Here is a 144179-nt window from a genome sequence, read left to right as displayed (position 1 = left end):
TGTATACACATACATAGCTATACACTCACATATCATTTTTTGCTCCACACAGCTCTTTGGTGACATTACACATTGGTACGTCAGGGTTAGTTCTCACTATTTTAGGACTTTGTGTTATCAGCTGTCACCTCTCGGTCAGGGCTTCGCACCTAATTTGTCATTTCCCAGCAGCCTGTGCATTTCCTGTTATATTTTTTTTTTTTTGCACAATATTTGACACTAAATAACAAACTCGATCATCTTCCCCAAACGATATGAAATACATTCAGCAGTGCTCACCACCCCCCAAACAAACATTCCCCAAAAAATACAGCAGCAGATGCCAAAGGGAAAGATATATATGGACATTCAACATATGGATTGTAATGAATTACATTACTGCTATCTAGTGGTGCTTGAAAGTTTGTGAACCCTCCTGAATTTTCTCTATTTTTATATTAAAATTTGACCTAAAAATTTGAGATGAGCGAACTTACAGTAAATTTGATTCGTCACAAACTTCTCGGCTCATCAGTTGATGACTTATCCTGCATAAATGAGTTCAGCTATCAGGTGCTCCGGTTGGCTGGAAAAGGTGGATACAGTCCTAGGAAAGAGTCTCCTAGGACTGTATCCACCTTTTCCAGCCCACGGGAGCATCGGAAAGCTGAACAAATTTATGCAGGATAAGCCATCAACTGCCGAGTCGAGAAGTTTGTGACGAATCGAATTTACTGTAAGTTCGCTCATCTCTACTAAAAATATCTAAAATTTTCACACAAAGATTAAACGTATATAAAGAATCAAATCAAACAAATAAGTTGAAAATATTAGACTTGGTCAATTATTTATTCAGGAAAAAAGATCCAATATCACATATCTGTGAGAGGCAAAAGTATGTGAACCTTTAGGATCAGAAGATAATGGAAAGAGTCAAGCGAGGTTCAACATTCCCTGACGTATTTTATTTTAACATTCAAACCAAGAAGCCTTATTAAAGCACAAGAGAGCAAAGTTACAGTGCAGGATAAATAGGAATAACAAGGCCTCAGCCGCAACCAAATACAGTAAAAATAACCTTGGGCACAAAAACTCCAGATACAGAGGAAATGGCTAGAAATAGGACCCATAGTAAAGGTACCACCCAATACACGAGACAGAAGTTAAAGGGGTACTCCGGCCCCAAGACATCTTATCCCCCAATGCAATGGATGTCTGATCTCGGGGTCCCACCGCTGGGGACCCCCGCAATCTAGCATGCAGCACCCACCTGTAAGTACTGCCGAAAGAGCCGGAGGCTCTCAGTCTCATGCCTCCGACCAGGGGACGGAGTATCGTGACGTCACCACTCCGCCCCCATGTGACGTCATGTCCCGCCCCCTCAATGCAAGTCTATGGGAGGGGGCGTGACGGCCGTCACGCCCCCTCCCATAGACTTGCATTGAGGGGGCGGGGCATGGCATCACACGGGGCGGAGTCACGATACTCCGAGCTCCAAGCAGTGCTTACAGGTGGGTGCTGCATGCTAGATTGCGGGGGTTCCCAGCGTCGGGACCCCCACAATCAGACATCTTATCCCCTATCCTTTGGATAGGGGATAAGATGTCTTGGGGCTGGAGTACCCCTTTAAGTATAAGAAGCAGTAATGAAGCCACCCCTCCTTAACACAACCAGGCAATAATAGCAGAGCCTAATACAGGGATTAGCAGTGTTGCATAGGCAGGCAATACGGGGACGAGATCCAGGGCTCCCAAACCACATAAAAGCCATAAACCGTATCATCCCGGATGGCTAACAACTTCTCATTCAGCATGATTCTGTTCAGTCGGGTCACAACAGGAGGGACAATAAATGGAGGAACAAAGTGGAGGTTGCGCCGGGTGCGGTGTAGGTCTTTAGCCGGTATAGGTAGGGTACCCAGGTGGGGGTAGCGTGTTCCTTGCCGGTGATGGTAGCTTGGTAAGCAGGCCAGCAGCATGAGGACGGAGCCCAGAGGAGAGTCCGTAGAGTAATGCAGAAGTATTGGAGGAAAAAAGCTGCGTTGGCGCTCCCAAGGAAGTAACCCAAGTCGTGGGTATTGATACAAAATAATTTATTCTTACAGCATAAGAAATCAAAGAAAAGAAAATAATAAATAAATATAAAGCAAGACGCGTTTCGGGAGTCACAGCTCCCTTTTTCAATTGCAGGTGGTTGCAGCAAAGCGTCTTGCTTTATATTTATTTATCATTTTCTTTTCTTTGATTTCTTATGCTGTAAGAATAAATTATTTTGCATCAATACCCACGACTTGAGTTACTTCCTTGGGAGCGCCAACGCAGCTTTTTTTCTCCAATACTTCTGCACAACAGGAAGGAGGCATAGGAGGGGCTGTTTCCTTTGAGAAGCTTTAAAGATACGGGCAGCCAGTAGTACAAATTGAGCCAGTTTAAATAAGCAAAATGGCATCCGCCCAGGCTTATAGCCCACTATGCAGAAAGAGGGAATCCTCGGAACACGCATACCCAGAACCCCAATAAGCAGGTCCAGGACCGCGGTCCAAAAATCTGTTACTACCGGGCAGCACCACCAAACGTGATACATGGTTCCCCTCAGGCCATGAAAACACAGTACATATTGTCACGATTCGGCTTCCAGGTAGTGGATCCTCTGTGTCAGCGAGGGATTGGCGTGGACCGTGCTAGTGGACCGGTTCTAAGAGGCTACTGGTTTTCACCAGAGCCCGCCGCAAAGCGGGATGGTCTTGCTGCGGCAGTAGCAACCAGGTCGTATCCACTAGCAACGGCTCTACCTCGCTGACTGCTGAGAAGGCGTGGGACAGAAGGACTAGGCAGAGGCAAGGTCAGACGTAGCAGAAGGTCGGGGGCAGGCGGCAAGGTTCGTAGTCAGGATGGGTAGCAGAAGTTCAGGTACACAGGCTTTGGACACACTAAACGCTTTCACTGGCACAAGGCAACAAGATCCGGCAAGGGAGTGCATGGGAGGAGATCAGATATAGCCAGGGAGCAGGTGGAAGCCAATTAAGCTAATTGGGCCAGGCACCAATCATTGGTGCACTGGCCCTTTAAGTCTCAGAGAGCTGGCGCGCGCGCGCCCTAGAGAGCGGAGCCGCGCGCGCCAGCACATGACAGCAGGGGACCGGGACGGGTAAGTGACCTGGGATGCGATTCGCGAGCGGGCGCGTCCCGCTGTGCGAATCGCATCCCCAACGGCCAAGACAGTGCAGCGCTCCCGATCAGCGGGACTGACCGGGGCGCTGCAGGGAGAAAGACGCCGTGAGCGCTCCGGGGAGGAGCGGGGACCCGGAGCGCTAGGCGTAACAGTACCCCCCCCTTAGGTCTCCCCTTCTCTTTGTCCGGTAACTGCCTCCCCTGGGATGAGGACACCGGGAAAGAATGGAGGGTTTCCTCAACGGCAGGCAGTACAGCAGGAGTGGGAATGGGGAGGGAGGGCAGAGGGCGAGGCCTGGCACGGGGCAGTGTGACACCAGGACGGGGGCCATGGGGAGGCACAGAGGCTTGCCTGACGGGACTGGGAGGGGGGGAGAGGCACTTCCTGTGGCAGGCAGAGTCCCAGTTCCTGATCTCCCCGGTGGTCCAATCAATGGTGGGGGAATGAAGCCGGAGCCAAGGCAGACCGAGGAGGACCTCAGAGGTACAGTTGGGGAGAATGAAGAACTCAATCCTCTCAAGGTGGGGTCCAATAGACATGAGGAGGGGCTCTGTGCGGTAACGCACGGTGCAGTCCAATCTGGCTCCGTTGACCGCGGAAATGTAGAGCGGCTTGACGAGACGGGTCACTGGGATGCTGAATTTATTAACAAACGACTCCAAAATAAAATTTCCAGAGGCACCGGAGTCCAAGCAGGCCACGGCTGAGAGGGAGGAGTTGGCTGAAGAAGAAATCCGCACGGGTACCGTGAGACGTGGAGGAGCAGACTTGGAACCAAGAGACGCCACACCCACGTGAGCTGGGTGCGTGCGTGCGTTTCCCAGGCGTGGAGGACGGATAGGGCAATCTACCAAGAAATGCTCGGTACTGGCACAGTAAAGACAGAGATTTTCTTCCCTACGGCGATTCCTCTCTTCCTGGGTCAGGCGAGACTTATCCACTTGCATGGCCTCCTCGGCGGGAGGCCCAGGCGTAGATTGCAACGGATACTGTGGGAGAGGTGCCCAGAGATCTAAGTCTTTTTCCTGGCGGAGCTCTTGGTGTCGCTCAGAAAAACGCATGTCAATGCGGGTAGCTAGATGGATGAGTTCTTGCAGATTGGCAGGAATCTCTCGTGCGGCCAGCACATCCTTGATGCGACTGGATAGGCCTTTTTTAAAGGTCGCGCAGAGAGCCTCGTTATTCCATGATAACTCGGAAGCAAGAGTACGAAATTGGATGGCGTACTCGCCCACTGAAGAAATACCCTGGACCAGGTTCAACAGGGCAGTCTCGGCAGAAGAAGCTCGGGCTGGCTCCTCGAAGACACTCCGGAGTTCAGTGAAGAAGGCCTGGACTGTGGCTGTGGCAGGATCATTGCGGTCCCAGAGCGGTGTGGCCCAAGACAAGGCCTTTCCTGAAAGAAGGCTTACTACGAACGCCACCTTAGACCGTTCTGAAGGAAACAAGTCCGACAACATCTCCATATGCAGGGAACACTGAGACAAAAATCCACGGCAGAGTTTAGAGTCCCCATCAAATTTGTCCGGCAGGGACAAGCGGAGGTTAGGAGCGGCCACTCGCTGCGGAGGAGGTGCAGGAGCTGGCGGAGGAGATGGTTGCTGCTGTAGCAGAGGCAGAAGTTGCTGTAACATGGCGGTCAACTGCGACAGCTGCTGTCCTTGTTGGGCAATCTGCTGCGATTGCTGAGCGACCACCGTGGGAAGATCAGCGAGACTTGGCAGCGGCACCTCAGCGGGATCCATGGCCGGATCTACTGTCACGATTCGGCTTCCAGGTAGTGGATCCTCTGTGTCAGCGAGGGATTGGCGTGGACCGTGCTAGTGGACCGGTTCTAAGAGGCTACTGGTTTTCACCAGAGCCCGCCGCAAAGCGGGATGGTCTTGCTGCGGCAGTAGCAACCAGGTCGTATCCACTAGCAACGGCTCTACCTCGCTGACTGCTGAGAAGGCGTGGGACAGAAGGACTAGGCAGAGGCAAGGTCAGACGTAGCAGAAGGTCGGGGGCAGGCGGCAAGGTTCGTAGTCAGGATGGGTAGCAGAAGTTCAGGTACACAGGCTTTGGACACACTAAACGCTTTCACTGGCACAAGGCAACAAGATCCGGCAAGGGAGTGCATGGGAGGAGATCAGATATAGCCAGGGAGCAGGTGGAAGCCAATTAAGCTAATTGGGCCAGGCACCAATCATTGGTGCACTGGCCCTTTAAGTCTCAGAGAGCTGGCGCGCGCGCGCCCTAGAGAGCGGAGCCGCGCGCGCCAGCACATGACAGCAGGGGACCGGGACGGGTAAGTGACCTGGGATGCGATTCGCGAGCGGGCGCGTCCCGCTGTGCGAATCGCATCCCCAACGGCCAAGACAGTGCAGCGCTCCCGATCAGCGGGACTGACCGGGGCGCTGCAGGGAGAAAGACGCCGTGAGCGCTCCGGGGAGGAGCGGGGACCCGGAGCGCTAGGCGTAACACATATACTGTAGGGTAGATAGCATGTAATCTGGTGGGGGCCATATAAGTCCGTTGTAGAACCTTTAGAGATGTCTCTGCTAATGAAACCTCATATTTTATTTTAAATGCATGTTTTTCGTCTGAAAGTGGCAAAAATGTGGCCGTATTTTTGGTGTTTTCCATCAATGGCCTCACAATCAGGTGGGAAGAGGCCCAATTATTGCCCAAAGAATGGAGAGTTTTTAGGATCTCAGGAGAAATGGAGGAAATGCAAAACCATTAAAAGCCTCCCTGGAGTGGTCAACCAAAAAGGTCACACCAAGAGCAAGGAGTATAAAGTCACAAAGGAACCCAAGGTAACCTCTGAGCACCTAAAGGCCTTTCTCACAGTGGCTAATGTTCATGAGTCCACCATCAGGATGGCACTGAACACCAATAATGTGCATGGCAGGATTGCAAGGAAAAAACGTCTGCTGTCCAAAAAGAACATTGCTGCCCATCTGCAGGTTCCTAAAGATCATCAGGAACAGCCAAAAGGCTATTGGAACAATGTTTTGTGGAGTTTTTTATTTTTATTTTTTTATTTTTTTAATGAAATGAAAGAAACATTGCATTCCAATATAAAAACGTAATACCATCACACCATACTATTATGGTTTGGGCTTGTTTTGCTGCATGTGAATAAAGATATAGGAAATCTATCATCGGCATCACTGGTATTTACCTGCCGGTACAGGCTTATAGGGGGAGATTTACCAAAACCTGTGCAGAGGAAAAGTTGCCTATAGCACCATTCAGATCGCTTCTTACATTTTTAACAAAGCTTCTGCAATATGAAAGAAGCAATCTGATTGGTTGCTATGGGCAACTGGGCATCTTTTCCTTTGCACTGATTTTGCACTGGGCATCTTTTCCTTTGCACTGATTTTGATAAATCTACCCCAGAGTGTGGGTGACGCTGATTATAATGGTCTATTGGTCTTTACTGTTTTGTAACTCATGCCTCTGTTCTTCTGAGGTGCCCGAAAATGTAGATATTCAAATGTGGCGGCTTGGTGCACTTGGGGGGAGGGGGTGTTCCCTAGTTCCGAGTGGACCATGATCCGTGATGTCCGTTCCGCAACTTCCATGTTATCTCCCCCTTTCATGCTCATCTATTTTCCTCCCCTGGGAGATCTTACATACTGTCAGCCCGCAGGGACAATTGTGTAGGCACCACAAAGATGGCCGTGGCAGTGAAGCAGCACCGAAGTTTCCTGGAAGTGGAGCAAGCCTGATTGGCACTGTGAGCCAAAAGTATGTGAGATTTCTCTGCTCAGAAATGAGATCTCATAGGAGAAGAACATGAATATTCATGAAGACGGCGATAACATAGAAGACGTGGGTGCACTTGGGCTAAAATTTCTCCAAGCCGATGTGCTGGACTGATCGACAATTACCGTAATTGTTTAGATGTAGCTATAGTTGGCCAGACCAGATACTGAAAGCAAAGGTCCACTTACTTTATCTCCCACAGATATATGATATGGGAACATTTTCCTCAATATATAAATGGCCGAGTCTATGATTTTTACCCATTGGCTTGATGTGGTTCTCTTTATCGCCTTTTAGGAATTGTGTAAACATGTGGTGGGGTAGAATTAGGTGAAATCTATAAAAAAATGTATTCACAAACTTTTAAAGGGGTACTCCACTGCCCCAGCATTTTTTTCTGAACGCTTGGAGCACACGGCAGGGTCGTGATGTCATGGAAACACCCTCTCAATGAAACTCTATGGGAGGGGGCATGGTGTGCCGTCATAAAGTCACAGCCACGCCCCTCGTGACATCACACCATGCCCCCTCAATGAAAGCCTATGGTGTGCCGTCATGCCCCCTCCCATAGGCTTTCATTGAGGGGGCATGGTGTGACATCATGAGGGGCATGGCTGTGATGTCACGACCCCACCGCCTGCACCCAGCCTTCTTAACGAATGCCAGGTTTGGTGCAGAGATCGCCGGGTCCCAGCGGTGGGACCCACAGATCAGACATCTTATCCCCTATCCTTTGGATAGGGGATAAGATGTCTAGGGGTGGAGTACCCCTTTGAGCACCGATGTATTTACCATACATATAAAGTCCAGATGGGCAATGCTCCCAAACATTAATTTCGGTAGGATTCACTATGATGAGAATGGAACCTGACGACTGATTCCGGTGAATCCTCCTCACCACAGGCTCTCAATGGTGTCGTACCCACAGCAGGACCCAGCCAGCTCAATGTACCATTCTCAGTTATCGGCACTATTCTCAGTCCTTGAGTATGATCACCAAACGGCACACAGTGCACCCTCTATTTCTGTTTTTGCTTCCTTTTCACTCAAACATTAGAATCTTAACACCTAAGCCAAAAAAAAACTTGATTCACACAAAACTAGAGAATGGTGAGATGAAGTGTTTCTTTTTTTTTTTTAATTGTTAACTATTTGACCACACTATAAGGTGTTGCAAATTAAAATAACACAATTTAAGGAAGTAGCTTTATCCATGGTCCTGCTATATAGGAAGAGGAGTTCGTCTCAGTTAGCAGACGTCGTCTATAGACCGGAAACATCAAGGTAAGTGTCGTCCTCAGTTGCTGGTAAGAGCCGAATATTGATCTATGTCATAGATCAGTCATAGAAAAGTTTTTTTTTTTTGTGTCTAGTAGGATCTAGTACTAATACTATCTACTGGAATTTGTTGTCTTTTGATACTTAACCCCTTATGACCGACCCAGTAACAAAAATTTGGGGCTCACGTTTTTTATCTCCTCATAATCTAAGACCCATGACTTTTTTTTTTATTCTTCCCCTGACAAAGATGTATTAGGTCAAGTTTTATCTACAAAATATGTCCCTGGAGGTAACAGGGCAAATCATAAATTCAACAACCTTTGAGGGGTTACCCCCTCGCGGGGATTAAACCCTTCACTAGAACCCCCCTTAAAAACAATCTTTATTCTTAACTTGTTAAAATATTACCCCTTCACACTATGGTTAAAATTATCAGTGGAGGGTATGGTATTAGGGAGCTGTAATTACTCCTCTCTTTGTATATGGAGCTTGTAGTATATAATTCTCCGTGCCAATCTTATATTGCTTAGGCGCAGAGTATACCTATGCTCTAGACACTTTTTTTTATCCCTCCACTGTTTAAAACTAACTACCAGCCCACATGGGTGGGCTGGTAGTTAGTTTTAAACAGTGGAGGGATAAAAAAAAAGTGTCTAGAGCATAGGTATACTCTGCGCCTAAGCAATATAAGATTGGCACGGAGAATTATATACTACAAGCTCCATATACAAAGAGAGGAGTAATTACAGCTCCCTAATACCATACCCTCCACTGATAATTTTAACCATAGTGTGAAGGGGTAATATTTTAACAAGTTAAGAATAAAGATTGTTTTTAAGGGGGGTTCTAGTGAAGGGTTTAATTCCCGCGAGGGGGTAACCCCTCAAAGGTTGTGGAAAGATGTATTAGGGCTTATTCTTTTGCGGAACAAGTTGTACTTTTCGTTGGCGCATTTATTTTATTACAGAGTCAGAAATATATATATATTAATATATTATTGAAGTGAGATGAAATATCAAGGTCTAACATTTCATCTCATTTCAATAATATAGCAATATACTAATAGTTTTTTCTGTCATTCCAATGATACCTAACTTGCATAATTTTTTTTATCTTTTATGGTAAAAAAAATAAAATAAAAAAAACAATAGAAAACTTGGGAAAAAAAACGTTTGTTCAATACCATGTTCTCACCCCTATAACTTTTTATTTTTACACCTAAGGAACAGTGTTAGGGTTTATTTTTTTGCACCATGAGTCGTTTTTAACGGTACCACATTTGCATATATGTGAATATGTGACTTTTTATTCTGGGATTTCATGTCAACAAAAATCTGCATTTTTGCTGGTTACCGTGCAGGATCAGTAATGCCATAATTTAAAGGGGTACTCCGGTGGAAAACTTTTATTTTTTTTTAAATGAACTGATGCAAGAAAGTTAAACAGATTTGTAAATTACTTCAATAAAAAAAAATCTTTACCCTTCCAGTACTATTTAGCAGATGTATGCTACAGAGGAAGTTCTTTTCTTTTTTTTGATTTTTTTTGTACTGTCCACAGTGCTCTCTGCTGACACCTCTGTCCGTGTCAGGAACTGTCCAGAGCAGCATAGGTTTGCTATGGGGATTTTCTCCTGCTCTGGACAGTTCCTGACACGGACAGAGGTGTCAGCAGAGAGCACTGTGGACAAGATAAAAAAAGAAATTAAAAAATAAAGAATTTCCACTGCAGCATACAGCTGCTAAAAAGTGCTGGATGAGTAAAGATTTTTTAATAGAAGTGATTTACGAATCTGTTTAACTTTCTGGCACCAGTTCATTTAAAAAAAAAAAAATGTTTTCCACCGGAGCACCTTTTAATAGTTTGGACAATTACGCACATATATATATATATTTATCTTTTTATTTTTAATTTCATAATGTGTGTTATTTGAGAAATGGGAAAAGGGGGATGATTAAAATTTTTATTAAGTGGGGGGATTTAAAAAAATTCACTTTTATTTTGCAACATTTTTTGCCCCCCCCCCCTAATTTATATTTTTCAGCATTTCATTTATTTTTGCATTTTTGATATCACTATTTGTATTTTAAGACCAAGTGTATATATATATTTTTTTTTTCCTAGCTCTTAAGCTAATCATACATATTAGATCAAAATTGGCCGGATTTGATGATTCCAGCAGGATCTGCCAACCATCTAATGTAATTGGGGCCTCCTGACTCTCTCCCAACATCAGATGTTAGAGGAGAGAACAGTCTGGCATTTTAGATCTCAAGTTGCCCCCCATCTTTTGTTCTCGGGGAGATAAGCTGCTGCCTCAGTTGTCTGGTAGTCGCTATCTCCCCATGTGGAAACCTTGATCAGCCAAGATAAACGTGCTTGTGCATGGGGGGATAGGGCCAACAGCTAGGTACCGTATATACTCGAGTATTAGCCGTTCCGAATATAAGCCGAGGCCCCTAATTTCACCCCAAAAACCTAGGAAAAGTTATTGACTTGACTATAAGCCAAGGGGGGGGGGGGGAATACATCACCCCTCCCCCCCATGTAATCATCCCCCCTGTCATCATCCAGACCCCCGTCATTAACACCCCCGTCATCATCACCCTGTCATTATCACCCCCGTCATTATCACCCTCGTCATCATCACCCTGTCATTATCACCCTCGTCATTATCACCCTGTCATTATCACCCTGTCATTATCACCATGTCATTATCGCCCTGTCATTATCACCCTTGTCATCATCCCCCTCGTCATCATCCCCCCCTTCATCATCACCGCCTGTCAATTTCTTCGTCAGTGGTCTTCAACTTGCAGACCTCCAGATGTTGCAAAGCTACAACTCCCAGCATGCCCGGACAGCCTTCAGAAGACCACTGCCCTTCGTCATCATCCAGACCCCCCTTTTGTTTTCTACTCGCCTCCCCAGTTGTTGCTTTCTCGGTGGGAAGGAAGGGTGAGCTGGTCCGGGCCGTCCATCTTCGGCCATCTATGCTGTAGGGACCATCCGGTGGGGAGGGTTAGTCGTTCCGGGCTGTCCATCTTCACCGGGAGCCCCTCTTCTCCACTCCGGCCCGGCCACGGACTAGTGACGTTGCGTAGACGACGACACGCAGGGACGTCCGTGCCCAGCAGACGTCTGTGACGTCCCTGCGCATGAACGTCCCTGCGCGGTGGCGTCAATGCAGCGTCACTAGTTCAGGGCCGGCCCGGAGCGGGAAGAGGGCCTCCCGGTGAAGATGGATGGCCCGGAACGACTAACCCTCCCCACCGGACGGTCCCTGCAGCATAGGTGGCCAAAGATGGACGGCCCGGACCATCCCCTCACAGCTAAGCCAGTAACCCATTTTTTGTTCACTCAAGTATAAGCCGAGGGGGGCGTTTTCAGCACAAAAAATCTTGCTGAAAAACTCGGCTTATACTTGAGTATATACGGTATGTATGTTCGGCTTTAGTACTTTTCTGTACTGTCCTCTTCTTTTCTTTGTATTACATAAAGTGTTATCATAGAAAATATAGAAAAAGTAGCTAGCACTCACCAATTCGGTAGTATGGCTTTATTGTAACATTACAGCTGCCACCTACCTGCTTTCTGTACATGTTGGCGTCCACAGACAGGAGTCAATACAGATACACAACTAAATCAACTCATTTTTCTATATCTTCTCTCATGACACTTTATATAATACAAGAAAAAGAGACAATAGAAGATACAAGAAGCATGATACCCTAGGAGTACAATACAGGAAAGTACTAAAGCCAGACATACATACCCAATAAAGCTACCTGTCACACTACTGAATCGGTGAGTGCCAACTCTTTTTTCTATATCTTCTATGATATATGCAAATACTGTTTACCACATGTTAGAGTTAGAGAACCACGGCGTAGTTAAAGGGGTATTCCAGGAAAAAACTTTTTTATATTTATATATCAACTGGCTTCAGAAAGTTAAACAGATTTGTAAATTACTTCTATTAAAAAAATCTTAATCCTTTCAGTACTTATGAGCTTCTGAAGTTGAGGTTGTTCTTTTCTGTCTAAATCCTCTCTGATGACACCTGTCTCGGGAAACGCCCAGTGTAGAAGAGGTTTGCTAGGGGGATTTGCTTCTAAACTGGTCGTTTCCCGAGACACGTGTCATCAGAGAGGACTTAGACAGAAAAGAACAACCTTAAAGGGGTTCTTCCTTGTTTATACTGTTTTTTGTTATTATGTTTGTGTGTTATGTGTGTATAAGTAGGTGTTTTTTTTATGTGTTTTGTGATTATGTATATATGTATTTTATTACCTTTTGTGAAGATCCGGAAGCTGGCCCCTTTTTCTTCCAGCGGCTTGCTGTGTAACCTCGGCCTCCGCCATGTTGTGTTCGGTAAGTGGGATGTCAGGGGGTGTATTCTTGCTTCTGTCCTTCCTTCTTCTTCTGACGTCCGAGGCAAATCTTTTCTTCCTGTTTCTTCCGTGGCTCAGCGACGAATTTGCGGCCTCTTCCGGCGCATGCGCAGGTAGTTTGTTTGGTTTTTTTGCCAATAAAGTTTTTTTTGTCTAATTGACAAACTGTCTGCACATGCGCGAGTACACAAGTGCTACGCTAACAGCGTAGCGTACGTTAGGTCTACACTAATAGCATAGCTTCGCGCAAGCGCAGACAGTTTGTCAATTAGACAAAAAAAACTTTATTGGTAAAAAAAAAAAAATAACTACCTGCGCATGCGCCGGAAGAGGCCGCAGATTCTTCGCTGAGCCACGGAAGAAACAGGAAGAAAAAATTTGCCTCGGACGTCAGAAGATAGGAAGGACAGAAGCAAGAATACACCCCCGACATCCCATGTACCGAACACAACATGGTGGAGGCCGAGGTGCACAGCAAGCCGCTGGAAGAAAAAGGGGCCAGCTTCCGGATCTTCACAAAAGGTAAGAAAATACATATATACATAATCACAACACACATAAAAAAAACACCTACTTATACACACACAACACACAAACATAATAACAAAAAACAGTATAAACAAGGGAGAACCCCTTTAACTTCAGAAGCTCATAAGTACTGAAAGGATTAAGATTTTTTAATAGAAGTAATTTACAAATCTGTTTAACTTTCTGGAGCCAGTTGATATATATATATATATATATATATATATATATAAAAAAAATTTTTTTTTCTGGAATACCCCTTTAACCCCTTAAGGACGCAGGACGTAAATGTACGTCCTGGTGAGGTGGTACTTAACGCACCAGGACGTACATTTACGTCCTAAGCATAACCGCGGGCATCGGAGCGATGCCCGTGTCATGCGCGGCTGATCCCGGCTGCTAATCGCAGCCAGGGACCCGCCGGCAATGGCCGACGCCCGCGATCTCGCGGGCGTCCGCCATTAACCCCTCAGGTGCCGGGATCAATACAGATCCCGGCATCTGCGGGAGTTCGCGATTAAAATGAACGATCGGATCGCCCGCAGCGCTGCTGCGGGGATCCGATCATTCATAACGCCGCACGGAGGTCCCCTCACCTTCCTCCGTGCGGCTCCTGGCGTCTCCTGCTCTGGTCTGTGATCGAGCAGACCAGAGCAGGAGATGACCGATAATACTGATCTGTTCTATGTCCTATACATAGAACAGATCAGTATTAGCAATCATGGTATTGCTATGAATAGTCCCCTATGGGGACTATTCAAGTGTAAAAAAAAATGTAAAAAAATGTAAAAGTAAAAGTAAAAAAAAAGTGAAAAATCCCCTCCCCCAATAAAAAAGTAAAACGTCCGTTTTTTCCTATTTTACCCCCAAAAAGCGTAAAAAACATTTTTTATAGACATATTTGGTATCGCCGCGTGCGTAAATGTCCGAACTATTAAAATAAAATGTTAATGATCCCGTACGCTGAACGGCGTGAACGAAAAAAATTTTAAAAAGTCCAAAATTCCTACTTTTTTAATACATTTTATTAAAAAAAAAATTATAAAAAATGTATTAAAAGTTTTTTATATACAAATGTGGTATCAAAAAAAAGTACAGATCATGGCGCATAAAATGAGCCCCCATACCGCCGCTTATACTGAAAAATAAAAAAGTTATAGGTCATCAAAATAAAGGGATTATAAACGTACTAATTTGGTTAAAAAGTTTGTGATTTTTTTTAAGCGCAACAATAATATAAAAGTATATAATAAGGGGTATCATTTTAATCGTATTGACCCTCAGAATAAAGAACACATGTCATTTTTACCAGAAATTGTACGGCGTGAAAACAAAACCTTCCAAAATTAGCAAAATTGCGTTTTTCGTTTTAATTTCCCCACAAAAATAGTGTTTTTTGGTTTCGCCATACATTTTATGATATAATGAGTGATGTCATTACAAAGGACAACTGGTCACGCAAAAAACAAGCCCTCATACTAGTCTGTGGATGAAAATATAAAAGAGTTATGATTTTTAGAAGGCGAGGAGGAAAAAATGAAAACGTAAAAATTAAATTGTCTGAGTCCTTAAGGCCAAAATGGGCTGAGTCCTTAAGGGGTTAAGGCAGCAAAGCTTGCCTACATGAACCACTACCACAGAGATACATATATATCCCCCCAGGAGAACTGAGTTACGAAGCAGTAGGCAGTGCCGATCACTGTATTTATTTTCACAACATGAAGTGTTATGTTGATCCAGAAGAAACAAAACTCCTAAGTCACCCTGCTATCTAGAACTGACACTCCTCATATAATACTATGTATTTCTTAGTTGTCTTGAGGCTATCCTATATAAGGAAGATATCCAACCATTAGTAAAATTTGTCCACCAGCTCTTTAGTGATTTAGGGGTGCAGTGGAAAAGTTGCCCAGTTGCCAATAGCAACCAATCAGATCGCTTCTTTCATTTTTAACAAGGCCTCTGCAAAATGAAAGAAGCCATCTGATTGGTTGCTATGGGCCACTAGGCAACTTTTCATCTGTAGTGGTTTCAATAAATCCCCACCTTAAAGGGGTTTCTAGGACTGGGAACGTCACGTCACGCCACTCCCCCTCCATTCATATCTATGGGAGGGGGCGTGACGGCCGTCACGCCCCCTCCCATAGACATAAATGGAGGGGGCGTGGTGTAACGTCACGTCCCCAGTCCCGGAGGTTTCCGAAACTGGAGACGCAGCCCCGCATACAATGCGGGCGCTGCAGGGAGATCATGGGGGTCCCAGCATGGGGGGTCCCCTTTGGATAGGGGATAAGATGTCTTAGCGCCGGTGTACCCCTTTAATCCTTTGAGAAGAAGTCCAGAGTGTGGCTGGACCATGAGTGAGGTCCTCTTGTTCATTATTGGTCCTAATATCTGCTTTTTATAGTTTTTGTGCATTAACCACCATCTATTCTGTATATTGTTTTAGATTCTTATTATATCTTTAATAAAACTGTCTCCTCTTTTTCTAGGACTTTTTCAGCAATGGAGTCCAAACTATATCTTTTGTTTTGGCTTCTTCTTCTTGACCATCAGAGACCTTCTATGAGCACACCTATCCTTAGAGCTGGCTGTAGACCTGGCACATCGGAAGAATGTAAGGATGCTAGATTTGTCCCAGGTCATACACTCTTAGGAGAAGGCATTAATATTGTCACCATGGAGTCAACCGGATCTTTTCTTCTCGACCTACAAGAAGTTGGAGAGAAATGTACACTGTGCAGGAACCCTCACAACAACAACAACATGGAGAAACTACCCAAGGCCCTGGTGGACTGGAGACCTGAGACCACATGTTCCAAAAATATACAAAGCTCGGTGTCTCGGTCTAAAGTGTCGGTAGCCGATGAAGCGACTTCTACAGTGCAAAACGATTGGAAAATTGGTCTTAATGTGAATGTTTATGCGGTGGATGTCAAAACAGCTGTGGGAGGTTCTCAGAGTCAGATGGCCAAGTTTGCCAATAGTAAAAGCCTCACCGACAATTACAGCTTTCTGAGCCACAAGTTGGAATGCGCCTTCTACAGGTATTACCCATATTCTGTATTAAGTAGAGTAGGAGTTACTAACAATTACTTTTTTTGTTATAATGATCATAAATAATCTACACAAATGAGCTAAACTTCTGCATTTATGTTATGTAATTTTTTTTTCATTTCAGTTTTCGCCTTGGATCGAATGCCTCACTAACTTCTCATTTTCAAAAGTCTTTAGAAGAACTTCCAGGTTTCTATAATAAGGCCGAATACAGACGTCTGATTGACAGCTTTGGCACCCACTATATCACCCGTGTAAAAGTTGGAGGTCGGACCCAAGAGGTGACTGCAGTGAGAACATGTCAACTGGCTATGAGTGGATTTAAGATGGACGAGGTCAAGGATTGTCTTTCAGTTGAAGCCGAGATTGGAGTAAATAAAGGAGACAGTTCGGCCAGTATCGATTCCAAGGTTGAGCATTGCAAAAACAAATTATCAAAAACAGATCTTGGAAAAAGTTTTCATCAAACTTTCAGTGAAAGTGTGTCTAAGGTTAGTGGTTGAGCTTTACCAACCTCTTCTGGCAACCAGGAGTCATTGTATACAAATCATTAGCGTTATCACATATTCGCGAATTTGAGAATATTCGCGAATATAGCACTATATATTCGTAATTACGAATATAGTTTTATTTATTTTTTATTTTTTCACAGTACACATCAAAGTGATCATCCCTTTCTGCTTCCAGCTTGTGTGGTGAAAAGAAGGCTCTAATACTACTGTGTGATAATACTACATTTGCATATGCTAATTTTCGCATATGCTAATTTTCACACCTGCAAAATTTCGTCTATGCTAGTTTTCGCATGTGCGAATTTTCATTTATGCAAATTTTCGCATATGCGAATATTACGACTATGCAAATGTATCGAATATATGCCGAATATTCGTCCATATATTCGCAAAATATCGCAAATTCGAATATGGTCTATGCCGCTCAACACTACAAATCATCACAGTAGAGTCATTAATATCAGCTAAGTAAAGAACAGTTTTGACGATAACTAAATCCAGATAGAAAATCCCGCACTCACCATGTCCATCGCTGTGTCTTGAGGAGGTTCAAAGGAAGAGGAAAGTGCAAGGAGTAGACGGGGCTCAGAGGCAAACACCGGTGGTTTCGTGCTAATTAGCACTTCATCCGGCCCCTCTGAGGGGCCGGATGAAGTGCTAATTAGCACGAAACCACCGGTGTTTGCCTCTGAGCCGCGTCTACTCCTCTGAGGGGCCGGATGAAGTGCTAATTAGCACAAAACCACCGGTGTTTGCCTCTGAGCCGCGTCTACTCCTCTGAGGGGCCGGATGAAGTGCTAATTAGCACGAAACCACCGGTGTTTGCCTCTGAGCCGCGTCTACTCCTCTGAGGGGCCGGATGAAGTGCTAATTAGCACGAAACCACCGGTGTTTGCCTCTGAGCCGCGTCTACTCCTCTGAGGGGCCGGATGAAGTGCTAATTAGCACGAAACCACCGGTGTTTGCCTCTGAGCCGCGTCTACTCCTTGCACTTTCCTCTTCCTTTGAACCTCCTCGAGACACAGCGATGGACATGGTGAGCGCGGTATTTTCTATCTGGATTTAGTTATCGTTTTAGCTATGCACTCATTCTTCCGTGCACCTCCTATACCATACATTTTTTTAATTGAAATCGCTACTACAGGGACCTTCCATTTTTTCACCAATGTGAACAGTGCATCCTCTCACTCTCTTTCTTACTTGAAATAACAGGTTTGATTGTAATAAGAGAATGGCTTTATCTGACCAAACATCTATCCATACAGGTAAAGACCGGCATTGCCAAATAACCATGAGAGTTGTTTCTTGTAATGCTTCAACTAGACTAGACCTCTCTACAAGGATCGGTCAGTTTTCACGAGACGAAGAGTGTTGTTATTGTGTGAGATGTTCATTGTCATAGGACGGTACAAATACGATTCTTTATTGTGAATTGACAGAATTGCTAACGTCAAGTTGATCTATTTAGCATTTGTTCACTTTTCTACAATTCTACGTAGCTTTTCCCCCGAATTGTAATTGCGCAGAAATTTTTATGTAATTTTTTTTTCACTTAACATTACATAATCAAATGGCACAACAGATAAGATACATTGCAGTTCATTCTTTTGATGTTACATCCCTTAATAAAAACCTCAATGGTGGAAAAGTATTGTTCTGCAGCCGATGATGATTAATGATGACTTTGTCATAAGTTGTGGTTATTTCTAGTATTAATATATGGTAACATCAAATAACCTATAACTGAATGAGATAAAAATGTGTTAATTCCTGTAGAGCTGAATCCCATAAAAGATGTTTGTGTTTCCATCTAAATATGGAGTTGTCGTCTACATTCACAGGTGATTGGAGGAAATGCAACGTTTGATCTTCTCTCCACCAATAAAGCCTCTACTGATGTCTTCAAGAAGTGGATAGAAAGCCTGAAGACCTTCCCCGGTCTGGTCTCCTATTCCTTAGAGTCCATCCATAACTTGGTGAAAACCAATGGTTCTAAGAAAGAGAATCTCAAACTGGCCATAAGTGATTACATCAAGGAGAAGGCTTTATCACAGAAGTGTTCTTGTCCCGGCCGCCATGTTACCAACCAAGGGAAAGACTGCTCCTGTACATGTTCAGCTTCTAAGTACACGAGTTCTGACTGCTGCCCAACACATCGAGGAGCTGCCAAACTTCATGTGACCATCAAATCTGCCACCGGTCTTTATGGTGACTACTGGACACAGACAGATGCCTATGTGATATTTAAATTTGATGATGTTTCAATGAGAACCCCGACCATCATGGACAAAAATAAACCAACATGGAATAAGAAATATGAATTGGGACTTGTAGAGCTCAGGGAAAGTAGAAAGTACACCATAGAGGTTTGGGATGAGGATCCTTCTGATGCTGATGATCTCCTGGGAAAGTGCCAAAAAGTTCTTATTTCAGGAGAATACTTTGAAACCTGTTACCTTAACCACGGCAGCCTCTCATACTCTGTGAATGCTGCTTGTGTCGACCACCTCCATGGGCAGGTTTGTCACGATTATAGCGCAGTGCCCCCACGTGCTTAGTCAAGGGTCCGAAGTGCCCCTTAGTGTACAAGCTTCTACCCTGGTGGAGCTGTACTCTGCAGTCATATGTATATCCTTACTTTGTAATTTTCATGCTTATGTTAAGGCAGGTTTAAACTTCTTTGAGCTTCTTTATTTGATCATTTATACACGGGGTTCATATTTATATACGGGGTCCATATTTATCAATATATTCTACCAAACATGAACAGGTCCAGCATTTACAGATGTAAAGATATATATATATATACATATATATTAACAGTATAGACCAAGGTTTAGACACAATAATAGAACCCCTACCATTAGAGAACTCATGAAGCCCAACATAAACTATCCCTTCAAAGGCTAGCCTTGAGCAGATCACATTAGGGTCCTATGTGGAGGTTCCTTCTTAAGTGAACTAACATTTATCATCAACAATATGACCTGGGCATATGATGAGTGAAGAAGAGCCAATGGTTGGCATAGACATTGACTGTTCTGTACAGATGGACCTTCTGGATGACACACACCCTCTAGTGGTCAAGGTTTCCAATCCAGCTGTCCATACTGATGACTCTTATTGGTACGTGAAGACCACAGATAATGTATATAAAGATGGTTTTCCATATGATGGCTAGTGAATCTAGATTAAAGGGGTACTCCGCCCCTAGACATCTTATCTCCTAATCCAAAGGATAGGGGATAAAATGCCTGATCATGGGGGTCTCGCTGCTGGGGACTCCCGCGATCTTGGCTGCGGCACCCCAGACATCCGGTGAACGGAGCGAACGGAGCTCCGTGTCGAATTACTGGCTATGCGGGGTGGAGCCTTGTGATGTCACAGCCATGCCCCGCTTGTGACATCACGGCCACGCCCCTGCAATGCAAGTGTATGGGAGGGGGCATGATGTCCATCACTACCCCTCCCATAGACTTGCATTGAGGGGGCGTGGCCATGTCGTCTCGAGTGGGGCTCTGCTGTGACGTCAAGAGCCTCCGGCGCTGCAACCGATGCTCTAAATGAACGCCGGGTGCAGCAGGGAGATCGCAGGGGTCCCCAGCGGCGGGTCCCCAACAATCAGACATCCTTTGGATGGGGGATAAGATGTCTAGGGACAGAGTACTCCTTTAACGCCAAGATAAGAAAGAAACCAAAAGGTTGTCTTAACTGGTTACTTAACACAAATCTGGTTAATTTGGTTACTTAACACAAAAGTTGTCTAATGTATAATGTTCCTCCCTTGTGTATATGATGGTGGTGGCTTTTTAGCTGATATTCTGTTTGTGTCTTTCTGCTTATTCGGCTTTCTTTATATAAGCGCAATAAAGAGCATTACAAAACAATCCCTTGTATAATTTCTGTAAAAATGTTCTTCTGAAACGAGGCACAACTAACCATGAACCAATCAACAGGCCCCAAAGTCATCCCAGTGGGACATTTTAGTCTGAGAAACAATGGCCCTGATTTACTATTGTAAACCCGACCTGTTTGTTGGGTTGTGTGCCAAAATGTGCCACAGTAAATCAGAATTTGGTGCAATGCCCCATAGCCAGAATTTGCAACCAAAAAAAATAAAAAAAAAAAACAGACCAATTCTCCATTTCGCTTAGGGGCATGGCAGCTGTGAAATGAAGGCAAGGCCAACGAAAAGGGACGTGTCCATGACATTTTTGAAAAATCCCAAAATATTTACTAATGTTTCCACAGAAAATGTGGTGGATTTGAGTTCTAGGAAACCCCACAGCTCAGAGCATGTGTTAAATAAAAAAAAGCAAAATGTAGGAAAAGTGAGAAACATTAGTAAATATTGTGGGAAAATACCAGTCGGGAATCAAAATCCACAAAGAAAACTACACTCCACTTTTAGTAAATCAGGGCCATTGTGTGAAATTGAACATTAGTACAGGGTAACAGGGGTTGTTTTTTTTTACAATAATACTAATAGTATAGATAGTATAAAAAGATGGCTAATAAAATCTGAAATCATGGAATATGTATATGTTATATAAAAGAATATTATTACTATATCACCAGCTTTCATATTCTTCCTTTGGGGTAGGTAGGTTGGTACCCCAAATATATGTTCAGTGTACCCAATAATGTGGTATAGGGAGGTGATGTTCACTGTATAAATTGCTTTTCTTTGTGGAGTTCCTTATTTTGCAAGGGTCGTCCGGCTCATCACAGCTCTGAGAAAGTCTCAAGCACATGAAAAAGCTGAAAAGTTTTCAAAGACGCGCGCTGCTCCGCACGGGGAGATCTTCCTCTTTTTCTTCGGGTTGTGACATCCAAAGTGATTCTCTACGTTACACATCCACATCCTGTGTAGTCTTTAGTTTTTCGTCATCCACATTAAATATTCAAAGGGTAAAATACCTAGAGGTTCCGAAAGTGAATTATATTATATAGTTTCTGGGAGCGTCATATCCAACTAGATAGATGACTAGTCACATGCTGCCCACCCCCCATGAGATCAGATGAATGATCAAATGTCCACAAATAACTGGAATTCACAGTGTGACTGTGTCCCTGTGTAAGGTACCAGAGGTGGAGGGCAGAAGGAGAAGAGATGGAGGGCAAAGGCATCAGGGATGGAGGGCAGAAGGATAAGAGATGGAGGGCAAAGGCATCAGGGATGGAGGGCAGAAGGATAAGAGATGGAGGGGAAAGGCATCAGGGATGGAGGGCAGAAGGATAAGAGATGGAGGGGAAAGGCATCAGGGATGGAGGGCAGAAGGATAAGAGATGGAGGGGAAAGGCATCAGGGATGGAGGGCAGAAGGAGAAGAGATGGAGGGCAAAGGCATCAGGGATGGAGGGCAGAAGGATAAGAGATGGAGGGCAAAGGCATCAGGGATGGAGGGCAGAAGGAGAAGAGATGGAGGGGAAATGCATCAGGGATGGAGGGCAGAAGGATAAGAGATGGAGGGCAAAGGCATCAGGGATGGAGGGCAGAAGGAGAAGAGATGGAGGGCAAAGGCATCAGGGATGGAGGGCAGAAGGATAAGAGATGGAGGGCAAAGGCATCAGGGATGGAGGGCAGAAGGATAAGAGATGGAGGGCAAAGGCATCAGGGATGGAGGGCAGAAGGATAAGAGATGGAGGGCAAAGGCATCAGGGATGGAGGGCAGAAGGATAAGAGATGGAGGGGAAAGGCATCAGGGATGGAGGGCAGAAGGATAAGAGATGGAGGGGAAAGGCATCAGGGATGGAGGGCAAAGGCATCAGGGATGGAGGGCAGAAGGATAAGAGATGGAGGGCAAAGGCATCAGGGATGGAGGGCAGAAGGAGAAGAGATGGAGGGCAAAGGCATCAGGGATGGAGGGCAGAAGGATAAGAGATGGAGGGCAAAGGCATCAGGGATGGAGGGCAGAAGGATAAGAGATGGAGGGCAAAGGCATCAGGGATGGAGGGCAGAAGGATAAGAGATGGAGGGCCAAGGCATCAGGGATGGAAGGCAGAAGGATAAGAGATGGAGGGGAAAGGCATCAGGGATGGAGGGCAGAAGGATAAGAGATGGAGGGGAAAGGCATCAGGGATGGAGGGCAGAAGGAGAAGAGATGGAGGGCCAAGGCATCAGGGATGGAGGGCAGAAGGAGAAGAGATGGAGGGGAAAGGCATCAAGGATGGAGGGCAGAAGGATAAGAGATGGAGGGGAAAGGCATCAGGGATGGAGGGCAGAAGGAGAAGAGATGGAGGGGAAAGGCATCAAGGATGGAGGGCAAAGGCATCAAGGATGGAGGGCAGAAGGAGAAGAGATGGAGGGGAAAGGAATCAGGGATGGAGAACAGAAGGATAAGAGATGGAGGGGAAAGGCATAAAGGATGGAGAGCAAAAGGATAAGAGATGGAGGGGAAAGGCATCAGGGATGGAGGGCAGAAGGATAAGAGATGGAGGGGAAAGGCATCAGGGATGGAGGGCAAAGGCATCAGGGATGGAGGGGAAAGGCATCAAGGATGGAGGGCAGAAGGAGAAGAGATGGAGGGGAAAGGCATCAGGGATGGAGGGCAGAAGGATAAGAGATGGAGGGGAAAGGCATCAGGGATGGAGGGCAGAAAAATCAGGGATGAAAGTCAGAAGCATCAGAGGTGGAGGGCAGACGAATTAGGGATGGAGGGCAGAAGCATCAGGAGTGGAGAGCAAAAGCATTAGGGATAAAAGATGGAGGGCAAAAGCATCAGGGGTGAATGGCAAAAGCATCAGAGGTGGAGGGCAGAATCATATGGGTTGGAGGGCAGAAGCATCAGGGGTGGAGGGCAGAAGCATAAGGGGTGGAGGGCAGAAGCATAAGGGGTGGAGGGCAGAAGCATAAGGGGTGGAGGGCAGAAGCATAAGGGGTGGAGGGCAGAAGCATCAGGGGTGGAGGGCAGAAGCATCAGGGGTGGAGGGCAGAAGCATCAGGGGTGGAGGGAAGAAGCATCAGGGGTGGAGGGCAGAAGCATCAGGGGTGGAGGGCAGAAGCATATGGGGTGGAGGCCAGAAGCATCAGGGGTGGAGGGCAGGAGCATCAGGGGTGTAGGGCAGAAGCATATGGGGTGTAGGGCAGAAGCATATGGGGTGGAGGGCAGAAGCATATGGGGTGGAGGGCAGAAGCATCAGGGGTGGAGGGCAGAAGCATCAGGGGTGGAGGGCAGAAGCATATGGGGTGGAGGGCAGAAGCATATGGGGTGGAGGGCAGAAGCATCAGGGGTGGAGGGCAGAAGCATATGGGGTGGAGGGCAGAAGCATATGGGGTGGAGGGCAGAAGCATCAGGGGTGGAGGGCAGAAGCATCAGGGGTGGAGGGCAGAAGCATCAGGGGTGGAGGGCAGAAGCATGTGGGGTGGAGGGCAGAAGCATATGGGGTGGAGGGCAGAAGCATATGGGGTGGAGGGCAGAAGCATCAGGGGTGGAGGGCAGAAGCATATGGGGTGGAGGGCAGAAGCATTAGGGGTGGAGAGCAGAAGCATATGGGGTGGAGGGCAGAAGCATTAGGGGTGGAGGGCAGAAGCATATGGGGTGGAAGGCAAAAGCATCAGGGGTGGAGGGCAGAAGCATATGGGGTGGAGGGCAGAAGTAGAAGAGGTGGGGGGAAGGAGCATTAGAGGTAGAGGACAGAAGCCACAGATGTGAAGGAAAGAGTAAGGGAGATGGAGGACAGAAGTAGCAAACGTGGAGGACAGAAGCATCAGAGGGAAAGGGGAGAAGCAGGAGAAACCGAGGGCAGAAGTAGCAAAGATGGAGGAGAGGGGTAGGGGAGATGGAGGGGATTTTGTGTTAATGTTTAGTCACCTATACATACACTCCTATACACACACATATATACACACACACATATATACACTCCTATACATAAACACATATACATACACCCCTATACATACACTCCTATATATACACTCCTATACATACACTCCTATACATACACTCCTATACATACACTCCTATACATACACCCCTATACATACACACCTATACATACACACCTATACATACACACCTATACATACACACCTATACATACACACCTATACATACACTCCTATACATACACACCTATACATACACTCCTATACATAAACACATACATACACACCTATACATACACTCCTATACATACACACCTATACATACACACCTATACATACACCCCTATACATACACTCCTATACATACACACACATATATACACACCTATACATACACACCTATACATACACACCTATACATACACACACATATATACACACCTATACATACACACCTATACATACACACACATATATACACACCTATACATACACTCCTATACATACACACCTATACATACACCCCTATACATACACTCCTATACATACACACACATATATACACACCTATACATACACACCTATACATACACACACATATATACACACCTATACATACACTCCTATACATACACACCTATACATACACCCCTATACATACACTCCTATACATACACACACATATATACACACCTATACATACACACCTATACATACACACCTATACATACACATCTATACATACACTCCTATACATACACCCCTATACATACACTCCTATACATACACCCCTATACATACACTCCTATACATACACCCCTATACATACACTCCTATACATACACCCCTATACATACACTCCTATACATACACCCCTATACATACACCCCTATACATACACACCTATACATACACTCCTATACATACACTCCTATACATACACACCTATACATACACCCCTATACATACACCCCTATACATACACTCCTACACATACACACCTATACATACACACCTATACATACACTCCTATACATACACACCTATACATACACACCTATACATACACACCTATACATACACACCTATACATACACACCTATACATACACACCTATACATACACACCTATACATACACACCTATACATACACACCTACACATACACACCTATACATACACTCCTATACATACACTCCTATACATACACTCCTATACATACACTCCTATACATACACACCTATACATACACTCCTATACATACACCCCTATACATACACTCCTATACATACACTCCTATACATACACACCTATACATACACTCCTATACATACACTCCTATACATACACCCCTATACATACACTCCTATACATACACTCCTATACATACACTCCTATACATACACTCCTATACATACACACCTATACATACACTCCTATACATACACACCTATACATACACACCTATACATACACACCTATACATACACACCTATACATACACTCCTATACATACACTCCTATACATACACACCTATACATACACACCTATACATACACACCTATATATACACACCTATACATACACACCTATACATACACACCTATACATACACTCCTATACATACACTCCTATACATACACTCCTATACACACACATATATACACACACACACATATATACACTCCTATACATACACTCCTATATATACACTCCTATACATACACACCTATACATACACTCCTATATATACACTCCTATACATACACACCTATACATACACTCCTATACATACACACCTATACATACACTCCTATATATACACTCCTATATATACACTCCTATACATACACACCTATACATACACTCCTATATATACACTCCTATACATACACTCCTATACATACACACCTATACATACACTCCCATACACACACATATACACACACACATATATACACTCCTATACATACACTCCTATATATACACACCTATACATACACACCTATACATACACTCCTATACATACACTCCTATACATACACTCCTATACACACACATATATACACACACACACATATATACACTCCTATACATACACTCCTATATATACACTCCTATACATACACACCTATACATACACTCCTATATATACACTCCTATACATACACACCTATACATACACTCCTATACATACACACCTATACATACACTCCTATATATACACTCCTATATATACACTCCTATACATACACACCTATACATACACTCCTATATATACACTCCTATACATACACTCCTATACATACACACCTATACATACACTCCCATACACACACATATACACACACACATATATACACTCCTATACATACACTCCTATATATACACTCCTATACATACACTCCTATACATACACACCTATACATACACTCCTATACACACACATATACACACACACATATATACACTCCTATACATACACTCCTATACATACACTCCTATATATACACACCTATACATACACACCTATACATACACTCCTATACATACACTCCTATACATACACTCCTATACATACACTCCTATACATACACACCTATACATACACTCCTATACATACACTCCTATATATACACACCTATACATACACTCCTATACATACACTCCTATACATACACTCCTATATATACACACCTATACATACACTCCTATACATACACTCCTATACATACACTCCTATACATACACACCTATACATACACTCCTATACATACACTCCTATATATACACACCTATACATACACACCTATACATACACTCCTATACATACACTCCTATACATACACACCTATACATACACTCCTATACACACACATATACACACACACATATATACACTCCTATACATACACTCCTATACATACACTCCTATATATACACACCTATACATACACACCTATACATACACTCCTATACATACACTCCTATACATACACACCTATACATACACTCCTATACATACACTCCTATATATACACACCTATACATACACACCTATACATACACACCTATACATACACACCTATACATACACACCTATACATACACTCCTATACATACACACCTATACATACACTCCTATACATATACTCCTATACATACACACCTATACATACACACATATATACACACCTATACATACACTCCTATACATACACTCCTATACATACACACATACATACACACCTATATATACACACCTATACATACACTCCTATACATACACACCTATACATACACTCCTATACATATACTCCTATACATACACACCTATACATACACACATACATACACACATACATACACACCTACACATACACTCCTATACATACACTCCTATACATACACATATCTATACATACACACATATATACACACCTATACATACACATCTATACATACACACATATATACACACCTATACATACACCCCTATACACATACACTCCTATACATACACATCAATACATACACATATATACAAACACACATACTATGCATGCAGGTATATATCAGACACAAAGAGATAGACACATACACACTTATACATACACAAACTCGAAATCACCCAGAAGCACATATATATATATACATATACCCACACACATACATGGCAGAGAGAAATAGGTGCTGTTGTAACTCACCATTCCAGACAAAAGGTAAATGGACATCCTCAATGATTGCAGCGCTAGAGCTTGGACAAAGCGGGCAGCTTCCCCATGTGGAGCAGTAGATAGAAGGTTGTGAGTCCAGCTTCCAAGTGTAGTGTGTTTCTGTTAAAATTCAAGCTTTAATAGTCATAATTAAAACATGGTGCAAAAAATCTAAACTCAAGAGGATAAAAGCATACACCCTGCAAAATGACCTCCAGCAGGCCACAAATGTGCATATGTCCACTGAAACGGTCAGAAACAGACTCCATGAGGGTGGTATGAGGGCCCGACGTCCACAGGTGCAGGAGGTTTGGCATTTGCCAGAGAACACCAAGATTGGCAAATTCACCACTGGCGCCCTGTGCTCTTCACAGATGAAAGCAGGTTCACACTGAGCACATGTGACAGACGTGACATAGTCTGGAGACGCCATGGAGAACGTTCTGCTGCCTGCATCATCCTCCAGCATGACCGGTTTGGCGGTGGGTCAGTAATGGTGCGGGTGGCATTTCTTTGGGGGGCAGCACAGTCCTCCATGTGCTCGCCAGAGGTCACCTGACTGTCATTAGGTACCGAGATGAGATCCTCAGACCCCTTGTGAGACCATATGCTGGTGTGGTTGGCCCTGGGTTCCTTCTAATACAAGACAATGCTAGACCTCATGTGGCTGGAGTGTGTCAGCAGTTCCTACAAGAGGAAGGCATTGATGCTACGGACTGGCCGCCCGTTCCCCTGAATCCGATTGAGCACATCTGGGACGTCTCGCTCCATCCACTACAGACTGTCCAGGAGTTGGCGGATGCTTTAGTCCAGGTCTGGGAGGACATCCCTCAGGAGACCATCCTCCACCTCATCAGGAGCATGCCCAGGCGTGGTAGGGAGGTCATACGGGCACGTGGAGGCCACACACACTACTGAGCCTCATTGGGACTTGTATTAAGGACATTACATAAAGTTGGATCAGCCTGTAGTGGGGTTTTCCACTGTGATTTTGAGTGTGACTCCATATCCAGACCTCCATGGGTTGATGATTTCTATTGATAATTTTTGTGTGATTTTGTTGTCAGCGCATTCAACTATGTAAAGACCAAAGTATTTCATACGATTAGTTCATTCATTCAGGTCTAGGATGTGTTCTCTTAGTGTTCACTTTAGTTTTTTGAGCAGTGTACACGCATACCGTAAATACATGACATATCACTTGTACTCCAGGACGTATACTCATACAAATAACTTTGTGGTATTGCGATGAGTTATTTCAGGACAGTGTGTTTATCGGCCATCACCTCTTGGTCACCAGAATTGAGTGCATTTCCTGTCATTGTATCGCACTCACATTCTCACACACTAAATAACATTGATCATCTCCTCGGTGCACGCCACCATGGCTGGGGCTCAAAAATACACACCAACACTGCAGCAAACATTAAATATATGGATGGCTTTCACTTCCATTGCACTATATTTACTATAGGTGTAATACTAAGGTCTTCTGCACATTCTGTGAGTCCATCCACCATGGTCCATGATCAGGTGACCTCATAATGGGGCTACACAACATCTCCCGGGGCCCGGCCTCTGAAATGTGCCAAGGACAGATAGGGTCCAGCCCCAGCTATTTAAGTCTGACCCCAACGGTATCTTACAGCCCTTGGCCCTAACACAAATGCAGGCCTGACCAGAACTGGAGACACCAAAAACCCCACTTGGAGCCATAATACGGATAAAAAACAAGTCCCCCTTCCCCACTAACACCTAAGGATAGTCTTTGATGTCAGAACACTAACCAGGATTGTGCATATTCTCACTGGCATCACCCACACTAACTAGGGACCAGATAATAGTGCGGGTCACACTGATTCCAATGCTGTTCATCTTTTTTCCCTACGTGTTTCTGTTCCGGAGTTATGCCCAAAAATCCAAATGTACATATAATGTTCTTAAGTGCCCTGGGGGCGTTCCCGGACTCTTGGTGAAGTCTTCTGTCCGCCCGGCTCCCCCCTTTGCAACCCCTTTTTCATAAATATTCATGACCTGAGCTCCATTATATACAGAGAACATGTAGCTCCACCCACTCTTTTACCATGATCATTATCAATCATCACAGGTCCTTCAGCCACATACTATCCTGCTGAGCCCACCCCAGCATCTACTGGTCACATGATTGTGACATCATCACAGGTCCTTCAGCCACATACTATCCTGCTGAGCCCGCCCCAACATCTACTGGTCACATGATTGTGACATCATCACAGGTCCTTCAGCCACATACTATCCTGCTGTGCCCGCCCCAACATCTACTGGTCATATAATTGTGACATCATCACAGGTCCTTCAGCCACATACTATTGTGGTATGCCTCGGGGGGTGTAGGGTAGTTGGGGTGTTGTTGTAGTATATGAGGGGTTCATTTAACCCTTATCACTCGTGACGCCAGGGTGCGGGTTAAAACTCTGAGGTGATGCTGGGCCTATCGTCACCCTTCCCAAGAGCGATAGGTGAGTGTAGAATAATGGATTGTCCACAACTGGTGCTGAACTGAAAAACTTTAGAAAACTTTACTGAAGATTTTCTGTACATGCAGTAACAGTCCAGATAACAGAGTCTATATACAGCACGGCAATGACTGACAGTTGGCTGGGACCGGTAAGTTCTCTTTAGTTTAGGAGGATTTTGTAGCATAGATCCACTGGATTTAGGGGTAGTTTTAGGTCCAGTGGTCTCGCGGAGATAGCGGGGAATGATATGAACTCACAGTCTTTAGCGTAGGCTAAGGCCACAAGGCTTAGGCCTAGTACTTGTCTTTGGAATTTGCGGAGGTCCTACCTCATCCAGAGTCAGCAACCCAAGAGAGAGAATAATGGCTGCAGCTCCCTTATATGGGCAGGGGCTGAGCCATTTTAGATTGGTCCATGTCAGCTGTCACTCACTGTTACATAGGATTGTGAGTGATCACCTGATTAGAACCAACAAAGGTCCTTTAGCAAACCATAGAGTTCTGTGAACCAAGTCACATGACCCGCAGGTCCTGCGACGCTAACAAGGTAGGCATCCTGAATATACATATTTTATTTACACGAACTTTAGCTAACTGAGGGGTGACGAGGGGTTAACCAAAGAAGAGGACCCCCACTGTTCCTAGGGACTCTGACTTTGGGGATCATACCACAAGGTACATTATGAAATACGGTACCGGGACACCACAAACCCCCTTACTTAAAACAACTCGACCCCGACGCCTGTCCCCTAAGGCAGAGGGACTAGGACTAGGACAGGATTACTAACCAAAATACACATCCTGACAAAAATCGAGTAAACATTAGACACCTTTAAATTCTCTAGACATTTTTCTTTCTACTCTGACTAGCATTCTGACTAGACATTATGAAGCTATCTAGACATTATGAAGCTCACTAGACAATTATGAAGCTATCTAGATATTTATGCAGCTCTCTATACATTTTGCTTCAAGCTGACTAAACATTTTTGAAATCTCACCACATTTTCTTGTGTTTTGCCACGATGAGTCACCTGTTAGTACACAAAAGTTATATTGGCTTGCCGGAGGCTATCTACCAATAAGTTTAGCTGCTAGGGTCTATCGGCTGCACGCTACTTACCCCTAGAACAAAACAGAATAACCTTACCTAGGTTACCTTTAGAAATATGTGTTTAATTTTAGCTTGCAAGAGCACCTACTGGCCAGGTAGAGCATCTCACACACGTAAGACACAGAAGAAAGATTGTTGTACCCAACAGTGGCAGGAATTGAATATTGATAGGCTACAATTCCTCAAGTGTTTCTTGAGTGTGAGATGTGTTTTTGTTTGGTGTACTGAAAAGACTGAGGTAAGTACATTTAAGTGAGCTATTTGAGGTACTATGTGTGCAAGTACTGCCTAATAGTTAGTCTTGATATCTTAAGGGTAATTTACTATTGTTATTTTTTTTTTCTTAGACAGGTGCTAGCGATTAGCGACTGTAATGCTACTCTCGGAGGGGCCGAGAGAGTCACCTATTAAGCAACTACTAAAACACCTTTTTAGTATTTTTATACATTTGTATGTACATGTATACAAGAATTATTTACATTTTTAGTTTTTAGTGTACACGTGCATCTAGCGGGCATTTTACGTGTACAACCTTTACCTACTTTTTATGTACACAGACACAAGGCTAGCTTTTCTGTGTACAAGAACCATATACATTTTTATTATACAAGTTTACACATTTTTCAACTCTCCAACAAGGTTCAGGCGCATAAACCTGATAAGTGCAATTTTTAGCAAGAAAGTCTCATGAATATAGGGATATATACACAAATGGACGTGTAAGGATCTGCAGTCCACCTACACGGCTTTACCACAATCAGCCGGGCACAAAACTTACCAATCTCCTACCGACTAGGAGTCTCTTGACCGGATGGTCAGGCACAAAGCTTAATGGTTACGTTGCTGAACTTGGAACTGGAACAATCTTAGCACAGTCCTGCTAGGCACAATTTTCTTGAACTTGGTTACTGGAAAACAAAAGTGGTTAGCAAAGAAAACAACAGACATTACTTTACAGTCCTTTAGAAAACATTCCTCCGAACTCTTCTTATTCCTGGCTGGAAGTTAATATAACTCTCCCACACCACATTGGTCAGAGTAGAATGGGTAACAGTGGGATTCAAGGTGACCAGGGGCTTACTGGTCGGGATCAAGGTTGGTGCAAAAGTTTTTAGCCCTATCTCCATGCCAGGAGTGGGTCAGAGCACTTTCGTTGGTACCCTGGAAGCAGGCAAACTCTCATTGCTCCGAGAGGGCCTTGGTACATACGTTGGTACCTTGGAAACAGACAAACTCTCATTGCTCCGAGAGGGTCTAGGTACGGTCTTTGGTGCCCGCAATTTGGGCCTACTTTCTTGGTCCTGAGAAGGCCTTGGCACTTTGCAGTATGAAGAAGATGACTGTTGTTGGGGAGGCTCCTCCTCCTTGAGTACGGTGGTGAAGGCATCAGGAGCAGACCATTTCGGCCTCAGGTTGAAGGGATCCGATTCCCAATCTGTAGACGGAAAGTATTTGAAGGGAAGCTGTGTTGGGGCTGTTGGTCTGGTGACCGCTGCAGCCCTTTCTCCACGCAGGCTCTGGACGGGGGTGTACTCCACTATCTCACCCACCTCCAAGGAGTAGAACTTCTTATGAAGATATGGCCTCTGTACTGCTCGCCGGTTTACGAGGATAGTTTGCCCTGTGTGCCAATCTAGGAGTGTCCCATAACCTCTGACCTTGTTGAACTTGGCCACAGTTGCTCTTCGTCGTTCTAGAGGCTCCTCCACTTCTCGGGGATGATCCCACTTACGGATGTAGAGTGCTTCCATTTCTTTAGTATTCTCCTGATAACAAATTCTTTCCTCAGGAGGCAAATGCACATGCTTAGGGGCGGACAGTTCTCTGTGTCGGGCCTTTATTTTGTCCATCAACTCAGCGAGCTCGGCTTCCTGACGGGCCATTTCCCTATGTGCAGTTGGGTTGGTGGGAGTGGCTTCCCAGGTGTCTGTTGTAGAACCGCGTGCATATACTCGATGAGTCCCGGCTCGTCCCCAAAAATCTACTGGGGAAAATCAGGTGAGCGGGGTCGTGCACTCTGCAGGCTGGATAGGGGTATTTCAGGCTCAGGGCTGGAGGAGGAAGAAAAGGCCGCCTCTGGCGGGGTACTCACTGCAGACTCCTCCGATGGGATTTCGGCCCACGAACCCCAAGTCCGATGGTGAGGGGACAATCTCACCGGCGATGCAACTCCAGGTGTCCCAGCGCAGTCTCCTGGAGGTGTATCCGGCCAGTCATCATCATCATCATCGGGCAGTGGGGGAAGATTGCAGGCCCCCTCTTCGTCCAACGACAACCGCTGCAGATGGTTGGAAAGTTCGTGAAACAGTTGGGCTGCGACCACCACAACTTTCCTTTGCTCCGGCGCCATCTTGGTGCTTTCACCACGTGGAACGCTGCTCTCCTCCATGTCTGCACTCTCCGGCTCTCTGTGCAGACTGAAGAGGTCGCTGTCGCTGTACAGCAGCAGACTGCTCACCCGAAGGTGAGAAATTCAGGCAACGTTTCAGGATCTCTCCCTTTCTCACCTTCGGGTGAACAGTCTGCCACTGTTCGGATAAGAAAGCAAGAGATACGGCCAGCATGGACACTATTGCACGGAGCTCCGGTAATGCCGTACACCTCATCAGTGACAAGCACTGGGTGAATATTATGTGTTCTGTCACACTATACTCACAAAAGTGTTTTTGTATGGAAACATGTGACTAAAGTAAAGTGATTTATTGAAGAACACGGAATACATGGTGTGAAGTGCATTTATTGTATGGGACTTCATTTTGCAGTTTACACATTCTTGCAGCAAATAAATCTTCGCCACACCACACACGCCGCTCTTGTACACAGAAATGCGGTTTGCGACACATGAATAAAGTCTGTTATATTGGGGGGAGTACAATTTCACTAGTGGCAACAGCAGCAGGCACACACCAGAATCCTGTTCGTCAGACGCCAAAAAGGCTTTGTGGTACGCCTGGGGGGGGGGGGTGTAGGGTAGTTGGGGTGTTGCTGTCCTGGATAATAAAAGGGTGCTGTTAACCCTTGTCACTCGTGACGCCAGGGTGAGGGTTAAATGCTGTAATGTTGCTAGGGTCTTTCGCCACCCTTCCCAAGAGCGATAGGTGAGTGCGAAATAAATGGATTGTCCACAACCACTGTTTAACTGAAAACTTGCAGGAACTTTTACTGAAGATTTTCTGAAGCAGGCAATATCAATAACAGTCCAGATAACAAAGTCTATTTGTAGTTGAGCAGCGATTGACAGTTGGTTGGGATCAGATAAGCTCAGTTTAGCTTTTAAAAGATTCCGTAGCATAGATCCGCTGGATTTAGGGGTCTATTTAGGTCCAGTGATCTTGCGGAGAGTAGCGGGGAATTGTTGAAGTATAACCGCTTTGGTATAGGCCGAGGCCGCAAGGCTTTGAAAGTTGCGGAGGTCCTACCTCGTTCAATGACAGCAACCCAAGAGAGAGATTATTGGCTGCAGCTCCCTTATATGGGCAGGGGTTGACCGTTTTGGATTGGTCAATAACAACTGTCACTCACTGTTACAAGGCATTGTGGGTGAACATGTGACACAAGAAGCACCTAAGGTCCTTCAACATACCATAGAGTTCTAAGTAACGGGTCACATGACTTAAGGTCCTGCGACACCAAACAAGTGAGTAATGCAATATACATATTTACAACGATAATGGTTATAAATATTAACTTCATAGGCGTGCGCAGCCTATTGCATTAGGGTGTGCACCCTAAAGCACAAACTCACGCCGCACGCGTATATGTCCGCCATTACCGGCGGGTCACTGGCTGCGATCAACAGCTGGGACCTGCCGCACATGATCCGGGCATCGCTCCGATGCCCGTGGTTATACTTAGGACGTAAATGTACGTCCTGGTGCGTCAAGTACCACGTCATCAGGACGTACATTTACGTCCTTCATCGTTAAGGGGTTAAATGGAACTTAATAAAAGGTATATTTTATCATATGGAAGGTCCCTATTCAAATCAGTGCCTATAAGGTATGTAGGTTGGTTTTTAGCTAGCTAGGTCAGTTGGTAGCTAGGTGGATTGGTAGTTGATAGCTAGGTAGATAGCATGTGGGCAAAGTCAGATCACAATACACAGTGTCACTTCACACTTTGTATGTTTAGTTCACAAATAGAGCAACTGATAGAGTCACTTCATACAATCATAGATGCAGAGTCTCTAGTGTTATTCATAGTGCACATATAATTAGGTGTTACTGTTTCACATTTTGTGTAAACTGCGCATTCATAAACATAAGATGCATAACTTTGCCTTGATGTCAGGACCCTTGTATAGTTGCACAAAGTCCTGTGTATTACATCGGGTCCCTATATTAGCACCAGGTAATGTATTCACTGTTCACGTCCCAACACTGCGCTATTGCATTAGTAGGGATGTAAGAAAAAATCGATTCTCGCGATAATCGCGATTTTTCATTTGCCGATACAGAATCGATTCAAAATATTTTTGAATCGATTCTTTTAGGGATGTGGAATTTTTATCTGCGGACGCCCGGAACAGCATGTCATGTCCCGGGCATCAGGAGATAAAAGTTCCACATTTGTGGAGCCGGGCAGGCCGGATCTGACACGGCTATGGAGCGGGCTCCGACTCGTGCCCACTCCGTACTATGCGACCCCCGGCTGATTTCAGTAGCCGGGGGCCGCCGCTAATAGCCAGCATGCGGCAATCGCCGCGGCTGGCTATTAAAGGAGTATCCGGTGCGCACTTTTCTCATGTTATCCTATCCAGGCTGCAAAATAAAACGCACTTTATCTTACCTGCCAACGAGCCCGCGGAGCTCCGGTACAGTCCGGTACAGGTGTTCGGTCCCCGGGCTGTATTCTTCTTACTTCCTGTTAGTCCGGCACGTCACATGGAGCTTCAGCCTATCACTGGCCGCAGCGATGTCCCGCCTCCGCTGGTGATAGGCTGAAGCTCCATGTGACGTGCCGGACTAACAGGAAGTAAGAAGAATACAGCCCGGGGACCGAACACCTGTACCGGACTGTACCGGAGCTCCGCGGGCTCGTTGGCAGGTAAGATAAAGTGCGTTTTATTTTATTTTGCAGCCCGGACGGGATAACATGAGAAAAGTGCGCACCGGAGTACTAGATCGCCGCTGTCAAAGCTGACAGCGGCGTCTATTGGGATCTATGAATGCTCCCAGGTGGGCGATATATCGCGATATATCGTGATGTATCGTCACCTAGACGGTATCGCGATATATCGGGATATATCGAATCGCCACACTGGTATCGCGATTCGAATCGAATCGCCAAATTCTTGGCGATTCACACCCCTATGCATTAGTGCCCGTCACTGGTGGCCCAGGAAGCGATATTAGAAGAATACACGCTATAACGTGATCCCTGATTAATTAAAGCATGTAGGATCGCCTATGGCAATGTGAACGGAGCCCAAATACTTGAAACCAGCTACCACTACCTAGGAAACAGCGAAGTGCAATGGCAAAGTGTTATACAATCTGCAGCCAATGCATAACAAAGGAAGCTGTGTATATATGTGGATTAGGAAATGGAGTGACGGGCACTAGTGCAATAGCGCAATGTTGGGACATCTGCAATAAAGTGAACAGTGAATACATTACCTGGTGCTAATATAGGGACCCGATGTAATACACAGGACTTTGTGCAATTATACAAGAAGGGTCCTGACATCAAGGCAAAGTTATGCACCTTATGTTTATGAATGCGCAGTTTACACACAAAAAAACAGTAACACCTAATTATATATGCACTTTGAATAACACTAGAGCAGTGGTCTTCAACCTACGGACCTCCAGATGTTGCAAAACTACAACTCCCAGCATGCCCTGACAGCCGTTGGCTGTCCGGGCATGCTAGGAGTTGTAGTTTTGCAACATCTGGAGGTCCGCAGGTTGGAGACCACTGCACTAGAGGCTCTGCATCTATGATTGTATGAAGTGCACTCCATCAGTTGCTCTATTTGTGAACTAAACATACGAAGGACATTAACTCACATATAATTGGACTGCAAAATAAAGAGCAGTAGTAATAAAAATTCATAGAAGTAACTGCATAATAGCGTGTCTATGTGAAAAGGGGCCAGTAGAGCAGTGTTTCCCAACCAGGGTGCCTCCAGGTGTTGCAAAACTACAACTCCCAGCATGCCTGGACAGCCAAAGGCTGTCCAGGCATGCTGGGAGTTGTAGTTTTGCAACATCTGGAGGCACCCTGGTTGGGAAAAACTGCAGTAGAGTAAGTGTGAAGTAACACTGTGTATTGTGACTAAAAGCCCCCACCCCACCGGGTCACCACCCCACACGATTCCCCATCCCAAAGTACCGTAGAAAATAACAAAAAAAATTCATCTAGTCCCACGCAGCGATCTCCAGAAGAGCCGGGCCGCGTTCTCTCTTCTCCACAGTGCAGGCGCTGATGATTGACGTCATTGCGTCTGGGGAGAGGTCACGGCCTTCTCTGACCTGTGTGCGCACGAAGCTCCGGCCGTGAGTGACCAGCTATAAATGCCGCCCTGGGTTAAATAGACCAAGAGAGCCTATAATACAGCAAAGTCTGCGGACAGAACTGGGGAGGATTCCCCCATGATCTGTCCCCCTGCATGATTTTCTGGGGGGATGTGTCCCCCCGATTCCTACGCTCCCTGGATATCCCGAATTTGACGGGAGCCTGGGCTTGATTAGGGTGTGCCCAGGCACACCCGGCACACCCCGTGCGCACGCCTATGATTAACTTACTAAGGGGTGACTAGGGGCTAACAAGGGAAGCAGACCCCGACAGTCCTAGGGACTCTGACTTTGGGGACCCCCCACCAAGGCACAGTATGAAATATGGTGCCGGGACACCACACTATCCTGCTGAGCCCGCCCCAACATCTACTGGTCACATGATTGTGACATCATCACAGGTCCTTCAGCCACATACTATCCTGCTGAGCCCGCCCCAACATCTACTGGTCACATGATTGTGACATCATCACAGGTCCTTCAGCCACATACTATCCTGCTGAGCCCGCCCCAACATCTACTGGTCACATGATTGTGACATCATCACAGGTCCTTCAGCCACATACTATCCTGCTGAGCCCGCCCCAACATCTACTGGTCACATGATTGTGACATCATCACAGGTCCTTCAGCCACATACTATCCTGCTGTGCCCGCCCCAACATCTACTGGTCACATGATTGTGACATCATCACAGGTCCTTCAGCCACATACTATCCTGCTGAGCCCGCCCCAACATCTACTGGTCACATGATTGTGACATCATCACAGGTCCTTCAGCCACATACTATCCTGCTGAGCCCGCCCCAACATCTACTGGTCACATGATTGTGACATCATCACAGGTCCTTCAGCCACATACTATCCTGCTGAGCCCGCCCCAACATCTACTGGTCACATGATTGTGACATCATCACAGGTCCTTCAGCCACATTCTCTTCTATTCTGCGCTGCTGAGCTTCGTCCCCACATGACCTGGTCACATGATTGTGACATCATCACAGGCCCTACACCTCCAGCATGTAGCGGATACGGAGCAGGTCCTGGTGGGGCAGTCACTGCTGTTGTGTGTGGAGATCTCTGCTCCTCAGTGACTGCCGGACCAGGACCTGCTCGGTATCTGCTACACATGCTGGAGGTGTAGGGCCTGTGATTATGTCACAGTCATGTGACCAGTATATGGGGGGTGGAGCTTAGAAGGATTGAAAAGATTGTGGCTAAAGGAGATGTGATGATGATTAGTGATGAGCGGCAGGGGCCATATTCAAATTTGAAATATTTAGCCAATATATGGACAAATATTCATCCTATGTTTGCGAAATTTACATATTCGCTATATTCGTTCTCTTTTTTTCCCAATATGATATTTTTTTAATGAAATTCGCATAGTGCGCATGCGCAATTATATATTTCACCTAAAAGAAGGGAGGGATCAGTGTCCAGTCTGGAAGTGCCGATATTCACATAAATAAATTTGCATTAAAAAAACGAATATTTATCATTACGAATATATATCACTATATTATTATATAGTGCCGATATTCGCGGTAAAAATTAGCATTTCGAATATTCGTGCTCAACACTGATGATGAGGATCATGTGACGAGAGTGGGTGAGTAGAAGAGTGCATCAAATATGCAAATGAAGGGCTCTGGTGCACTTGAGGCAAACAAAAAAAAAATGGCCGAAAATAGAAGGAGCATGGCTTGTGGGAATGGGTGTGGCGTGTGGGGAAGGCGTGACTTGCTAACTGGAACAGCACATTCACCAGGAGATGTGGGGCGGAGCTTGTGGAGTAAGGTACCGGAAGTCCTATATACTTGCATGGGACTTTAGACATTAGGGTTAATCAAAAAGTTGCACTTACCCCAAATGGTATCAATAAATATTACAGGTCAAATGGCAAAATAATTAGGATATCAAAACCAGGACAGTAAATCTTCACAAACATAAATAGGTGGAGGAAGATTAAGGAAAGTGCGCACTGGCCCTTCATAGGTCCCATTAGGAAGTGCACAAGTATGGAGGAGCCCAATGGGGACAAGGTGCAGGGACTGCCAATAGATGCGCAGAGCGTCGGAGAGGCTGGAAGGAGGCACTTATAGCATTACAGAGTGTGATGAGATGGAAAGAAATAGGTTGTCTACAGGCGAAGAGTGAGATCAGTGAGATACAAAGTGAGATACAAAGATACAAAGTGAGATACAAAGATACAAAGTGAGATACAAAGTGAGATACAAAGATACAAAGTGAGATACAAAGTGAGATACAAAGATACAAAGTGAGATACAAAGATACAAAGTGAGATACAAAGATACAAAGTGAGATACATAGATACAAAGTGAGATACAAAGATACAAAGTGAGATACAAAGTGAGATACAAAGATACAAAGTGAGATACAAAGATACAAAGGGAGATACATAGATACAAAGTGAGATACAAAGATACAAAGTGAGATACAAAGATACAAAGGGAGATACATAGATACAAAGTGAGATACAAAGTGAGATACAAAGATACAAAGTGAGATACAAAGATACAAAGTGAGATACAAAGATACAAAGTGAGATACATAGATACAAAGTGAGATACAAAGTGAGATACAAAGATACAAAGTGAGATACAAAGTGAGATACAAAGATACAAAGTGAGATACAAAGTGAGATACAAAGATACAAAGTGAGATACAAAGATACAAAGTGAGATACATAGATACAAAGTGAGATACAAAGATACAAAGTGAGATACAAAGATACAAAGTGAGATACAAAGATACAAAGTGAGATACAAAGTGAGATACAAAGATACAAAGTGAGATACAAAGTGAGATACAAAGTGAGATACAAAGTGAGATACAAAGATACAAAGTGAGATACAAAGTGAGATACAAAGATACAAAGTGAGATACAAAGTGAGATACAAAGATACAAAGTGAGATACAAAGATACAAAGTGAGATACAAAGATACAAAGTGAGATACAAAGTGAAATACAAAGATACAAAGTGAGATACAAAGTGAGATACAAAGTGAGATACAAAGATACAAAGTGAGATACAAAGTGAGATACAAAGATACAAAGTGAGATACATAGATACAAAGTGAGATACAAAGATACAAAGTGAGATACAAAGTGAGATACAAAGATACAAAGTGAGATACATAGATACAAAGTGAGATACATAGATACAAAGTGAGATACATAGATACAAAGTGAGATACAAAGTGAGATACAAAGATACAAAGTGAGATACAAAGATACAAAGTGAGATACAAAGATACAAAGTGAGATACAAAGATACAAAGTGAGATACAAAGTGAGATACAAAAATACAAAGTGAGATACAAAGTGAGATACAAAGATACAAAGTGAGATACAAAGATACAAAGTGAGATACAAAGTGAGATACAAAGATACAAAGTAAGATACAAAGATACAAAGTGAGATACAAAGATACAAAGTGAGATACAAAGTGAGATACAAAGATACAAAGTGAGATACATAGATACAAAGTGAGATACAAAGTGAGATACAAAGATACAAAGTGAGATACAAAGATACAAAGTGAGATACATAGATACAAAGTGAGATACAAAGTGAGATACAAAGATACAAAGTGAGATACAAAGTGAGATACAAAGATACAAAGTGAGATACAAAGATACAAAGTGAGATACAAAGTGAGATGCAAAGATACAAAGATACAAAGTGAGATACAAAGATACAAAGTGAGATACAAAGATACAAGGTGAGATACAAAGATACAAAGTGAGATACAAAGTGAGATGCAAAGATACAAAGTGAGATACAAAGATACAAAGTGAGATACATAGATACAAAGTGAGATACAAAGTGAGATACAAAGATACAAAGTGAGATACAAAGATACAAAGTGAGATACATAGATACAAAGTGAGATACAAAGTGAGATACAAAGATACAAAGTGAGATACAAAGATACAAAGTGAGATACAAAGATACAAAGTGAGATACAAAGTGAGATACAAAAATACAAAGTGAGATACAAAGTGAGATACAAAGATACAAAGTGAGATACAAAGTGAGATACAAAGATACAAAGTGAGATACAAAGTGAGATACAAAGATACAAAGTGAGATACAAAGTGAGATACAAAGATACAAAGTGAGATTCAAAGATACAAAGTGAGATACAAAGTGAGATACAAAGATACAAAGTGAGATACAAAGATACAAAGTGAGATACAAAGATACAAAGTGAGATACAAAGATACAAAGTGAGATACAAAGTGAGATACAAAGATACAAAGTGAGATACAAAGTGAGATACAAAGATCAAAACTGGAAGCCGTAAAAGCGAGAGATAAGAAGAAGGGAAAGGGAGACACCTTGTGTCCAGTGTTTGTTACTACACTTACTGCAGAGTTGAGACATATATCAATATCTTCCGTCACCCTCTAAGGCAGGGCTGGTACAAGGATTTTTGCCACCCTAGGCAAAAGGAATTTTGCCGCCCCTTGACACCACCCATTGGCTCCGCCCTTTGACACACCCCACCTTACTACTGGGGTGACACACTGTAACAAACCCACTCTTCATGTAATCTCCTTACTACTGATTTTGATAGGTTATGATTATTGATCCTGGAACTCTCTGCTAGAATAGAGAAATTGCAACATGCTTAAAATGCTAATATATACAGACTCGGTACTTGGTTGACCAATCAGCATATAACACGATGATTTAATGTGATAATTAACCTCCCCTTTTTGTCAATTGTAAAAACGAATGTAACTTCCGTTTAATAAATCAGAACTCCTTTGGGACAGCCCGCTAGCCAGTGCTTCTGCTGAGTAGGAGATTTATACCAACACATTGTCTGGTGTCTTTTTACCTTAGGCTGGCAGCGTATGCAGCCGCAGTCATTCGCACTTTAAGGCCTAATCATAAGCCATCCTTGACAGTTGGTGTCAGAAGTGGGATCTGATCCCTGGACCACACTCGAGGGAAGAAACAGGTCTGGTGGAGCGACGCCCCAAGCCTCCTGAGGCATCCCCGAATTGTCCAAAGCTAAGAGCCTAATCAGCTCCACGAGAACATGTAATTCTGCTGATTTCTTTATGAATCTGTAGCTAATCTGTATCTTTTGGGCAGTCTTGTGGGAGCCTGGGAGATGGCTTTTGTTGACCCTCTACAACTAACCCTTAGCGACAGGGAATCTACCCGCTGTGTGGTCTCATTTCACAGAGGAGTTTTAGTCGCAGGTAACTGGCTGCTTAAATCTAAGTTCAGAAGTTTTTTTTTTGGGGGGGGGGGGGGGGGAGTTTTCAGAGAACCAGTAAAATTTTAGTTTTAACTTTGATTTTTGATGTTCTTTTTGCTGTGATTTTAGACTTTGGGTTTTGATTTTTGATCTACTCAGTTGATACAATTAGGGGATTTAAAAAGGGTATTAGGAATTTTGTCTTTAGACCTCAGGTAAATTTGTTTGCATCCCTGGTAATTTTGTGACATACCGTATTTTTCGCCGTATAAGATGCACTTTTTCTTCCCCAAAACTGGGGGGAAAAACTCGGTGCGTCTTATACGGCGAATACACCCCTATCGCGGCGGTCGCTGCGGCCATCAACGGCCGGGACCCGTGGCTAATACAGGACATCACCGATCGCGGTGATGCCCTGTATTAACCCTTCAGACGCGGCGATCAAAGCTGACCGCCGCGTCTGAAGGGAAAGTGACACTAACCCGGCTGTTCAGCGATTTCACCGCGGCGTCCCGAACAGCCCGACTGAATAGCCGGGTTAGTGCCTTACAGGACACCGGGAGGGACCTTACCTGCCTCCTCGGTGTCTTCTCCGTTCAGGGATCCCCTGTATGGCCGGCGCTCTCCTTCCTCGTCATCACGTCGGCCGGCAGCGAGGATACCCGGCCGGCAGCAGAGACGTTCCGGAGCGACGGGGACAGCGATGGAGCGACATCCAGGGCAGTGGTGACGGGTCCGGGACACGTGAGTATTACCTCCTATGCAGTGCTCTTCAATCTGCGGACCTCCAGATGTTGCAAAACTACAACTCCCAGCATGCCCGGACAGCCGTTGGCTGTCCGGGCATGCTGGGAGTTGTAGTTTTGCAACATCTGGAGGTCCGCAGGTTGAAGACCACTATTGGGTTCAGAATCTTTATTTTTTTAGATTTTGTACCTATAAATTGGGTGCGTCTTATACGCCGGTGCGTCCTATAGGGCAAAAAATATGGTACTACCGGTGCCTTGGGCATCGGCAAGTACCTTTTTGTGACGCACTGCTGGTATCCAGAGCTAATGTTGACTCTGTTATTTTTTGTGGTGTACCAGTAAGTACCTAATGTGGCGACCAGAGGATATTTTTTGTGGTGCTCTGCTGGTAATTTTGTGACGCACTAGCCGCATATCTTATGATATTCTGGCAAGTATCTCTTGTGACGCACTGTCGGTGTCTACCGATAAGTATCTCTTGTGCCGACCAGCAACGTATTTCTTGGACCAGATGGTAATCTTGCGTAGTATTAGTAGAAGAAAAAAAAAATCTTGGCTGTACCTATTTTTGTATGGCCGATCATCTGAGAGATCTTGTTAATAAGGTAATTCCACGGTCCTCACTACTCCCAAAAAATGTTACATTCGGAAAAACTTTGTTAAAATTCGGAAAAACTTTGGTAAACACAAATGGTTCACAATCATTATTTAAAAAGCCAGACTTAGGCTGGGTTCACACTACGTTTTCTCCCATACGGGAGCGCATACGGCAGGGGGGAGCTAAAACCTCGCGCTCCCGTATGCCTTCGTATGCGCTCCCGTATGTCATTCATTTCAATGAGCCGGCCGGAGTGAAACGTTTGGTCCGGTCGGCTCATTTTTGCGCCGTATGTGCTTTTACAACCGGACCTAAAACTGTGGTCAACCACGGTTTTAGGTCCGGTTGTAAAAGCGCATACGGCGCAAAAATGAGCCGACCGGACCGAACGTTTCACTCCGGCCAGCTCATTGAAATGAATGACATACGGGAGCGCATACGGTGGCATACGGGAGCGCGAGGTTTTAGCTCCCCCCTGCCGTATGCGCTCCCGTATGGGAGAAAACGTAGTGTGAACCCAGCCTTAGATGGAAAGGTAGAACTGTATTTAAATGTGTCGGTTAATTGAGCCCTAACGTTTTATCTCCGAAGAAAAGGAGGGGTTGAGAGGGGGTTGTATTTTGTACTGCTGCACAATTATCAAATGCATGACTGAGCTGTGCCCCGAGCTGTGTATGAGTGTGCAAAGATGGGACGTGTATAAACGTTTCAAAGCTGTGTCTGTGTTGTGAAATAAATTGTTGAGTAGAATTGATTGTCTCATTGTCTCCTAAAAAATGTTCCCTGGTGGTTTTGAATATGGTAGTTCGAGTGGACAAATGGCTGTGTGCATTGTATTGAGGAAGTTGGTGGGTTTGATCCGAGAGCTGATGGTGTGTGCAAGTGGTGAGGCAGGTGAGGTAGGAGCGGATTGTTGTAGCATGATAGGATTAGAGAGAGAAACACAATGGAGACTCAACATTGATGGAAAAGCATGTGATGAGTGAAGGATGAAGCCTGTGAATATTAAGACAGGTGAAGGTTTGGAATATATTGATGGTTGATGGACTGAAGTATACATATCCAACAGTGTGATTCTTGGGAGCAAATTATGATTTGATTGGTTATATTGTAGTCATCTGGACTGTTATAAATTAGCACTGATGTACAGACATACATCTCGGTAGCCTGTTGATGGAAATGTTGAATAAGAGATATATATATATATATATATATATATATATATATATATATATATATATATATCAAATAAAGAGAGCCTTTGCAAGTGAAGATGATGATGATGAGTGTTTAGTGCTATGGAATGCAGAGGGTGTTTTAGGTCTCTAGGAAAGCTGTGTGTGTCATGACGTTCATAAGAGATAAAGTATGTTGTATATGTGTGATGTGTATTAATGAATCCAGAATATATGGAATATGACCAGTGAATGTTTTCCCTTTGAAGCTGTTTGTGTTGTAAGGGATTCTTCTTTAGATTGATGTATGAAAAGAGAAAAAAAAAGAGAAAAAAAATTCCATGTGGTATTAAATTGAACCTATTTGATGATATTCCATTAATTTCCTAATTGTTTTCACAGTTTCACGGGATGGATGCCAAAAAATGAAGTGTATCAGGAAATGCGATTCATTGTCTGATTATATTATAGGAATAACAAGAGAAGAAATTTGGCCAAGAAGAATAAAATAAGAAATAAAGTAAATAAAAAAGTGATCACTATTTAATTGACAAATATTACTATTAGGCATTTTAAATCAAGCTAATGGTTTACTGGATTATAAACAATGCGCATTGAAGATTATTTTTTTTCTCAGTTTTTGAGAGAGCTCTGTATACTTTTATTCTTTTACATTTTTTTGTGAGAATGTGGGCCCTGTATGTTGTACGTTAAGTATTTGTAAATGTCGGTATTGTTACATGTTACATGTGTCTTGTATGTCTCTTGATGTAAAGTAACATATTTGATACTAAACGTTCAAGGGTAATTGAAGACTGACCAAAACTGGGGAAAAACAAAGAGCCAGACTCGAAGGGGCGGTGACCAATGACAAAGAGGAGTGGGAGGAGTAAGGTGGGGTCTATAGGGAGAATGACAGCCTCCTCTCCTGAAACACAAAATCACCTTAGACTTGAAGGATATATATTTACTGTCTAAAATTGAGTATGTTTATGTTACCAGTGTACACAATGGGATATACCTATACATTCTACATTGCATTTATTGGAATAACTTCAATCTTGAGTGGATAACTTTATAATGATAATTTAGTGTAATCTAAAGATGCTGGAAAACTTTCAGATAATTCTTTTTGAACCTATGAGGTTAAGAATTCAAGAGCCATGATAAAATATCAGAGAATCCATGGTTAATGCTGAGTTGTCAATGTAAGCTTACTCCAAGTAACACAAAAATGTAATACATAAGACCGGATATATGGTGACCACATGCAGAATGAAGTTCTACTACAATAAACCACTCAATCTGAGCTGTTTGTTCAGACAATAGAGTTGAAGTGTTACAATGAGCGCCCCTGTCCCCTCCTCCGTACCGGAGCGCTTGCTGCCCCTGCCCCCGTCTGTTTTGTCCCAGCGCGTCCCTGTCAGACATGCTGACCGAGAGTGCAGGGATTCCTCTGGCAGGGATGCGGTTAGCGTGGCGGCTGATCCCAACACACACGCCGCATCCCATGTCCCCGTACCCGCAGCCCCGTCTTCCTGTGCTGCTTCTGTCTCCCGGCGCACGGCCCCGCTCCTTACGGTGCGCGCGCGCCGGCTTCATGAAATTTAAAGGGCCAGCGCACCATTGATTGGTGCCTGGCCCATACGGCCCCTATAAATGTCTCCTGCCCCTTCCTGCCCTCGCCGGATCTGTAGTGCCTTGTGCCGAGTGAAAGCGTTTCCAGTGTTCTGTGTTGCCCTTGCCTTTTGCCAACCGGTTGCCCGTGACTACCGCTAGTGAACCCGTACTGCCTGCCCTGACCTGTTGCCAGACTATTGCCTGTGAACCTGTTCCGCCTGCCCTGACCTCTGCTACGTCTGCCATTCTCAGCTACCAGAGGGGTCGAGTCGCTATCGGGTGGAACGACCTGCGGGCTACCTGCCGCAGCAAGACCATCCTGCTTTGCGGCGGGCCCTGGTGAAGACCAGTAGTCCCTTAGACTCCGTTCCCCTGGTACGGCCCGCGTCATCGCCCCTCTGGTTCAGTGGATCCACCTCCTGTCACCTGACCGGTACTTTACATGAAGGTATTCACTGAGATGTGTAAGATATCTGAAGGTAAGACATAATGAGTACGGGTACACTTTTATATTATCGCCCACAAGTATGGGCCTATTGGAATATAGTTTTTTTTTAATCCTCAAGCCAACCAATCTGTGGTTTGTAATACGAGTGTTCAAAGTCCGAAAGCTGCCAGAGAAGGTGGCCATCATAAAGATCAGACCCACCTGGAAACAAACCCAGAAGCCGAGGGGACTGGATGGTGAAGGAGGCTCCCAAGGCTGCAGTGCTCCTGTCCTCTCACAGTTATGGTACAGGTGGATGGGGAGTGTGGATCTGTCTGGTTAAGTCTCTTAAGGGAACCAGCAATGCAAGCTGAGAGAGACCAATAGAAGAAGAAAGAGGTGGTACAGGTCAAAGATGGCGCTTGGAAAGTTGGTAAAAAGAAAAAAAGAAAAGTACCCCATGATAACATACATGGCCTCATACGCTAAACAGAAGGGAGTTATGTGTGTTGTAATGTCCATATATTGGGTGGCCTCAGGATTCAACAATGAAAAAGAAGATTTATACAGACTTCATTATTTGCATGTCATGACCTAGGTAAAACAATAAAGGTACCTAAACAACACACTTCATAATCATCTTACCTGTTTCAGAGACTATGAGTAGACTTTATTTATCCAACTGCCTAAGGTGGGCTAATATAAGTATGTCCTTGTCTGACTGTACTGATTCCCAAACCATAGATACAGTGAATATGAGAGTGTTAAACAGGATAATAGAGGAACATTTTTAAATATATATTCTTTCCAAATAATTCCTGCTAAAGTAAAAAATCTCTAATAGCTTAGGGGAGGGGGGAGCCGTAGACAAAAGCAAGGGAGAAACTCACAGCTTTATAAAAACAATTTTCTTCCTTGACTCCCTTTTAATGTCTTATCAGCATCACAGAAAAGAGTGTACCAAATCAAGGTCAAAGGTAGTTCATAATAATAATTGCACATTGGGTATGTGTCGTAAAAGCACACCCTTGTGGTCCATTTATTTTAAATTAAAGGGGTATTCCGGGCAAAAACATTTTATCCAAAGGATAGGGGATAAGATGTCTGATCGCGGGGGGCTCGCTGCTAAGACCCCCTGCGATCTCCCTGCAGCACCCGCATTCTATGCGGGTGCTGAATTTCCAGTTTCGGGAACCTCCGGGTTTCCGGGACTGGGGACGTGACGTCACGTCACGCCCCCTCCATTCATGTCTATGGGAGGGGGCGTGATGGCCTACAATGCCCTTGATAGTCAGACGTTAGCTACAAACAATATGGCATTATGTTGTTACGAGGTCAAACGATCCTCTTATTTTTTTATATATTTTGCTAAAACAAAAATGTAACCACTTAGCTGTCCTATTATGATGTTACAGCACCAATTGAAATGAATTAGGGGGCATATGTGACAACAGCCATGCAGAACCCAGCAGAAGTCAACATGTAATAATAATAGTCCTCATCTGCATGGAAGCACCATGAGGTATAAAGGTATCATGGGACAATAAGCTTTCCCCTAGAAGTTACCTGAGAGGCCATGAGGAGCCCAAGAGGTCCTGTCAGATGCAGCAATACGACTGTAATACAGGGGTCTTACGATTAGACATTCATCTTCTCTTTCCCATACTTAAAGTTAGAGGCCTCACATACATCTGGTAATGTACTAATTCTTATTATGATTGCGATCATTTTACAATGTGGATAAAAATTATACCAATCAGTACATATGGGGAGTCCCAGGTGAAGGATAAGTCTGGGTACAAAGGGGGGTGGTTCATAAGGAGCCACTCGTCTCTAACCAGTGAAGCATCCCATACCCCTTTCCACCTGAGGTCCCTTTCACACTGCATAATTACTCGCTTTTCGAAGTTCCATCAGAAAATCGGCAGTAAAACGGCAGTTACAAAATCCTATACGACCATTAGAAAATCCCATTATAGTCTATTGGATTTTTCTAATAGCCGTTTTAACCCGTTATAGCCGTTATTAATAATGGATGTTATTTTGTGACTGAAGATAGTAACGGGAGAAATAGTTCATGAATAGTTACTATCTTCCGTTCCAAAATAATCTCATATGTAGCTATATCATATAGTAATGTCATATGTATCTATATCATATAGTAATCTCATATGTATCTATATCATATAGTAATCTCATATGTATCTATATCATATAGTAATCTCATATGTATCTATATCATACAGTAATCTCATATGTATCTATATCATATAGTAATCTCATATGTATCTATATCATATAGTAATCTCCTATGTATCTATATCATACAGTAATCTCATATGTATCTATATCATATAGTAATCTCATATGTATCTATATCATATAGTAATCTCATATGTATCTATATCATATAGTAATCTCATATGTATCTATATCATATAGTAATCTCATATGTATCTATATCATATAGTAATCTCATATGTATCTATATCATATAGTAATCTCCTATGTATCTATATCATATAGTAATCTCATATGTATATATATATATATATCATATAGTAATCTCCTATGTATCTATATCATATAGTAATCTCATATGTATCTATATCATATAGTAATCTCCTATGTATCTATATCAAATAGTAATCTCATATGTATCTATATCATATAGTAATCTCATATGTAGCTATATCATATAGTAATCTCCTATGTATCTATATCATATAGTAATCTCATATGTATCTATATCATATAGTAATCTCATATTTGTCTATATCATATAGTAATCTCATATGTATCTATATCATATAGTTATCTCATATGTATCTATATCATATAGTAATCTCATATCTATCTATATCATATAGTAATCTCATTTGTATCTATATCATATAGTAATCTCATATGTATATATATATATATATATATCATATAGTAATCTCATATGTATCTATATCATATAGTAATCTCATATGTGTCTATATCATATAGTAATCTCATATGTATCTGTATCATATAGTAATCTCATATGTATCTATATCATATAGTAATCTCATATGTATCTATATCATATAGTAATCTCATATGTATCTATATCATATAGTAATCTCATATGTATCTATATCATATAGTAATCTCATATGTATCTATCATATAGTAATCTCATATGTATCTATATCATATAGTAATCTCATATGTATCTATATCATATAGTAATCTCATATGTATCTATATCATATAGTAATCTCATATGTATCTATCATATAGTAATCTCGTATGTATCTATATCATATAGTAATCTCATATGTATATATATCATATAGTAATCTCATATGTATATATATCATATAGTAATCTCATATGTATCTATATCATATAGTAATCTCATATGTATCTATATCATACAGTAATGTCATATGTATCTATATCATACAGTAATGTCATATGTATCTATATCATATAGTAATCTCACATGTATCTATATCATATAGTAATCTCATATGTATCTATATCATATAGTAATGTCATATGTATCTATATCATATAGTAATCTCATATGTATCTATATCATATAGTAATCTCACATGTATCTATATCATATAGTAATCTCATATGTATCTATATCATATAGTAATCTCATATGTATCTATATCATATAGTAATCTCATATGTATCTATATCATATAGTAATCTCATATGTATCTATATCATATAGTACTCTCATATGTATCTATATCATATAGTAATGTCATATGTATCTATATCATATAGTAATCTCATATGTATCTATACCATACAGTAATCTCATATGTATCTATATCATATAGTAATTTCATATGTATCTATATCATATAGTAATCTCATATGTATATATATCTGTCACGATGCCGGCTGGCAGGTAGTGGATCCTCTGTGCCAGAGAGGGATTGGCGTGGACCGTGCTAGAGGATCGGTTCTAAGTCACTACTGGTTTTCACCAGAGCCCGCCGCAAAGCGGGATGGTCTTGCTGCGGCGGTAGTGACCAGGTCGTATCCCCTAGCAACGGCTCAACCTCTCTGGCTGCTGAAGATAGGCGCGGTACAAGGGAGTAGACAGAAGCAAGGTCGGACGTAGCAGAAGGTCGGGGCAGGCAGCAAGGATCGTAGTCAGGGGCAACGGCAGGAGGTCTGGAACACAGGCTAGGAACACACAAGGAAACGCTTTCACTGGCACTAAGGCAACAAGATCCGGCGAGGGAGTGAAGGGGAAGTGAGGTGATATAGGGAAGTGCACAGGTGTAAAGACTAATTGGAACCACTGCGCCAATCAGCGGCGCAGTGGCCCTTTAAATCGCAAAGACCCGGCGCGCGCGCGCCCTAGGGAGCGGGGCCGCGCGCGCCGGGACAGAACTGACGGAGAGCGAGTCAGGTACGGGAGCCGGGGTGCGCATCGCGAGCGGGCGCTACCCGCATCGCGAATCGCATCCCGGCCAGAGGCGGTATCGCAGCGCCCCGGGTCCGTGGAACCGACCGGAGCGCTGCAGTGAGAGGAGTGTAGCGAGCGCTCCGGGGAGGAGCGGGGACCCGGAGCGCTCGGCGTAACAGTACCCCCCCCCTTGGGTCTCCCCCTCTTCTTGGAGCCTGAGAACCTGAGGACCAGACTTTTGTCCAGGATATTGTCCTCAGGTTCCCAGGACCTCTCTTCTGGACCACAACCCTCCCAATCCACTAAAAAGAAGGTTTTCCCTCTGACCTTTTTAGATGCTAAAATTTCTTTGACGGAGAAGATGTCCGAGGAGCCGGAGACAGGAGTGGGGGGAACAGATTTGGGAGAAAAACGGTTAATGATAAGTGGTTTAAGAAGAGAAACATGAAAGGCATTAGGAATACGAAGAGAAGGAGGAAGAAGAAGTTTGTAAGAGACAGGATTAATCTGGCGCAAAATCTTGAAAGGACCAAGATAGCGTGGTCCCAACTTATAGCTAGGGACACGGAAGCGGACATATTTGGCGGAGAGCCATACCTTGTCTCCAGGGGAAAAAATGGGAGGAGCTCTTCTTTTCTTATCCGCGAATCTCTTCATGCGTGAAGAAGCCTGTAAGAGAGAATTTTGGGTCTCTCTCCATATGATGGAAAGATCACGAGAAATTTCATCCACAGCGGGCAGACCAGAGGGCAAGGGGGTAGGGAGGGGGGGAAGAGGGTGACGGCCGTACACCACGAAAAACGGGGATTTGGAGGAAGATTCAGAGATTCTGAAATTATACGAGAATTCGGCCCAAGGTAGAAGATCTGCCCAGTCATCCTGGCGGGAGGAAACAAAATGTCGTAAATAGTCACCCAAGATCTGGTTAATTCTTTCTACTTGTCCATTGGATTGAGGATGGTATGCAGAAGAAAAATTTAATTTAATCTTGAGTTGTTTACAGAGAGCCCTCCAGAATTTAGACACAAATTGGACGCCTCTATCCGAGACGATCTGCGTAGGCAACCCGTGAAGACGAAAAATGTGTACAAAAAATTGTTTAGCCAACTGAGGCGCTGAAGGAAGACCAGGAAGAGGGATGAAATGTGCCATTTTGGAGAATCGATCAACGACCACCCAAATAACAGTGTTGCCATGGGATGGGGGTAAGTCAGTAATAAAATCCATACCAATCAGAGACCAAGGTTGTTCGGGGACAGGCAGAGGAAGAAGAAAACCAGCGGGCTTCTGGCGAGGAGTCTTATCCCGGGCACAGATAGTGCAGGCTCGCACAAAGTCCACCACATCAGTCTCTAGAGTCGGCCACCAATAGAAGCGAGAGATGAGTTGCACAGATTTCTTGATGCCCGCATGACCTGCGAGATGGGAGGAGTGACCCCATTTGAGGATTCCGAGGCGTTGGCGTGGAGAAACAAAGGTCTTTCCTGGAGGAGTTTGCCTGATGGAGGCTAGAGAAGTGGAAATCAGGCAGTCAGGAGGAATGATGTGTTGAGGTGAGAGTTCAATTTCAGAAGCATCTGAGGAACGAGAGAGAGCATCGGCCCTAATGTTCTTATCAGCAGGCCGAAAGTGAATTTCAAAATTAAATCGGGCAAAGAACAGAGACCACCTGGCCTGACGAGGATTCAGCCGTTGGGCAGACTGGAGGTAGGAGAGGTTCTTGTGATCGGTGTAAATAATAACTGGGAATCTTGATCCCTCCAGCAGATGCCTCCATTCCTCAAGTGCTAATTTAATGGCTAGAAGCTCTCGATCCCCGATGGAGTAGTTCCTCTCCGCCGGAGAGAAGGTCCTAGAAAAAAAACCACAAGTAACAGCATGCCCGGAAGAGTTTTTTTGCAGAAGGACAGCTCCAGCTCCCACTGAGGAGGCATCAACCTCCAATAGGAAGGGTTTAGATGGGTCAGGTCTGGAGAGCACGGGAGCCGAAGAGAAGGCAGACTTGAGTCGTTTAAAGGCGTCTTCCGCTTGAGGAGGCCAAGACTTGGGATCGGCATTTTTTTTGGTTAAAGCCACAATAGGAGCCACAATGGTAGAAAAATGTGGAATAAATTGCCTGTAATAATTGGCGAACCCCAAAAAACGTTGGATGGCACGGAGTCCGGAGGGGCGTGGCCAATCTAAGACGGCAGAGAGTTTATCTGGGTCCATTTGTAGTCCCTGGCCAGAGACCAAGTATCCTAGAAAAGGAAGAGATTGGCATTCAAACAGACATTTCTCAATTTTAGCATAGAGTTGATTGTCACGAAGTCTCTGAAGAACCATACGGACATGCTGGCGGTGTTCTTCTAGATTGGCCGAAAAAATTAGGATATCATCAAGATATACAACAACACAGGAGTATAACAGATCACGAAAAATTTCATTAACAAAGTCTTGGAAGACAGCAGGGGCGTTGCACAGGCCAAAGGGCATGACCAGATACTCAAAGTGTCCATCTCTGGTGTTAAATGCTGTTTTCCACTCATCCCCCTCTCTGATGCGGATGAGGTTATAGGCGCCTCTTAAGTCCAATTTAGTAAAGATGTGGGCACCTTGGAGGCGATCAAAGAGTTCAGAGATGAGGGGTAAGGGGTAGCGGTTCTTAACCGTGATTTTATTAAGTCCGCGGTAGTCAATGCAAGGACGTAGAGAGCCATCTTTTTTGGACACAAAGAAAAATCCGGCTCCGGCAGGAGAGGAGGATTTACGGATAAAGCCCTTTTTTAGATTCTCCTGGACGTATTCAGACATGGCAAGAGTCTCTGGGGCAGAGAGAGGATAAATTCTGCCCCGGGGTGGAGTAGTGCCCGGGAGGAGGTCGATAGGACAATCATAAGGCCTGTGAGGAGGTAGAGTCTCCGCTTGTTTTTTGCAGAAAACATCCGCGAAGTCCATATAGGCCTTAGGGAGACCGGTTACTGGAGAAAGCACAGAGTCACGGCAAGGGTTACTGGGAACCGGTTTTAGACAGTCCTTGGAACAAGAGGGCCCCCAACTCTTGATCTCCCCAGTGGACCAATCCAGGGTTGGGGAATGAAGTTGAAGCCAGGGAAGTCCAAGGAGAATTTCCGAGGTGCAATTGGGGAGGACCAAAAGTTCAATCCTCTCGTGATGAGATCCGATGCTCATTAGAAGGGGCTCCGTGCGGAAACGTATGGAACAGTCCAATCTTTCATTGTTTATACAATTGATGTAAAGGGGTCTGGTGAGACTGGTCACTGGGATGTTGAACCTGTTGACGAGAGAGGCCAAAATAAAATTTCCTGCAGATCCAGAGTCCAAGAAGGCCACAGAAGAGAAGGAGAAGGCAGAGGCAGACATCCGCACAGGCACAGTAAGACGTGGAGAAGCAGAGTAGACATCAAGGATTGTCTCACCTTTGTGCGGAGTCAGCGTATGTCTTTCCAGGCGGGGAGGGCGGATAGGACAATCCCTCAGGAAGTGTTCGGTACTAGCACAGTACAGGCAGAGGTTCTCCATGCGGCGTCGTGTCCTCTCTTGAGATGTCAGGCGAGACCGGTCGACCTGCATAGCCTCCACGGCGGGAGGCACAGGAACAGATTGCAGGGAACCAGAGGAGAGAGGAGCCGAGGAGAAGAAACGCCTCGTGCGAACAGAGTCCATATCTTGGCGGAGCTCCTGACGCCTTTCGGAAAAACGCATGTCAATGCGAGTGGCTAGGTGAATAAGTTCATGAAGATTAGCAGGCATTTCTCGTGCGGCCAGAACATCTTTAATGTTGCTGGATAGGCCTTTTTTAAAGGTCGCGCAGAGGGCCTCATTGTTCCAGGATAATTCAGAAGCAAGAGTACGGAATTGTACGGCATACTCGCCAACGGAAGAATTACCCTGGACCAGGTTCAACAGGGCAGTCTCAGCAGAAGAGGCTCGGGCAGGTTCCTCAAAGACACCTCGAATTTCCGAGAAGAAGGAGTGTACAGAGGCAGTGACGGGGTCATTGCGGTCCCAGAGTGGTGTGGCCCAAGCCAGGGCTTTTCCAGACAGCAGGCTGACTACGAAAGCCACCTTAGACCTTTCAGTGGGGAACTGGTCCGACATCATCTCCAAGTGTAATGAACATTGGGAAAGGAAGCCACGGCAAAACTTAGAGTCCCCATCAAATTTATCCGGCAAGGATAGTCGTAGTCCAGAAGCGGCCACTCGCTGCGGAGGCGGTGCAGGAGCTGGCGGAGGAGATGATTGCTGGAGCTGTGGTAGTAACTGTTGTAGCATAACAGTCAGTTGAGACAGCTGTTGGCCTTGTTGCGCTATCTGTTGTGACTGCTGGGCGACCACCGTGGTGAGGTCAGCGACAACTGGCAGAGGAACTTCAGCGGGATCCATGGCCGGATCTACTATCACGATGCCGGCTGGCAGGTAGTGGATCCTCTGTGCCAGAGAGGGATTGGCGTGGACCGTGCTAGAGGATCGGTTCTAAGTCACTACTGGTTTTCACCAGAGCCCGCCGCAAAGCGGGATGGTCTTGCTGCGGCGGTAGTGACCAGGTCGTATCCCCTAGCAACGGCTCAACCTCTCTGGCTGCTGAAGATAGGCGCGGTACAAGGGAGTAGACAGAAGCAAGGTCGGACGTAGCAGAAGGTCGGGGCAGGCAGCAAGGATCGTAGTCAGGGGCAACGGCAGGAGGTCTGGAACACAGGCTAGGAACACACAAGGAAACGCTTTCACTGGCACTAAGGCAACAAGATCCGGCGAGGGAGTGAAGGGGAAGTGAGGTGATATAGGGAAGTGCACAGGTGTAAAGACTAATTGGAACCACTGCGCCAATCAGCGGCGCAGTGGCCCTTTAAATCGCAAAGACCCGGCGCGCGCGCGCCCTAGGGAGCGGGGCCGCGCGCGCCGGGACAGAACTGACGGAGAGCGAGTCAGGTACGGGAGCCGGGGTGCGCATCGCGAGCGGGCGCTACCCGCATCGCGAATCGCATCCCGGCCAGAGGCGGTATCGCAGCGCCCCGGGTCCGTGGAACCGACCGGAGCGCTGCAGTGAGAGGAGTGTAGCGAGCGCTCCGGGGAGGAGCGGGGACCCGGAGCGCTCGGCGTAACAATATCATATAGTAATCTCATATGTATCTATATCATATAGTAATTTCATATGTATCTATATCATATAGTAATCTCATATGTATATATATCATATAGTAATGTCATATGTATCTATATCATACAGTAATCTCATATGTATCTATATCATATAGTAATTTCATATGTATCTATATCATATAGTAATCTCATATGTATCCATATCATATAGTAATCTCATATGTATCTATATCATATAGTAATCTCATATGTATCTATATCATATAGTCATCTCATATGTATCTATATCATATAGTAATCTCATATGTATCTATATCATATAGTAATCTCATATGTATCTATATCATATACTAATCTCATATGTATCTATATCATATAGTAATCTCATATGTATCTATATCATATAGTCATCTCATATGTATCTATATCATATAGTAATCTCATATATATCTATATCATATAGTAATCTCATATGTATCTATATCATATAGTAATCTCATATGTATCTATATCATACAGTAATCTCATATGTATCTTTGTGATCGGTGGCTCAAATGCGTAGCGTACCTACCTAACAGCCTAACCACTGATATACAAACTAACAGGCAGTCTGAGTTGTGCCATATACTGCCGCGTGTAGGTACACCTGAATAAAATAGAGGGCAAAACTTCAATATTTGAAACAAAAAAGCTTTATGAAATAAGACAACATTACAAAACCAGAAACTGGAAAGCATGGGACCTTCCAGACTTTGGATAGGGGATGGGCGCATGTATGAGCTAGAATTCAGCGACTCAAATTACGAATCACACGGGCTGGCATCCCCTGACGTGACGCTGATGAGGTGGCACCGATGCAAAGGGGGTGTCCAGATATCACAGTTGAGTCACCCCCCAAAGCCTATCACTAAAATGCGTACTTTAACGAATTGCGGAGTGGTGAGAGCAAAACCTCAGAATAATAATAACGGCTGCGACCTACTGGCTCCCTGGCGTGTGAACAACAGGTCACGTAGCAGACGAACCAGGCACTACCTATGAAATGAAATGTGGAAAAGCAGCAGATGGTAACGCCTTGCCCGGGTAACGATGTTTTAGTAGCGCTCAACTCAAGCTAATAGTGATTGGAATTCCATATCAGTTGGCTCAGTCTCCAACAAATATCATTTTACGTTTTACTAGAGAACTCACCAGGTCTGAGGAAGCCATAGTAACCCAGAGATAAAGCTGCTTTCCAACACAGACTATCTTTGTAGCTGAACGGGGGTCCTGTCTAGAACATCTACTAACTGTCTGAACGAGTCGGCCGACAAAGGCTGACGGGAAGAAGGCTTGGATCCTTAGCGCACCTTTCAGCGCCGCTTTAATTGTATCGAATGAAACAAGGAGGCCAAGTCGGAATGTGCCAATGAGATGTGGAGCTGAACCACCGCTAGGTATGACTTAATCGTGCTTGATGAAGAGAAGAGTGGCAAAAACCCAATAAAACCAAGTAGGAAAGTAAAGTGTGTGTGTAAGCTCCTCCGAGTACATGTTACAAACCAAACCCTGACCATATGCTTAATCCCAAGTGCATATGTACAGAAAACATAACTACCTAGTCGTCAACCTAAAACCGTGTTAGGTTGTGACTGTAACCGACCTGTGGACGTGACAGGTGATGACACCACTCATGCGGCAAGCCTGATCATGACACTCAACCAATGTATAACCAAAATAATGATCAACCTGAAGCTAAGACAGCCCAAACTCCAACTGAAATCAAGCTATTTGCATGACCCCGATGCTAAATGACCTTGTGAGAACACATAAGATTGTCGTCAACCCGAAGCCGTGTCGAGTAGTAACTGAACCGACCTGTAGACGTGACAGGTCTGAAAACTCAATTAACTATGAAACAAAGTATCACCACCAAGCCGCGACAGATCGTAACCATGATTGACGTATATACGTGGCCCCCGATGCTAAATGAACTTGTGAAAACACATAACATTGTCGTCAACCCAAAGCCGCGTCGAGTAGTAACTGAACCGACCTGTAGACGTGACAGATCTGAAAACGCAATTAACTATGAAACTAAAAGTATCACCGCCAAGCTATACCTGTAGCCTGAACCAACTGCTACCTAAACACAACGTATGTGATGACACTGTCGCCAACCTGAAGCCGTGACAGGTTGTAACCGGACCGACCTGTAGACGTGACTGGTCAATCCGCAATTGAAAACCTCAACCAAAGTAACGTATGTGCTGAATGTATATGAACATGTACCGAGTATGAACACCGTAAGCGTATACCAAGCATAACTCCTTGGCACATATGCTGCACATGACACTGAACGTGGGCCCGGCAAACCAACCAGACCATGTGTTGATCAATAATACCCAGACCACATGTCCAAACCAGACACCTAGACCGTATACACCGACCAAACTATATGAGAGCCTGTGCCGCACAAACTATAAGAACGCGAGCTGGAATGAACTACACGAGCGAGTGTATGCACCAATCAAATATGTACATAACAATAACTACTAGCAGAAACATTTAACAACTTAACCGATTACCAGAGCAAGTCCACGGAACAGACTAAGTAAGTGAATGCACAAGACTTTATGAGCGAGTGCGCTTGGCAACTACATAAGCGTAAGCACAGAACAAACTATTTGCGGGTATGCACAGGACTAACTGAGTGAACGTATGCCAGAACAAACTATGAGTGTGTCTGCATGGGCTAACTAAGTAAGCGTATGCCAAAACCACTATGCGCACATGCATAGAACTAAGTGAGCATGCCGAGAACGAACTGTGTGCGCGTATGTACAGCATGAGTCTATGACCGCAAAGAACAAGCTATACGGGCATGCACAAACGAACTATGTGAACATGCAGGGAACAAACCATTTGTTGGTATGTATGGAACACACTATGTGAGCACCTAACAATTATGTGAGCGTATGCACCGATCAAATTGTATGCGCGTGTGCAGAGAACGAACCATACGGACGCATGGCCGAACCACTGCACGTGTCCACCGAATGACCTGTGTGCATAAGCGAACTACATGCACAGAACGAACTGCTTAAGTGAACACCCAGAACAAGTTATATGAGCATATGCACAAAACTATATGGCCTCTAATAAACTGGGCAACTGTCCAAACCAACTGGATGAACATATGCACAGGACAGACTATATGAGTGTATGCACAGAAACCCTGAGCGTATAAACCGAATGAACTAAATGTGTGTACACGAACGCCCAGAACAAACTATACGTAAGCCCGGCCCCACTATACACAGATATGTACGGAACAACTATGTGCATATGTATAGAACTGTGCCGTCTAACAGCTATGAGTGACTCAACCAACAAACGTGATGAACCTATACTCAGGCCAACTATATGCGCAAATGCACAACCAAACTGCATGTGCGTATGGCCAATGACAACCGATAACCAATACACGCATGCAGTAATTCTATGACCACGTACCCATGCACAGAACAACACTACATGCGCTGTACGAGCACACGCGCGGAACAAACGCTACAAGCGCAAGAGCCGCACAAGCACCACATGCACATGACGTATGCCACGAGCACATGAACAGCATGGTTCTCATGAGCACATGTACAATACAACCGTACGAGCCTGCACAGTATAATTCCTACGAGCGAGTGTGCAGCACAGATCCTACGAGCCCGTGTACAGCACAAATCCTACGAGCGCGTGTACTGTATAAATCCTACGAGCGCATGTACTGTATAGATCCTACGTACAGCATGGATCCTACGAGCGTGTATAAATCCTACAAGTGAGTGCACAGTATGTATCGAGCGTACAGTGTATATCCTACAAGGGCATTCACTGAACAAATCCTACGAGCGTGTGTACAGTATAAAACCTGCAAGCATATGTACAGTATAATTCCTACAAGCGTGTGTACAGTACAAATCCTACGAACGTGTACCGTACGAATCCTACGAGCGCGTGTGCAGAATAAATCCTACAAGCACGTGTGCAGGATGATCCTACAAGCCTGTGTACAGTATAAATCCTACAAGCGTGTACAAGCGTGTGTACATTATGAACCCCACGAGCGCGTGCACAGAATATATACTACAAGCGCGCGTGCAGCACAAACCCCACATGCACGTACCAGTGTGCACAGTTTAAATCAGCAAATGCGTGCACAGTATGGATCCTACGAGTGTGTGCAAGTGTTTGTACAGTAGGAATCCTATGAGCGAGTGTACAGCATGAATCCTACAAGCGTGTACAGTATAAATCCGACACACGAGTGTACAGTATAAACGCTACCACCGTATGTACAGCATAAATCCTACAAGCGTGTGTACGGCATAAATCCAACAAGCATGTGTACAGTATAAATCCAACAAGCGTGTGTACAGTATAAACCCTACCAGCGTGCATACAGCATAATTCCTACAAGTGTGTACAGTAAAAATCTAACAAGCGTGTGTACAGTATAACTCCAACAAGCATGCACAAGCGTGTGTACAGTATAAACCCTACAAGCGTGTGTACAGCATAACTCCTACAACCGTGCGTACAGCATAATTCCTACAAGTGTGTACAGTATATATCCAACAAGCGTTTGTACAGTATAACTTCAACAAGCATGTACAAGCGTGTGAACAGTATAAACCCTACAAGCGTGTGTACAGCATAAATCCTACAAGCGTGTGTATAGTATAAATCCAACAAGCGTGTGTACAGTATAACTCCAACAAGCATGTACAAGCGTGTGTACAGTATAAACCCTACAAGCGTGTGTACAGCATAAATCCTACAACCGTGCGTACAGCATGAATCCTACAAGTGTGTAAAGTATGAATCCAACAAGCATGTACAAGCGTGTGAACAGTATAAACCCTACAAGCATGCATACAGCATAAATCCTACAAGCGTGTGTATAGTATAAATCCAACAAGCATGTGAAAGTGTGTGTACAGTATAAACCCTACAGGCGTGTGTACAGCATGAATCCTACAAGCATGTACAGGCGTGTATACCGCAAAAACACTACAACCGTGTGTACAGCACAAACGCTACTACCGTGTGTACAGTATAAACCCAACAAGCATGTGTACAACATGAAACCAACAAGCGTGTGTGCGGTATAAACCCCACAAGCGTGTGTACAGCATGAATTCTACAAGCGTGTAAGGCATGAATCCCACAAGCACCTGTAAGGCCCAAATCCCACAAGCGTAAGGCACAAATGTTACGAACGAGTAAACAGAAAAATGCCATGAGCGTAATCAACGTGCACGAGTGCATGAATGGTACAAATACCATGAGTGCATGTACAGAATTACCAGCGCCCATACTACATGCGCCTGAACTGCACCAATGCTACCAGTGCATGTGCCTTGACAAACACATGAAATACTCTCCTTGTGATCAGGAGGGCCGTGTTGTAAACCTGGAATAAACTAAAATGTGTACGTATATATACATATATAATCATATACATGGAGCAAATTAAGGGGGGCGTGTGCAAGGAACCAATTATATGGTGGTATGCGTAGAATAATTATAGGGGGGGATTTCCCTTTTTTTTTTTTTTTTTTTTTTTTTTGAGCCTGCACAGATCAACTATATGACCGTGTATGAGGAATAAATTATAAGAGCGTGAACACCAACAACTACATGACCGTATGCGTAGAAAATGAATCGTGTGCTCGGCACAACTATCTGACCGTATGCGTAGAAAATGAATCGTGTGCTCGGCATAACTATCTGACCGTATGCGTGGAAGGAATGACCGAGCAGAGCAGTCGAGAGTGTGCTGGCATATATTAACCCCTTATAGTAAAATGCAGAGCTGAGCAGCCAGAGAACGTGTCGGCATGTAATTAACCCCTTGTAGTAAAATGCAGAGCTAAGCAGCCAGAGAATCGTGTTGTCATATAATTAACCCCTTGTAGAAAAATGCAGAACTGAGCAGCCAGAGAATCGTGCCGTCATATAATTAACCCCATTGTAGTAAAATGCAGAGCTGAGCAGCCAGAGAACGTGCCGGCATGTGACTAAACCCCCCCCCCACCCCTTCCCCCGTTGAGAACGAACCCGGTAACCAACACACACAATATACACTACATAACCATGACAGGTGGCGGGGGTATGATGATAACCTATAAGCTCCCCGATACCACAACAGGGGCCAGTACCCTGGCAGAAAACCCTAAGGTGACAGCACCAACCCGGCTGTAGAAATGCCGGTACCGTACTGCCACGCGGGCTCGTGGGGGAGCGAGGACTCGCGCAGCCATCCCAACACAATAGCCGCAGCATGCCCCCGTCACGGGTCCCACTGCCGGAGGTGCCGTGCCAAACCCGCCGGAGGAAGAGAACGGGCCACGTGTCCCACTGTTAATGAAACCGGGGCCGGGGCCTGGCCGAGGGTACACCCCCGGACTCCGGCTTACCTCCGGAGAGGTGGTTGCGGAGAAACGCCGCCACCAAGGCCAGCCCCGGCCACTTACCCGTACCGCACCGCCGGAAACAGCTTTCGGTCAGCTGACTGGTGTGTCAGCTGACCTCTCATCACGTGAAGAACCCGCGGCGTACTGTGCTAGGGGCACCGCGGGTTCTTATAGTGATTAACCCTGCCCCCTCTCACAAATACAGGCTAACTGCGTTAGCCTTCACACATATCATATAGTAATCTCGTATGTATCTATATCATATAGTAATCTCATATGTATATATATCATATAGTAATCTCATATGTATCTATATCATATAGTAATCTCATATGTATCTATATCATATAGTAATCTCATATGTATCTATATCATATAGTAATCTCATATGTATCTATATCATATAGTAATCTCATATGTATCTATATCATATAGTAATCTCATATGTATATATATCATATAGTAATGTCATATGTATCTATATCATATAGTAATCTCATATGTATCTATATCATATAGTAATCTCATATGTATCTATATCATATAGTAATCTCATATGTATCTATATCATACAGTAATCTCATATGTATCTATATCATATAGTAATCTCATATGTATCTATATCATATAGTAATCTCATATGTATCTATATCATATAATAATCTCATATGTATCTATATCATATAGTAATCTCATATGTATATATATCATATAGTAATCTCATATGTATCTATATCATATAGTAATCTCATATGTATATATATCATATAGTAATCTCATATGTATCTATATCATATAGTAATCTCATATGTATCTATATCATATAGTAATCTCATATGTATATATATCATATAGTAATCTCATATGTATCTATATCATATAGTAATCTCATATGTATCTATATCATATAGTAATCTCATATGTATATATATCATATAGTAATCTCATATGTATCTATATCATATAGTAATCTCATATGTATCTATATCATATAGTAATCTCATATGTATCTATATCATATAGTAATCTCATATGTATCTATATCATATAGTAATCTCATATGTATCTATATCATATAGTAATCTCATATGTATATATATCATATAGTAATGTCATATGTATCTATATCATATAGTAATCTCATATGTATCTATATCATATAGTAATCTCATATGTATCTATATCATATAGTAATCTCATATGTATCTATATCATATAGTAATCTCATATGTATATATATCATATAGTAATGTCATATGTATCTATATCATATAGTAATCTCATATGTATCTATATCATATAGTAATCTCATATGTATCTATATCATATAGTAATCTCATATGTATCTATATCATATAGTAATCTCCTATGTATCTATATCATATAGTAATCTCATATGTATCTATATCATACAGTAATCTCATATGTATCTATATCATATAGTAATCTCATATGTATCTATATCATATAGTAATCTCATATGTATCTATATCATATAGTAATTTCATATGTATATATATCATATAGTAATCTCATATGTATCTATATCATATAGTAATCTCATATGTATCTGTATCATATAGTAATCTCATATGTATCTATATCATATAGTAATCTCATGTGTCTATATCATATAGTAATCTCATATGTATCTATATCATATAGTAATCTCATATGTATCTATATCATATAGTAATCTCATATGTATCTGTATCATATAGTAATCTCATATGTATCTGTATCATATAGTAATGTCATATGTATCTATATCATATAGTAATCTCATATGTATCTATATCATATAGTAATCTAATATGTATCTATATCATATAGTAATCTCATATGTATCTATATCATATAGTAATCTCATATGTATCTATATCATATAGTAATCTCATATGTATCTATATCATATAGTAATCTCATATGTATCTATATCATATAGTAATCTCATATGTATCTATATCATATAGTAATCTCATATGTATCTATATCATATAGTAATCTCATATGTATCTATATCATATAGTAATCTCATATGTATCTATCATATAGTAATCTCGTATGTATCTATATCATATAGTAATCTCATATGTATATATATCATATAGTAATCTCATATGTATCTATATCATATAGTAATCTCATATGTATCTATATCATATAGTAATCTCATATGTATCTATATCATATAGTAATCTCATATGTATATATATCATATAGTAATCTCCTATGTATCTATATCATACAGTAATCTCATATGTATCTATATCATACAGTAATGTCATATGTATCTATATCATATAGTAATCTCATATGTATCTATATCATACAGTAATCTCATATGTATCTATATCATATAGTAATGTCATATGTATCTATATCATACAGTAATCTCATATGTATCTATATCATATAGTAATCTCATATGTATCTGTATCATATAGTAATCTCACATGTATCTATATCATATAGTAATCTCATATGTATCTATATCATATAGTAATGTCATATGTATCTATATCATATAGTAATGTCATATGTATCTATATCATATAGTAATCTCATATGTATCTATATCATATAGTAATCTCATATGTATCTATATCATATAGTAATCTCATATATATCTATCATATAGTAATCTCGTATGTATCTATATCATATAGTAATGTCATATGTATCTATATCATATAGTAATCTCATATGTATCTATATCATATAGTAATCTCATATGTATCTATATCATATAATAATGTCATATGTATCTATATCATATAGTAATCTCATATGTATCTATCATATAGTAATCTCGTATGTATCTATATCATATAGTAATCTCATATGTATCTATATCATATAGTAATCTCATATGTATATATATCATATAGTAATCTCATATGTGTCTATATCATATAGTAATCTCATATGTATCTATATCATATAGTAATCTCATATGTATATATATCATATAGTAATCTCATATGTATCTATATCATATAGTAATCTCATATGTATCTATATCATATAGTAATCTCATATGTATCTATATCATATAATAATTTCATATGTATCTATATCATATAGTAATCTCATATGTCTCTATATCATATAGTAATCTCATATGTATCTATATCATATAGTAATCTCATATGTATCTATATCATATAGTAATCTCCTATGTATCTATATCATATAGTAATCTCATATGTATCTATATCATACAGTAATGTCATATGCATCTATATCATATAGTAATCTCACATGTATCTATATCATATAGTAATCTCATATGTATCTATATCATATAGTAATCTCATATGTATCTATATCATATAGTAATCTCATATATATCTATATCATATAGTAATCTCATATGTATCTATATCATATAGTAATCTCATATGTATCTATATCATATAATAATCTCATATGTATCTGTATCATATAGTAATCTCATATGTATCTATATCATATAGTAATCTCATATATATCTATATCATATAGTAATCTCATATGTATCTATATCATATAGTAATGTCATATGTATCTATATCATATAGTAATCTCATATGTATCTATCATATAGTAATCTCGTATGTATTAGTGTTGCTCGCGAATATTCGCAATTCGAATATTATTCGCGAATATCGCATATTCGCGAATTTCGCGAATATAGCGCTATATATTCGTAATTACGAATATTCGTTTTTTTTTTTTTTTTTCTTCACAGTACACATCACAGTGATCGCCCCTCTCTGCTTCCAGCTTGTGTGGTGTAAAGAAGGCTGTGTGAGACTTGGGGGGCGAAAATTCGCATATGCTAATTTTCGCATATGCGAATTGTCGCATAAGCGAATTTTCGCATATGCTAATATTCACATATTCATCATATAGTAATCTCATATGTATCTATATCATATAGTAATCTCATATGTATCTATATCATATAGTAATCTCATATGTATCTATATCATATAGTAATCTCATATGTATCTATATTATATAGTAATCTCATATGTATCTATATTATATAGTAATCTCATATGTATCTATATCATATAGTAATCTCATATGTATCTATATAGTAATCTCATATGTATCTATATCATATAGTAATCTCATATGTATCTATATAGTAATCTCATATGTATCTATATCATATAATAAACTCATATGTATCTGTATCATATAGTAATCTCATATGTATCTATATCATATAGTAATCTCATATGTATCTATATCATATAGTAATCTCATATGTATATATATCATATAGTAATCTCATATGTATCTATATCATATAGTAATCTCATATGTATCTATATAGTAATCTCATATGTATCTATATCATATAATAATCTCATATGTATATATATCATATAGTAATCTCATATGTATCTGTATCATATAGTAATCTCATATGTATCTATATCATATAGTAATCTCATATGTATCTATATCATATAGTAATCTCATATGTATCTATATCATATAGTAATCTCATATGTATCTATATCATATAATAATCTCATATGTATCTATATCATATAGTAATCTCATATGTATCTATATCATATAGTAATCTCATATGTATCTATATCATATAGTAATCTCATATGTATCTGTATCATATAGTAATCTCATATGTATCTATATCATATAGTAATCTCATATGTATCTATATCATATAGTAATCTCATATGTATCTATATCATATAGTAATCTCATATGTATCTATATCATATAGTAATCTCATATGTATCTATATAGTAATCTCATATGTATCTACAGTATATAAAAATGATATAAATGAGTTCGTTCAGACCAGACGGGGTGAGAGTTTACATCCTATAGATCCAGTCATTCTCTCTTTTTCTCAGGGTACTGAATCTGCGGGGTCTTCTTTTGAGATGCTCTCTATAGGAGTAATAGTAATGCAGCCAAAATCTGGGTCGTGTTGAAGGGTGAGGTGTCTGGACACTGTGTAATAGGAAACCGCGGGCGGCGAATAGTGCGACCTACGTATTGGAGTTTACATGAACATTCTAGCACATAGATATCAGACTGTGAGGGGCAGGTAAGAAATGGAGGTGGTTGTTTTAAGTTTACTTGGGGCAATTATGTTGCGTAGTGTCCGTCCTCTTCTAAAAGTAACTGTGGGGTTTGGAGGTAGAATGTTGCATAAGTAGGATAGGCCAATATTTGCACATTGGGGGGGTATTTATCAAAGGATTTGTGTTTTTTTCATGTAATTTTGGCGCAATACTTTGGCGTAGTGTCTTTTTGCGCCAAAGTTTGGCACATCTTCTCCACTGTCATTTTTACAACTTTCTCAAAATCACATGGTCCTGTGTGTGATTTCAACTTTAGTCAGCAATTCATCATTTGCGCCAATCGATCTTTGGCGCAATTTTGGCGCAAATCCCGTTTGGTTTTTTTAGCGCAAATCCCCGCCAAGAAATTTTGCACATGGAAAACACAATTACCCATGTCAGAAAATGTAAAGGCATCAAAATATATTAAAAAAAATGTTTTGTGAAAGCAGCGACGCCTCCAGGGCTGCTCAATACTATTGTTGTAGCCCTTGGGGGGTGTATGGTAGTGGTGGTATGATATCGGTATATAAGGGGTTAATGTTAACCCTATAGTTCGTGACGCCAGGCTGAGGGCTGGTATGCTGAGGCTATGCTCCGGCCTATCGCCGCCCTTCCCAGTAACGATAGGTGCATGAAATGACTGAAGGTCCACAAGGAGATTGAACTTGAACTTGAACAACTTTACTGAAGTGCTTGCGATACATCCAAGGCACAGTCACAGTCTCATACAAACAGTCTTTATATTGCTCAGTGACTGACAGTTGTTGCGGACCTTGAGCTATTTAGAAAGTCTCTGAATTTAGGGTCGATATTTGCAGATCCGTCCGAATTTAGGGGTTATATTAGGTCCGGTGATGCTGCAGAGTGTCTGGGGATTGATACACTCTATATTCGGAATTACTCAGCCGTTGCCGCAAGGCTCGGGCCTAACTCACTGCGATAGTTGCTGCGCAGATCCTTCTCGTTTGACAACCCAGGAACAAGAGAGAGAAAAGATGGCCGCCGCTACCTTATTTGGGCAGGGGGTGAATCCGATTGGTCCGAACATCTGTCACTCACCATTACATAGAGTAATGGGATTGCATACGTCACAGGGCCTCCAAAGGTCCTTAAGCAGAATACCATAGATTTTACCTAGTCATGTGACCCGTAGGTCCTGCAAAGTTATGGAATCGGTAATTAACCATTTATTTACATATATATTACTATATTTACATTACCCTTACATAAATTACTAGGCTATTAGTTGGAATAGAGGCGACAAGGGGTAGGCTACACAACAGGGATCCCTACGTCCTAGGGACTCTGGCTATGAGGGCCCACACATACATAGGTACCGTATAAGATGCGGTACCGGGACACCACAAACTACCTTACTTAAGATAAGTCAAGCTCGACGTCTGTCCCTTGAGACAGAGGGACTAGAACAGGATGCTATAGAACAGGATGATCTGTACTTTTGCTATACATCCTAAATAGATTAAACACATTTACATTCTTTTGATACCTTTCCTAGAATCTGGATTAGGCAATTAGAAATCTATCTAGACATATAATGCTATCTAGACATTCAATGCTATCTAGACATTTAATGCTATCTAGACATTTAAAGAAGCTATCTATCCTTTAGTTTCTAGCTTCCTATACAATTTTATCAAACTTATTATACATTTGACGCTTACTAGACAATTTGGCAGCTATCTGACATGTAGTTGCTAGCTCCTAAGACACTTTATTAGCTTTCTATACATTTTTATGAGGCTAAAATAAACATTAGCACATACTTATATACATAAGGCTAACTAGACATTAGTACAGCTTTCTATACAGTTAGCTTCAAGCTGACTAGGCATTTGTACTATCTCACACATTCTATTTGCCAACAATAAGTTACCTGTTAGTTAGTACACGAAAGGTATACTGGCTAGCCGGAAGCTAGGTCGCAGTAAGGGTGGCTGATAGGGTCTATCGGCTACACGCTACTTATCCCTAGAGCACTTTCAAAACAACCTATTAGGTTATCCTTAGAATTACGTGTTTATTTTTTTTATTTGCAAGAGCACCTACTGGCCAGGCAGAACATCTCACACACACAATGAAAGAAAAGAAGAAGTGTACCTAACAGTGGCAGGAATTGGGTATCAATATGCTACAATTCCTTAAGTGTTTTCTTAAGTGAGATATTTATTTTGATGTATGTACAAGAGAAATTTTGAGGTAGTACATTTAAGTGAGTAATCTAGGGTACTATGTGTACAAGTACTAGTTTAAGGGGAATTCTCCCTGCTATTTTTGGTTGAGACAGGTGTTAGCGATGGGCGACAGCAATAATACTACCCTTGGAGGAGCCGAGGTGTCCCCTATTGAGTTACCTACTAAACACCTTTAGCATTCTATACATTTATATGTACAAGAATTAGTTAGGTTTTTAGTGTTGAGTGTACACGTGCAGTGCGTCGATATTTTCTGTGTACAGCTCTATCTTACTTTTTATGTACATAGACGTTAGACTATTTTCCTATGTACAACCTTTACTTACTACTTATGTACACAGATACAAGGACATCTTTCTGTGTACAGAACCATATACATATTTACTATACATTTATCAACACTCCAACATGTTTCAGATGCATTCATCCGATAAGTGCAACATTTAGCATAAGAGTTCTTATGAAGCTGGTGGTATAAACATGAAGCAGGCGTGTAAGGATCAACAGTTCACCTACACTAAGAGTCCAAAGAAAATATACAAATTGGCGTGTAAGGATCAGCAGTCCACCTACACTAGGAGTTCATCGGAAGGGAAAGGTAAACACGGCCTTAACCACAACTCAGCCGGGTACAGTCCTTAATGAATCTCCTAAAAGCTAGGAGTCTCTTGACTTAATAGTCAGGCACAAGCTTAGTGGTTACGTTGCTGAACTTTGAACTGGAACAATCTTAGCACAGTAATGCTAGGCACAATTCTTGAACTTGGTTGCTGTAAGACAAAAATGGTTAGACAGAAAACAATAAGACATTACTTTAGAGTCTCTTTAGAAGATGTTCTTCTTTATTCTTGTAGTGCCTTTCTTGGTTCCCTATATCTGCCAACATCAGGGGCAGGATTAGACTTAACATAGCTTTGCCACACCACATTGGTGAGAATGATGGAGTTGTGGAAGGCAGCATGAGAAGGGGTTATAGGCTTACTAGCCGGGATCAGAGTGGGGCAATAGGGCTTGAGCACCATCTCCAAATTAGGAGCAACCCATGACCCTTTCGTTGGTACCTTAAGAACTGGCAAACTCTCACTGCTCCGAGAGGGCCTTGGTACATCTGTGGGTACCCCAGGGTTAAACAAACTCTCACTGCTCCGAGAGGGTCTAGGTACCGACTTGGGTGGCTGCACCTTTGGCCTGTTTTTTTCACCCTGTGCAGAACTTGACTCTCGACGGTATGGAGAAGATGATGAACTTGAATCTTTGCTGTATATAGAAGATGATGAACTTGACTCTTTAGGCTCCTCCTCCTTGGGTACGCTGGTGGAGGCTTTAGGAGCAGACCTTTTCGGCCTCAAGTTGAAGGGGGGGAACTCCCAATCCTTCGACGGGAAATATTTGAAAGGAAGCTGTGTTGGGGCTGTTGGTCTGGTGACCGCTGCAGCCCATTCTCCACAAAGGCTCTGGACGGGGGTGTACTCCACAATTTCACCCACCTCCAAGGTATAGAATTTCTTATGGAGATATGGCCTTTGCACTGCTCGTTGGTTTACGAGGATGGTCTGCCCAGTGTGGCAGTCAAGGAGTGTCCCATAACCTCTGACCTTGTCGTACTTGGCCACAGTTGCTCTTTTTCTTTCTAATGGCTCCTCCCCTTCTCAGGGGGTGATCCCATTTACGGATGTACAATGCCTCCATTTCTTTGGTATTTTCTTGATACCGCACTCTTTCTTCATAAGGCAAATGTACGTGCTTTGGAGCGTAGAGTTCTTTGTATTGGACCTTTAGCTTTTCCATCAATTCGGCCAGCTCGGCTTCTTGACGGGCCCTTTCCCTTTCTGCAGTTGAGATTAGTGGGAGTGTCTTCCCAGGTAACGGTTGAAGTACTCTGTGCATGTACTCGATCAGCTCCGGCTCATCTCCGAACACCCATTGCGGTAATTTTGGTGAGCACGGTCGTGCACTTGGCAAGCTTGATCGAGGAATGACCTCAGGGCTGGAGGAGGAAGAATAGGCCGCCTCTGACTGGGTACTCACAGCAGACTCCACCGACGGGATCTCGGCCCACGAGCCCCAGGTCCTGTGGTGAGGGGACAATCTCACCGGTGACGCACCTCCAGGTGTCCCTGCACTGTTCACTTGAGGTGTCTCTGGCCAATCGTCATCATCATCAGGCAGTGAGGGAAGATTGCAGGTCCCCTCTTCGTCTAATGACAACCGCTGCAACCGATCAGCAAGCTCTCAAAAAAGTTGGGCTGCGACTGCCACAACTTTCCGTCTTTCCGGCGCCATTTTGCCAACTTGACCACGTGGAACGCTGCTCTCCGCCATGTCTGTACTCTCCGGCTCTCTCTGCAGACTGGAGAGGTTGCTCTGTGTGGCGTCTTTTATAGTAGGCTTCTCCAAAATGGCGCTGGGCAGGAGGGACGCTATTGGTGCAGCCCCAACTTCCGGTCCCTCCAGAAACGAATCTTGCAACTCTGAGTTCCCTTTCGGCTGGGATACAGCAACTTGGTGTCCACGCCCAGGGGCGGGGCGTGGTGCAGCGCAGGCTTTCTTTGCGCGCTTTTCCGGCAGCAGATCGGCTCCGCCTGTGCCGACCGGACCAGAGGATTGCAGCATGAACTCATTGCGCAGTTTACACATTTCAACTGTAGACAAATCTTCACTCCCCCCTTACTTTTCTCTTGGCCCCCTTGTATGGGGCCCCACAAGCACCACTCTTGTACACAGCAACACATGAATAAAGTTTGCTTTCTGGGGGGGAGTACACTTTCACTAGTGGCAATAGTAGGCACACACCCGAATCCTGTTCGTGCAACGCCAAAAAGGCTTTGTGGTAGCCCTTGGGGGGTGTATGGTAGTGGTGGTATGATATCGGTATATAAGGGGTTAATGTTAACCCTATAGTTCGTGACGCCAGGCTGAGGGCTGGTATGCTGAGGTAATGCTCCGGCCTATCGCCGCCCTTCCCAGTAACGATAGGTGCATGAAATGACTGAAGGTCCACAAGGAGATTGAACTTGAACTTGAACAACTTTACTTAAGTGCTTGCAGTATCAGTCTCATACAAACAGTCTTTATATTGCTCAGTGACTGACAGTTGTTGCGGACCTTGAGCTATTTAGAAAGTCTCTGAATTTAGGGTAGATATTTGCAGATCCGTCTGGATTTAGGGGATATATTAGGTCCGGTGATGCTGCAGAGTGTCCTGGAATTGATACACTCTATATTCTGAATTACTCAGCCGTTGCCGCAAGGCTCGGGCCTAACTCACTGCGATAGCTGCTGCGCAGATCCTTCTTGTTTGACAGCCCAGGAACAAGAGAGAGAAAAGATGGCCGCCGCTCCCTTATATGGGCAGGGGGCGGGGTGAATCCGATTGGTCCGGACATCTGTCACTCACCATTACACAGAGTAATGGGATTGCAAAGGTCCTTAAGCAAAATACCATAGAGTTTACCTAGTCACGTGACCCGTAGGTCCTGCAACGCTATGGAACCGGTAATTAACCATTTATTTACATATATATTACTATATTTACATTACCCTTACATAAATTACTAGGCTATTAGTTGGAATAGAGGCGACAAGGGGTAGGCTACACAACAGGGATCCCTACGTCCTAGGGACTCTGGCTATGGGGACCCACACATACATAGGTACCGTATAAGATGCGGTACTGGGACACCTCACTATCCTGCGACATAGTTGTGTCTGAGGGACCTTCACCCTCCGTTGAGCATTGAGCCCGCATTGGACATGGCCACACAGGTTCACAAAAGGTAAGCACTAAGCAGTGGTCTCCAACCACAGGTAGGAGACCACTGCACTAAAGTAACAAAAAAAAACAAAAAAAAACAAAAAAAAAACCTACCCAAGTTGAAGATAAAATCCATTTCTCATGGCGGCTATAAACCCCACAAAAGAAAATAACTCACGTCTCTTGCTGATATACTGGAGGAGGGACCCCAAAATGGCTGCACAAGGGGTAAAATTTGCGTCCTCTGTGGTGGTAAGTTCTGTGTAAAAGGCGCTGTGAGCAGCTGATTTTCGGCATTTGAGCCAAAATTACTAACAACGTGCGCCAAATGATAAATTTGGTGCATGTCCACGAAAACCAAAGTGAAAAAAAAAGGGTAAAAAGAAACGGTCAACAGGCAAAATTGATAAATACCCCCCATGATCCCTTTAATTTGTGTATGTTCCCTTGTAGACGTAGTGACGAAGTTGGACGACCAGTCAAGGCCGTTTGATTTGTTGCGGTAGTTTTAGTCAGACAATCTGCACGTTTGAAGGCAGACTCTAGGATGACTCTAGGATGACTCTAGGATGACTCTAGGATGGCCCTAGGATGGCTCTAGGATGGCTCTAGGATGGCTCTAGGACGGCTCTAGGATGGCTCTAGGATGGCTCTAGGATGGCTCGAGGATGGCTCTAGGATGACTCTAGGATGGCTCGAGGATACTTTTTAGCCTTGAAGCGTGTCTTGAGTGTCGTTCTTTTTTTTTAAATTCTCAGACAAGGAGCAATTCCTTCTGACCCGTTTGAACTGTCCGTAAGGAATATTGGAAACCCATTTTTTGTAGTGGGAACTGGAGAAGTCTAGATAGCTGTTGCTATCTACTTCTTTGAAGAAAGTGCGTGTGCTTAAATGGTAGCTCCCACCATCATGATTTTTTTTTCTCTGTCCCTGCCTATTGCCCTTCTATCCCTAACACCCTACCTGCCTTTATTATTTACTATTTTAAAAATGGCATTTAGTCTGCCTGGTAGTGTGCTCACTACCAGGCAGACTTCCCCAGCAGGCACCAGGTCACTGATGCCTGCTGGGGGGACCAACTTCCGCCCTTAGTTCTCCTAACAGGGTGCCTCCAGCTGTTTCACCACTACAACTCCAAGCATGCCCTGAAATCTATTGGCTGTCAGGCCATGCTGGGAGTTGTAGTGGTAAAACAACTGGAGGCACCCAGGAAAGGAGCTTCATGGGGGAAGGAGTGAGCCGTGAGCCGATGCGGGAGGGACGGGTGCGGGGCAGCCTCTTCCTGCCGCTGGGTGAGTATCACCCAACCCTCCCCTCCCCCGTAGCTTGCAGCAGGGCCGTCAGCGAGTGCGGGGAGGCTTGCCATAGGCTTGCATTGAGGGGGCGGAGTGTGACGTCACACGGGGCGGAGCCATGACATCCGGCCCCGTGATCGACAGTAATCAGACCCGGAGCAAACACGCAAGATCACAGCGGGACCCCCGCTATCAGGCATCTTATCCCCTATAATATATAGAGGAGCCCAATGGGGAACAAGACATGGTGCAGGGTCTACGTTATGCACCCTACTTTGGTTTTCGTGTCGTCGTACTGCCAGCGTGCAGTGCAGTGACGTGAATATCGCAATATATGCACTTGCGTATTTATTTATATCATATGTAACCCAGTTACGGGCAATATGTGTATTTATCTTAATTATGTGTTATGATTTATTGTATTTAGCTCTTTATATGATGTATTGCAATTTAAATCATGGCTGTTTGATATCCAATTATTGTATTTATATTTGTGTTTGAACTGATTGATAAACTGATGCCCCTACATAGCTATAATTAATCTTCCAGCGCTATGAAGTCCCGCGATAGTCGGGATCTCTGCACCTAGGTTACCTTCCGGGCCTCGTTTTGATAGCGAGACTTGGCTTTTTGCTAGACAGTGGGACGGTTCCATTATATGATTGGTACTTACATCCGAGCCTCGCTTTGGAAACGAGGCTTGGTTGTCAGTGACGCTGTGGAGTCTTCTGACGCAGCCTCCCGATGTCACATGACACGCGCTGATAGACGCATCTACTCCCGGGCCTCGCTATGAGTGCGACGCTTGGTAGTAGTGACTTATACGCGGCTATGATGTTTATATCGATATCACGTGACTTAATCCTGGGCTCTAATTGGTTAAGTCTCTCCATAAATACATACCCCACACCCTATTGACTACACCCCGGAAGAAGCCTTCATTGGTGAAACGTTGGGTGGCGGTGACGCTGAACTCCTTGCTCCACTTGGTAAAGTATTTTGTTATTTCTGTCCAGCTTTGGTTTTGCCCTATATTTAATGTTCTACTGATTCCCTGTGGTATCCTGCTCTGTGATTGGTGTACTTACCTGTGGTATCCTGCTCTGTGATTGGTGTACTTACCTGTGGTATCCTGCTCTGTGATTGGTGTACTTACCTGTGGTATCCTGCTCTGTGATTGGTGTACTTACCTGTGGTATCCTGCTCTGTGATTGGTGTACTTACCTGTGGTATCCTGCTCTGTGATTGGTGTACTTACCTGTGGTATCCTGCTCTGTGATTGGTGTACTTACCTGTGGTATCCTGCTCTGTGATTGGTGTACTTACCTGTGGTATCCTGCTCTGTGATTGGTGTACTTACCTGTGGTATCCTGCTCTGTGATTGGTGTACTTACCTGTGGTATCCTGCTCTGTGATTGGTGTACTTACCTGTGGTATCCTGCTCTGTGATTGGTGTACTTACCTGTGGTATCCTGCTCTGTGATTGGTGTACTTACCTGTGGTATCCTGCTCTGTGATTGGTGTACTTACCTGTGGTCTGAGCATACTTGTTTGACCCGACTCCAACACATGATATATGAGCAGTAGTCCACTCTACTTAGCCCACGGGAGTCAATATTTATTATGCATATGGTTATTTAACCCCTTTTCTGGCAGATATGCGTAGCAGAACATCATAATAAACATCTCAGCTGCTGCAGAACATCATAATACACATCTGAGCTGCTGCAGAACATCATAATAAACACCTCAGCTGCTGCAGAACATCATAATACACATCTCAGCTGCTGCAGAACATAATACCTCAGCTGCTGCAGAACATAATACCTCAGCTGCTGCAGAACATCATAAACATCTCAGCTGCATAATACATACCTGAGTTGCTGCGAGAACCTGATTAATACACAACAAAGCTGCTACAAAACCTCATAATACACATCTCAGCTGCTGCAGAACATCGTAATACACATCTCAGCTGCTGCAGAATATCATTTTACACTACTCAGCTGCTGCAGAACTTAATAAATACCTCAGCTGCTGCAGAACATCCTAACACACACCTTAGCTGCCACAAAACCTCACACTACACACCTCAACTGATACAGAACCTCATGATACACATCAGCTGCTGCAGAACCTCATGATACACACATCAGCTGCTACAGAACCTTACACTTCACATCTCAGCTGCTGCAGAACCTCATACTACACATCTCAGCTGCTGCAGAACTTTATAACACACACCTTAGCTGCTACATCTCAGTAGTATGAGGTTCTGCAGTAGCTGAGCTGTGTAGTGTGAGGTTCTGCAGTAGCTGAGCTGTGTAGTGTGAGGTTCTGCAGTAGCTGAGCTGTGTAGTATGAGGTTCTGCAGTAGCTGAGCTGTGTAGTGTGAGGTTCTGCAGTAGCTGAGCTGTGTAGTATGAGGTTCTGCAGTAGCTGAGCTGTGTAGTGTGAGGTTCTGCAGTAGCTGAGCTGTGTAGTATGAGGTTCTGCAGTAGCTGAGCTGTGTAGTGTGAGGTTCTGCAGTAGCTGAGCTGTGTAGTATGAGGTTCTGCAGTAGCTGAGCTGTGTAGTGTGAGGTTCTGCAGTAGCTGAGCTGTGTAGTATGAGGTTCTGCAGTAGCTGAGCTGTGTATTATGAGGTTCTGCAGTAGCTGGGCTGTGTAGTATGAGGTTCTGCAGTAGCTGAGCTGTGTAGTATGAGGTTCTGCAGTAGCTGAGCTGTGTAGTATGAGGTTCTGCAGTAGCTGAGCTGTGTAGTATGAGGTTCTGCAGTAGCTGAGCTGTGTAGTATGAGGTTCTGCAGTAGCTGAGCTGTGTAGTATGAGGTTCTGCAGTAGCTGAGCTGTGTAGTATGAGGTTCTGCAGTAGCTGAGCTGTGTAGTATGAGGTTCTGCAGTAGCTGAGCTGTGTAGTATGAGGTTCTGCAGTAGCTGAGCTGTGTAGTATGAGGTTCTGCAGTAGCTGAGCTGTGTATTATAAGGTTCTGCAGTAGCTGAGCTGTGTAGTATGAGGTTCTGCAGTAGCTGAGCTGTGTAGTGTGAGGTTCTGCAGTAGCTGAGCTGTGTAGTGTGAGGTTCTGCAGTAGCTGAGCTGTGTAGTGTGAGGTTCTGCAGTAGCTGAGCTGTGTAGTGTGAGGTTCTGCAGTAGCTGAGCTGTGTAGTGTGAGGTTCTGCAGTAGCTGAGCTGTGTAGTGTGAGGTTCTGCAGTAGCTGAGCTGTGTAGTGTGAGGTTCTGCAGTAGCTGAGCTGTGTAGTGTGAGGTTCTGCAGTAGCTGAGCTGTGTAGTGTGAGGTTCTGCAGTAGCTGAGCTGTGTAGTGTGAGGTTCTGCAGTAGCTGAGCTGTGTAGTGTGAGGTTCTGCAGTAGCTGAGCTGTGTAGTATGAGGTTCTGCAGTAGCTGAGCTGTGTAGTGTGAGGTTCTGCAGTAGCTGAGCTGTGTAGTGTGAGGTTCTGCAGTAGCTGAGCTGTGTAGTGTGAGGTTCTGCAGTAGCTGAGCTGTGTAGTGTGAGGTTCTGCAGTAGCTGAGCTGTGTAGTGTGAGGTTCTGCAGTAGCTGAGCTGTGTAGTGTGAGGTTCTGCAGTAGCTGAGCTGTGTAGTGTGAGGTTCTGCAGTAGCTGAACTGTGTAGTGTGAGGTTCTGCAGCAGCTGAGCTGTGTATTATGAGGTTCTGCAGTAGCTGGGATGCGTGCTGTGAGGTTCTGCAGCAGCTAAGGCATGTACGGTATATGGATGTTGTATTTGTGGTTTCCTGTCTCTGATATAACCTGAGGCGGTGGCCTCTCTCCTCTGTCTCCTTTCACTTTCTCTTCTGATCCCCCCCCCCTCCCCCGCACACGGTAGATATAACCGGTCACCGATCAGGGTTCAGTCCTCGGTTTCTCCCATTTCCAGGTTTCGCCGCGTTGCTCCGCGCCAGGATTTTCCGGTAATCTCTATTCTTTATACCTGTCAGAATTCTCTGCTATAGGAGAACCCGTATCCTCTGTATACAGATGTAGCAGAGCTGACATTTAACTCTTTTGTGCCCAGTAACTTTGCCTGCAGTCCTAGGTATCATCTCAGAAGGCAAATGGAATCACAAGAACCGAATTACCAACTCAGCTCTGCTACATCTGCTTTATATTGAATTGTGACTGCACACGGTGGTGGTTGTAGTGTATGTGACTGCACACGGTGGTGGTTGTAGTGTATGTGACCGCACACGGTGGTGGTTGTAGTGTATGTGACCGCACACTGTGGGGGTTGTAGTGTATGTGACCGCACACGGTGGTTGTTGTAGTGTATGTGACCGCACACGGTGGGGGTTATAGTGTATGTGACCGCACACGGTGGTGGTTGTAGTGTATGTGACTGCACACGGTGGTGGTTGTAGTATATGTGACAGCACACGGTGGTGGTTGTAGTGTATGTGACCGCACACGGTGGTGGTTGTAGTGTATGTGACCGCACACGGTGGTGGTTGTAGTATATGTGACAGCACACGGTGGTGGTTGTAGTGTATGTGACCGCACACGGTGGTGGTTGTAGTGTATGTGACCGCACACGGTGGTGGTTGTAGTGTATGTGACCGCACACGGTGGTGGTTGTAGTGTATGTGACTGCACACGGTGGTGGTTGTAGTATATGTGACAGCACACGGTGGTGGTTGTAGTGTATGTGACCGCACACGGTGGTGGTTGTAGTGTATGTGACCGCACACGGTGGTGGTTGTAGTGTATGTGACCGCACACGGTGGTGGTTGTAGTGTATGTGACCGCACACGGTGGTGGTTGTAGTGTATGTGACCGCACACGGTGGTGGTTGTAGTGTATGTGACCGCACACGGTGGGGGTTGTAGTGTATGTGACTGCACACGGTGGTGGTTGTAGTGTATGTGACTGTACACGGTGGTGGTTGTAGTGTATGTGACTGTACACGGTGGTGGTTGTAGTGTATGTGACTGTACACGGTGGTGGTTGTAGTGTATGTGACCGCACACGGTGGTGGTTGTAGTGTATGTGACCGCACACGGTGGTTGTTGTAGTGTATGTGACTGCACACGGTGGTGGTTGTAGTGTATGTGACCGCACACGGTGGTGGTTGTAGTGTATGTGACCGCACACGGTGGTGGTTGTAGTGTATGTGACCGCACACGGTTGTGGTTGTAGTGTATGTGACTGCACACGGTGGTGGTTGTAGTGTATGTGACCGCACACGGTGGTGGTTGTAGTGTATGTGACCGCACACGGTGGTGGTTGTAGTGTATGTGACCGCACACGGTTGTGGTTGTAGTGTATGTGACTGCACACGGTGGTGGTTGTAGTGTATGTGACTGCACACGGTGGTGGTTGTAGTGTATGTGACTGCACACGGTGGTGGTTGTAGTGTATGTGACTGCACACGGTGGTGGTTGTAGTGTATGTGACTGCACACGGTGGTGGTTGTAGTGTATGTGACTGCACACGGTGGTGGTTGTAGTGTATGTGACTGTACACGGTGGTGGTTGTAGTGTATGTGACCGCACACGGTGGTGGTTGTAGTGTATGTGACTGTACACGGTGGTGGTTGTAGTGTATGTGACTGCACACGGTGGTGGTTGTAGTGTATGTGACCGCACACGGTGGTGGTTGTAGTGTATGTGACCGCACACGGTGGTGGTTGTAGTGTATGTGACCGCACACGGTGGTGGTTGTAGTGTATGTGACTGCACACGGTGGTGGTTGTAGTGTATGTGACCGCACACGGTGGTGGTTGTAGTGTATGTGACCGCACACGGTGGTGGTTGTAGTGTATGTGACCGCACACGGTGGTGGTTGTAGTGTATGTGACTGCACACGGTGGTGGTTGTAGTGTATGTGACCGCACACGGTGGTGGTTGTAGTGTATGTGACCGCACACGGTGGTGGTTGTAGTGTATGTGACCGCACACGGTGGTGGTTGTAGTGTATGTGTCCTCCTGGTGATATCTTGTTGGATTATAGACACGTCTGTTGACGTTATCTGATGGGTGTAGTAGTGAGCGGCCATAAAGCAGCAGTAGGTGAAGATTACCGTTTCTGGGAGCGGCGCTCTGTATAGATATAGGAGAGGACATTGCTCCTGAACTTTGGTTCTGTTACTTTCACTTTCTCCTTAGAGAATCGTCGGGATCATTAACTCTTCACGTGCCGAGCTCATCTGCGTAATAGAAGATTGTTTCCAGAATTTAGTAAATGTCCCCTGCTCAACCTCAGAACATGTTTATCCTCATAGTGCTCTCCAGATATTGTGAAACTACAACTCCCAGCATGCCAACGGCTGTCCGGGCATGCTGGGAGTTGTAGTTTTGCAAGATCTGGAGGGCCACAGTTTGGAGACCCCTACTCTAGAGCAGATTAAGCATAACATTAATACCCCCGCCCATTATCTGATAGTCACCCCCTATTATTACAAAAGAAACAACCTGTATTTGGTGTCAAAAAGTATAAGAAAGTATCTGACTAATATAATGTTATTAGTCATAGTGTACATAGGGTCCATTTTAGGACAACGTCAGTCGTCATCTGTACCTCCCTCCTCCTTCAGCCAAAACGGCGTCCCGCCTCCTCCCTCCTCCGTCAGGCGTCAGCCAAAACCTATGTCATCCTAAACTCTGTCATGCCTCAGACGAAAATGAAAGTGCCGAGTCAGCAGAGCTGCTAGCACAGACACTGTGATTGGTTGATGGGAGGGTAATCCCCCCGACGGCCTGGACACACTTCTTCACAAACCCTAAACTCTCATGTACCCAGCTTTTCCCGATTCCTGCAAAACAAACCTACGCTCTCATGTACTCAGCTTTTCACGATTCATGCAAAACCTACACTTATGTACTCAGCTTTTCCAGATTTCTGCAAATCTTACACTCATGTACCCAGATTTTTCAGATTCCTGCACATCCTACACTCTCATGCTGGGTACATGGGTGTAAGATTTGCAGGAATCTGGTAAAGCTGGGTACATAACTGTAGGTTTTTCAGGAATCGGGAAAAGCTGAGTACATAACTGTAGGTTTTGCAGAAATCGGGAAAAGCTGAGCACATAACTGTAGGTTTTGCAGGAATCTGGAAAAGCTGAGTACATAACTGTAGGTTTTGCAGGAATCGGGAAAAGCTGAGTACATAACTGTAGGTTTTGCAGGAATCGGGAAAAGCTGAGTAAATGAGAGCGTAGGTTTGTTTTGCAGGAATTGGGAAAAGCTGGGTAATGAGAGATTAGGGTTTGTAAAGAAGTGTGTCAAAACAGTGGAGCGGGACTGCACACACGCTCCCATCAACCAATCACAGTGTCTGTGCTGGTAGCTCTGCCGAAGCTCTGCTGACCCAGCCCTTTCATTTACGTCTGAGGCATGACACAGTTTAGGATGACATAGGTTTTTGCTGACACCGGACAGAGATTGGTCCGAGGGATGAGGCAGGACGCTGTTTCGCTGAAGGATGAGGGAGGTACGGGCTGAAAACTGACGGCAATTTTTCTGAGGGAGGAGGCGGGACGCTGTTTTTCCTGACAACTGACGGAGATACAGCTGACGACTGATTATGTCCTAAAATGGATACCATAGTCTTGCTTGTAGCTGTGACATCATATCTCACAAAAGTGCAGCTTTTGTCCTTGCTTCCCTACTTTTCTCCAGTCTGCTCAGGACAAGACCAGTGATGTGAAGACGAGGAGCCTATATTACTTCTTATTACATTTTAAGGCAGCAGGAAACCTTTCTCTGTCACAGTTGTGTCAGTCCAAACAAGCTCACTGCTGTCTTATCTGAGAAACTCTCCATGCTGCCTTAAAATCTAATGAGCAGTAATATGAGCTCCGCCTCTTCACTTCACTGCTCTGGCCCTGAGCAGACATGAGGGGAGCAAGGAGTGTGACGTGACACAGGTACAAGAAAAACAGGAAAGAAAAAAAGGACACACACTCGTTAGGAAGATGGCAACAGTAAGTGACAGTATGGTCTATTGATATTTCACTCAACCAAGGGCAAAACAGCAAATTGCCAGGGCTCCATGCAGGAGATTGCGGGGGCCCCAACGCTTGGACCCCCTGCGATGTATAACTTATCCCCTATCTTTTAGATAGGGGATAAATTATATTTCACTAGATTACTCCTTTAAGCACCTAGGTCACATGTATACTGTACATAGTTGTAATGCACTAACTGCGTACCTGAATCTTAGACGGTGTGCATTTACCAACAGAGCCTCCTCCAATCCCTGCCTGGCACTCCCTATATAATCCTGCTCCACGTGTTGCCTGATGCTTTGGCAAGGTTGTGTTTCCTGTATCGCTAAGGTCTTAACCTGAGTTCCTGATCCTTTCTGTCTGCTGCACCTATAGCCATCTTGGGTAGTTGTTCTCACAGCATCTGCTCAGCGTAAATACACCTGTGGTGTCCCGGTACCGGATTGCATCCGTTACCTTGTGGTGAGGTCCCCAAAGTCAGAGTCCCTAGATACCGGTGGGGTCCTCATCTATAGTTAGCCCCTTGTCACCCCTTTAGTAGTTAAAATTATTAAAATTCTAAGTGTATATATATATATATATATATATATATATATATAATATATAATGTATACTTACCTTGTTGTAGCGTCGCAGGACCTGCGGGTCACGTGATGCGTTCCAAAACTCTATGGTTTCTGGTTCAAGGACCTTTGGAGGAAGTCAGGTGATCGCCCACCATGCATTGTAACGGTGAGTCACAGATGACTCCGACCAATGCAAAACGGCCCTGCCCCTACCCATATAAGGGTGCGGCGGCCATTAATCTCTCTTTTTCCTAGTGGGCTGCTGATAGAGGTGGATCTGCGCAGCTGTCATCAGCAGTGACTAGGCCCGAGCCTTGCGGCAACGGCCATCTTACAGAACTGTGAGTTACCTCAATCCCTGTTAAGTCTGCAAGATCACCGGACCTAAACAGACCCCTAAATCAGGACGGATCTCTGCATCAATCCTAATTCTAATAATCCTTTGGATAAGCTAATGGTCCGCGGCATCTGTCAATCACTGCTGTGCTGTATAGAGACTGTATTGCTAAGACTGTTGCTGTTAATTGGATGTACCGCAAATACCTCAGTAAAGTTTATACAAGTTCATCCCTATTGTGGACCTTCATTCATTTAAGCACCTATTGTTTCTGGGAAGGGTGTCGATAGGCCGAAGATTTACCTCAGCGTATTAACCATCACCCTGGCGTCACGAGTCACAGGGGTTAAATTAACCCCTCATATACCGAAGCAACACCCCAACTACACTACACCCCCAAGGCCCTACCACACACCTGTTCAGCTCTGCTGCATCTGTTGCTATCTTTAGTGTCAGTTTGACATTATGTAAGCAAGTTGTTTTTTTTTTTGTTTGTTTTTTTGTTTTTTGCTGGACAACCCCTTTAAAAATGGACAACCCAGGTAACATTTTATTTTCATTGAGATGGAGTCATGGCAGTAAGACTAGAGAAAATACGGTAAAAGAAACCACAATCATTTATAAAAAGATTCCCCAGAATAAGGAAAAATTGAGAAACGAAATGTTTGTATTAAAATAAACCGTCAAACAACTCTACAAGAAGAGATATTGGGCAAACATGAGAGCAACAAAGTAAAAATAAGGATGATCTGTAAAGCAGTGACCAAAAATATTCCATCTACAGTAAGTGTGTGTCCCGGGTATAACTGCCTGTCTTTAATGAAGAATTTATTCAATTTAGGAGTACAGCGATGGGCAGTAATGTGGCTCCCACATACGCCAACATCACCATGGCTGACTTTGAGTCTGAACACGTCTATGTAGCCCACCACTCCAGATTTATTCTGGGGTGGTGACGCTACATAGATGACATTTTCTTAGTTTGCCTCTTAGTCTTATTTGAACAACATTGACTGTGACCTTCAATTCACACTGTCACGATTCGGCTGGCTGGAGGTGGATCCTCTGTGCCAGAGAGGGATTGGCGTGGACCGTGTTGGTGGACCGGTTCTAAGTTGCTACTGGTATTCACCAGAGCCCGCCGCAAAGCGGGATGGTCTTGCAGCGGCGGTAGCAACCAGGTCGTATCCACCAGCAACGGCTCAACCTCTCTGACTGCTGAAGATAGGCGCGGTACAAGGGAGTAGACAAGAGCAAGGTCGGACGAAGCAGAAGGTCAGGGCAGGCAGCAAGGATCGTAGTCAGGGGCAACGGCAGGAGGTCTGGAACACAGGCTAGGAACACACAAGGGAACGCTTTCACTGGCACAATGGCAACAAGATCCGGCGAGGGAGTGCAGGGGAAGTGAGGTATAAGTAGGGAGTGCACAGGTGAGCATACTGATTAGGCCTGCTGCGCCAATCAGTGGCGCAGTTGCCCTTTAAATTGCAGAGACCCGGCGCGCGCGCGCCCTAAGGAGCGGGGCCGCGCGCGCCGGGACAAGACAGACGGGGAACGGGTCAGGTACGGGAGCCGGGATGCGCATCGCGAGCGGGCGCCTCCTGCGTCGCGAATCGCATCCCGGCTGGGAGAGATATTGCAGCGCACGCGGTCAGCAGGTCTGACCGGGGCGCTGCGAATGAGAGGATGCTGCGAGCGCTCCGGGGAGGAGCGGGGACCCGGAGCGCTCGGCGTAACAGTACCCCCCCCCCCCCTTGGGTCTCCCCCTCTTCTTGGAGACTGAGAACCTGAGGATGAGACTTTTGTCTAGGATGTTGTCCTCAGGTTCCCAGGATCTCTCCTCTGGGCCATAGTTCTCCCAATCTACCAAAAAAAGTATTTTACCTCTGACAGTCTTGGAGGCCAGAATCTCCTTCACAGAGAAGACGTCAGACGAACCGGAAACAGGAGTGGGAGAAACAACTTTGGGAGAGAAATGGTTAAGGATGAGTGGTTTAAGGAGAGAGACATGGAAGGCATTGGGAATACGGAGAGAAGGAGGAAGAAGGAGTTTGTAAGAGACAGGGTTAATCTGGCACAAGATTTTGAAAGGACCAAGATAGCGTGGTCCCAGTTTGTAACTGGGGACACGAAAGCGGACATATTTAGCGGAGAGCCATACCTTGTCTCCGGGAGCAAAAATGGGGGGAGTTCTTCTCTTTTTATCAGCAAATTTTTTCATCCGGGATGAAGCCTGTAAAAGAGAATTTTGGGTTTCTTTCCATATGGTGCAAGGGAGTAAGGAGGGGAGGAAGAGGGTGACGGCCATACACCACGAAAAATGGGGATTTAGAAGAAGATTCGGAGACTCTGAAGTTGTATGAGAATTCGGCCCATGGTAGAAGATCTGCCCAGTCGTCCTGGCGGGAGGAAACAAAATGCCGTAAATAGTCACCCAGGACCTGATTAATTCTTTCTACTTGCCCATTGGATTGGGGATGATAAGAAGAAGAGAAGTTTAATTTTATCTTGAGCTGTTTACAGAGAGCCCTCCAGAATTTAGACACGAATTGGACGCCTCTATCCGAGACGATATGCGTGGGCAAACCGTGAAGGCGAAAAATGTGTACAAAAAATTGCTTTGCCAACTGAGGCGCTGAAGGAAGACCAGGAAGAGGAATAAAATGTGCCATCTTGGAAAATCGATCAACGACCACCCAAACAACTGTGTTGCCACGGGATGAGGGCAAGTCCGTAATAAAGTCCATACCAATCTGTGACCAAGGCTGTTCAGGAACAGGCAGAGGATGAAGGAGACCAGCAGGCTTCTGGCGAGGAGTCTTATCCCGGGCACAGACAGTACAGGCCCGCACGAAATCAACAACATCAGTCTCCAGAGTCGGCCACCAATAAAATCGAGAGATGAGTTGCAAGGATTTTTTGATGCCCGCATGGCCTGCGAGGTGGGAGGAGTGTCCCCATTTGAGAATCCCGAGACGCTGGCGTGGAGAAACGAAGGTCTTCCCTGGAGGAGTTTGCCTGATGGAAGCTGGAGAAGTGGAGATCAGACAGTCCGGAGGAATGATGTGTTGCGGAGAGACCTGTACTTCAGAGGCATCAGAAGAACGAGAGAGGGCATCGGCCCTAATGTTCTTGTCAGCAGGGCGAAAATGGATTTCAAAGTTAAAACGGGCAAAGAACAACGACCACCTAGCCTGGCGAGGGTTCAGTCGTTGGGCAGACTGGAGATAGGAGAGATTCTTGTGATCAGTGTATATAATAACTGGATATTTTGATCCCTCCAGCAGGTGCCTCCATTCCTCAAGCGCCAATTTAATGGCCAGTAGTTCTCGATCACCAATGGAGTAGTTTTTCTCCGCCGGAGAGAAGGTCCTAGAAAAAAAAACACAAGTAACAGCATGCCCGGAAGAATTTTTTTTGTAGAAGGACAGCTCCAGCTCCCACAGAGGAGGCATCTACCTCCAATAGAAAGGGTTTAGATGGGTCAGGTCTGGAGAGCACGGGAGCAGAAGAAAAGGCAGACTTGAGATGTTTAAATGCGTCTTCCGCTTGGGGAGACCAGGACTTAGGATTGGCATTTTTCTTGGTTAAAGCCACGATAGGGGCCACAATAGTGGAGAAGTGTGGAATGAATTGTCTGTAATAATTGGCGAATCCCAAAAAACTTTGGATAGCACGGAGTCCTGAGGGGCGTGGCCAATCTAACACGGCAGAGAGTTTATCTGGGTCCATTTGTAGTCCCTGGCCAGAGACCAAGTATCCTAGGAAAGGAAGAGATTGACATTCAAAGAGACATTTCTCCATTTTGGCATAAAGTTGATTGTCACAAAGTCTCTGAAGAACCATGCGGACATGCTGGCGGTGTTCTTCTAAGTTGGCAGAAAAAATCAGAATATCGTCCAGACAAACCACAACACAGGTATATAGGAGATCACGAAAAATTTCATTAACAAAGTCTTGGAAGACGGCAGGGGCGTTGCACAGGCCAAAGGGCATGACCAGATACTCAAAGTGTCCATCTCTGGTGTTAAATGCAGTCTTCCATTCGTCCCCCTCCCTGATGCGGATGAGATTATAAGCACCTCTTAAGTCCAGTTTGGTAAAGATGTGGGCGCCTTGTAGGCGATCAAAGAGTTCCGAGATAAGAGGTAAGGGGTAGCGGTTTTTTACCGTGATTTTATTAAGTCCGCGGTAATCAATGCAAGGGCGTAGGGAGCCATCTTTTTTGGACACAAAAAAAAATCCAGCTCCAGCAGGAGAGGAGGACTTGTGGATAAACCCCTTTTTTAAATTCTCTTGGATGTACTCCGACATGGCAAGAGTCTCTGGAGCAGACAGAGGATAGATTCTGCCCCGGGGTGGAGTAGTACCCGGGAGGAGGTCAATAGGACAGTCATAAGGCCTGTGAGGAGGTAAAGTCTCTGCTTGCTTTTTGCAAAAAACATCAGCATAGTCCATATAAGCCTTAGGAAGACCAGATACTGGGGGAACCACAGGGTCACGACTGTGAGTACAGGGAACCGGTTTAAGACAGTCCCTGTGACAAGAAGTACCCCAGTTCTTGATCTCTCCTGTGGACCAATCAAGGGTTGGGGAATGGTGTTGAAGCCACGGTAATCCAAGAAGAATTTCTGACGTGCAGTTGGAGAGGATCAAAAATTAAATTTTTTCGTGATGGGGTCGGATGCACATTAGGAGAGGTTCCGTGCGGTAACGCACGGTACAGTCCAATCTTTCATAGTTAACAGAATTGATGTAGAGGGGTCTGGCAAGACTGGTCACCGGGATGTTGAACCTGTTGATAAGAGATGCCAAAATAAAATTTCCTGCAGATCCAGAATCCAAGAAGGCCATAGCAGAGAAGGAGAAGGTAGAAGAAGATCTCCGCACAGGCACAGTAAGGCGTGGAGAAGCAGAGTAGACATCAAGAACTGTCTCATCTTTGTGCGGAGTCAGCGTACGTCTTTCCAGGCGGGGAGAACGGATAGGACAATCCTTCAAGAAGTGTTCGGTACCGGCACAGTACAGGCAAAGATTCTCCATGCGGCGTCGTGTCCTCTCTTGAGGTGTCAAGCAAGACCGGTCAACTTGCATAGCCTCCACGGCGGGAGGCCCAGGAACGGATTGCAGAGGACCAGAGGAGAGAGGAGCCGGGGAGAGAAACCGCCTCGTGCGAACAAAGTCCATATCCTGACGGAGCTCCTGACGCCTTTTGGAAAAACGCATGTCAATGCGGGTGGCAAGATGAATAAGTTCATGCAGGTTAGCAGGAATTTCTCGTGCGGCCAGCACATCTTTAATGTTACTGGATAGGCCTTTTTTAAAGGTCGCGCAGAGGGCCTCGTTATTCCAGGATAATTCGGAGGCAAGAGTACGGAATTGGATGGCATACTCGCCAACGGAAGAATTACCCTGGACCAGGTTCAGCAGGGCAGTCTCAGCAGAAGAGGCTCGGGCAGGTTCCTCAAAGACACTTCGAATCTCCGTGAAGAAGGAGTGTACAGAGGCAGTGACAGGGTCATTGCGGTCCCAGAGCGGTGTGGCCCATGACAGAGCTTTCCCAGACAGAAGGCTGACTACGAAAGCCACCTTAGACCTTTCAGTAGGAAACTGGTCCGACATCATCTCCAAGTGCAGGGAACATTGCGAAAGAAAGCCACGGCAAAACTTAGAGTCCCCATCAAATTTATCCGGCAAGGATAATCGTAGGCTGGAAGCGGCCACTCGCTGCGGAGGAGGTGCAGGAGCTGGCGGAGGAGATTGTTGCTGAAGCTGTGGTAATAGCTGCTGTAGCATCACGGTCAGTTGAGACAGCTGGTGGCCTTGTTGCGCTATCTGTTGCGACTGCTGGGCGACCACCGTGGTGAGGTCGGCGACAACTGGCAGTGGGACTTCAGCGGGATCCTGTCACGATGCCGGCTGGCAGGTAGTGGATCCTCTGTGCCAGAGAGGGATTGGCGTGGACCGTGCTAGAGGATCGGTTCTAAGTCACTACTGGTTTTCACCAGAGCCCGCCGCAAAGCGGGATGGTCTTGCTGCGGCGGTAGTGACCAGGTCGTATCCCCTAGCAACGGCTCAACCTCTCTGGCTGCTGAAGATAGGCGCGGTACAAGGGAGTAGACAGAAGCAAGGTCGGACGTAGCAGAAGGTCGGGGCAGGCAGCAAGGATCGTAGTCAGGGGCAACGGCAGAAGGTCTGGAATCACAGGCAAGGAACACACAAGGAACGCTTTCACTGGCACTAGGGCAACAAGATCCGGCGAGGGAGTGAAGGGGAAGTGAGGTGATATAGGGAAGTGCACAGGTGTAAACACTAATTGGAACCACTGCACCAATCAGCGGTGCAGTGGCCCTTTAAATCGCAAAGACCCGGCGCGCGCGCGCCCTAGGGAGCGGGGCCGCGCGCGCCGGGACAGAACTGACGGGGAGCGAGTAAGGTACGGGAGCCGGGGTGCGCATCGCGAGCGGGCGCTACCCGCATCGCGAATCGCATCCCGGCCGGAGGTGGTAACGCAGCGCCCCGGGTCCGTGGAACCGACCGGGGCGCTGCAGTGAGGGAAGTGTAGCGAGCGCTCCGGGGAGGAGCGGGGACCCGGAGCGCTCGGCGTAACAGTACCCCCCCCCTTGGGTCTCCCCCTCTTCTTGGGGCCTGAGAACCTGAGGATCAGACTTTTGTCCAGGATATTGTCCTCAGGTTCCCAGGACCTCTCTTCTGGACCACAACCCTCCCAATCCACTAAAAAAAAAGTTCTTCCCCTGACCTTTTTAGAGGCCAAAATCTCTTTGACAGAGAAGATGTCCGAGGAGCCGGAAACAGGAGTGGGAGGAACAGATTTAGGAGAAAAACGGTTGAGGATGAGAGGTTTAAGAAGAGAGATGTGAAAGGCATTAGGGATACGAAGAGAAGGAGGAAGAAGAAGTTTGTAAGAGACAGGATTAATTTGACACAAAACTTTAAAAGGACCAAGATAGCGTGGTCCCAACTTATAGCTCGGGACACGGAAACGGACATATTTAGCGGAGAGCCATACCTTGTCTCCAGGGGAAAAAATGGGAGGAGCTCTTCTTTTCTTATCTGCGAATCTCTTCATGCGAGAAGAAGCCTGTAAGAGAGAATTTTGGGTCTCTTTCCATATGGTGGAAAGATCACGAGAAATTTCATCCACAGCGGGCAGACCAGAGGGCAAGGGGGTAGGGAGGGGGGGAAGAGGGTGACGGCCGTACACCACGAAAAACGGAGATTTGGAGGAAGATTCAGAGATTCTGAAATTATACGAGAATTCGGCCCAAGGTAGAAGATCTGCCCAGTCATCCTGGCGGGAGGAAACAAAATGTCGTAAATAGTCACCCAAGATCTGGTTAATTCTCTCTACTTGTCCATTGGATTGAGGATGGTATGCAGAAGAAAAATTTAATTTAATCTTGAGTTGTTTACAGAGAGCCCTCCAGAATTTAGACACAAATTGGACGCCTCTATCCGAGACGATCTGTGTAGGCAACCCGTGAAGACGAAAAATGTGTACAAAAAATTGTTTAGCCAACTGAGGCGCTGAAGGAAGACCAGGAAGAGGGATGAAATGTGCCATTTTGGAGAATCGATCAACGACCACCCAAATAACAGTGTTGCCATGGGATGGGGGTAAGTCAGTAATAAAATCCATACCAATCAGAGACCAAGGTTGTTCGGGGACAGGTAGAGGATGAAGAAAACCAGCGGGCTTCTGGCGAGGAGTCTTATCCCGGGCACAGATAGTGCAGGCTCGCACAAAGTCCACCACATCAGTCTCTAGAGTCGGCCACCAATAGAAGCGAGAGATGAGTTGCACAGATTTCTTGATGCCCGCATGACCTGCGAGATGGGAGGAGTGACCCCATTTGAGGATCCCAAGGCGTTGGCGTGGAGAAACAAAGGTCTTTCCTGGAGGAGTTTGCCTGATGGAGGCTGGAGAAGTGGAAATCAGGCAGTCAGGAGGAATGATGTGTTGAGGAGAGAGTTCAATTTCAGAGGCATCTGAGGAACGAGAGAGAGCATCGGCCCTAATGTTTTTATCAGCAGGCCGAAAGTGAATTTCAAAATTAAATCGGGCAAAGAACAGAGACCACCTGGCCTGACGAGGATTCAGCCGTTGGGCAGACTGGAGGTAGGAGAGGTTCTTGTGATCGGTGTAAATAATAACTGGAAATCTTGATCCCTCCAGCAGATGCCTCCATTCCTCAAGTGCTAATTTAATGGCTAGAAGCTCTCGATCCCCGATGGAGTAGTTCCTCTCCGCCGGAGAGAAGGTCCTGGAAAAAAAACCACAAGTAACAGCATGCCCGGAAGAGTTTTTTTGTAGAAGGACAGCTCCAGCTCCCACTGAGGAGGCATCAACCTCCAATAGGAAGGGTTTAGATGGGTCAGGTCTGGAGAGCACGGGAGCCGAAGAAAAGGCAGACTTGAGTCGTTTAAAGGCGTCTTCCGCTTGAGGAGGCCAAGACTTGGGATCGGCATTTTTTTTTGTTAAAGCCACAATAGGAGCCACAATGGTAGAAAAATGTGGAATAAATTGCCTGTAATAATTGGCGAACCCCAAAAAACGTTGGATGGCACGGAGTCCGGAGGGGCGTGGCCAATCTAAGACGGCAGAGAGTTTATCTGGGTCCATTTGTAGTCCCTGGCCAGAGACCAAGTATCCTAGAAAAGGAAGAGATTGGCATTCAAACAGACATTTCTCTATTTTGGCATAGAGTTGATTATCACGAAGTCTCTGAAGAACCATACGGACATGCTGGCGGTGTTCTTCAAGATTGGCAGAAAAAATCAGGATATCGTCCAGATATACAACAACACAGGAGTATAGTAGATCACGAAAAATTTCATTAACAAAGTCTTGGAAGACGGCAGGGGCGTTGCATAGACCAAAGGGCATGACCAGATACTCAAAGTGTCCATCTCTGGTGTTAAATGCCGTTTTCCATTCATCCCCCTCTCTGATGCGGATGAGATTATAAGCACCTCTTAAGTCCAGTTTGGTAAAAATATGGGCACCTTGGAGACGATCAAAGAGTTCAGAGATGAGGGGTAGGGGGTAGCGGTAGTCAATGCAAGGACGTAGAGAGCCATCTTTTTTGGACACAAAGAAAAATCCGGCTCCGGCAGGAGAGGAGGATTTACGGATAAAGCCCTTTTTTAAATTTTCTTGGACGTATTCAGACATGGCAAGAGTCTCTGGGACGGACAGAGGATAGATTCTGCCCCGGGGTGGAGTAGTGCCCGGGAGGAGGTCAATGGGACAATCATAAGGCCTGTGAGGAGGTAGAGTCTCAGCTTGTTTTTTGCAAAAAACGTCCGCAAAGTCCATATAGGCCTTAGGGAGACCGGTTACATGAGGAAGCACAGGGACACGGCAAGGTTTACTGGGAACCGGTTTTAAGCAGTCCTTGGAACAAGAGGGCCCCCAACTCTTGATCTCCCCAGTGGACCAATCCAGGATTGGGGAATGGAGTTGAAGCCAGGGAAGTCCAAGAAGGATTTCAGAAGTGCAATTGGGGAGGACCAACAGTTCAATCCTCTCGTGATGAGATCCGATGCACATTAGAAGGGGCTCCGTGCGGAAACGTATAGTACAGTCCAATCTTTCATTGTTTACACAATTGATGTAGAGGGGTCTGGCGAGACTGGTCACCGGGATGTTGAACCTGTTGACGAGAGAGGCTAAGATGAAATTTCCTGCAGATCCAGAGTCCAAGAAGGCCACAGCAGAGAAGGAGAAGGCAGAGGCAGACATCCGCACAGGCACAGTAAGACGTGGAGAAGCAGAGTAGACATCAAGGACTGTCTCACCTTTGTGCGGAGTCAGCGGACGTCTTTCCAGGCGGGGAGGACGGATAGGACAATCCTTCAGGAAGTGTTCGGTACTAGCACAGTACAGGCAGAGATTCTCCATGCGGCGTCGTGTCCTCTCTTGGGGTGTCAGGCGAGACCGGTCGACCTGCATAGCCTCCACGGCGGGAGGCACAGGAACAGATTGCAGGGGACCAGGGGAGAGAGGAGCCGGGGAGAAGAAACGCCTCGTGCGAACAGAGTCCATATCCTGGCGGAGCTCCTGACGCCGTTCGGAAAAACGCATGTCAATGCGAGTGGCAAGATGGATGAGTTCATGTAGGTTAGCAGGGATTTCTCGTGCGGCCAGAACATCTTTAATGTTGCTGGATAGGCCTTTTTTAAAGGTCGCGCAGAGTGCCTCATTATTCCAGGATAATTCTGAAGCAAGGGTACGGAACTGTACGGCATACTCGCCAACGGAAGAATTACCCTGGACCAGGTTCAACAGGGCAGTCTCAGCAGAAGAGGCTCGGGCAGGTTCCTCAAAGACACTTCGAATTTCCGAGAAGAAGGAGTGTACAGAGGCAGTGACGGGGTCATTGCGGTCCCAGAGCGGTGTGGCCCAAGCCAGGGCTTTTCCAGACAGCAGGCTGACTACGAAAGCCACCTTAGACCTTTCAGTGGGGAACTGGTCCGACATCATCTCCAAGTGTAATGAACATTGGGAAAGAAAGCCACGGCAAAACTTAGAGTCCCCATCAAATTTATCCGGCAAGGATAGTCGTATTCCAGAAGCGGCCACTCGCTGCGGAGGAGGTACAGGAGCTGGCGGAGGAGATGATTGCTGGAGCTGTGGTAGTAACTGTTGTAGCATAACAGTCAGTTGAGACAGCTGTTGGCCTTGTTGCGCAATCTGTTGTGACTGCTGGGCGACCACCGTGGTGAGGTCAGCGACAACTGGCAGAGGAACTTCAGCGGGATCCATGGCCGGATCTACTGTCACGATGCCGGCTGGCAGGTAGTGGATCCTCTGTGCCAGAGAGGGATTGGCGTGGACCGTGCTAGAGGATCGGTTCTAAGTCACTACTGGTTTTCACCAGAGCCCGCCGCAAAGCGGGATGGTCTTGCTGCGGCGGTAGTGACCAGGTCGTATCCCCTAGCAACGGCTCAACCTCTCTGGCTGCTGAAGATAGGCGCGGTACAAGGGAGTAGACAGAAGCAAGGTCGGACGTAGCAGAAGGTCGGGGCAGGCAGCAAGGATCGTAGTCAGGGGCAACGGCAGAAGGTCTGGAATCACAGGCAAGGAACACACAAGGAACGCTTTCACTGGCACTAGGGCAACAAGATCCGGCGAGGGAGTGAAGGGGAAGTGAGGTGATATAGGGAAGTGCACAGGTGTAAACACTAATTGGAACCACTGCACCAATCAGCGGTGCAGTGGCCCTTTAAATCGCAAAGACCCGGCGCGCGCGCGCCCTAGGGAGCGGGGCCGCGCGCGCCGGGACAGAACTGACGGGGAGCGAGTAAGGTACGGGAGCCGGGGTGCGCATCGCGAGCGGGCGCTACCCGCATCGCGAATCGCATCCCGGCCGGAGGTGGTAACGCAGCGCCCCGGGTCCGTGGAACCGACCGGGGCGCTGCAGTGAGGGAAGTGTAGCGAGCGCTCCGGGGAGGAGCGGGGACCCGGAGCGCTCGGCGTAACAGATCCATGGCCGGATCTACTGTCACGATTCGGCTGGCTGGAGGTGGATCCTCTGTGCCAGAAAGGGATTGGCGTGGACCGTGTCGGTGGACCGGTTCTAAGTTGCTACTGGTATTCACCAGAGCCCGCCGCAAAGCGGGATGGTCTTGCAGCGGCGGTAGCAACCAGGTCGTATCCACCAGCAACGGCTCAACCTCTCTGACTGCTGAAGATAGGCGCGGTACAAGGGAGTAGACAAGAGCAAGGTCAGACGTAGCAGAAGGTCAGGGCAGGCAGCAAGGATCGTAGTCAGGGGCAACGGCAGGAGGTCTGGAACACAGGCTAGGAACACACAAGGGAACGCTTTCACTGGCACAATGGCAACAAGATCCGGCGAGGTAGTGCAGGGGAAGTGAGGTATAAGTAGGGAATGCACAGGTGAACATACTGATTAGGCCTGCTGCGCCAATCAGTGGCGCAGTGGCCCTTTAAATTGCAGAGACCCGGCGCGCGCGTGCCCTAAGGAGCGGGGCCGCGCGCGCCGGGACAAGACAGACGGGGAACGGGTCAGGTACGGGAGCCGGGATGCGCATCGCGAGTGGGCGCCTCCTGCGTCGCGAATCGCATCCCGGCTGGGAGAGATATTGCAGCGCACCCGGTCAGCAGGTCTGACCGGGGCGCTGCGAATGAGAGGATGCTGTGAGCACTCCGGGGAGGAGCGGGGACCCGGAGCGCTCGGCGTAACACACACTTACATATTCCTTTTGAAGAAATTTACTTTTTAGACACGGAAATCACCATAGAGAATATTAAATTATCATCGTATATATAGACCCATAGCACTTTTTGGGGTTGTTCATAGGGCTGAGGCGATAGCAGTAGAGGTGTCTGCAGAGTTAAACCATATTTATGAAAACTTCCAAAAACTACCGGAAGCGTCATAATATTATTCATTATCGTTGTGTTCCTCTCCTTGTTTCCTGCATACATGAAGGTATAATGGACAGCCCGGTGTGTCTGATTGAGAACACGAAGGATGGAAAGCTAGTGGTTAATGCCGAAGCTGTAGGGATCCTATCGGGAATCAGAGACCCGGTGGTGGTCGTGTCCATAGTCGGCTTGTATCGAACTGGAAAATCCTACCTGATGAACAAGTTAGCTGGAGCCAAGAAAGGTATACTGGATAGACGTGGTTGAGGTTAACATGGTTATCTATCCTCACAACCCCATTTGTGTTCCAATAATGTTTTTTTTTATATTTGACAGGTTTTAACCTGGGCTACAAAGTCCAAGCTGAGACCAAAGGCATCTGGATGTGGTGCATTCCCCATCCTACTAAGCTAGACCACACTCTGGTTCTGCTGGACACTGAAGGTCTGGGTGATGTGGAGAAGGTAAGGTATACAGGGTTATTGGGCTGGAGAAGTGAGAATTCCACCAGAATAATAGGACTTAAAGGGGTACTCCACTGCCCCAGCGTTCGGAACATTTTGTACCGAAGGCTGGGTTCGGGCTGCGGGGGTCGGGATGTCATGGTCACGTCCTTCATGACATCACCTTACACCCGCTCAATACAAGTCTATGGGAGGGGGCTGCCACGCCCCCTGCTATAGACTTGCATTGAGGAGCGTGTCGTGACATCACAAGGGGGAGTGGCATGACATCACAAGGGGGCATGCCCGTGAAGTCACGCCTGATGCAGCCCGCACCCAGCATTTGGAATAAAATTTTAATAAAGGAAAATTTAAAGGGTATTCCAGTAAAAAAAACACTTTTTTTTCATATCAACTGGCTCCAGAAAGTTAAACATATTTGTAAATTACTTTGATTAAAAAATCTTAATCCTTCCAATAATTATCAGCTGCTGATATTGAGTTGTTCTTTTCTGTTTGACAACAGTGCTCTCTGCTGACACCTGTCTGTCTCAGGACAGTCTGTCTGCTCCTACTCTGGAAAGAGACAAACAGAGGTGTCAGCAGAGAGCACTGTGATCAGACAGAAAAAAACTATTCAACTTCAGCAGCTAAGTACTGGAAGGATAAAAAAAAAAATTCTGGAGTCAGTTTGAAAAAAAAATGTGTTTTTCACTAGAATGCCCCTTTAAGCAAGAAGTATGCCAGGAGGGTATGTTTCCAAAATAATCACATCCCGTAAATTTGATCATGTTTTATTCTTGGTTGTATGAAGCTGTCAAAGAAAGATAGGTCCTTGTAATTCGTGAGTCAGTCAGTAGAAACACAATTGAGCAGATATTGGGCCTCACTTATTAAAGGGGTGCCGGGAGCTCGTGATGTCATAGCCCCGCCTGCAGCACCCCAGACATCCGGTGCACGGAGCGAACTTCGCTCCATGCGGGATGACTGGCGATGCAGGGCAGAGGCTTGTGATGTCACGACCACGCCCCCTCAATGCAAGTCTATGTGAGGGGGCGTGACGGCTGTCACGCCCCCTCCCATAGACTTGCATTGAGGGGGTGGGGCGTGATGCCATGAGGGGGAGGTGCTATGACATCATGAGCTCCCGGCGCCGACTCCAGTGTTTGGAACAGTTGAGCAGTGGAGTACCAGTAGAGTGGAGTGTAGTTTTCTTTGTGGGATTTTGTTTCCGACAGGTATTTTCACATTGTATTTACTATTGTATCTTGCATTTGGCGATTTCTTTTTTTCCCTACATTTTGGCTTTTCTTTTTTTACACATGCTCTGAGCTGTCGGGTTTTCCAGAACTCAAATCCACCAAATTTTATGTGGAAACATTAGTAAATTTTTAGGTTTCTTTAAAAAATGTATGTATATATTTTTAGGGGGACACACCCCTTTACCCTGATGGCCACCCCCCTTTTGTAGGGGTTTTCTGAGTAAAGTGGAGAGTTAGTAGGGTATTTTTTGGAGACACGCCCCTTTTCCCTGATGGTCACGCCCCTTTTATAGGATTTTCTGAGTAAAGTGGAGAGTTAGTAGGGTATTTTTTGGAGCTTTTGCCGAAAATTATGGCGCACGACACGTGACACAAAAAACCCTACAAAATCGACTTGGAAGAGTCTTCGTAAATGAGGCCGTTTTCTTTTACAGGGAGACAAGAAAAATGACATCTGGATCTTCTGCCTCGCCGTCCTCCTAAGTAGTGCCCTGGTGTATAATAGTAAGGGCACCATTGATCAAGATGCTATAGACAAGTTGAAGTATCCTTCCAAGAAGTTTCATAGAAGAATATCTACTTCTCAATAACTAATGTATAAAAAATTAAATTATTATTATTAAAGGGGTACTCCGGTGAAATTTTTTTTTTTTTTTTCATATCAACTATCTCAGGAACTGTCCAGAGTAGAAGAAAATCCCCATAGCAAATATATCCTGCTCTGGACAGTTCCTGAGACAGACAGAGGTGTCAGCAGGGAGCACTGTTGTCAGACAGAAAAGAACAACTCAACTTCAGAAGCTCATAAGTACTGGTAGGATTAAGATTTTTTTTATAGAAGTAATCTACAAATCTGTTTAACTGGAGCCAGTTGATATGAAAAAAAAAATTTTTTCACTGGAGTACCCCTTTAATGGAGATCTAGGTTCAAAAACCCACCATGATTCCACCACTAGATCAGTTTCGGAGATCTTCTTCCTCTTAGATCCAGTAAGTAGATCACAGACATGGACATTTTCTTCTCTGTTCCTTATGACCTAATTAGACTTGAGCAAGCCAAACTAGTAATTCCATCATAGAAAGTTCATAGACGTGGCAATTATTACCATGACAATAATAGAAAGAAGACAGGGACTGCACTCACCATCCAAATGACCTTTTAATGATAGATGTCAGACATATCGGGCTGGTACAGAGGTGGAGGCAGGGATGCCTCCACCTCTTTACCAGCCCGATATGCCTGACATCTATCAATAAAAGCTCGTTTGGATGGTGATTGCAGTCCCTGTCTTCTTTCTATTATTGTCTATGTATGCTGCTGGACTTTGCACCACCGCACCCAACACCATCGTCTGGGAATCCCAACGCTACCCACGCAGTTCACCTGTCTACCATCTGCCTTAGTCTTGTAGTGCTGGACTATCTATCCTCTATTCCACAGCAATTATTACCATGATACCCACCGCCACAGGGGTACTGGAAAAAGTCAATACCAACAGGCTTAAAGGGGTACTCCGCTGCTCAGCGTTTGGAACAAACTGTTCCGTATGCTGGAGCCGGTGCTGGGAGCTCGTGAAGTCATAGCCACGCCACCTCATGACATCACGCCCTGCCCCCTCAATGCAAGTCTATGGGAGGGGGCGTGACAGCTGTCACGCCCCCTGCCATAGGCTTGCATTGAGGGGGCGGGGCATGACATCATGAGGGGGTGGGGCTATGGCGTCACAGACTCCTGGCTCCAGCGTTCAGAACTGTTTTTTCCAAACGCTGAGCAGCGGAGTACCCCTTTAAAGCATCAAACATTATTAAGTTGGGGAGGGTCAGTAACAATGGTCCTCACCCAACCTAGTAATGTCAGGCTGCTTGGTTGGTATCTGGCCGAGAATGAAAATAAATAAATAAAATTAACGCGCGTGGTTTCCCCGTATTTTCATGTTCAGCCAGATACCAACCAAGCAGCAACAGCCTGGCATTACCATGGTGAGAAAAGACCATTGTTGTTGACCCTTTCCAGCCTATAAAGTCAGTCTATTACCTCCTAGACCCAGGAGAGCCATTTTTGACACTCTGGCCTTTTGGTACCAGCTCTTCCTGATACCCCTGTGGGGGTGGGTATTGGGATAATTATTGGGGGCTAACGCTAAGTCCTGGCTTAGTAATAAACTCAGTCTATAAGTGTTCTTCCACTACCTAAAAACGAAATAAAATAAAAATACGACACATGGAAAAAAAAAGTATTAAAAAAAACACTCCTCCACAAGCCCTCGGTAGCCATTTTATTAAAAAGGGGAAAAAAAAAACACACAGGTTATCGTTGTAGTCCACCAAATCTGAATTTGATGCCCCCATAATCTCTATGAACAGCGGTGCCCCATAAAGACACACTAGTTAGTTATATTCCATTTGGCTGATCTTGTACTATTGATTTGACTGGCCAATTTCTGGCTAAAACTGGCTAAGCTGAAAAGACCCTCAAAGTAACCATGATAAAATGTAATTCTACCATCTTCTCCCGACTTGTCTCAAACCATATTTCTGGATTCTCAGTATGATTTCCGTAACTAACAGAGTCAGGTATTGTCCTAAAAGTACAGTTCGATGGTAAATAGTAGAGATGAGCCAATTTACAGTAAATTTGATTCATCACAAACTTTTTGGCTCGGCGCTTGATGACTTTAGCCTGCATAAATGAGTTTAGCTTTTACATGCTCCGGTGGGCTGGAAAAGGTGGATACAGGCCTAAAAGACTCTTCTAGGACTGTATCCACCTTTTTCAGCCCACCGGAGCACCTGAAAGCTGAACTAATTTATGCAGGATAAAGTCATCAACTGCCGAGCTGAGAAGTTCGTGGTGAATGGAATCACTGTAAATTCGCTCATCTCTAGTCAATAGTCAGGACTAAACCACGATGATCTGTAGACCATGTAGACTCTGTAAAATATTTGGATTAATTTCCTTATAAACTCTGACCAGATTTGTGGGAGATATTGCAGAACTTATCAAGGTTAAATCTCATGACAATGACGACGAGGAGGCGGAGTTCTCCCAGCATTTTCCCATTTTCATCTGGGCTGTGAGAGATTTCCATTTGAGGCTTAATGTTGATGGGAAATCAGTTACAGAAGACGAATACTTAGAGAATGCACTAAAGCTGAGAAACCGTAAGTGATAATAAGACTTCTAGAAGTCTTCATGGGACACGTGACGAGAGACTCATTCACATCATTTATATGTCATGAATTTTTTTTATACCAGCGGAAAAAACAACCAAGGATGAGGATTTTAATAGGCCGAGGAAACGCCTTCGTATGTACTTCAGAAGCCGCAAATGCTTCGTGTTTGACCAACCTTCTCCAAATAAAGAAGATCTTCAGAACATGGACAACATTTGTGAGAGTGCCTTGAATCCTCAATTTTTGGAGCAGACAAAGAGGTTCTGTGACTATGTCTTCCGGGAAGCTGAAACCAAGAAAGTGATTGGCATGGTCACAGTTACAGGAAGCCGTGAGTTGTTTCAATGCTTTATATCTTCACCTGAGAGTACCCTACTATAGTATCTACACCTGAGAGTACCCTACTATAGTATCTACAACTGAGAGTAGACACCGATCTACAACTGAGAGTACCCTACTATAGTATCTACAACTGAGAGTAGACACCGATCTACAACTGAGAGTACCCTACTATAGTATCTACAACTGAGAGTAGACACAGATCTACACTAGAGAATAAACATCAATCTAAACCTAAGAATAGACACCAATCCATACCTGAGAGTAGACACCGATTTACATCTAAGAGTACGCACCAATCTACACCTGAGACACCTGAGAGTAGACACCAATCTACACCTCAGAGTACCCTACTACAGTATCTCCAACTGAGAGTAGACACCGATCTACACCTGAGAGTACCCTACTACAGTATCTCCAACTGAGAGTAGACACCAATCTACACCTCAGAGTACCCTACTACAGTATCTCCAACTGAGAGTAGACACCGATCTACACCTGAGAGTACCCTACTCTAGTATCAACAACTGAGAGTAGACACCGATCTACACCTGAGAGTACCCTACTATAGTATCTACAACTGAGAGTAGACACCGATCTACACCTGAGAGTACCCTACTATAGTATCTACAACTGAGAGTAGACACCGATCTACACCTGAGAGTACCCTACTATAGTATCTACACCTGAGAGTACCCTACTATAGTAACTCCAACTGAGAGTAGACACCGATCTACAACTGAGAGTACCCTACTATAGTATCTACAACTGAGAGTAGACACCGATCTACAACTGAGAGTACCCTACTATAGTATCTACAACTGAGAGTAGACACCGATCTACACCTGAGAGTACCCTACTATAGTATCAACAACTGAGAGTAGACACCGATCTACAACTGAGAGTACCCTACTATAGTATCTACAACTGAGAGTAGACACCGATCTACAACTGAGAGTACCCTACTATAGTATCTACAACTGAGAGTAGACACCGATCTACACCTGAGAGTACCCTACTATAGTATCAACAACTGAGAGTAGACACCGATCTACACCTGAGAGTACCCTACTATAGTATCAACAACTGAGAGTAGACACCGATCTACACCTGAGAGTACCCTACTACAGTATCTCCAACTGAGAGTAGACACCGATCTACACTAGAGAATAAACATCGATCTAAACCTAAGAATAGACACCAATCCATACCTGAGAGTAGACACCGATTTACATCTAAGAGTACGCACCAATCTACACCTGAGACACCTGAGAGTAGACACCAATCTACACCTGAGAGTACCCTACTACAGTATCTCCAACTGAGAGTAGACATCGATCTACACCTGAGAGTACCCTACTACAGTATCTCCAACTGAGAGTAGACACCAATCTACACCTCAGAGTACCCTACTACAGTATCTCCAACTGAGAGTAGACACCAATCTACACCTCAGAGTACCCTACTACAGTATCTCCAACTGAGAGTAGACACCAATCTACACCTGAGAGTACCCTACTACAGTATCTCCAACTGAGAGTAGACACCGATCTACACCAGAGAGTAAACATTGATCTAAACCTAGGAATAGACACCAATCCATACCGATTTACATCTAAGTGTACGCACTGATCTACATCTGAGATACCCTACTATAGTATATTAAGAATAGACACCGATCTACACCTGAGAGTACCCTACTACAGTATCTCCAACTGAGAGTAGACACCGATCTACACTATAGAATAAACATCGATCTAAACTTTAGAATAGACACCAATCCATACCTGAGAGTAGACACCGATTTACATCTAAGAGTACGCACCGATCTACACCTGAGAGTACACACCGATCTACACCTGAGAGTACCCTACTACAGTATCTCCAACTGAGAGTAGACACCGATCTACACCTGAGAGTACCCTACTACAGTATCTCCAACTGAGAGTAGACACCGATCTACACCAGAGAGTAAACATTGATCTAAACCTAAGAATAGACACCAATCCATACCGATTTACATCTAAGAGTACGCACTGATCTACATCTGAGATACCCTACTATAGTATAGTAAGAATAGACACCAATCCATACCTGAGAGTAGACACCGATCTACACCTGAGAGTAGACACCGATCTACACCTGAGAGTAGACACCGATCTACACCTGAGAGTAGACACTGATCTACACCTGAGAGTAAATACCGATCTAAACCTGAGAGTAGACACCGATCTACACCTGAGCGTACACTACCTTATACCTGAGAGTACACTACTACAGTATCTCCAGCTGAGACTAGAAACCAATCTACATCGGAATGTAGACACCGATTGGACACTTGAGAGTAGACACTGATCCACACCTGAGAGTAGACACCGATCCACACCTGAGAGTAGACACCGATCCACACCTGAGAGTAGACACCGATCCACACCTGAGAGTAGACACCGATCCACACCTGAGAGTAGACACCGATCCACACCTGAGAGTAGACACCGATCCACACCTGAGAGTAGACACCGATCCACACCTGAGAGTAGACACCGATCCACACCTGAGAGTAGACACCGATCCACACCTGAGAGAAGACACCGATCCACACCTGAGAGTAGACACCGATCCATACCTGAGAATAGACACCGATCTATACCTGAGAGTAGACACTGATCTATACCTGAGAGTAGACACCGATCCACACCTGAGAGTAGACACCGATCCACACCTGAGAGTAGACACAGATTGGATACTTGAGATTACACTACTACAATATCTCCACCTGAGTAGATTATGATCACTACTTGAGTCAGGGCAGTCGATGTGGTTCCATCATAGTGTTGAATATTTGTAAACTTTTGACTTTCAATACAGTGTGATTATTGGCCTATTCTTCCAACAGTGATGTAAGTGAAATCAGACATCTTTTGCTCTATCCTTTGGATAGGGGATAAGATATCTAGGGGCAGAGTACCTCTTTAGGTCAGTCCGGCACTTTATTCATTCATACTTCAGATTTGTTTGTCTTCAGAACTTGGTAAATTGGCAGAAATGTACACCGAAGCTGTGATGACCTCCAGAATTGCCTGCATGGAGGACGTGGCCCATACACTGTCTGACATGGAAAACCAAGCGGCCGTCCAGGAGGCTGCACAACAGTATGAGAACAAGATGAAGGAAAATGTTGTCCTCCCCACCCAAACTCTGGACCAGTTCTTGACGCTCAGCAGAGAGTATGAAAACGAAGCTCTTCAGATATTCTTAAAAAGGTCCTTTAAAGACAAAGACCAAACATTCCTGCAACAATATATGGTGAGTCTAACAATAGACAAATACACATTTTCCTTCTTCAATCCTTCCTAATTCTACAGGACTTAAAGGGGTACTCCAGTGGAAAACTTATTTTTTTTAAATCAACTGTTGCCAGAAAGTTATACTGGTTTGTAAATTAGTAATATTTAAAAATCTTAACCCTTCCAGTACTTATCAGCTGCTGTATGTTCCACAGGAAGTTGTGTAGTTTTTTCCAGTCTGACCACAGTGCTCTCTTCTGACACCTCTGTCAGTGTCAGGAACTGTCCAGAACAGGAGAGGTTTGCTATGGAGATTCGCTCCTGCTTTGGACAGTTCCTGACATGGACAGAGGTGTCAGCAGAGAGCACTGTGGTCAGACTGGAAAGAACAACCCAACTTCCTGCGGAGCATATAGTAGCTGATAAGTACCGGAAGGATTAAGATTTTTAAATAGAAGTAATTTACAAATCTGTTTAACTTTCTGGCACCAGTTGGTATGAAAAAAATGTGTTTTCCACTGGAGTACCCCTTTAAGGTTTCCTAGCGTCTACACTACTTCATGTCTAAGTGGCTAGTGTTTGAATAAACAAGGTATAGAAAATGGAGACTTTGTAAAGGGTTTGTCAGGAGAAATATTTCACTGTTTATGGCTGTGCTGACACTTCGTTTTCTGGAAACCATTTTATGATTCTTACTTTGGCCACTAATCGCAAATCTTTCCATTATAGTTTTACCTGCATTTGGGTAAAAATGTTGACCAAAATAAGGTTAAAGGGGTATTCCAGGCCAAAACTTTTTATATATATATCAACTGGCTCCGGAAAGTTAAACAGATTTGTAAATTACTTCTATTAAAAAATCTTAATCCTTCCAATAGTTATTAGCTTCTGAAGTTGAGTTGTTGTTTTCTGTCTAACTGCTCTCTGATGACTCACGTCCCGGGAGCTGTGCAGTTCCTATGGGGATATTCTCCCATCATGCACAGTTCCCGGGACGTGACATCATCATTGAGCAGTTAGACAGAAAACTTCAGAAGCTAATAACTATTGGAAGGATTAAGATTTTTTAATAGAAGTAATTTACAAATCTGTTTAACTTTCCGGAGCCAGTTGATATATAAAAAAAAGTTTTTGCCTGGAATACCCCTTTAAAAACCTAGCCTAAATGACTCTATGTGGGAGTTAAAATGCCATTCCAACACTGCTGGTCCCTGGTGCACAGCCCCTACTGCTCAGTCCTAATACACAGATAATACCCACTACAGTGAGGCACCACCGCAGTCAATAATCGGTTGGGAAGGCATTGTGTCACTTCTGGAGGTAGTAATGCAGCCATGAAGCTTGCCTCAAGCACTGTCCTTACCTGCTTGGACAATCTGCCCTAAACAGCCCCCCCTTAACTGGATGGTGGTCTCTACAAAGGACTAAGTATACAGGCACAAGCAGGATAAGCACAAAAACAGCCAGAGTGTCAAAACCAGGAGGGCAGCGCAGTACAAAAAGAAAATCAAAAGTAACGTCAGGAAAGACAAGGGTCAAACGAAGAATATAGTAGGTCACTTAAATGCAGAACAGGAATAAGCACTAGGAATGTAAGTTAGGGGACCCAATCAAGGGCAACTCAGCCAGTCAGCTACCTATTTAAATAAAGTGCAGACATTGCAGCTGATTGGCCCTGCACCCTCACCTCCTGATTGGTCATACGTGTGGCATCATCAGTATGACAAGGGACTCAGCCGACCATACTGAGTGAGGACCAGAGGCTGAGCCTAGACAGTTAAGTTTGTGACACTTTATCTACATGTTGTGATGGGGGACAAGAAGTACCAAGTGGGAACCAGCACTATTAAAATGGCATGGTCGGTGGATTGGCTGTAGGCAAGTCCTCGTGTATTTATATTTTCCTCCCAGCTTGAGTGCTTTAAATATATTTTCCTAAACAACCCCTTTAACAAGATATCAAAAACAATACTTAAAGGGGTATTCCAGGCAAAAACATTTTATCCCCTATCCAAAGGATAGGGGATAAGATGTCTGATCGCGGGGGGCCCGATGCTGAGACCCCCCGCGATCTCCCTGCAGCACCCGCATTCTATGCGGCTGCTGAATCTCCAGTTTCGGAAACCTCCGGGTTTCCTGGACTGGGGACGTGACGTCACGCCACGCCCCCTCCATCCATGTCTATGGGAGGGGGCGTGACGGCCGTCACGCCCCCTCCCATAGACATGAATGAAGGGGGTGTGGCGTAACATCACGTCCCCAGGCCCCCCGCGATCAGACATCTTATACCCTATCCTTTGGATAGGGGATAAAATGTTTTTGCCCGGAATACCCCTTTAAATGTGACCCAAAATAGTTCTATTTCCAGTTTACTATACAATTAGGAAACAACCTTATTTCCTAATCACCAATTCATGTGATATATATATATATATATATTATACGTTTATCACTAAAAGCCTAGGAAGTCCAGTTTATAGTAGATAATGTAAATCGCACATGGACAACTAGACTCTTGCTGTATGTAAAAGCAGCAACAATGACCCATACATGTTTCACCACAACACAGCAGTGTCATCAGGGGAAAGTGTGGAATGGCCATATTTACTATAGAACCTGCCTATAGAATATAGTCTATCCCTAATTAGATATTAATGCCCTCCCTATAGTGAGTCTGTAGTTTATCTCTGATAAATAAATCAGCAAATAACCGAAGCTCATGTGTATAATCGAAGCCCATGTGTATAATCGAAGCCCATGTGTATAATCGAAGCCCATGTGTATAATCGAAGCCCATGTGTATAACCGAAGCCCACGTGTATAATCGAAGCCCATGTGTATAACCGAAGCCCATGTGTATAACCGAAGCCCACGTGTATAACCGAAGCCCACGTGTATAATCGAAGCCCATGTGTATAATCGAAGCCCATGTGTATAATCGAAGCTCATGTGTATAATCGAAGCTCATGTGTATAATCGAAGCCCATGTGTATAATCGAAGCCCATGTGTATAATCGAAGCCCATGTGTATAATCGAAGCCCTTGTGTATAATCGAAGCCCATGTGTATAACCGAAGCCCATGTGTATAACCGAAGCTCATGTGTATAATCGAAGCTCATGTGTATAATCGAAGCTCATGTGTATAATCGAAGCCCATGTGTATAATCGAAGCCCATGTGTATAACCGAAGCCCATGTGTATAATCGAAGCCCATGTGTATAATCGAAGCCCTTGTGTATAATCGAAGCCCATGTGTATAATCGAAGCTCATGTGTATAATCGAAGCCCATGTGTATAATCGAAGCCCATGTGTATAATCGAAGCTCATGTGTATAATCGAAGCCCATGTGTATAATCGAAGCCCATGTGTATAATCGAAGCCCATGTGTATAATCGAAGCCCATGTGTATAACCGAAGCCCATGTGTTTAATCGAAGCCCTTGTGTATAATCGAAGCCCATGTGTATAACCGAAGCCCATGTGTATAACCGAAGCTCATGTGTATAATCGAAGCTCATGTGTATAATCGAAGCTCATGTGTATAATCGAAGCCCATGTGTATAATCGAAGCCCATGTGTATAATCGAAGCCCATGTGTATAATCGAAGCCCATGTGTATAATCGAAGCCCATGTGTATAATCGAAGCCCTTGTGTATAATCGAAGCCCATGTGTATAACCGAAGCCCATGTGTATAACCGAAGCTCATGTGTATAATCGAAGCTCATGTGTATAATCGAAGCTCATGTGTATAATCGAAGCCCATGTGTATAATCGAAGCCCATGTGTATAACCGAAGCCCATGTGTATAATCGAAGCCCATGTGTATAATCGAAGCCCTTGTGTATAATCGAAGCCCATGTGTATAATCGAAGCTCATGTGTATAATCGAAGCCCATGTGTATAATCGAAGCCCATGTGTATAATCGAAGCCCATGTGTATAATCGAAGCTCATGTGTATAATCGAAGCTCATGTGTATAATTGAAGCCCATGTGTATAATCGAAGCCCATGTGTATAATCGAAGCCCATGTGTATAACCGAAGCCCATGTGTATAATCGAAGCCCATGTGTATAATCGAAGCCCTTGTGTATAATCGAAGCTCATGTGTATAATCGAAGCCCATGTGTATAATCGAAGCCCATGTGTATAACCGAAGCCCATGTGTATAATCGAAGCCCATGTGTATAATCGAAGCCCTTGTGTATAATCGAAGCCCATGTGTATAATCGAAGCTCATGTGTATAATCGAAGCCCATGTGTATAATCGAAGCCCATGTGTATAATCGAAGCCCATGTGTATAATCGAAGCCCATGTGTATAATCGAAGCCCATGTGTATAATTGAAGCCCATGTGTATAACCGAAGCCCATGTGTATAACCGAAGCTCATGTGTATAATCGAAGCTCATGTGTATAATCGAAGCCCATGTGTATAATCGAAGCCCATGTGTATAATCGAAGCCCATGTGTATAATCGAAGCCCATGTGTATAATCGAAGCCCATGTGTATAATTGAAGCCCATGTGTATAACCGAAGCCCATGTGTTTCTTCCTTCAGAAACTGATAGACGAGAAGAAGAGCAATTTTGGTCATATGAATGAGGCCAAGTCCCAGGAATTGTGTGAAGCTCTGATTCTGAAGCTTTCTATGGAACATGAAGAAGCTGTAACTAAGGGATCTTACACCATCCATGGTGGCCATGAAAAATTCAAGCAAAATTTAAAAGCAATAGAAGACAAATTTAACAATGAACCTGGGAAAGGAGTTCAGGTCGGTAGAAGAGGATGTGAACGTTTACTAGTTGGTCTCTTTTATTCATTGATCTACCAGATCTTCTCCGGCATAATAAGTGTTATTTCGGGGAAATCAAAGGATGCTCACCTTTCTTTGTTGTGCGAGCAGGTTCGCGTTTTGAATGTAAATGTCAGGAGGCAGCCGGCCGTCGGTCCCACTTGACAAGCAGTATGGAAGCGATATACAGATGTGGAGTCTGGGTTGCCCGGCAGATGTCCGTTGGAAATCCGACTTGGTGGCTAGATTGGCGCACAACCGAGGTAGTCACAGATATGATGTGAAGTTTTAAGGCTTTATTTCAGGTGCAGAACAACGCGTTTCGAGGGGGCACCCCTCTTCGTCAGGTTCATAACGAACAGTAGCATTACACTCTCTTATATACATAGAAAATTTCAAATTTTGGCGGAAGAGCGGGTCAGGGGGTCAGTGGTGACGTCACTTGGCCCCGGGGTCCGCTGCTGGGTGGGTTTGTGCTGGACAACATAATGTGTGGCTAGATATAACTATTAGAAATTTTTCCCATTGAAATCAATAGGATGGGTGAAGTCTATGGAAGTTGTCCTGACATGTAAGTTTGCTATACATGAGGGACCGTGGTCAGGCAGTGGATGGGTGACTAATACTGTGTATCATATCTCAGAATGGAAATTAATTTTAGTATGTAGGTGAACTTTAACCCCTTAACGACAATGGACGTAAATGTACATCATAATGACGTGGTACATAACGCACCATGACATTTATGCACCGACATGGTTGCGAGCACCGGACCGGTGCTTACGGCAGGTCTCGGCTGCTATCAGCAGCCAGGGACCCGCCGGTAATGGCGGACATCCGCGATCACATGGATGTCCGCCATTAACCCCTCAGATGCCGTGATCAATACAGATCACGGCAGTGCAGTACTATGAATGGATGATCGGATCGCCCGCTGCGCTGCCGCGGCGATCCGATCATCCGGCATGGCGGCCGGAGGTCCCCTCACCTGGCTTCAGCTGTCTCCCGGGGTCTTCTGCTCTGGTCTGAGATTCAGCAGACCAGAGCAGAAGATCACCGATAATACTGAGCAGTGCTGTGTCCTATACATAGCACTGTACAGTATTAGCAATCAAATGATTGCTATAGATAGTCTCCAATGGGGACTATTAAAGTGTTAGAATGAAAGTAAAAAAAGTAAAAAATAAAAAAAAAGTTAAAAAAAAGTTTGAAAAATCCCCTCCCCCAATAAAACGTAAAATGTCCTTTTTTCCCATTTACTCCCATAAAGTGTAAAAAAAATTAAATAAATACACATATTTGGTATCGCCACGTGAGTAAATATCCAAACTATTCAAATATAATGTTATTGATCCCGTATGGTGAACGGCGTGAACGTAAAAATAAAAGAGCGCAAAATTGCTGCTTTTTTGTCACATTTTATAAAAAAAAAAAATTTATAAAAGTTTTATAAGCACAAATATGGTATCAATAAAAAGTACTGGTCATGGCGCAAAAAGTGAGCCCTCATACCGCCGCTTATATGGAAAAATTAAAAAGTTATAGGTCATCAAAATAGAAGGATTTTAAACATACTAATTTGGTTAAAAAGTTTGGTTTTTTTTTTTAGCGCAACAATAATAGAAAAGTGTATAATAATGGGTATCATTTTAATCGTATTGACCCAAAGAATAAAGAACACGTCATTTTTACCGTAAATTGTACGGCGTGAAAACGAAACCTTCCCAAATTTGCAAAATTGTGGTTTTCATTTTAATTTCCCCACACAAATAGTATTTTTTGGTTGCGCCATACATTTTATGGTATAATGAGTGATGTCATTACAAAGGACAACTGGTCGCGCAAAAAAAAGCCCTCATACTAGTCTGTGGATGAAAATATAAAAGAATTTGCGAAGGAGGAAAAAACGAAAATGCAAAAATAAAATTGGCCTGGTCCTTAAAGGGGTACTCCCGTGGAAAACTTTTTTTAACCCCTTAATGACCAAGCCTATTTTCACATTAAGGACCAGGCCAATTTTATTTTTGCGTTTTTCGTTTTTTCCTCCTCGCCTTTTAAAATTCATAACTCTTTTATATTTCCATCTAGAGACCCATATAAGGGCTTGTTTTTTGCGTGACCAATTGTACTTTGTAATGAAACCTCTCATTTTACCATAAAATGTACGGCGAACCCAAAAAAAAAATTTTTTAGGGAGGAAATTTAAATGAAAACCAAAATGTTGCACATTTTGGAGGGTTTTGTTTTCACACTGTAAACTTTACGGTAAAAATGACATGTGTTCTTTATTCTGTGGGTCAATACGATTAAAATGATACTCATGGCTAGATACTTTTATATTTTTGTACCTCTTAAAAAAAATCTAAAACTTTTTGTACAAAATCAGTAATCTAAAATCGCCCTATTTTGACCACCTATAACTTTTTCATTTTTCCGCATATAGGGCGGTATGAGGGCTCATTTTTTGCGCCGTCATCTGTACTTTTTTAGATACTACATTTGCATATGTTCAAAGCCTAATTAGGCTGTATTTGTGAGAGGGGCGGGAGTAACCCCACCCCCCTTCACATCCAGGTGGGACACAAGGGGTTGTGGGTGGGGGCAGGGGTATATAACGCCCCTGCCTCCTATCGGTTGGGCGTTCGTGACAAACTGCGGATGTTTCTGCTCATGGACATTCTGCTCGTGGTTCAGATCCTTGCTGAGGGTGTTGCTGGGGATTGTGAGTCTTGTTTGGCGGGGTTATATGGGACTGTAGGTCACATGCTGTAGATTAGCTACGATTCAGTTGGTAGCAGTTACGCTTATAGCGTCATTTTCACTTAGTTACACTGTACATACATTAATTGTTACACTACATACACGCTTGTACCATCTACTCCTGTACGCTTTCTAGTACCAGTTGTACCGTACATATGTTAGTACCAGTTAATACGGTACGTATGCTTACTCTTCATACGCTAGTTCTGTTCATACCATACAGATGCTAGTATTATATAAAAAAAAATAATAATAATAATAATTAATTTAAAAAAATGAAGAAAAAAAAATATATATATATATAAAAAAAAAAACGTAGTACCATCTATACTGGTCATACGCCAATGGTGGGTCAACTACCGTTGTTTACTGTATGCATGCCAAGAGTTGGTCTGCTCATATGCTGGTGTTATACGCTAGTAGTGTACTGTAGTAGTGGTCATGCTGTACATGCGATAGTAGTTGATCACTGCACACACGCCTGTATTATTCACATTGTTTATACGCTAGTACTATTTCATTATATCACGCTTTCATTCTATGCATTCGGTCACCATTTTCATATCATGTATTCACTCATTTCGTTACACCGTTAATTTCTCACAGCTTCAGTTACACACAGTAACCGGATCTACTCGCAGCATTGTTTGCATCTTGTACGGCTCAGCACGTATACTGTATGCTCGTCCATAGTATTCATACTGCACGCAGGCCGTACCAGTCTCATTGCACGTACGCCCTTTCACTGCGCGCACGCTCATGGTATTACTCCACACGTTTTCTTTGTGACGTTCATACGGCAGGTACTCTCTCAGCATTGCACGTACACTCATAGTATTTAAACTGTACATAAGTATATGGTTTACAGGTCATGGCACATCATATTTAATACGGTCATACAGTGTATACACCAGTACCATTCATACTGTGCTCACGTTACTGATTGTTCATGATAATAGATGTCAGATTGTGCAAATGTTGGTTACTACACATACGCCTGTGACGTTATCCTGTACATGCGCGGGTACTATTTATGCTGGACACTATAGATTACGCTTGTACCAGTTACATTCTTCATACAATAGTGTTGTCACTATAGTAGTTGTCATTCTGTACACATGCTAGTACTTGGTCGTTGCACATGCTCGTACTATTATACTGGGCTTAAATGAATAGTTGTTTCACTGTTGTAGTTATACGGTACACACGCTGGTAGTCGATTGCGGCACACATGTTTTTAGTGTCATTCATACGGTACACATGCTAGTGGTTGTGACTGTAGTAGTTGTTATACAGTACATGTACTTGTAGTTGTTTCTACTGTAGTTGTCATTCGGTACATACGCTAATAGTTGCTTACTGCACATATGCTTGTTCTATTATACTGGACATACATTAATGGTTTTCCGCCATTATTCGGTACTCACGCTGGTAGTTGATTACTGCATATACATTTTAGTGCCATTTATATTGTGTACATATTAGAGGTTAGGTCTGTAGTTGTTATACAGTACATGTGCTAGTAGGTGTTACAATGTACATACACTTGTTAGTTGGTATACGGTACATACGCTGGCATCAATTATACAATACACAGCTTAGCGCTTGTTTACCATAGCAGTTGGTATGAATATACGCCTGTACTATTTAGGCTAGTAAGCACACTGCACTTATCGATACCATTGACATAGTACACACGTTGATACTTCTAGGTATACACGCTCACATCGTTAGTACCGCAGATTTGCTTGTTGTGATTTCGTTCTCCACAGCTGATAGGTCACTCCAGTTACTTTAATAGTTTGACCCTTTTCTTAGGTACAAGTCGGTATAAGGTCACATAGTAGCAAGGCATGCTGTTGCAAAGTATATCATGATACATAGCGATTGTTTCCCAACTTTTCCTGCCACGTTTTCAGGGGATTACACTGCGCAGTTGTTGTTACTGACATATCTCCAGAGCTACATGGTCATGACACATAGGCGGTTGTTTAACCTTCATACCTGCCGCGTCTGAAAGGGGATGCACTGCATAGTCGTCTGTTACTGTCACGTTTTCAGAGCAACAACATCACAACATACAGGTGGTTACATACCCAGTATACCTGCCACATCTACAGGGGGAGGCCCGTCATAATTGTTCTCACTAACACTTTTTAGAACAACAAATTGTCACATAGGTTGTGGGTTACCGGTTATGCCTGTCATCTGCAGGGGCAGTTTTCACACAGTTTACCGTCACTGACAGCTTCAGAGCATAACTTTACAACATACATGGGGTTATTCTGCCACATCTGGTCATTGTTATGCACACGTTTTCGGAGCAAAAACATTTGACTCATAGGTGGTTGTTACCCGTTTGCCTGCCACGTCTGCAGGGGGGGGGCACCACTCAGGTTTATTGTTACTGATACGTTTTCAGAGCAATATTTCTCGACACATAGGTGGTTGCTTAACCGTTATGCCTGCCACGTCTGCACCACACAGGCTATTGTTACTGACACGTTTTTCAGAGCAAAAAATTTTGACACATAGGTGGTTGCTTAACAGTTATGCCTGCCACATTGCAGGGGGGGGGGGGGGCACCAAGTAGGTTATTGTTACTGACACGTTTTCCAGAGCAAAAACATTTCAACACACAGGTGGTTGTTATCCGTTATGCCTGCCACATCTGCAGGGGGGGCACCACACAGGTTATTCTTACTGACACGTCATCAGAGCAATAACTTTTCAACCCATAGGTGGTTGTTTACCCATTTTCCTGCCCCGTCTGCAGGGGGAGGCACCACACGAGTTGTTGTTACTGACACGTTTTCAGAGCAATAACATTTCAACACATAGGTGGTTGTTTACCCGTTCTGCCTGCCACATCTGCAGGGGGAGGCACCACACGGGTTGTTGTTACTGACACGTTTTCAGAGCAATAACATTTCAACACATAGGTGGTTGTTTACCCGTTATGCCTGCCACGTCTGCAGGGGGGGCACCACACAGGTTATTGTTACTGACACGTCTTCAGAGCAATAACTTTTCGACGCATAGATGGTTGTTTACCCGTTATGCTTGCCATGCCTGCAAGGGGAGACACCACTTAGGTATTGTTACTGACACGTCTTCAGAGCAATAATATTTCAACATAGGTGATTGTTACCCGTTACGCCCGCCACGTCTGCAGGGTAAGGCTCACGCAGACTTCCGTTACTGACACAGCCTCAAAAGCAATAGACCACGGCACATAGGGGGTCGTTTATTCCGTATGCCTACCATATCGGCAAGAGGAGGTAGCACACAGGTTCTGGTCACTGAAATTTTCAGAACAATAGCAACTCGTCACGTACGTGGGACTGCCAATCATGCCTTCCACGTCTGCTGGCGGATACACCACGCAGTTTCGTCACTGACAGGTTTCTACAGCTAGCATCAGCCATTCGGACGACGTTCACCTATCAGTGCCTGTTTCGCCAGCATTATCATATGCACAATGGTCCAGCTTGAGGGCACGATGACTCATGCATGGAGCAGTAGGTTCTTCAGGTCCATTGGGTAGGCAAATTACAGACATGATGGCAAAAAAGGGTGGGTCACTTGCAGTGGGACACCACTCCTAAGGCAGGGGAGTTAGGAATGGGGCAGTTGGGTTTAGCTTAGTTCAGGTGAGGTGTTCCGGATATTGTTGGATCTACAGTCAACATGTCACCACAAGGCTGTTACCGCCAAGGTCAGTCAGGTAGTGGTGGTTGTGCCTTATCTTGCTAACCAGTTTCCCTCTTGCCACTTAATGTTAGGAACATGGTGAGCTTCATCAGGCCTGATAGGTTATAGTGTTTTCACTCTCGCCCTGATATTAGGCAAGCATGCAAAAGCAGATATCAGCTTGGGTGTTAGCCTGACCCTGCTCAAGTGCCAAACTCAGGTTTCGGTTAGAGTAGGCATGTCTACCACAGCTTTTAGTTTCCAGGCATCGATTCCTAGGCAAGTCAGTTCGCACTCACTCAACTTCCGTCTTAATGTCAGAACCTTATCTTGGCTTGGTGCCAAGGTAGGGGCATCGGTTTCACGATATAACTTTATTTTCCCAACCAGATTGACTTTTTGCCCACTAAAGGTGTGGCCTCCGTCGCGGTCATTGGGCACAATTTCAGACCGATATGATAAGTTTAAATGTTTTATATAACAGGTAAATACATATCATTGTAATCATGAGCACGAATGTGTAGCCCCGATCACAAGTTCAAAGCCTAATTAGGCTGTATTTGTGAGAGGGGCGGGAGTAACCCCACCCCCTTCACATCCAGGCGAGACACAAGGGGTTGTGGGTGGGGGCAGGGGTATATAATGCCCCTGCCTCCTAACGGTGGGGCGTTCGTGACAAACTGCGGACCCAACCCAACCCTCCCTCTTTTGCATCTTTTCATCCACTACAGGGCATGCCCACTAAAGGTGTGGCCTCCGTCGCGGTCATTGGGCACAATTTCAGACCGATATGATAAGTTTAAATGTTTTATATAACAGGTAAGTACATATCATTGTAATCATGAGCACGAATGTGTAACCCCGATCACAAATATAACTTTTAGATCATTTTTTATTTAAAAAAATTTATTTTTATAAAATGTGACAAAAAAAGCAGCATTTTTGGACTTTTTTATTTTTTACATTTACGCCATTCACGACATTACGACATTATATTTTGATAGTTCGGACATTTACGCACGCGGTGATACCAAATTTGTTTATTAAAAAAAATTAAGCTTTTTGGGGGTAAAATGGGAAAAACTGACAATTTTTATTGGGGGAGGGGATTTTTCACTTTTTTTTACTTTTTATTTTTACATTTTCCAACTTTTTTTTTTTTTTACACTTTTTATGTCCCCATAAGGGACTATCTATAGCAATCCTTTGATTGCTAATACTGTGCAGTGCTATGCATAGGACACAGCACTGATCAGTATTATCAGTTGCTCAATCTCAGACCAGAGCAGAAGACCCCGGGAGACAGCCGGAGCCAGGTAAGGGGACCTCCGGCTGTCATGCTGGATGATCGGATCCCTGCAGCAGCGCTGGGGGCGATCTGATCATCCAATCAAAGTACCGCAATGCCGCAGATGCCGTGATCTGTATTGATCACGGCATCTGTGGGCTTATTGGCGGACATCCGCGTGGGTCCCCGGCTGCTGCTAGCAGCCGGAACCTGCCGTGTATGATGCGAGCACCCATCCGATGCTTGCGGTCATCAACTGGTGTCAGAAAGTTAAACAGATTTGTAAATCACTTCTATTAAAAAATCTTAATCCTTCCAGTATTTTTTAGGGGCTGTATACTACAGAGAAATCCAAAAAAGAAATGCATTTCCTCTGATGTCATGACCACAGTGCTCTCTGCTGACCTCTGCTGTCCATTTTAGAAACTGTCCAGAGCAGCTATGGGGATTTTCTCCTACTCTGGACAGTTCCTAAAATGGACAGCAGAGGTCAGCAGAGAGCACTGTGGTCATGACATCACAGGAAATGCATTTCTTTTTTGGATTTCTCTGTAGTATACAGCCCCTAAAAAGTATTGGAAGGATTAAGATTTTTTTATAGAAGTGATTATTTACAAATCTGTTTAACTTTCCGGCAGCAGTTGATTAAAAAAAAAAAAAGTTTTCCACGGGAGTACCCCTTTAATGAAGTTAAAGAAACTGGCTAAAAAATGGAATGTTAGTTTTAATTTTTGATGAAATTTTTTTTGCCAACTTATTATTAAGGAGAGGGGGATGAGATAATTTTCCATGGGGGTGGGAATGTTATATATGAGTAGGGTGGAGTTTGTTGTACTTGGTAGGACGGGGGTATTGATGGTGGTGTTAATGGATGGGTATTGAGGTGGTTTTATTTGATGAGTTCTATTGCTTCATTGAGTCCAAGGGGCTGGAGTGTGCCAAGTTTGAAATTGAAATTTGAAATTTTCTATGTATATAAGAGAGTGTAATGCTACTGTTTGTTATGAACCTGACGAAGAGGGGTGCCCTTTGAATCGCGTTGTTCTGCACCTGAAATAAAGCCTTTAAAACTTCACACCGTATCTGTGACTACCTCGGGCATGCGCCAATCTAGCCACCAAGTCGGATTTCCACCGGACATCTCACTAGCCCTGCCGGGCAACCCAGACTCCACATTAGATTCACAGACTAGGAAGGGGCGTTCCCCAGCAGGCGTGACATCATTCGAAGCCATACAGGGGAGAACTTCCTCCCTCACTCTGCTACACACAGCCCAGAGCATTTCAGTGTGAAATGAGCTATGATTAGCCAAGGCTGCACACCCCCTCATCACTCCATTCTGCATTCCCTGATTTTGGACTTCTGCCAGGCCAGCAGGAGTCCAATGTCTATGCACAAGATGGGGGAAAATGTGCCCTGAACAAGTAGGGTGACACCTAGTGGCAGCTTTTTTAAACACAAATAAAACATAGAAAACTTTTTCTTTTTTTTTAAACAAAATACATTAGAAAGATTTGTTTTATTTACCATAAGGAGTGCAATAGCAAAAATGAGTTTTAATGATAGTGCCCATTTAAGCTTTTGGTATACGTAGGCTGAGTATTCATCATTTATCCAACAACGGCCATGTTTTGTACACCCTTTATTCTCATAGGCGGAAATCGTGCTAAAGGAATACCTGAAGTCTCAGGAACACATAGGATACACCATTCTAAAAAGTGATGAAGCCTTGACTGCAAAAGAGAAGGAAATAGAAGGTGAGATAGAAGTATTTTTTTTTTTCTTAAAAGGGGTACTCCGTCCCTGGACGCCCTTATATATTCCCAATTACGAATATTCTTTTTATTCATTTTTTCACAGTTCACATCACAGTGATCATCCCTCTCTGCTTCCAGTTTGTGTGGTGTAAAGAAGACTCTAATACTACTGTGTGAGACTGGCGCTCGAATTTTCGCATCTGCGAAATTAGCATATACAAATTTTCGCATATGCAAATTTTCGCTTATACAATGGTGTCCGACCTCAGATGAGTACGTCTCAGAAGATGAGGGCCGGAGAGTCAGACCCTGTCCTGTGGATAGGAGATACGTTTTTTTTTTTATAGCTTGATAACCCCTTTTAAGGTCTCATCTACAAGGGTCTAAATATTCTCTGCAGAGATTCATTAAAACCTGTGTAAAGGAAAAGTGGTGCAGTTGCCCATAGCAACCTATCAAAATGTATAAATCAATTCAATGCACATAATCAATTCAGTACATAGTGTTGAGCGGCATGGGCCATATTCGAATTCGCGATGTTTTGCGAATATATGGACGAGTATTCGTCATATATTCGCTAAATTCGCATATTCGTAATATTCGCATTCTTTTCCCATATGCGTAAATTGGCATACGCGAAAACTTGCATATGCGAAAATATGCATATGCCAAAATTTGCATATGCCAAAATTTATGAACTTTATTGCAAGTATACCAGTATTACTTGATAGAAGCAGCAGAAGGGAGGGATCAATATTCGCATATGCGAATATTCGCCCGGCGGTCTCACACAGTAGTATTAGAGCCTTCTTTAGACCACACAAGCTGGAAGCAGAGAGGGGTGATCACTGTGAAAAAAAAAAAACGAATATTCGTAATTTCGAATATATAGTGCTATATTCGCGAATATTCGCGAATATGCAATATTCGCGAATAAAATTCGAATTGCAAATATCGAATTGCAAACACTATTATCTCCCCCAGAACAAATAACAATCATACAACCTGTACTTAGATACTCACTTGCAGCACTGGGGAAGCAAGACTATAGACGGCAGATGGAAGGATAGACCAGGCAGGTGCCCCCCTAGGGGGGCACCTGCCTGGTCTATCCTTCCATCTGCCATCTGTAGTCTTGCTTCCCCAATGCTGCAATTGAGTATCTAAGTATTTATACTTTTTGTATGTGAAATAAAATAATCTTTTTTGGTACATATATTGTGGTGTGCGCCATATTGTGTATTTCTTTTTCTTTGGTATAGCAGAAATGTGTGTAGGTCTACCTGGTGGACTAAACCAAGAGTCAGCCAATATCTCCATCCATATTATGTACAACTGTCCGATTTTTATTTATTTTTTTTGTCCTCAGAGGAGAAGGCAAGGAAAAAAATTGAAGAGATGGAACAAAAAGTGCGGGAAATGGAAGAAAGTCAGGAGAAGCGGAAGCTCGAGGACAATGAGATGTCTATGGAGAAGAACATGATGGGTCTGCTTGAAAAAGTTGCCAAAGAGAGAGCACAGACGGCGGCCGAACTACAACGCGTGATTGCCGAGAAGGAGAGGGTGAGGCCTGGTCTGGGGAACTCTCACTCCACGAGTTATATTTTCCTGAAGCAGCCCCCAAGTTGCCCCCAGGAGTTTCTACAAACCTTAAAGGTGGACTCCACCCCTAGACATCTTATCCCCTATCCAAAGGATCGCGGGGATCCTGCTGCTGGGACCCCTGCGATCTCTGTGCTGCACCCGGCATTCATTTAGAGCGTCCGGTTCAGCGCCAGAGGCTCATGACGTCAAGGCCATGCCCCCTCGATGCAAGACTATAGGAGGGGGCGTAAAGTGGGGGGGGGGAGATGGCAGGAACACACAGGATGCATTCTATTTGAGAAATGTGTTTATGCAGACTCAGGGACAATTTTTGTCCCAAGGTAGGGACGTGCCACACATTTATATCCTCCTTCCAGAGGGGGTAAAGGCTGGGTCTGACAGTATAATAGGCATATATTTGTGTATAACAGTGGTTCTTAACCTTGTTGGAGGTATTGAACCCCACCAGTTTTATATGCGCATTCACCGAACCCTTCTTAATTGGAAAAATAAAATATGCAAGGGGTAGCTAGGTAGGGATAGGGTTAAAAAAAGATTATAGGCACAGATAAACAAATATTGAATGCAGGCATTGGTGATTCAGTGTAAGGATAGGGTTAACTATGAACTAGACACAGTGAGCCAGGCATTGAGTGAAGGCAATGGTGGTTCAGTGGGCCTACCTGTTCCCACGGCGTCCGTGCGTCCAAGCTGTCCGCTTGTCAGAGGGACCGTCTGGCTGAGCCTGTTTAAGACGCCGCGGGACCGGAAGTGCATCACGGGAGGCCGCGCCGGAAGTGGTGCGTTCCAGCATGGGACGCATGCAGGCGATCGTGTAGGAGCCACAAAGGATAGGAGGCTTCCTATACAGTAGGGTAAAACAGTACTCTGAGATCTGTTAGGTGGGACATGATCACCTTCAGCCAATGATGGGCAAGCGGGGTGTGTCATCACGAATCGGGTGTGTGTCTTGACCTCCGCTGAACCCGCGAGACTGACTCACCAAACCCCTGGGGTTCGAACCCAGGTTAAGAACCACTGGTGTATAATATTACAAATGGAATTGACCTGCCTACTATATTGTATAGAAAAAACCACAGCTTGATTGGGTGCAGATGTACCTTTTTTTTTGTTTTTATTTTTATCCTTATTGCAGTGGACCATGAATGTTCTATCTTTTTCTCTATCTATGGAACGATCCCTAAGGATGCTCCAAGCAGGATAGCCTATGTCTAAAAGACGACTGCTGATTTTATACTGCATGTAATATGGACTTCACTGCCGTCTCCTTTCTGTATGTTCTGATCACCACCAAATGTGTTTCTCTATCCCCACATAGATACAAATCTAAAAAAGAAATTTCTGTAGAATGATGAAAAATGGTAAAAACCAAACCCAGAGAATTATTGTTAAAGGGGTACTCCGCTGCCCAGCGTGTGGGTCAAACTGTTCCGAACGCTGGAGTCGGCTCCGGGAGCTTGTGATGTCATAGCCTCGCCCTCTCATGACTTCACACCCCACCCCCTCAATGCAAGTCTATGGGAGGGGGCGTGGCGGATGTCACGCCCCCTCCCATAGACTTACATTGCGGGGGCGAGGTGTGACATCTTGATAGGGCGAGACTATGACATCCCGATTTGCCGGCTCCAGCGTTCGGAACAGTTTGTTCCAAACGCTGAGCAGCGGAGTACCCCTTTAATGTAATTATTGAACCCCTGTATGGCCGCTGCATCTGACCCCCAAATAAATAGGATGTCGTCAATGTAATGGCCATACCATGAGATGCAATCAGCATAGAGGTTATGGGGTGAGAAAAGTTTCTCCCTCTCCCGCCAACACTTATATATGTTGGCGAGAGAGGGAGAAAATTTCGCCCCCATCAAAGCTCCCGTGATCTGCAGGTAGTACTGGCCATTGAACATAAAAAAAATGATCAGTCAAAAGATATTCTACTACCAAGAACAAGTACTCCTGCAGATCATGGGAGTATGCAGAAAAAGTGTGTAAAAACCAACATAAAGCAACTAAGGCTAAGTTATCGGGTATAACCGAATACAACGCGGTTACATCAGCAGTCACCCATATATAGTGATCTAGTCAGGTTCATTTATCAAAGGCAGAAGGCCGACAAAACTTGATGGGTTTCCTTGGTGGTCCATTCCACCTCATTTGGTGGTCCATTTTGTGAAACGCGCATAGGTGGTGCTGTGATCCAGATGGCATGCATGTTTGTTTACTTACTTTGCCATTTTCTTCTGCCCTTACTCTGGGGCTTGCCATGTTCCTATAGAACCCAGTTTATGCCATGTTCCTATAAGACTCTTTTCATGCTATAAGAGCTTGTTTACACTACACTCTTATTTCATTCCTGTTTGCCACTAGGTTCCTATAAGACCCTGTTCACACTTTGTTCCCGTAAGACTCTATTTATACCATAATTTTATAGGACCCTGTTCACTGTTTGTTCTTTTACCGAATACCCATAAGTCTGTGATCAAACCACGTTCCTATTTATTCCGGTTCACACCCCGATCCTGTACACATCTATTTCTTTCATGTTCACACCTTGTTCAGATTTATAGCCCTTAGTAATGACCCCATAGGCGTACCATATACTTATCCCGTTTTCTTCTTGCCCAGGAACGTGATTCCTTTGAGAAACAGGGATTTACCAAACAAGCCAACATGTACAGGGCACAGATCGAAGACCTCCAGGAGAAGGAGAAGGGGCAACAAGAGCCTGAATGGTATACACCCATCATGGACACGTTCAAGAGCGTGGCCAAAACTGTTCTCCCTGTGGTGATCGAAGTGGGAGGAGCCATGCTTCAGGCTAAAGCCACCAAAAAATGGAAAACTTACAAAGCAAAATAATGAGCCGTGACGTCATATAGCGGCTCGTTCAGGGTGTAAGTCCGGTGTTGGTCTCTGTACCGTTCTGCTGAACGAGACTAGTGAATGGAATCGGTAGGCATTCTACGTTTGCCTCTACAACTGTACCACCCTGCGCAAGCTGCGCTTCTCTACACCGGCCTTTACAGAACGAGCAGGAGACCATCGCTGGACTTACTCTTTAGCTTCACGTCTGTCTCCACACTGGTTTCTAATCCAAGACCTAAAGAAGTCTACGCTATCCATAGTCTACCCAACCATACTCCACAGCGACCCTTCCATTGAAGTGCAAGAAATTATTTTGCTGATCCCAGACGGCCAGAAATATATTCAATGTAACAGGTTCATAGCAAAGATGTTGGCCTGTCCTCTGCAGACTCGACTCCGGACAGCTCCTCATAACCCCCCCCCCCCCCTCCCCCATTTTATCTGAAAGTTTTATATTCCCATTTAAAGGGTGGGGAGATGTATAACTAATACTTTTTTTTTCACTTTTACACATTTAAAATAAAAACTAATAAAAACGAATTACTTTACAAATAGTCTTAGAATGTCCGGTTGTTTTGTGTCTACAATTGTTACCTAGAGCTATGTGTTTCCATGGTTACAGACTACAAACATTCCCTGTGTAGTCTGATCCTGCAGTCAGGTGTTAAAGGAAAACTGTCACATGTTTTCTCCCGCACTAACCATGGATGGATAGTGCGGGAGACGCTGATTCCTATGATTCCTACCCTGGCCGGATCCGTCCGGCCGTTTGCCCACAATCTTAGTTTTATCATATCTGGAAACTGGCATGGGCGGGGTTTCTGTGGCACTGACGTCAGCGCCGCCCGTCTTCAGCACCGCCCGCTTATGAATTTTCATCCCCCCCTCCCTCCAGCTCTCCCTCTCTTCACCGCTCCTAACTGGTCTTCACTGCGCATGTCAGAAAGCGGCGCATGCGTAGTGAAGACCAGTTAGGAGCGGCGAAGAGAGGGAGAGCTGGAGGAAGGGGGGATGAATATTCATAAGCGGGCGGCGCTGCAGACGGGCGGCGCTGACGTCAGTGCCAGTTAAGCTACGGAAACCCCGCCCGTGCCAGTTACAGCCACATTTACAGATATAATAAAACTAAGATTGCGGGCGAACGGCTGGACGGATCCGTCCCAGGTAGGGATCATAGGAATCAGCGTCTCCCGCACTATCCATCAGTACCTGTGGTTAGTGCGGGAGCAAACGTGACAGTTTTCCTTTTAAAGGGGTACTCTGTTGGAAACATCTTATCCCCTATTCAAAGGATAGAAGATAAAATGTTAGATCTTGGGGTCCCACCGTTGGGGACGCACGCAATCTCAGGGCCAGCAGCGGTGGCGTCTGAAACGCGGAACCTTGCAGCTTCCACATTAGTGATGTCATGCCTCCTCCATTCATGTCTATGGGAGGGGGTGTGCCGGCCAGTACATAGCCATCATGCCTCCTCCCATAGATGTGAATGGAGTGGGCGTGGCGGTCGACATCGCCAGTCATCAGGCACGGAGCGCTGCAGCGGAGATAAGATCTAACACCTTATCCCAGAATGGATCCATGCTCCTTTGAAAGCATGGATCCCTCCTGCCTTGTATCGGTGGGTCAGGCTGGTGGTGGTGTAATGGTGGGGGGGGGGGGGGGACATCCCGGGACTACAGACGTGTACCTAATAAGGTGCCCAGTGGGTGTACAGTTTTGCTGTTTTACAAACGTTGACACAAAGTGCCTCATGTGCAATGTTTCCCTTTTTCCTCTTTGTGTAGGGATTTCTCATGCATGAACGGTGCATCCTCATGTCGCAGGAGAAGTGACTGAGATTTTTGATGCAACAATTTTAGATTAAAAAAAAAGAACGATCTAAAAAGCTCGATGAATTCCCCTAAAGATGTCTAATTGCGATCTCTGCTGTGGCACCCCAGACATCCGGTGCACGGAGCAAACTTCGCTTCGTGCCAGATGACTGGTGATGCGGGGCGGAGGCTCGTGACATCACGGTCACGTCCCGCACATGATGTCACGGCCACGCCCCCTCAATGCAAGTCTATGGGAGGGGGCGTGACGCCGTCACGCCCCCTCCCATAGACTTGCATTGAGGGGGCGCGGCCGTGACATCAAGAGCGGGGCGCGACTGTGACGTCACGAGCCTCCAGTGCTGCACTTGACGCTCTAAACAAACGCCGTGTGCAGCAGGGGACCCCCGCGATCAGACATCTTATCCCCTATCCTTTTGATAGGGGATACAATGTCAAGGGCGGAGTAACCCTTTAAGTGGCGCTGATAGATGGCTGGTTTACTGTACCCCCTTGCTGGGCTAAGTGCTATTTGCGAAAGAGGAAAGAGTTAACCAGCGCTGAGCAGTGATGGTTAACTCCTGGGAGGTACACAGTATACAACCATCTATATAGATGGCTGTATACTGTATAAAGTGAAATTAAAATCACTTACTCTCGGACAATATGACTCTCTATCTATCTATATATATAAATTTGTATAGCAACACTGTGTTTGTAATCACTCAGATTATATTCTCTTAATCCAAATCTGTCTCTTGTTCTCTAAACTGATTCCGCCCCAGGGAAAACTACAACTCCCAGCTTGTCCTCACTGACAGTAGCGGGACACAAGATGACAGTGGGAGGAGCCCTGCACTCACAGCTGTCAATCAAGGAAGTGTGTCCATGACATAGGTGATGACGCATGGACACAGCAGGACTGGTCTGTGTCCAAGCAAGCATATGGGGGGGGGGCAGTTGTTTGACTGGGTTTTTTAATATGAAATGCTGAGAATTTTCTAATGAAAGCAATTGAAAAACCTATTGGTTATACAGGGTGGGACATTTCTATGGATACACCTTATATACACTCTATATACTCTATACAGTGCACCATTTCTATGGATACACCTTATATACACCCTATATACTCTATACAGTGCGCCATTTCTATGGATACACCTTATATACACCCTATATACTCTATACAGTGCGCCATTTCTATGGATACACCTTATATACACCCTATATACTCTATACAGTGCGCCATTTCTATGGATACACCTTATATACACCCTATATACTCTATACAGTGCGCCATTTCTATGGATACACCTTATATACACCCTATATACTCTATACAGTGCGCCATTTCTATAGATACACCTTATATACACCCTATATACTCTATACAGTGGACCATTTCTATGGATACACCTTATATACACCCTATATACTCTATACAGTGCACCATTTCTATGGATACACCTTAATAACATGGGAATGGTTGGTGATAACTTCCTGTTTGTGGCACATTAGTATATGTGAGGGAGGAACTTTTCAAGATGGGTGGTGACCATGGCGGCCATTTTGAAGTCGGCCATTTTGAATCCAACTTTTGTTTTTTCAATAGGAAGAGGGTCATGTGACAAATCAAACTTATTGGGAATTTCACAAGAAAAACAATGATGTTCTTGGTTTTAACGTAACTTTATTCTTTCATGAATTATTTACAAGTTTCTGACCACTTATAAAATGTGTTCAATGTGCTGCCCATTGTGTTGGATTGTCAATGCAACCCTCTTCTCTATATACTGCTATATACTACTACATACACCGCAGGAGAAATGCCAGCACAGGCTTCCAGTATCCGTATACACTGCTATATACACTACAGGAAAAATGCTAGCACAGGCTTCCAGTATCCGTATACACTGCTATATACTACTATATACACCACAGGAGAAATGCTAGCACAGGCTTCCAGTATCTGTATACACTGCTATATACTACTATATACACCGCAGGAGAAATGCTAGCACAGGCTTCCAGTATCCGTATACACTGCTATATACTACTATATACACCGCAGGAGAAATGCTAGCACAGGCTTCCAGTATCCGTATACACTGCTATATACTACTATATACACCGCAGGAGAAATGCTAGCACAGGCTTCCAGTATACACTGCTATATACTACTATATACACCGCAGAAGAAATGCTAGCACAGGCTTCCAGTATCCATATACACTGCTATACACTACTATATACACCGCAGGAGAAATGCTAGCACAGGCTTCCAGTATCCGTATACACTGCTATATACTACTATATACACCGCAGGAGAAATGCTAGCACAGGCTTCCAGTATCCGTATACACTGCTATATACTACTATATACACCGCAGGAGAAATGCTGCACAGGCTTCCAGTATCCGTATACACTGCTATATACTACTATATACACCGCAGGAGAAATGCTGCATAGGCTTCCAGTATCCGTATACACTGCTATATACTATTATATACACCGCAGGAGAAATGCTAGCACAGGCTTCCAGTATCCATATAAACTGCTATATACTACTATATACACCGCAGGAGAAATGCTAGCACAGGCTTCCAGTATCCGTATACACTGTTATATACTACTATATACACCGCAGGAGAAATGCTAGCACAGGCTTCCAGTATCCGTATACACTGCTAAATACTACAATATACACCACAGGAGAAATGCTAGCACAGGCTTCCAGTATCCGTATACACTGCTATATACTACTATATACACCGCAGGAGAAATGCTAGCACAGGCGTCCAGTATCCGTAAACACTGCTATATACTACTATATACACCGCAGGAGAAATACTAGCACAGGCTTCCAGTATCCGTATACACTGCTATATACTACTATATACACCGCAGGAGAAATGCTAGCACAGGCTTCCAGTATCCATATACACTGCTATATACTACTATATACACCGCAGGAGAAATGCTAGCACAGGCTTCCAGTATCCGTGTACACTGCTATATACTACTATATACACTGCAGGAGAAATGCTAGCACAGGCTTCCAGTATCCGTATACACTGCTAAATACCACTATATACACCACAGGAGAAATGCTAGCACAGGCTTCCAGTATCCGTATACACTGCTATATACTACTATATACACCGCAGGAGAAATGCTAGCACAGGCTTCCAGTATCCGTATACACTGCTATATACTAGTATATACACCACAGGAGAAATGCTAGCACAGGCTTCCAGTATCCGTATACACTGCTATATACTAGTATATATACCACAGGAGAAATGCTAGCACAGGCTTCCAGTATCCATATACACTGCTATATACTACTATATACACCACAGGAGAAATGCTAGCACAGGCTTCCAGTATCCGTATACACTGCTAGATACTACTATATACACCGCAGGAGAAATGCTAGCACAGGCTTCCAGTATCCGTATACACTGCTATATACTAGTATATACACCACAGGAGAAATGCTAGCACAGGCTTCCAGTATCCGTATACACTGCTATATACTAGTATATACACCACAGGAGAAATGCTAGCACAGGCTTCCAGTATCCGTATACACTGCTATATACTAGTATATACACCACAGGAGAAATGCCAGCACAGGCTTCCAGTATCCGTATACACTGCTATATACTACTATATACACCGCAGGAGAAATGCTAGCACAGGCTTCCAGTATCCGTATACACTGCTAGATACTAGTATATACACCACAGGAGAAATGCTAGCACAGGCTTCCAGTATCTGTATACACTGCTATATACTACTATATACACTGCAGGAGAAATGCTAGCACAGGCTTCCAGTATCCGGAGTTTCAGGTGCTGCACATCTCGTATCTTCACAGCATAGACAATTGCCTTCAGATGACCCCAAAGATAAAAGTCTAAGGGGGTCAGATCGGGAGACCTTGGGGGCCATTCAACTGGCCCACGATGACCAATCCACTTTCCAGGAAACTGTTCATCAAGGAATGCTCGGACCGAGATGGTGACCACCACATTATGGGTGTGAGGTCCGAGCATTCCTAGATGAACAGTTTCCTGGATAGTGACGGCCGGGGGCGGAGTCCTGACGTCACGGACTTCCGTTCCCGTAGTCGCGACTCAGACCCTTCAGCGGTTCTGGAGAAAAAGCAGGTGGGTGCTGCATGCAATAATGCGGGGGGATAAGATGACTAGGGTGGGAGTACCCCCTTTAAGAATGGCACTCACCCACAGGGATGTGCACAGACATTTTGGAGGGCATTGGCTGAACTTAAAAAAAAAAAAAAAAAAAAAAAAATTAAATAAAAAAGTCACTTCTTAGTCACTTTCTAGTCAATCCGTGCCCGTCCCCGCTCTCATCTGGCACAGGAACGGTGAACTTTATTGTGCACACAGACAAACAGTAGTACAGCCTCATGGGAGAGAGACGCGCGTACAACATGCTTCTTCTGACCGCTCCCCTCCTCACGTCAGTGCTGATAGAAATACCTGTCAGTGACCTGGGCTGGTGTATGCTTTAACCCTTAAAGTACAAGGTGAGTTAAAGGGGTGGAAAACTTTTTTTTTTTTTAAATCAACTGATGCCAGAAAGTTAAACAGATTAGTACATTACTTCTATTAAAAATCTTAATCCTTCCAGTACTCATTAGCTGCTGAATACTACAGAGGAAATTCTTTTATTTTTGGAATACAGAGCTCTCTGCTGACATCATGACCACAGTGCTCTATGCTGACATCTCTGTCCATTTTAAGAACTGTCCAGAGTAGGAGAAAATCCCCATAGAAAACATCTGCTGCTCTGGACAGTTCCTAAAATGGACAGAGGTGTCAGCAGAGAGCACTGTGGTCATGATGTTCCAAAAAGAAAAGAATTTCCTCTATAGTATTCAGCAGCTAATAAGTACTGGAAGGATTAAGATTTTTTTAATAGAAGTAATTTACAAATCTGTTTAACTTTCTGGCAGCAGTTGATTTAAAAAAACAAAAAAGTTTTCCACCGGAGTACCCCTTTAAAAACAAGTAAAAACATACAAAACACACAATGTGAAATCTGCGGCACTGGAAAAAATCCACGGAAGTCGATCTTATCGTTTAACCCTGACGGTCCCTGCGCCTTAGTGCGCAAGATCCATTTGTCTTCTCTTTGACGGAGGAGTTTCCTTTTATCACCGCCAGCTTCTAACTGTATTCCTTCTATACCAAAGAATTTAAGTACGGCTGTGCTACTCCCATGCTCCTCTCTTACATGTTTTATTAAAGGGGTACTCCACCCCTAGACATCTTATCCCCTATCCAAAGTATATTGAATAAGATGTCTGATCACTGGGGTCCCACTGCTGGGGTCCACGATCTCTCCTGCAGCACCCAGCATTTGTTTAGAGCGTCGGGTGCAGCGCCGAAGGCTCATGATGTCACGGCCACGCTTGTGACATCACGGCCACGCCTCCTCAATGAAAGTCTATGGGAGGGGGCGTGATGGCCATCACGCCCCCTCCCGTAGACTTGCATGGAGGGGGTGTGGCCGTGACATCACGAGCCTCCGCATCGCCAGTCATCCGGCATGGAGTAAAGTTCACTCTGTGCACCGGATGTCTGGGGTGCCGCAGCCGAGATTGCGGGGGTCCCCAGCAGTGGGACCCCAAGATCAGACATCTTATCCCCTATCCTTTGGATAGGGGATAAGATGTCTTGGGGCGGAGTACCCCTTTAAGGTGCTGGATGAAAGCTGTGAAGTCCTCCCTCTTATCTGACCACCCTATAAATACATCATCCACAAAATGACTGTAATGTTTGATATATTTGAGGTACATATTAGACATATTCCTTCTCAAAAACCGTGACAAACAGATCAACATGAGTACAGGCCACGGTGGGGGTAGGTGGTGCCCATGGCCACCCCTCTAATCTCAGAGGCAGAAAAGATAAAAGAAGAAACAAGATATCCATTAGAGAGGCCATAAATATAAATTGGTATCTAATTCAGAAAGATCCCCAGCTAACAGAACTAGCAGGAAATAAACCAGTGGTTGCTTTTTTAACCCCTTAAGGACGCAGGACGTAAATGTACGTCCTGGTGAGGTGGTACTTAACGCACCAGGACGTACATTTACGTCCTAAGCATAACCGCGGGCATCGGAGCGATGCCCGTGTCATGCACGGCTTATCCCGGCTGCTAATCGCAGCCAGGGACCCGCCGGCAATGGCCGACGCCCGCGATCTCGCGGGCGTCCGCCATTAACCCCTCAGGTGACGGGATCAATACAGATCCCGGCATCTGCGGCAGTTCGCGATTTAAATGAACGATCGGATCGCCCGCAGCGCTGCTGCGGGGATCCGATCATTTAGAACGCCGGACGGAGGTCCCCTCTCCTTCCTCCGTCCGGCTCCCGACGTCTCCTGCTCTGGTCTGTGATCGAGCAGACCAGAGCAGGAGATGACCGATAATACTGATCTGTTCTATGTCCTATACATAGAACAGATCAGTATTAGCAATCATGGTATTGCTATGAATAGTCCCCTATGGGGACTATTCAAGTGTAAAAAAAAATGTAAAAAAATGTAAAAGTAAAAGTAAAAAAAAAGTGAAAAATCCCCTCCCCCAATAAAAAAGTAAAACGTCCGTTTTTTCCTATTTTACCCCCAAAAAGCGTAAAAAACATTTTTTATAGACATATTTGGTATCGCCGCGTGCGTAAATGTCCGAACTATTAAAATAAAATGTTAATGATCCTGTACGGTGAACGGCGTGAACGAAAAAAAAAAAAAAGTCCAAAATTCCTACTTTTTTAATACATTAAAAAAAAAATTATAAAAAATGTATTAAAAGTTTTTTATATGCAAATGTGGTATCAAAAAAAAGTACAGATCATGGCGCAAAAAATTAGCCCCCATACCGCCGCTTATACGGAAAAATAAAAATGTTAGAGGTCATCAAAATAAAGGGATTATAGACGTACTAATTTGGTTAAAAAGTTTGTGATTTTTTTTTTTAAGCGCAACAATAATATAAAAGTATATAATAATGGGTATTATTTTAATCGTATTGACCCTCAGAATAAAGAACACACGTCATTTTTACCATAAATTGTACGACGTGAAAACAAAACCTTCCAAAATTAGCAAAATTGCGTTTTTTGTTTTAATTTCCCCACAAAAATAGTGTTTTTTGGTTGCGCCATACATTTTATGATATAATGAGTGATGTCATTACAAAGGACAACTGGTCGCGCAAAAAACAAGCCCTCATACTAGTCTGTGGATGAAAATATAAAAGAGTTATGATTTTTAGAAGGCGAGGAGGAAAAAATGAAAACGTAAAAATTAAATTGTCTGAGTCCTTAAGGCCAAAATGGGCTGAGTCCTTAAGGGGTTAAAAAGCCGAAAATTTGGGAGATGTTCTCACCCATAGCAGATACCGTTCAGAACAGTGCAGCACAGATTGGTTGAACTCATCTAATAATATAAATAAAGCTTCATCTCTGATACATTCTACCGCTCTCTAATACACTTGATCATTCTATACAAGACAAAGTCGGATTTGTTTCCTCTGTATCCAGTCCGGACAATGATCGGTGATGGATCCTGGACCGCAGGCTGATACATTGTAGCAGATGAGCAGCGAGCTTCGTGCAGCTGTTGGTTCTTATCTCCCAAACGTCACAGCTCTATAGAATGGTGAGCAAGTAAAACCAAGTCTATTAGAGACATGTAGGACTGTTCCCTAATACAGAGGATATAATTCACGTAACCCCCAAACCTGGATCTTGGCCCTATAGAAACCATTCAGGTCCTCACTGGTTAATAATCTCTATTCCTTAGAGGATGATCAGTCTCAGTTCTTGCTCTTTCCATCGCATCACACGACTATGATTACTGAGCGGCAGCTGCTCCTCTATTATACTTCCCAGGGGTAAATAATAAGTGATAAGACAACAAGTATCAAGAAATAGATGTCAGAAGCACATAGAAAACCTGCACCTGCACCTAGAAGACGACTCCGAGAAGGACCTCTACTAGAAGATGACTCCGAGAAGGACCTCTACTAGAAGACGACTCCGAGAAGGACCTCTACTAGAAGACGACTCCGAGAAGGACCTCTACTAGAAGATGACTCCGAGAAGGACCTCTACTAGAAGACGACTCCGAGAAGGACCTCTACTAGAAGACGTCTCCGAGAAGGACCTCTACTAGAAGATGACTCCGAGAAGGACCTCTACTAGAAGACGACTCCGAGAAGGACCTCTACTAGAAGACGTCTCCGAGAAGGACCTCTACTAGAAGACGACTCAGAGAAGTACCTCTACTAGAGGACGTCTCCGAGAAGGATGTCTATTAGCAGACGACTCCGAGAAGGACTTCTACTAGAAGATGACTCTGAGAAGGACCTCTACTAGAAGACGACTCCGAGAAGGACCTCTATTAGAAGATGACTCAGAGAAGGACCTCTACTAGAAGATGACTCCGAGAAGGACCTCTACTAGAAGACGACTCCGAGAAGGACCTCTACTAGAAGACGTCTCCGAGAAGGACCTCTACTAGAAGACGACTCCGAGAAGGACCTCTACTAGAAGACGACTCCGAGAAGGACCTCTACTAGAAGACGACTCCGAGAAGGACCTCTACTAGAAGACGACTCCAAGAAGGACCTCTACTAGAAGACGACTCCGAGAAGGACCTCTACTAGAAGTCGACTCCGAGAAGGACCTCTACTAGAAGACGACTCCGAGAAGGACCTCTACTAGAAGACGACTCCGAGAAGGGCCTCTACTAGAAGACGACTCCGAGAAGGACCTCTACTAGAAGACGACTCCGAGAAGGGCCTCTACTAGAAGACGACTCCGAGAAGGGCCTCCACTAGTAGACAACTCAGAGAAGATGACTCTACTAGAAGATGACTCCGAGAATGTCCTCTACTAGAAGATGACTCTGAGAAGGACCTCTACTAGAAGATGACTCTGAGAATGTCCTCTATTAGAAGATGACTCTGAGAAGGACCTCTACTAGAAGACGACTCCGAGAAGATGACTCTACTAGAAGATGACTCCGAGAAGGGCCTCTACTAGAAAAGAACTCTGAGAAGGACCTCTACTAGAAGACGACTCCAAGGAAGACCTGCCCGTAGAAGATGACTCAGAGAAGGACCTCTACCTGAAAGATGACTCCAAGGAGGACCTGTAAAAGGTAACTTTAAAAAAAAGATCTGCCTAGAAGGAGGACATCTAACTAGAAAATTACTCCAAAGAAGACCTGCCCCTAGAAGTTGACTCAGAGAAGGACCTCTACCTGAAAGATGACTCCAAGGAGGACCTGTAAAAGGTAACTTTAAAAAAAAGATCTGCACCTAGAAGATGACGCCGAGAAGGACCTCTGCCTAGAAGGAGGACATCTAACTAGAAAATTACTCCAAAGAAGACCTGCAACTAGAAGGTGACTACAAGGAACATCTGCATTTAGAAGGTGACTCCAAGAAGGACCTTAATGTGGAAGATCATTTAAAGAATGAACTCTACCTGGATAGAATGACCTGCACTTACTGTAAAAGGTAACTTTATTTAAAGATCTGCACCTAAAAGACAACTCCAAGAAAGACCTGCATCTAGAAAATAACTCCAAGGACAAGTAGTGGCTCAATGGGCTGCATTTGGAAGTTGAAAGAAAGATCTTCACCTAGAAGACTCCCCAGGATGGGCAGCACTGAGAAGACAACTCTAAAGAACCCAACCCTAGAATATAATCAACAAAAGCCACAGTCCTCAAAGCAATAAGGAAAAAAGTACGTCATTATTTCATAGATAATTAAAGGGGATTTTTTTTATCTGACTGTGCTAGAGGGGCTGTAACGTTAGTGTAGTCCATAATATAGTGTCTGTACCTGTGTGTGATGGTCGTCTCACTATTCTTATGTGATTTTTGCCCTGAAGTAAATTTTTAGCAGCAGACAAAATGAGTGTTGTCTCAGGTTTTCCCAGGCTGCAGTGTGGCCCGAGCGGAGCGACTGCTGGGTGGGAGGAAGATCATTCTGCAGGAAATTGTAATTTTGCAACAGCTGGAGACCCCCTGGTTAGAGAGCACTGGTCTATTGTTTACAGCACAGCATGGAAGGCAGCTCAGGTGTGCTTAAATGGGTGGGGTGGCTTATGTGCGGGAGAGAGAAAAGTGACCTTACACTTACAAGAAAGGAATTATGGGAATAGTAGTCAGAGGGAGGGAACTTCAACAGGAAATAGTTTACAAAAAGATAGCCCCAACTTTATGGTAATCTCACAGCATAGCCATTCACCCGTAAGAGGAGCATGGATCCTTTCCTATCCTTATGGTGGAGAACCCCTTTAATAGTATTACAGATTGCATTAAAAAGATGTTACAAGAGTATAACAATATATTATATATCATGGTAAATAATAACACAGATACACTTTAAAGTAAATAGGAATACTATAAAATAAGTAAACGCTCCTACAAATATCCTGCAGTCATTGATCAGATACAAATATGAATATTCTGATAACTCCCAATAAATCTAAAAAAGGAAAAGCTGTCTAATGTGCTGCGCTGTTGTTCTCTGCTGTCAGTCAGTCGGTCCACAGAACAATCGGCAAATGATATTGTTATTTATGACGTAATATTCTTATTGTTAGTTCACAAAGGTTCCGGCAAGTATTAGATACAGCAGTCCCTCAAGTTACAATATTAATTGGTTCCAGGACGACCATTGTATGTTGAGACCATTGTATGTTGAGACCAGAACTCTATTGAAACCTGGAAATTGGTTCTAAAGCCATATAAAAGAAAGAAAGATCTGCTGGGAGCTGTAAATCACTGTCTGCTGGGAGTTGTAGTTTTGCAACAGCTGGAGGCACCCTCTTTGGGAAACACTGGTCTATGTAGAAGACAGGAGCTTCTTCAGGGTCCTGTACAGAACAAGCAATGTCCCCAAAAAAAAAAAAAAAGTAAAATGGAACCACCCTCAACTTATGTACAAAGGAGCAGCTAACCCTGGTACAGGTAAAGAGTACAGAATATGTAATACCTCCCTGTACTGTAGGGGGCGCTACCAGACACCAGTCAGTGCATACACTTCAGTAATACAGGTAAAGACTACAGAACATGTAATACCTCCCTGTACTGTAGGGGGCGCTACCAGACACCAGTCAGTGCATGCACTTCAGTAATACAGGTAAAGTGAACAGAACATGTAATACCTCCCTGTACTGTAGGGGGCGCTACCAGACACCAGTCAGTGCATACACTTCAGTAATACAGGTAAAGAGTACAGAACATGTAATACCTCCCTGTACTGTACGGAGGCGCTACCAGACACCAGTCAGTGCATACACTTCAGTAATACAGGTAAAGACTACAGAACATGTAATACCTCCCTGTACTGTAGGGGGCGCTACCAGACACCAGTCAGTGCATGCACTTCAGTAATACAGGTAAAGTGAACAGAACATGTAATACCTCCCTGTACTGTAGGGGGCGCTACCAGACACCAGTCAGTGCATACACTTCAGTAATACAGGTAAAGAGTACAGAACATGTAATACCTCCCTGTACTGTACGGAGGCGCTACCAGACACCAGTCAGTGCATACACTTCAGTAATACAGGTAAAGACTCCAGAACATGTAATACCTCCCTGTACTGTAGGGGGCGCTACCAGACACCAGTCAGTGCATGCACTTCAGTAATACAGGTAAAGTGAACAGAACATGTAATACCTCCCTGTACTGTAGGGGGCGCTACCAGATAAGTCAGTACATACACTTCAGTAATACAGGTAAAGAGTACAGAACATGTAATACCTCCCTGTACTGTAGGGGACGCTACCAGACACCAGTCAGTGCATACACTTCAGTAATACAGGTAAAGAGTACAGAACATGTAATACCTCCCTGTACTGTAGGGGGCACTACCAGACACCAGTCAGTGCATACACTTCAGTAATACAGGTAAAGAGTACAGAACATGTAATACCTCCCTGTACTGTAGGGGGCGCTACCAGACACCAGTCAGTGCATGCACTTCAGTAATACAGGTAAAGAGTACAGAACATGTAATACCTCCCTGTACTGTAGGGGGCGCTACCAGACACCAGTCAGTGCATACACTTCAGTAATACAGGTAAAGAGTACAGAACACGTAATACCTCCCTGTACTGTAGGGGGCGCTACCAGACACCAGTCAGTACATACACTTCAGTAATACAGGTAAAGAGTACAGAACATGTAATACCTCCCTGTACTGTAGGGGGCGCTACCAGACCCCAGTCAGTGCATACACTTTAGGACTACAGGGGTTTTGCCATTGAAATGTCCATTGTGATTGGTCGGTTCTTCCAGCCATTGACACGTTTCACAGATTCCATAGCATTGTATGTTGAGTCTGGTTTCAAGTTACAATGGTCCAGAAAAGACCATTGTATGTTGAAACTATTGTATGCTGAGGCCATTGTAAGTTGAGGGATCACTGTATTATATTGTTGGTCCTGGAAGTAACGGCAGATGATAGTTGTTATATTGCCGTCTCCTTATTATTAGTTCTTAGGGGAACAACAAGTGAAAGTTATAATGTTGCAGTTTTCGTATTGTAGCAAATTGTAGCAAATTCCAGTTAGAAAAGAGTCCATAGTAAAGTATCGTAGAATCATTACATTTGCTTTCGGTCGGCATTTTCCAAACAGTGTGTCTCCTGCTGTTGCAAAACTACAACTCCCAGGGCATGATTTGAATAGGGAATAAGACGTCTAGCAGCAGAGTACCCCTTAAAAAATGTGCATGTCAATATACACTGCCATGTGTTCATAGGGCCAACCTGTGGACCTCCAGATGTTGCAAAACTACAACTCCCAGCATGCCCGGACAGCCAACGGCTGTCCGGGCATGCTGGGAGTTGTAGTTTCGCAACATCAGGAGGGGCTCTGGCTGGCAAAAAACTGCATTGAGCACTGTGATTTCCTGTGGATCAGAGTGGTGATCACATGACCCACTTACAGTAACTAAATGCATTGATGCGATGGCTGTCCGGGCATGCTGGGAGTTGTAGTTTTGCAACAGCTGGAGAGGCCATGGCTGGCAAAAAACTGCATTGAGCACTGTGATTTCTTGTGGGTCAGAGTGGTGATCACATGACCCACTTACAGTAACTAAATGCATTGATGCGATGGCTGTCCGGGCATGCTGGGAGTTGTAGTTTTGCAACAGCTGGAGAGGCCATGGCTGGCAAAAAACTGCATTGAGCACTGTGATTTCTTGTGGGTCAGAGTGGTGATCACATGACCCACTTACAGTAACTAAATGCATTGATGCGATGGCTGTCCGGGCATGCTGGGAGTTGTAGGTTTACAACATCTGGAGGTCCGCAGGTTGAAGACCACTGTCATAGGGCCTCCTCTATGCAATTTTTATAATTTTAATAATTTTATATGACTTGTTTTCTGTGACGTTTGGCGTTTGGGCGAAATGTGACCAAATTTAACCCGCGCAACAACAAAAAACGACACGTGCGACACATCAGTAAATAAAGAGGGGAAAAAAAAGGACGCGGGAAGAGGAACCCGCCCACATTACAACACTCCCCCAATGTGTTTGTTATTGTTAGCGTTCAGTAAATCATTATTAAGTAATGTGATCGCTCAGTCAGCTCTGCTATATCGCACAATGCTGGAGGTGGTTTTACTTTTCCTGTTATTAGGTTGGCTGAAACATAGAAACGAAACTCAGCTCCTAACACTCCCTCCTCGTCCTCCTCCATATATCAGCTGGACCTCTGTATAAGGAGACACAACTTCTCTGATTAATCACAGGAGAAGAGCAGCTGCCCTATTGCCCATCTACCCCCAGACCAGGAGGAGTCATGGAGAGTGCGCCCTCTGGAGGTACACAGCAGAAATCACCAGGTGATACCATAATCCATGTATTCCTAGAATAGCTCCTGTTACTGCCACCTGCTGGGGATGTAAGAAATGGAGGATAAGACAAGACAGAAGAATAGTGAGTGCAGCTCTGGAGGTGACTGGAGGAATGAGACATGACTGAAGAATAGTGAGTGCCGCTCTGGAGGTGACTGGAGGATAAGACATGATGTAAAAGCAGAATAGTGAGTGCAGCTCTGAGGTGACTGAAGGATAAGACATGTTGTAGCAGCAGAATAGTGAGTGCAGCTCTGGAGGAGACGGAAGGATAAGACATAATGTAACAGCACAATAGTGAATGCAGCTGGGAATTACTGGAGTATAAGACATGTAATGGGGTTATGGATGTGTTCTGTGTGGCTCAGTTATGGAGGTTCTCTATCTGGTTCTGTTATGGAGGTTCTCTATCTGGTCAGTTATGGAGGTTCTCTATCTGGTCAGTTATGGAGGTTCTCTATCTGGTCAGTTATGGAGGTTCTCTATCTGGTCAGTTATGGAGGTTCTCTATCTGGTTCAGTTATGGAGGTTCTCTATCTGGCTCAGTTATGGAGGTTCTCTATCTGATCAGTTATGGAGGTTCTCTATCTGGTCAGTTATGGAAGTTCTCTATCTGGTCAGCTATGGAGGTTCTCTATCTGGTCAGTTATGGAGGTTCTCTATCTGGCTCAGTTATGGAGGTTCTCTGTCTGGTCAGTTATGGAGGTTTTCTATCTGGTCAGTTATGGAGGTTCTCTATCTGGTCAGTTATGGAGGTTCTCTATCTGGTCAGTTATGGAAGTTCTCTATCTGGTTCAGTTATGTAGGTTCTCTATCTTTTCCGTTATGTAGGTTCTCTATCTGGTCAGTTATGGAGGTTCTCTATCTGGTCAGTTATGGAGGTTCTCTATCAGGTCAGTTACGGAGGTTCTCTATCTGGTCAGTTATGGAGGTTCTCTATCTGGTCAGTTATGGAGGTTCTCTATCTGGTCAGTTATGGAGGTTCTCTATCAGGCTCAGTTATGGAGGTTCTCTATCTGGCTCAGTTATGGAGGATCTCTATCTGATCAGTTATGGAGGTTCTCTATCTGGTCAGTTATGGAAGTTCTCTATCTGGTCAGTCATGGAGGTTCTCTATCTGGTCAGTTATGGAGGTTCTCTATCTGGCTCAGTTATGGAGGTTCTCTGTCTGGTCAGTTATGGAGGTTTTCTATCTGGTCAGTTGTGGAGGTTCTCTATCTGGTCAGTTATGGAGGTTCTCTATCTGGTCAGTTATGGAGGTTCTCTATCTGGTTCAGTTATGTAGGTTCTCTATCTTTTCCGTTATGTAGGTTCTCTATCTGGTCAGTTATGGAGGTTCTCTATCTGGTCAGTTATGGAGGTTCTCTATCTGGTCAGTTATGGAGGTTATCTATCAGGTCAGTTACGGAGGTTCTCTATCTGGTCAGTTATGGAGGTTCTCTATCTGGTCAGTTATGGAGGTTCTCTATCTGGTCAGTTATGGAGGTTCTCTATCAGGCTCAGTTATGGAGGTTCTCTATCTGGCTCAGTTATGGAGGATCTCTATCTGATCAGTTATGGAGGTCCTCTATCTGATCAATTATGGAGGTTCTCTATCTGGTCAGTTATGGAGGTTCTCTATCTGGTTCAGTTATGGAGGTTCTCTTTCTGGTTCAGTTATGGAGGTTCTCTATCTAGCTCAGTTATGGAGGTTCTCTATCTGGTCAGTTATGGAGGTTCTCTATCTGGTTCAGTTATGGAGGTTCTCTATCTAGCTCAGTTATGGAGGTTCTCTATCTGGTCAGTTATGGAGATTCTCTATCTGGCTCAGTTATGGAGGTTCTCTATCTGGTCAGTAATGGAGGTTCTCTATCTGGTCAGTTATGGAGGTTTTCTATCTGGATCTGTTATGGAGGTTCTCTATCTGGTCAGTTATGGAGGTTTTCTATCTGGATCTGTTATGGAGGTTCTCTATCTGGTTCAGTTATGGAGGTTCTCTATCTAGCTCAGTTATGGAGGTTCTCTATCTGGTCAGTTATGGAGGTTCTCTATCTGGTCAGTTATGGAGGTTCTCTATCTGGTTCAGTTATGGAGGTTCTCTATCTGGTCAGTTATGGAGGTTCTCTATCTGGTCAGTTATGGAGGTTCTCTATCTGGTCAGTTATGGAGGTACTCTATCTGGTCAGTTATGGAGGTTCTCTATCTAGCTCAGTTATGGAGGCTCTCTATCTGATCAGTTATGGAGGTTCTCTATCTGGTCAGTTATGGAGGTTCTCTATCTAGTCAGTTATGGAGGTTTTCTATCTGGTTCTGTTATGGAGGTTCTCTATCTGGTCAGTTATGGAGGTTCTCTATCAGGTCAGTTATGGAGGTTCTCTATCTGGTCAGTTATGGAGGTTCTCTATCTGGTCAGTTATAGAGGTTCTCTATCTGGCTCAGTTATGGAGGTTCTCTATCTGGTCAGTTATTGAGGTTCTCTATCTGGTCAGTTATGGAGGTTCTCTATCTGTCTCAGTTATGGAGGTTCTCTTTCTGGTCAGTTATGGAGGTTCTCTATCTGTCTCAGTTATGGAGGTTCTCTATCTTGTCAGTTATGGAGGTTCTCTATCTGGTCAGTTATGGAGGTTCTCTATCAGGCTCAGTTATGGAGGTTCTCTATCTGGATCAGTTATGGAGGTTCTCTATCTGGTCAGTTATGGAGGTTCTCTATCTGGTCAGTTATGGAGGTTCTCTATCTGGTCAGTTATGGAGGTTCTCTATCTGGTCAGTTATGAAGGTTCTCTATCTGGATCAGTTATGGAGGTTCTCTATCTGTGCAGTTATGGAGGTTCTCTATCTGGCTCAGTTATGGAGGTTCTCTATCTGATCAGTTATGGAGGTTCTCTATCTGGTCAGTTATGGAGGTTCTCTATCTGGCTCAGTTATGGAGGTTCTCTATCTGATCAGTTATGGAGGTTCTCTATCTGGTCAGTTATGGAGGTTCTCTATCTGATCAGTTATGGAGGTTCTCTATCTGGTCAGTTATGGAGGTTCTCTATCTGGTCAGTTATGGAGGTTCTCTATCTGGTCAGTTATGGAGGTTTTCTATCTGGTTCTGTTATGGAGGCTCTCTATCTGGTCAGTTATGGAGGTTCTCTATCTGGTCAGTTATGAAGGTTCTCTATCTGGATCAGTTATGGAGGTTCTCTATCTGGATCAGTTATGGAGGTTCTCTATCTGGTCAGTTATGGAGGTTCTCTATCTGGCTCAGTTATGGAGGTTCCCTATCTGGCTCAGTTATGGAGGTTCTCTATCTGGTCAGTTATGGAGGTTCTCTATCTGGTCAGTTATGAAGGTTCTCTATCTGGATCAGTTATGGAGGTTCTCTATCTATATCAGTTATGGAGGTTCTCTATCTGGCTCAGTTATGAAGGTTCTCTATCTGGA

General features: G+C 44.3%; 2 protein-coding genes across 3 annotated transcripts; both read left to right on the top strand.

Annotated features, from left to right (window-relative positions):
- Window positions 1-15311: 15311 nt before the first annotated feature.
- Window positions 15312-19366, top strand: LOC130283991 (perforin-1-like). The gene is made up of 4 exons (XM_056533854.1): window positions 15312-15471; window positions 15599-16153; window positions 16288-16654; window positions 18517-19366. The coding sequence occupies exons 2-4, from the start codon at window positions 15612-15614 to the stop codon at window positions 19231-19233; spliced, it is 1626 nt and encodes a 541-aa protein (XP_056389829.1). The 5' UTR covers window positions 15312-15471; window positions 15599-15611; the 3' UTR covers window positions 19234-19366.
- An 11368-nt stretch (window positions 19367-30734) lies between these two features.
- Window positions 30735-125559, top strand: LOC130283988 (guanylate-binding protein 1-like). 2 transcript variants are annotated; one of them, XM_056533849.1, is made up of 11 exons: window positions 30735-30867; window positions 97831-98010; window positions 98103-98230; window positions 99906-100015; window positions 102446-102633; window positions 102728-102976; window positions 106010-106290; window positions 110833-111045; window positions 120462-120564; window positions 121934-122127; window positions 124789-125559. In XM_056533849.1, exons 2-11 carry the CDS (start codon window positions 97836-97838, stop codon window positions 125020-125022), a joined length of 1875 nt encoding a protein of 624 aa, XP_056389824.1. In that variant the 5' UTR covers window positions 30735-30867; window positions 97831-97835; the 3' UTR covers window positions 125023-125559. The 2 variants fall into 2 exon arrangements, with proteins under 2 accessions (XP_056389824.1, XP_056389823.1); XM_056533848.1 differs by lacking the exon at window positions 30735-30867 and adding an exon at window positions 80325-80414.
- The last annotated feature ends 18620 nt before the right edge of the window (window positions 125560-144179 follow it).

This window comes from Hyla sarda, chromosome 8, assembly GCF_029499605.1.
Source record: "Hyla sarda isolate aHylSar1 chromosome 8, aHylSar1.hap1, whole genome shotgun sequence".
NCBI classification, from domain to species: Eukaryota; Metazoa; Chordata; class Amphibia; order Anura; family Hylidae; genus Hyla; species Hyla sarda.
This window is presented reverse-complemented; position numbering and strand designations above follow the sequence as displayed.

What these genes read in the sequence shown, in the direction of transcription:
- LOC130283988 (XM_056533849.1), top strand. Translation starts at nt 97,836, where the DNA reads ATGGACAGCCCGGTGTGTCTGATTGAGAACACGAAGGATGGAAAGCTA. An exon ending in GTCTGGGTGATGTGGAGAAG is followed by an intron (nt 98,231 to 99,905) that starts GTAAGGTATACA and finishes TTTCTTTTACAG; the next exon opens with GGAGACAAGAAAAATGACAT. An exon ending in CATTCCTGCAACAATATATG is followed by an intron (nt 106,291 to 110,832) that starts GTGAGTCTAACA and finishes TTCTTCCTTCAG; the next exon opens with AAACTGATAGACGAGAAGAA.
- LOC130283991 (XM_056533854.1), top strand. Translation starts at nt 15,612, where the DNA reads ATGGAGTCCAAACTATATCTTTTGTTTTGGCTTCTTCTTCTTGACCAT. An exon ending in TTGGAATGCGCCTTCTACAG is followed by an intron (nt 16,154 to 16,287) that starts GTATTACCCATA and finishes TTTTCATTTCAG; the next exon opens with TTTTCGCCTTGGATCGAATG. An exon ending in TCAGTGAAAGTGTGTCTAAG is followed by an intron (nt 16,655 to 18,516) that starts GTTAGTGGTTGA and finishes CTACATTCACAG; the next exon opens with GTGATTGGAGGAAATGCAAC.